Raw genomic sequence first — 144,179 nt, 5'->3', positions numbered from 1 at the left:
CACGGTGCTGTCCATCTGGGCACAAATAGCTTGTGAGTGGCAAGCGATAGGGAAGACAAACCCAGCTCATGTCAGTGGCAGCGACTGTGCAAAAGAAAATACACGGGCTGTGTGTCTGGACAGAATATGTCCTTACCCACCCCTCTGGGTGCTTTTGCTGAACAACAGCTGTCACTCTATTTTTTTTTTTTCTGTGACTTGCTGAGATTCTTTATGTCCTCACTTTTAACTAATGTTTGCATCTTGGAGATTGGTTCCACACAGAGCCTCTGAGACTGAAAACCTTTCCTGTCCATCCATGCATACACATTACTAGTGCAGGTTCTTTTCACATCTTTACTCCTGGAGTCTCCCCCTTTGATATCCGCCTTCTTGCCTTGCTCACATCCATTCACAATATTGCGGAAAAGATCATTTTTCTATTAATTTGAAATCAACTGTCTCTTTGGGTTCCTCAGCTGTCACCCTTTTTCTCTCAGTCAAACATGAGTCACTCCTCTTTGTTTTCAAGATCCTTTCTCATTTCTCTCTCTCTCTCTCAATTATTGTTCACTACCAAAATGTCAGCTTAAATCCTTGATTGGTTGTGATGCCCTGATGAACTGGAGGTGGCCACAGACATAATTTTGGTGTTTCAAAACATCCTTTGACTTTCAAATATGTATTGCAAAACGCTATTGCAAAATGAGTAAGCTTGCAGGTGCTTCTCTCTCTCTTTTTCTTTAATTAAGCGATTATCTCCATGTTTCTGATTCCCTTTCAAACAGAAAGTAGCAGACTTGCATGGAGAAAGTGTTGAAAACTGGAATCTTAACGACTCAAGCACTCTATTTTAAATACATTACATAAAAGAAAATGCATTTTGAGATTTTACTTGTTATGGCAGCAGAAAAATGTCCATTGTAAATAAATTCAATATTGTTTTCCTTATTTCGTTGAAAAGACCTCAAATTCAAAGACTGAACAAGCTGATGTAAGACAGAGGCTTGGATTCAGGGGGCTTAATGTCTGGCTGAGGTATGAAATGCTCTCAGGTCCTTCTCTTAACCCCAGCCCACTATTCCCAGGAGCAGGAGTATGTGTTCTTAGAGTTTCTGTGGGCACAGTGGACAACTGTGGTGGGTTATGAACAGTCGAAGCTTCCCCTCCCTTCTTTACCTCTAGGGAGAGGGAACAATCCAGCCCACGCATTCACCACTGCGCTAACCACTGCATTTACTTTCCAAACCAGCAGGAATGCACTTGCTAATTTGCTCTTTTAAAAATTATTTATTCTGCAGAGCCGTCTACTTTAATTACTATTTGAGCTTTCTAGAACCACAGGACTGGCTAATTGCCTGCCTCTGGTTGCCTCTGCTATATAGATGTGCTGTGTAATGAGTCACTCAGAGGCCAGAAGGCACACCGAATTCCTGAAGTATAGGGTGTCTAAACAAAAATGCATGAACAAATATTTCCACTGTAAGCAATGACAAAGTGTTTGTTTGTGATAAACTGGTTCTGAATCATTTATTTCTATGCTTGAGGTGAGGTATACAGTTTTTAGCACAGGGATGAGAAAGGGGGAAAAAAGAATGCAGTAATGGGGATGGTGATTTCAGCCATTCATTTAATTATAGTTATTTATAATGCCTAGGTTGAGAGTGGAGCCCCATTCTGTCAGGTACTGCAAGCATATAAGAGACAGTTCCTGCAGTTTGGCTTCTAAGCAGGTCAGAAATGGTAAAGTTAACATTTATTCTTTGGCAAAAATTGTACATGTATGTACTAACCTCACATAATTGTATTTGGCATAGGTTGTTTTGTGTTTTGTTTTATTTATTTATTTTTTTTTTTTTGGTGGCTACAGTTACTATTAAATGTTTACATTACAAGCTGTGGATTACTGCTTTTCATTATAAATTTAGTCAACACAATTATCCATACAAGATTTACTTGGATTGTGGATTAACTAGTATCACACATGGGGCAACATGCCAGGTAGCGGTGCATGGAGCCAGCTGTAGCCTGGGGATTTTTATTTTAAACTCAGGCATGATGCCATCCTAACGTGGCTGTGCTGTGTGCAGCCTGAGGACCAGAGCTGGCTGAGGAGCAGCAGAGTGAGAGTCACTGTGCTGGGACCACAGGTACGGAAGGCTGAGAGGCCCCTGATGTGACAGCAGGCCCTGGTGGCAGCCAAGCCAGTGACTGTGTCTGCCAAGCAAGCTTGCTCAGGATAGCACACAGGCTGCTGAATCATTCCCCTGCCTCACAACTCTGCAAACTCTTTATCTATATAAACTACAGAGACTTTCAGCATAAGAAGAAGAAATCAGCCAGAACAGGGTTGCTGCTAATAAATTCTGCTGGACATGAGAGACCCTGAGCTGTTGTTGCACTGTATTCTTCACAGCTTCCCTTGAACATACAATTTCTACCTTTTCCTCCATTTCCCAGAATATCCCAACCGTCTGTCCTCTCTGATAATGTAGGGTATGCTACAGGTCTAAATAGGAAACAGTTTTCTTATTCTGTGCAAAATTTCCCTACTGCTTCTGTCTCATGGATTGAATTTTTGAAAGATTGACTGAAAATTATTTCTCTGTTTCACAGAGTTAGGTTAGGGGAAAATGGCATCTTATATTGATATCGAGCACTTTCCTGATTGCATTTCTCTGAAAAAATTCCTTAGAAAGAGTCACTGCTGGCACTGATTGAAGAAGTTTGATGAAATGGTGATGACACGGTTGGAGATAAAATGATGGTGTGTTTCAAGGTTTTGGGTAGTAATAGAAGAGAGGAATTGAAATGTCAGGCCTGTGCATTGTATACAGGGCTGCATATGTTGTGTAAACACTGTTAAAAAAAAAGAGAAATATTTGTAGGTACTGAGTCCAATACTGAGTGAGCAATACATACTGAAAGAAAAAGAAATACATGAATAAGAAAAATAGTCTTATAGCCTCCCATCATCCATGGATGTTTTACCCCTCTCTGGTGTCAGGCCATGTTTTCTGAAGTGTATTTCTCCTCTGGTAGTTAAAACAATCTCTTTTATCATATGTCATGAAATGATAGCTCATTCTCTTGCCTCTAAGCTATCACATACACTTAGAAAGAAACTCATCAATATAAATGTTTGTGTCTATGTCTGATTGGTTTCTCATGTTTAAAAAGGAGGAAAAAGGAGATTGATTGCAGAGGCCGTAAAAGTAATGATGCATTTAATGAAAACATACATTTTATAGGCAAAACACACTTAAAAATTACTTGAAGCTGCTGCATATGAGTTAATGAAATTAAATGACCTTCAAAATTTTGCTAATTTGACCTTGGGTTATCCCTTTGAGCCTTTAGCCAGTTTTACTTTTATTTGCACATATGGCATTTGTTTTTGTGTATTTGGTCTTTCTCAGGAACTCCTTTCAGCTCTTTCCATCAAATACTGTAGCTGCAGAACTACACTGCAAAGGTTACGTAGCATGAAAACAGGACTGCTGGCTGTCTCCCTGAAGAGACAGCTAGCCTTCCTTCCCCTGATTCTTCCCTTTATGGCTTTGCCATAAATTTGTCTTCAGGACATAGCGCCCTCTAAACTTTCTGTTGCTAGCTACGTCTTTTCATTCCAAAACCAAACTATGACGGGGTCCAAACTGTAATGTGATTGCATGGCTGAATTTCCTATGGGAAGTGATGTCAGTAAGTCTATATGTAGGTAACTAATATGGCATTGTTCCACCTCCTGTTTAGCTGAACAACTTTTTGATTGAGATTACATACAGTGTCAGGTTAGTTCATCTCTCTGAGGTGGTGCTTATTCACAGAACGAATTAGAGGGACATAAAGTGCAGACTATGGTAATATCTACATTGAATTTGCAGTTGTGCTGATGGCTTCCTTCCTGATGACCAGTCTCAGGCCTAGTGGTATGGTGGGCTTCATGTCCACTTTGGTCAAAACCATTCTTCTCTGAAATGGATGTTGTCTAGCATTTGGACTCTGTAAATTGCAAATAATAATTAGTTACCTTATTATTACCATTATTATAGTTATTATTATTATTATTTGTTGTTGTTGTTGTTTCCAGTTGTAAGTAAGTAGTGAGAAGACCGTGTTGCAGCATGTCAGAGTGGTGTTTTTGTAGACACATGTTGTGCACCCTCAGCTGTGGCATAAAGAGAGTGGGGAAGTTTGTACCCACAGTCAGACAGAGTTGAGGTGCAGTTGCATGCATACTATATAGAAATTAGTCCCTAGAAAGAACCATCTCCTGAACCTCATCTAGATTTCTTCGCCAAGGGTACCAGAGACCAAGGGTGAGGTAGCACAGGCATAATGCGAATGAGCAGGACCTGATCTTCCTTTTCCCCTGCTAATACAAGTGGCTATGACTGCATGCATCAGCTCTCAGATGGGATGGATGTTGTGCAAGGTGTGGCAATAGGACAGATCACCTACCTGCCAGAACAAAGACTATAGAGTTGCTCTCTGTTTCATTGGCTTCAGACGCCCATATACCAAAATAGCTTCCTAATTAATTTTAACCTTAAACCATCCATATGCTTGTTTGAAAAACAAATCAAATTTGCAAGCAGCTGAAAGCTTTCCAGATCATGTTGTTTTCATGCTTTTCATATAGATTTCCTGCATCAGTGTGATGCAGCATATTCCTAAGATGACTCTGGTAACTCATAAGAGCTATCTCATTTCATGAAGAAAAGAATATTTCTAGGTAATCTTGTGTCAGCTACAGAACTGAACACTTAGTCTTTAGTATCTTGTCTGAGTAGCTAGAAGGACAGTGGAGACAAAATATCCCTACTGCTGTAAGAAGAGGGAAGTCTTAACCGAAGATTCTCTTAGATCATACCTCTCCCACCATCACTTTGAGAAGATGAATTTGGCTATTTACAGATGCATATGAGGAAAGGTTACAGTTATCCTGAAACCTCAGCACAGCTGCAAGTACCGGGAGCTGAGTTATCCTGCACTTTCCTCTGACCATGGCAACATCCCCAAATACCAGACAGATACCACAGTGTATTTGCTAGAACAGGTGCTCTAGCTGGGAACAGCAAAGAAGTAGCTCACTCCATTAACCCCTTCACATACAAAAGATCTGAGATGAAAGATTGCAGCTATATCATTCACTTCCATCTGCCCCTTATGGTCTGATTGTGGCAAAAAGTCTGTGCACAGCTCTGTGAGGCTCTGTACCTGTCTCTCTGGGAGGTAACACCTCACCTCCTAGCTTCCAAATGGGGAAGAAGTATGCCATAAAAATCGTGAGAATCTGAACCTGGTCTGTTGGTCACAGAAGCCACTAACAAGCAATGAAGAGGAATCATGAGGCTGAAGCATATGGCTGGGAATCCTTCCTTCTCGTATTCTCCTAGCTTCAGACGACCAGGTTGTCAGAAGACAAATTTAGCACTGGGCTACTTTTTTTTTTTTTTCCTGAGATGGAGAAAATGGAGTGGAAAACCTTGTCTCATTTCACCTGACTTGAGTAACTTTAGTATCTTTGAGTAAAATGGAAGACAACCAATTGGCAGTTTATTTCTCTATTTCTCTCTCTCTCTAATCTTTCTGCATGGGGGAAAATATTAGGCTATTTCTTTAAACTTGGAATAGTGACACTAACCTCCTTTTTAAGATGCACTGTGACCTACTGGAGGAATACTTCATAGCAGACCAATACTATTTTACATTGCTCTAAAATCATAGTAAGATTTTTTTTTATTATTATTACAAACTTTTGATTTTTAAGACAAACCTTTGCAAGGGTTTATGGGAGGAGCAATAACATTTAAAGTGTGGTTATAAACCACATGAAGGTCTTTAGATTTCTACACAATTCCAGCCCCCTCTACTGGTAAAGTAATTAAGACATAATGGTAGAGGTTGCCACTGTGGCTGCAGCATGTTCCCTCATTTGCAGTTTGACATCCATAGAGATGCCATCTGTCCTCTGGGACATTTAGGCTTTACCTTCAAGTCCAAGGTCTGACCCGTGTTGTGGGGAAAAGCCGGTGGAAGTGATGCCATTAAATTCAGTGAAGGATGAAGACCAACCCCTTGCCATTGTTGTCCCACAACTGCTCCCCACTGAATGGTTTTCTTTCATCTCACCAGCTCTCCTCTGTCTCCTCCTGATGCCTGTGCCCTCCCTGGCAATTTTGTGTGCTGCCTTTGTGGCACTTGGGTCCACTGAGTGCCTTAAGGTGAGCTAAGGGCTTCAGATATTCATGGTCAGTAAATTCCATTGTGCAACTGAAACCATAAATCTGCAGCACATGGGCAGGGTTGGCACATTTCAGAATGGAGCTGCTTTTGTTCCTGAGGTGCCTATTGAAAACACAGCATGGACTCTCCATTTCCTGGGCTCTTTCATCTTCTGAGGCTGAACTATGGACCCAGAGTATTTTATTTTGGCATTCAGAGAATTTACAATACCTGTTTTGAAGCAGTGTTCCTGATAAGATGTATTGAGAAACAAGGAAATAAAAGCAGACAAGATACTTAGTTTAGGCATTTTTCTTCACAGGCTATGAGACTGATACATTCTCCGTCTCTCAAAATAGCACTATTATCCTTTTAAGAAACTTTAGAACAGAAAGAAGCTGAGGTCCACCTAGGTCGATCTGCTCTAAATATTCAGACACTATGTGATTATTTTTAAAATATGCAAAATGTAACAAATAGTTTCAAAAGTATTAGAAATTTACCAGAAAGCATTAGAAAAGAGCTTTCAAGAAGCTTGTGCTTCAAATACACCTGTATCAGTCCTCGCTATTGGTTTCTTCTTTATGTTACTGGGTGCAGACAAACCACTATGTAAAATGCTGTATAATTATAGGCTGAAATTTGACCAAGACTTTATACAGTAAATTCCATGTTATTACAGAATAGCCACAAGACACTCATTTCTGTCTTCTACACTGCAATCTTCTTGTAATGCTGCAAATTATATAGTAATTACAGATGGAATAACACAGTATCTTCAACCATTAGTACTCTGCAATTTGCAGCAGTAAATGACTGGCCATGTTCTACCCTAATGTCAGTGGGATTTCTGTGTCTAGATCAAGTTGCACTCTGGCAGGAAAGATAAGTTGTAATCATGTGATAAAATGCAAGAACTAGGAAGGAGGTAAGGAAGCTTTATGTTGGTTTTGTCCATATTTCAGTGTTCTCCCAAATCTGTTTCCAGATGTGCAGACTGGGAGTGTAACAGAGCTATTGCCTTTATAGCAACGTCGCCAACAGGTCCCATGAAAACTGAATTTTTCTGATGAATGTCCACATGTCCCCTTGTCCACAGTGCACAGCCACATATTTTCTTTGGCTAACACATATATTTAGGAATTTTATATTTTATTTTTATTATTTTTTCCTTTTTGATTAGTTATCATTTTCTTTCACGTGTTTACATTTATGATTTAGAAATCAGGCCCATAATTTCTTCCAGATTTGTTCTATATCCTGCAAAATATCTAATGCTTCTTTCCAGAGACTGCCAAGCACGGGATGCCTGCAGAAGATATCCTCTCCTGCCCCATTTTCTCTTCGGTGTATTTTATGTGACTGTTAATTTCTGGGCAGGCTGGTTCCAGCTGTATCCTTCTGTCTTCAGTTTAAGGGAAGGTTCTAGACAGAGGATAGAGGCTGGCAAATCAAATGCAGGACAAAGCTCTATTAACTTTGTGTTGATGCTGCATAGGGAGTAGGGAAAGGTATAAAGATGTGCTCATGCAGAAAACAAAATTAACCTTCTGCTTCCTCTGAAGTGTTTCTTCCCTTTGTGCCACTGGCTTCTCTCTGTCCTTGGCTTCTCTGTGGTGTCCCCTGGGAACCTACGTGCACAGCCTCAAATGAGCCCTTGGAAGGGTGCAGGGCATTGTGTTTCTAGCAGGTGATGATGCCATTTGACACACAGAAGGCCAGCTATAGGCACCCAGGTGCACAGCCCTCGGTGGGGTGCAGGGTCTGCTGCAATTAGTGATGCTAGAGCCTATGCTGACGGGCAGAGCTGGAACGGTGCCTGTGGCACAGGTACAGATGTGATAACTATCTCAAGTCAGTCAGCCTTCCATGTCTTTAGCATCTTGATAAGTTGGAGGCCATTTGACATTTCTCCTTTTATTCTTTAAGGTATGACAATTAGACTGATTTTTACCATCATGTAGTACCTAAGTATAAGTCCCTTCCATCATGAATGTGTGGCATTTGGGCCTGAATATCTAAAAAGGAAGAAATCTGAGTCACTGCTCTCTATGATTACTTCACAGCTGCCGTCAGCCCTCTCTCTGAAGGCCTATAAACTGCTAAGTACTGCTCACAAAGAACAAGGCGTAGAGAAAACACTGATGAAAGCAGAGGTTATTAAGAAGCATTTAGATATATCTGATAAAATCAAACACAATTAAAAGGATTAAACTGGGCCGCACTGAGCTCTGGGCTGCCACACCAGGCTGCTTCTGATACCCAAGCTGCTTGTTTAAAGTCAGATCAGAAATCTCTACAGCTTGTTGTAGTTTTCAGTCTGCAGTGCATTCCCATAGATGATAGTATTGTCCCTGTGAACAAAACCACATGCAATTCCTACTCTTCACTACAGTAAGATTAGCAAGTGCTTAAACTGTACACAGAAGTACAGCATGCACGTGGTTAGCATCACCAGCTTGCCCAGTGAGGAGCTCTCCCTGCTTTCACAGCTTCCCGGTGCTAGCATGGGCATGGCTAAGAGGCAGTAAGCCTAAAGTGCTAGATGTTCCTATGCAAAGTGTTTCTGTGAAAATTAAATAATGCTCCAAAATTTAAATTTCTGCAAAACAGAGCTAAGCTGTAGTAACAGCAACCCCTCTGGCTAAGAGTGCTGGCTGTGTCAGGCAGCAGACTGATTCATCAGTCCAGTCCTGGGTGCCCAGCAACCCTCTGTTGCTAGCAGATGCAAAATGGACAAAGGCTGTTCCAGATGATTCAGTGATGCACCTTTTTAGAGTATGAAAATGTCAAAGGTCCCTTTCTGCTATGTGAGACCCAGCTGCTTTAATGTGCCTTCCAACACAGGTCCACACAAGCTCTTGATACCTTAGTTGCATCCAACTTCTTGTCTAATTTACAGTTTGAACCTTTGGAGACTATGACAGTTAAAGCAAATTGTCATATGCTTTTCAATGAACTGTCTGCATAAGACTTGCTCTCTGCTGCTGGTAAGTACAGAGCAAGGCAAAAGCTGCAAAAGGTATGATGCAAAATCCTCTCTTTCACTGATCTAGGATGATCTTGTCCGTTGTTAATGGACACCCAGTGACTCAGAGCTCTCAGGCCTCCTACTTTCCTCCTTCAGCCTTCCTGGAGTAAAAAAATGAAGAGATCTGATGTTTAAAGTTATGCACCAGAAATAGATCTATGGCTTTCTTCATTGAAAAGCATGTTTGCTCTCCGTTTCACTCTTGTCTCTCCCACCAGACCAAAGTGAAGCCTCTTGGTACACAGCCAGGACTAATTTAAATAGAGCAGAATCAAAGTTGTGTTTTCCACTCATAGTATCTCTACTGAAAACCTCCTTAACCAGAACCAATCAAAAAACAAAAGATGCAGTCAAAATGGCATCTAAAAATTAGCCTGCTGACTGATATGGATGTATACAATTAGTACATGTATATATACTCACTATTCTAGTCCCATACTGTTTTTTCCCCCTTTTTCTGGCTTCAGACAGAATAAAGAAATAAAGACACGTACAAATAGGAAAGAATAAGAGACTTGGAGAAAGAGGCAAAATCAGTATTTGCAAAACAAATTAATCTTTTTGGACACCTCAATGTTTGACTGCTTTCTTTGTCAATCTTTTTTAAAATCACCCAGTTTTCAGAAAGCACCTGCCCTCCCAGAGTGATGGCTACCTGATGTGTCAGTGCCAGCTGAGCATCTGCCATCACTTGTTATTTTGGGAAATGTAGGCCCCATGTGTTTACACTTCTTCACCTTGTCAATCTCTTTCAAGGAATAGGTGGAATGTTTGTGTTTGCACTGGTTTTGCTTGTCTGAATGGTTTTCCCATTCTTATTATCACCCTTTTTCTCAGTGAGTGGTTGAATTTCTGGTGTGGTAGTATCCCTCCACATAAAAATGAGAGCTTGATACATTTTATGAGGGGGCGACTTGTAGTCATTGATGAAGGTACAATTCTCTGAGTAGGAGTTAAAACCAGTCACATATGGATTTCTTCCCTCCCCTTGTTCCCCCCAGATTTTTTTTTCTTGGTTTTCTGATGGCTGTACAGCGGATTTTTGATACTACAACAGAGCCAAACTTTATGGATGGAAGGTACTGAAAAATAGCACCATTTACTCTTCGGGTGTTTCTAACCACATTTTTCCTGTGAAAATTTTGGGATACCCAGAATATGAGTTGGTGCTGGCTTGCATGACTTGGCAAATTTATGACACATAATTTGAATGACAAACAGGAGAAATTAAAAGTGCTTTTTTTTGTTTTGTTTTGGTGGTGGTGGCAGTGGTTTTTTGTTGTTGTTGTTTTTAAGATAGATACAGCAGTCAAAGCATTTGGAGAAATACCTCACAGTGAATGCTGAGCAATACCAGCTAGAAGCACAATCTCTGCTAGCATAAGGGTCATCTAGAAAGTCCTGTTACAGAAGATGCTGAACAGTTGGTCTGAATGAAATATATTCCTCCTGCTGATTTTAGTTTAGTTTAGAGAAATACAGACTTTGGATAAATTGCATTGTTCCCGTTCAGCCTCTAGCAGCATCCTCTGTGTATGTGTATAAATATTGGTATCTAGGATAGATGTTAAGTATTCATTAATATTTGTTAATTCATACAGCTTTGTAGTATTGTGTCTTGCAATTAGTTGAGACATGTTTCAACTCTAAATCAATTCCCAAACAAAAAATAATTGAGGGTACTTAAAAACTAGTTGGAAGTGGATGATCAGACTCTTCAATTAACTCAGAAAAAAATCAAAGAGATGATGTAGCATGTGTTGCAGAATCACAAGTGACTGCACCAAATAAGCTCAAATCAACAAAAAGCTAATAAGAAATCACAGGATTACCTATGATGCACTCTTGAAAGACAGGAGGAGCACGAAGCATCTACTACTTCCAAAACAGAGGGAACTGAAACAGTGGAAGATACTTGAATATTTCAGTGTGCTTCTCCACCAACATCTTCTACATGGGTGTGAGGACAAATTAGAAAATTTCATAAGAATAAATTCCATAAAAATATATTCCTTTTGATTCTTCTCTTGCACAAAAATCAAGCTGACGGAAATGTCATCTAAGTGGAGATGGTACTTAAATGCTTTTTGTATGCAGAAGTATATGAGGGGGATTGTAGTTCTGTCCTGACTTAGGGCAAAACACTAATTTTATTGAATGCCAGAACTCAGAGCAGTTTTGAAGAAAATGAAAGCTTTACCACTGGAGTTAAAGTCCAGGATCATCTGTCTGTAGAACAAAGGAAGGAGCTTAGTCTGAGAAAGAATGAGCTGGCAAAGCTTTTAGGGAATAAACAATGATCACCCGCATTTTAACAAACTGTCTGCTCATAAAAAATCTCATTTTTATTTGACTGGTTAACAACAATACATCAAGAGACAATGGCTCTAAGATCCAAATATAAAATGCAGATCTAGCTACCCTCTGAATGTCCTATCTAATACAACAGCAAGGAAATAGAATTCCAACTGAAGCATGGGGATAGAAAGGAGAAATGCACCTTCACTACATTAGCAAAGGTGCACCCCATTGCCTGTAAAGATTCCCACTGTGCTTAAGTATCTCTATTTCTGAAAACCCTAACAGAAACATTCCTTTGATATCTTAAAAACATGACAGAGAGTAAAATTAATTATATACACGTTATTTTTCCCCCTCACTTCTCTCTAATAGACAACATTTTTGGAGCAGAAGAAAAATGTTTTTGTTTCCATGGCAACAATATCCACTCTTCTCCTTTCTGTCACAAACCGGTTTCTGAGTATATTTAGGAAAATTGAAATGTGGGTAACTTGGAATGATAAAGCCAAGTGCAGTAAATTTTCATCTAAATAAATATTTGTATTCGGTCTTGTATCCATTGGCTTTGAAAATTTTCAAGGTCAGCATATTTGTTTGCCATGCTGATGGTGTTCTCATTAAATATTTAGTCCTGTTCACAATGAGGAAACTTATTTAAATGTGTCTTGAATGTTGCTGATGCTACCCTTAAATAATTGAGATAATTAAAGTGAGAAGCAGCGCTGCACAGAATCTTTAGAACAGTAAAGCATGCTGCTGTAGCACTTGAAGACTTTAGGCAACTGGTGTATATGGTATACAAGAATATACTCTGGAAAGGTCAAGTCTTTAATTTATAAGTGATCCTGAGTGTCTCTCTTCTCTGGGCAATGTCAACTGTGCTGTCAAAGTTCAGCAACAGTCTGCGTAGAAAACTGTTGAACTGATCTGCTGGGGCTCTGCTTTCTTCTTTTCAATTCCCTCTCAGCACAAACCTCTCGGCTACAGATTCAGTCTCTTTCTTGTCTGTTCGACTTGTTTCTCTCTGAATAATTTCTTTGCACTCATTGGGCCAGACTTGTAAGTCTTTGCTCCAGAAATATTTATTTGTAGAAAATGAAAAGGTTTTAAGAAAAGAAACTGAGACCCACAGCAGAATATACATTGTGGTAGAACTTAGCTGTATAAAGCTGTGTATAGATGTCATGCCTCAGCTTCAAAACAGAAATGAAATGTTATTATTGAAATTATTACAACCCAAAGCAAAATATGGCACTTTGACTTTTTGATGGAGAAAAAAAAAATAAGCCTGTGTGTTATCAAATTTAAAATATCACTCACAGGAAATATTCCCTGACCACACTTTCTCATTAAAAACACACAGACAGAAAATTTATTTAGCAGTTCTTTATTTAGCAGTTCTCTCTGTAACTTTGATAAAGTGGTCTGAATAGAAAAACCAGAAACTATTGAAAGGACTAGAACTTTCAGACACAGAAATGATGTCTCAGATTTTGTTGCCCTCCTGCCTGCTTAACCGTTTGAGTTTGTGGTGCATCGGGAGCACAGCACACACACCGAGCCCTCACATTGCTGCACAAGCAGCCTGTGCTAGGAGGACTGTCTTCAGGGGTACAGCAGCCTGGTTAGCTCAGCTATAGTTGCAAGGTGACAAAGGAAACCCTCGTGGCTTTTATAACCATATCTGGCCCTCTTAACTTTGTGCTGAAGTGCGGCAGTCCTGGAATCATCATGGGTGCTGCAGTTGAGCTGGTTAGACAGATAGGCAGTGGCCGGTAATTGGGTAGACAGATTTTTCTCTCTCTTCATCAGCCCTTTTCACCTAAGGTTTCTTTCAGTTTACTTGTTCTTACATAAATGGCATCTTAGTTACCAACTCCAGCATTGACTTCTAATTAACCACCATCTAAGAACATTACAACACCTGCTCAGATGAGATAAAGGATCATCTAAGTTGAAACAAGAAAACAAAGTTGTGCTGTTCCAGGCGATCCCTTGCACCAGCCAGCTTTTTACAGGCAGCTGCTCTGCATGCTAAGAAGCCTCAGCTGTCTCTAAAGTTGAGTATAAGGAAAAACACTACAGTACATCCATTCATCCTAACAAGGACTGTGATCGTTCTTGCAGACATAGCTCCTGATGTCGGGGTGTTAATGCCTCTTTGAGAATAAACCTATTTCGAACTGTTCACAGGATCAGGATCCTTGTTAGGGCTTGTCTTTACTACGACAAAAGCTGTATTTTACCTCAGGGTACTATGGATTTCAGGTAGCCTGAGGTAAAAAATACAAGTGAAGGCAATGCAGAAGGTATCTTTGCACAAGGGTGAAGATTTTGTCTCCACTGTTTTTAGCTTAGAATAGCTGATACATGGTAGATATCCTGAGGTAAAAAGGGAAGTTTTGCTGGCAGAGAGTTTGAGGCCTTTTCCTCCTTTCTTTTTCAGAAAGATGGCAGAAGCAGTACTCGTTCTGCTTACTGCAATTATTTACATGTGCCTATTTTGTAATATTTTGTGTTTAGTACTGAAAATGAATCTGTGAGAAAAAAAATACCAGGACTGCAACATGATGGATGCAAAAACCCCACTGCCGAGTCGAGGCACCGAATGAAGAATTACAATTGGATTTTATCTCAAGGCATAAAACCCCTTGAAAAATGGGCGTTTGTAATGGAAAGGCTATTGCTGACACAACCTTAACTTGAGCATTGCCAACGGTCTCACTATCACTTTATATAGCAATTTAATGGCCAGCTTTTCTCCTTGCCAGAGGGAACACAGCCAGTTGAGGTGATTGGGTTTGCATGCTATAAAGCAGCTTAACCTTGGAATGCACTGGTGTAAAAGTACTCCTTCTTCATTAGCCAAATTTGAAGTAATGGCCTGAAAACAGAAGCATGTGACTTACATGTTGTGTTTACACTGGTGCTGGGTACATATAACCGTCCAGTCACCTCTGGAGTTGAATGGACTTAATGAGCAGTTAAAGTGTTTTAGGCAGGCGGTGATGGGCAAATACAATGTTAGTCAACAGCTGCAATTGGCATTTCATACTGCTTAGCTGCCCATGTGCAGCTGAGCCTGGCCTGCAGGAGCTGCTGCCTTTTACAGATCAGGCAATGCTCCTCAGCTTGCTCTTTTTCACTGGGACAGAAGACCTAAACAACCTATTTCCATTTGACAGGTTGATATGACACCACACTATTAAATGATTAAAATGAAAAAGAATCCCATGATTTACATAAGTGTATTACCTACATAAAAAATAACAGAATATATATATAGTTGTTTATATATATATATTTTTAATATATACATGTCATACATCAAGTGTTATGTAATGAGTGAATCTAAATGCACCAGTTTATGTTTGTTTTAGCAAAGAATTTTTATATTGGAAATTTTTTGAGATGGTCTAGAAGTCCGAATTTATTGAAACAACAAAATATTTTAGCTTTAGCAACATGAGTTTTGTATGACTTCATTCTTCACTCTTGATGAAAATCTCAGAGAAATTGATATGTTTTCAAATTTCAGTTTAGCTGTGTATTTCTAGCTGAAAAAAAAAAAAATCAGCTTACTCCAATCCAATCGTACAAAAATCCAATTGTAATACTTCATTCAGTGCCTCAACTCAGCGGTGAGGTTTTTATATCTATCATGTTACACCCCTGGTATTTTTTTCTCACTGACTCATTTTCGATGCAATACACATAAAAACTACAAGAGGCTCATGTAAAGAATTGCATACTCTTGTCTTAAGCCTGTGCTGAGCAGATGCTCCTTGCTATGTCATATGTTAAAGTTTTTGTAAGGTATTCATTCAGGCTACTTGCCCCAGAGAGGATGTTGCTCCAGTTGGTGGGGACCAAGCCTGTCTATCAGCAATTTATTGCCCAACACTGTCACTTGCTAGGTTACCATGACCTAGCCAGGATCCTTGAAATAAAACCATCACAGAGGGTGGGGGCTAGCTGGGAGCTGTGATTTTTCTTTCTAGCATTAATTGCTTTTAAAGACTTTGGAAATATCTGGGATGACACCTGTGTGTATTCAGCATAGGCACAGAGGATAAGGTCTCTGTACATCCAAGAATGAAAAAGTTTGAGAATGCCTGAAAAGCAGGTGGGTAGAAACAGACTTTTAAACCTCCTATGTGTTCAGGTAAGGACTTAACTGAGGTTTTCATTTTTGGGAGGAAGTTGTTGTAGACATGCAATTTGCAGGTGTTCATGGGCAGAGTGATGCAAATGGACAGCAGAAGCTTAATCATATTGCATATTGTAGGCTCTACTGCATCCTTCAGGGACCCCCTGCTCCCATCCCTGCCAGCGTTGCAACCTGAGATGCAGTGCATCATTAAGTGCTGGCAAGGATGCACAGCCACCATGCCCATTCACTGAGATGCCAGCCCTGATTCATTTTTTCTTCCCTTTCATTCACTGAGAATCCCAATGTGGATTAAGTTTGAAGAATTGTATTTAAAAGTGAAAATAAGAACGAAAATACTCCAAAAACAAATCTATATTGATTTTTTTTTCTTCTGTCACGCATATGAAAGTGGAGATTTAACTATCTTTATGCAAATGCAGCTTTTAAAGAAGCTTTTATCTTCGTCTTAGATATGAAAATCCTCTTGAGTCTTTCAGTCCACAGTGAGCTATGTTGCTGTTTTTCATAACTGAGGCAATTTGAGTTATCTTGGAAATCTTGAGCTGCCTTTTGCTTGATGGCCAGAAGACTTTGCTGCAGCTCTGCTTAAACTTGTTCCTTACACTTCTTTTAGACTCTATTCATCATGACAAGCAAATCAGTCTTTTCAATTCAGGATCTGATGAAACTCAACATTTTATAAAGTGTTGCCATGGGAGTATGAACTGAGTAGATGTCTTTCAGGCCTATTCAATGTTGCTTTACAGTACTTTACTAGGATGTCTATAAATGCAGAATCCTAGTCTATCTGAGTCTGTTGAACACAAATAACCAGATGAAGCCAAATAGTAAGACATCCTTTTTATAATGGCTGTGTGACATACTTTTTCTGGCCTTCCTCTTTCTTACCTCTTTGTGCACACCTTTACAGGCAAACACACTTTGCATTTAAGAGCTATCAGGTGACTATACATGTATATACGCTGCCAGGCATAACCATGTATACCATATATAGTGAGCAGATTTAAATGAGATCACATGATCAACAGTTACTTACAATTAGATGACTAAAACTCACATTATTTTATTAGATTTTTTGAAATAATAACATCAGATAGTGACATAAATCTACAACATTGCCTTAGTGCATGGAAATTTCATCACCTGTCTGTCATTAATACTAAAGCCTCTGTGCTTAGTGAAGCAACTTATGATCATGCTTTGCAAAGAATATAACTGGGTTATTCTTTCAATACTGATCCCTGAGACTCTCTCTCTCCTGAGAAAGTGGTGAAGTGTAGTTTTGCTTGAAGAGGACTTCATACTTTGCAGTGAGTACTTGCTCAAGCTTCAAGATGTAGGATGTGATACAGTCTCCTGATAGCCTATCTGAGTGGGTTTGTGTGGAACAAGATATCAATATCACTGCATAATTTTAAGTGTGTAGTTGCGATGCATCCAACAAAGCAGAAAAATTAGATTTTCTGCGAATTAGACATTTTCAAGCCATCCCAAGTTGTGCACTGAAAGCACCCTGTACATCATTAGATACTTCTGAAAACCATAGTCCGAGGTTTTGCACAGTTCTCTGTCTGTATACAACTGTCCAAACTGTATACTGTGGACTGAGGATATTTTGAGTGTACAATGAGCAGCAGAGCTGAGACCCTCAGCTGTGGGAGTGTTTCCTTGAGAAGATCTGTGCATTTAGAAAAGCAGTCCTAAACCTTCCTAATTTTATTTGAAGTGATTCTGGATTCAAACAGGAGGTAGGGTTTGAGGTGATCAGGAAATAAATAATAATGGAAATCTGTGTTATTTTGGATTAGAGGGAATTAAAATTTCAGCACAAAATAGCTACACCTCCCTAGCAGTGATCCTTTTCTCTGTTCATCTGTTCCATTTATCCTGACCACTCACCTGAGATTTATTATTTGGTTTTGGTATTTTTGGATGACTTCTTGTTGCCACTTCTCTTTCTTTACTGGCTGGTGCCAGGTGTCCCCCTCCTGTCACTGTCCCTATTTCTGTCCTTCCAACTGGCACATGTGTTGATTTTGCATTTCTGAGAGTCATGGAAGAGAAATGGCATGCTGAATGACTATTCTGAAGTCTCAGATGCTTTTGAAAAGGACTGAGGGAGAAAAAACAGGAGACTTTTCCTTTGTATTACTGCAGAGCACAAATAAAGCAACAGTCCTTTTGGAGACAGTGATTGCTTTAGTTTTAGGAAAGCACATGAAAATTTACAGATTTTCATTTTTATAAAAAAGAATGCTTTCTTTCAAATTAGTGAATGTAGTGAATGGAAAATTCCATACGACTTTGAGGTCTGCTTAATTTCATTCTGCAAATAGCTCTACCATTAGGAAGTGTATCTCATGCACTATAAAGTGTTTTTTTTTTTTTTTTGACATTAGGCTTTCAGTCAATAAGAACTTTTGGTGTCTTGTTGTCCATGTATGATCGACATCTGAAATTCATATTAGCTGATCTCACAATGACTTGCAACCAAAGTCATGGGAGCTGTTTGGTCTTGTCATGGTTTAGTTCAGATTTTTTTTGTTGTCATTGTTTATGTTTAATTTACAATTTTATTGTATTTTTATGAAGAAAGATGAAATACTAACAACCAACAGACAGAATTATAGAGTTTTGCCACATTATGTAGAATTTACAAGACTATTAACAGGTGATTTTTTATAGTGCATAGGGAAGCTGGCACCCATCAGGAGTGATTTAATACCTACTAGCACCGGCTCTTAACCAACTCACTAAATCAGGGCTATTTTTGGTCTCCAAGAATGTTTTGCTAAATTATTATTGTCACTAAATACATAAAGCTATTCCTAGATTATTGCTAACGGCACAGTTCAGACTGCTGTTTCTTCTGGTTTTGATATAATATATTTATTCTGTGAACCATCAGAATCCTTCTTTGAAAATCAATAATATATTGTTTTACCATTTATTTATTAAATTGACTAAAACTCATTAACAAACCATGTCTATTGCTGATACTTCAAATGTGGAAAATAGTGTTGTCAGGACATCAAACTTTGTGACACAGGATAAGGTAGAGGAGAAGTCAATTCTTCCACAAGGTCTAGTGGACATCAGATTTTTTGATCTCTTTCTTATGGCACTGTGAGGAGGACAGAAAATAGCACAGACAAAACTAATATAGTGACAATGATCTTCAGAAGAATGGTGTAGTCCTGAATTTGTATTGTTAAGCTTGCAATTTAGCAAATTCTCTCAGATACTGAACACTGCATATGATTAAATAGTTTCCTCTTACAGTAAGTTATTGAAAAGGTGAAGGGATTGTAATACAATACTTGGCAGAAAGACTTCTGAATGCACTTAGCTGTAGTAGTTACATATTCTCAGGTTGTCTTTATCCATATGCTTATAATCTCCTACAAATTTGTCAGACCCAATAATTCAACTCCCAAAGATGCTTACACTCAGTACGTGTTTAAATAGAGGTATATCTGAAAAGAGCTTCGACCTAATGCTTTACAGAGAGGTCATCAGGAGGTTTCAGATCAGTTTCTGTTATAAAATTCTGGTTTTATGCTTTCATTAGTTCCTGTAGCATTCACCTTTACGACATAGCTTTTCTCGCTTGAAAGAGTATTTGGATTCAGCAGAATCCTTTCAGCTGCCTTTGGCTTATAAATGAATCCTATTTAAATATATGAAGTAAATCCTACTTTTTTTGTCCAGATAGGAGGAAATGGAAATGTTTCAAATCAAACCAAGTTTTAAACTTCAAATTGTTCAAGTACAATAGCTCATAATGAGCAGCTGAATCAATCTGAAAAGATGTAAGGAAGTGTTCACATCATCCAGTCTTAGGCAGTGGATACAATCAACCTGTTACCCAAGCTCTTCCTATTATAAGGCTCTCCAGAGAGCTCTGATTTACATGGTCCGAATCACCTCTGGGAAACACCTGTTTCTCTCTCCACTGGCTATTGGCAAGAACCTAGAGAGAACAGTGGTTTAAATTAGATGGCTACAGATCAGTGATATGAACACTTTTTCATCACAGTGCAGAGATATCATCAGTCTTTAAAAGTATGTCCTAATATGTGCATGAAGGGGAACTGGTCATCCATTCAGAGAGCTTAGCATTTAGACTGTAGTGGATTCAACAATTTAGTGCAATTTAAAAATGTTGTTCAGTTAGCTGTTCTGATACATTTACAAAGTAAATATGTCTTATTGCGGAGTGCTTATCAAAGCTGGGCTTGCCAGTGAAGCTAAGGAGCTCAGTTCTCCTTCCCTCATCATATCGCTTATGGTTGCATCGCTCACTTGACATCCTGTGGTGGAGGAGTACTTATACATCCTTCTCTTATTTTGAGGGTTTCTGTAGCTTTGGTACCTTTTTCATCCCTCCTCCCCCCACCCCCCTTTTTTTTTTCTTCCCAGTTGACATTGTTCAGTGTTTCTCAGTCATTGAGCTGTTGTGGTGTTTGTTACAGGTCATTTAGTTTGCAGCAAACATACAGAAATGCTGTTAACAATTTGTTGGGCTCAGTTTCAGCTGAAGAAACTTGAAAAGCAACAAAAATGCAATATCATTGCTTAAAAATTGGTCTACGTAGCATTTGTGGGACAGAATTAATACACCAAATGTTTTCAGTCATGATTTCTACCATAAGGCAAGAAATCTTGACTGAACTAATTACTGGTTTTAGACTTGCATCGTTGTTCTACTTTCAAATTATCTTCCTCAGAAATACTTGATTGTTATTTGTTGTTAATTATAGAGATATGTTGATTAGCAACTGAATGTAAACTATACATTAAACCTACACACTGCTACTCCTTAATTTAACATTTTATCATTAAAATTTCAAATGACATTTCCTGTTTATTTTCTGATTCTTTTAGTTATTCTTTGTGTCAAACTACTGTGGATGGAAATGGAAATGTTATTAAAATGGAGTTTTATTTAATTGCAGAAATTGCATCTTTTAAAGCCTTTTCTAAGTGAAATACAACCATTTTAGACTGGTGACATATTCTGAAACTAAAATATTTTGTAGTTTGGACTAACTGATTTATTAATGAGAAAGTATTCTTTGTGGACAGTGAATTAAACAAGGTGATTGTGGTTACAAATTTCCCCAAGACTTTAAAATAATTAGCTTTCAGACTTTCAAGGCTTTTGTTTGTAGATTGGATGGAGAAGACAAACTATTAGCTGTTAATCTCACTCAGTTTACATACTTTGAATTAACTACTGTACAAAACTGCTAAACCAGAATCAAAGGGGCAAAAATATTTCAGCACTTGAAAAAGTGCTGCTAAAATAGCTTAACAATTCAGTCAGAGTCTTATGCATGATCTCATCTGATGTTCCCCATCAGTTTGTTGGTTTTACCTATCATAAAAACTGAATTACGAAAATGTTTTACTCGCATGCTGTTTTTAACTACTAAATAAAATATTATTACAACATTGTAAGAGGACTAACCTCACTCATTATTGCAAATTTAACTTCTGAAATTATTTTTTGTTTACCCTTTTCAATACTTTTATTTAAATAACATTCTCCTAGATTTTAGTTCCTGAGTAGTAACTGGAAGTGTCTAAAATCATAGTAATTTTCTTTTTCTTTTTTTTTTTTTTTCTCCTTCAGAGAGTATAAACCCAACCTGAATAACTTACAGGGTACGTTTTGTGCTGAGGATGTTTGAAAAGCAGCTCAGAGACGAAAGCGATTTTGTCACAATAGTCTAAGGTACAAACCCAAGTCCTGAAGCATGTAATTGAAATTGATTTAATGTGAAATCAATTGAGTAGGATTGATTCCTATTGAAATCAAATAGACTACAGAAAAGAGTAAGAATTAACTGCTTGAGTCAGGGTGCGAAATGTCATGCAAATAGTTCCTAGCCATACAGATAGTGAAATTGGGTGCTGTCTTAGGAAAGAATGTTCATGTATATTTTTCCTTTTTGAATGCAGAAGATATACAGAAAATACACTTATTTTGGATGAACTAAGACAAAAAAGGTAGAGTTTTAAATATGAGTGCAGTTGCAAAAAAAAAAAAACAAGGTAAGGTACCCAACTGTTTTTCTTATGAATTTGAGTGTCTTAGTTCAGACTTCTTTATAATTACATTCTGAATATAATGCAAATGTTGTAAAGGTGTGTAAGTGGTTCCTCAGACTGGCTGGGGATAATGCTTCCTGCAGAGAGAGAGAGAGTGTAAAGCTGTCATAGTCAGTTATCATTGTAACTCTTCTGCATCAAAAGTGATTTTGAGGGAGGATGCGGAGCTAGCGTGCCACTAGATGTTGCTCTAAGACAGCGTCTAACAAAGGAAGAACTCTGAAAACATGCAGTATCTAATATTTGCATCAATCACCACAATCCTCTATAAAAATAATTCACAGATTCAATCTTAATCTTTTGAAACAGGTTTAAAAAAAAGAAAAAAAAAAGGGAAAAAAGCATAATATTAAAACTTACAGTATCAGAGCTACTACATTTCTGGGAACAGAGTATGAATAAGAATGCTATTTTATCAGAAACCTTTGGTTTTATAAGACTGTCTTATCTAATTCTTGAAGTGCTTTCAGTTAAGTAAATATAAGTCCTTTTAAAAAGCAGAGCATAAATTCCTTAAGTCTTTCTATTCCAAAACCTGAGGCTCGTGCCTGCTTGAGGTCCGTGGATAAATAAGTTTACTGGTCTTGGCTGAAATACCATGGGTGCTTCATGGTATTTAGCTAAATTCATCCTGGTTTATGGGCACACTAGATGTTAAATAAAAGAAATTCTAATTAGGTCAATATGGAAATAAATCTGCAGAACTGTAACAAGATGCTTTCACAGCGTCTACTGAAGCAGGTGTGGTTTTTAGTCTAGGCTTACACCATTTCACTTGCAGAAAAAAAATAGATTAATAAAAGAGAAGGAAAAACCTTTGAAAAGTAGAGAATTTGCTCTTATGGGAATCAGTGAAGGTTGGGACCAAGGTCCTTAGTAAGATAATTCAGAATGGGAGGAGTTATGTGTGTAGAGGATTTTTGCAGGATAACAGGGTAAAATGGCAGCAGAATGTATGACACAGCTACATCCTCCCTGGAGTGAGTATTGTTTTGTTTGGCCTCACTGAACAGTTCTGTGTATGCTTAGCTTTGAGAAGCCACATTGTTTAGATTTTCAAAATTTTCTCATTTATATTTGATTTACTCAATTGAACAACATACAGATATGATCAACATCAAAGACAGGTTATTTTTTTGAGAGAAATGCTAGTAGCTTGCTGATTAAATATGAAGTGGGCATTGAGAGACCATTAACACTGCAAAATGGATTTCTGACATTTTTAAAAAAGCAGCATGTACCTTTGTCTTTAGCTCTGTGGTGGCTCGTAAATGAATAAAGTCTTTGCTGATCATTTTGTTTTTGTGTTTGGAAGTGATGTATTGTACTAGTTATGCTCTACAGGAAATGGTTGAAATTAGTTTTCAGTAGTTCATTTATATTGTACTCCTCTGCATGATTGCAGCTTGACCTCATTATACCATCAGAATCTGTAAAAACTTTTTTAAGCCAAGCACTTTCAAATCTGTAATTTTTAAAAGAATTTCTGTAAAACGGTATTAAAATGTAATTATTTTTAAAGCCTTTTACACCCTGCTGTCCATGTATAGTAAAATATTTTAAAATTGTCCATATCTGTTTTACAACACTTTTTCAATCTATAGTATACAGAAATATTATATACCATATCAAGGTGTTGAAGGTACCTTCCACACGTTTGTTTTTTCTTTCTTTTCATTGTGCCACTCACACTTGCATGCACAGAGGACCATACACCAAGTTAGGAGCTAATAAAGATGTCAGCCACTGCGCTCTGTTATGAGCTGTGACACATAACACAAAGCACCCTGCCTACTCCCGATATTGTCATTTTCTGTAAGTGCTAGCTTTGCTTCTGATTTTATTAGCTGATGCCTCAACACCCTGCACCCAGGAAAAGATTCAATAAAGGCAATTAATTAGTCCAACCATTTAGGCAGTGAGGAAGCACAGGAACTGTCTAGGGCCACAGTCCTGACAGCTTGCATTATTCTGCTTCCCAAAGTCTAATTGGCATGCTTGTTTTTGAGGGGTTAACAGAGGCAAAGAGGTATATTGAGGTTCTTGGCTCCTTGCAGGGCTATTGTACCAGGATTTGTTTAGGTAACGCAGCGGAGCAGCAGGACATGTGCCTCCAGAGACTGCTGTCAGCCACTACAGTGTGCAAGAGGAGGGAGAGAAGGGAGACAAGCGCTGCCTGCGAGCGAACCTAGTCGAGGGAGAGTCGTGCCCCATTTTCCAGAGAAGCAGTAAAAACCACCAAGGACATTTCTCCATCTGCACAGCTATTACATGTCAAAGACAATGTCTGCATTTCCAGTAGATATATAAAGCTACTATGTTTGAGATTTATTTCTGTCTGGCAAAAATAGTTTTGTCTTCTTTTGGACTGAGTGTGTTAGACGGCTTTCTTGTTTCTGTGATTCAGTAACAGCGTACAGACATAATGTGCGTATTGCTGACATTGTTCCAAAAAAATAGATGGTTCAGGGCTACCTTTGGGGAATTCTCTAAACGGAAGAATCAGAAATGATCATCTCATGCTGGGTGTTTAAGCACGCTGTTTGCATGCTGAGAGTGCTGAAGGAGGACCTGTAACAGTCCCTGTGCATGTATTTACACAACAGACTCTCGCTGCTTTGAGTTGTCAGCCCAGTGGTTCAATAACATTCACTCTTAAAAGCCTTCAGTGTGTGTTTATGCACCAGAGCTTGCATTGCTCACCAGGAAGAGGTCAGCACCTTCTCAGGTTTACTGCAGGAGCAGGAACGCAGTTCTGCTCCTTTCAACAGTTTCCCCCTCACAGCAGAAGGAGCAAAACTGGGACCCTGTTTAGTGGAAATGCTTTGTGCCATGAAATCTTAATGCAGCAGAAAGAGTATGTGCTGCCACATGCTGTCTCTGCATCTCAGAAATATCAGAGAATTTTTTCCCCCTCCTCCTTCCAAAAGAGATGTGCTCCACATGGCGCAGAGGCATAGGGTGGATGGGGGTGCCATGGATTAATCACTTGGAAGGTACTGGGAAATGATTGCTGAAAAATACTTTCAGATTACTTCCCCTGCGTGCCCCCCCATTCCTCGTCCCCCATTCCTTCCCCTGTTGTGCAGAGAGGGAATGGGAAGCAGCACAGCTTGGACTGCACAATAAAGGCAGAGTGGTCTGTCTTCGAGGCTCTACCCCTTGTGGAGCAGCCAGCCTGAGGCCAGTGGTCAGGAGCCTCCTCTACCCACAAGCATCAGGAGAGCAGCGGCAGAGCTGGGCAGACCACGGGGGCTGCAAGAACCCTGAGACCCCCTCTGAAATGGGGCTGGTGTGGGTCGGTGTGTGCTCTGCTGAGTCTCTGCCTGGGCTGCATTTTGGGGTCCCTGCCTCTGCGGGGGTGCAAGGGGTCTCACTGGGTGTTTTTTCCTGTGTGAAATGAGCAGACAGGGTGGGATAAAGACACTTTAACTATGTAGCAAATCTGCATTTCTGTGTAAGATCCACAGCTTGGTTTTGTCCTAGAGGACAAATGATGAACTAAAGAGGGCGTAAGATATTTGACGGGCAGATAAATAAACCCCGTCAGCTCCCCTGACTCTTCTTCATGAGGTCTGGTTTGGATGTGCCCTTCTGAAACCTGCATTAGGAGACAGCTACCATACAGGGATGGAACACACGTAATACATTACTTAAAATGGGATACTCTCTTTAGCAACAGCTAATTCTGGAGGTGTTTTGTTGTTGTTGTTGTTGTTGTTTTTGTGGTTTTTTTTTTTTTCAATACTAGAAATTCAACTACATACTTTACAGTAAAAAATTACCTTTATTTTTGTGTTTGAAGAATGGCTTGGTAGCTTAAGCACAAAGCTGGATGGGAGATTAAGTAGTTTCTCTTCACTGCTCTGCCCTCCCCAGTTTGTGTGTGGCCTTGGTGGGACAGGCACAGTAATGCACCCATGGTATGTGCTGGTGAGACATAGCTAAGTTCTCTGAGGCTATGCATGAATAGAGCTAGAGGAGCACAATCCTTTCTTTTACAGTATTTTAAGATCTAAAATTCAGAACTTAGAAATTCACCCATCACTACTAGTTTGTATCATCCATGAGAATTTACTCTGTACTTCAGGCACTCATCAGTTATGAAGAAGGATAGGTCCACCACGTAAATAAAGTAAAACCATCTCATTTTACACGGATGGTCAAACAGCCATCTTATGATAACTCTCAATCACTGCCAAAGTGAATCAGCTTCAGGAGAAAAATAAAGTTTCTCTTCTGTTTCTTTGGATCTGCATTGCAGAAGTCTGAAATCAGCTTGCAAATACATTGCATTGTCATATGCTGTATTCCATGGCTCCATTTATACTGACGTGTGTCCTGTGTGCTGTGTGCTGCCGTAATTCTTAACTACAGTGGGAGCATCAAAGGTTGACTGCAGCCTTAGCCCTGACTTTACTGGCATTGTTGATTTTTATCATAGTTGCAATGCAGATTGAAAAACACAAACCCAACACAAACCAGCTATATGCTTTATACTTAATGCTTTCTTCAGTTTGTTCTTTATTGGTACTAGAAAACCCATCAGTTTAAGGTAAAATAAAACCAAAATAGCAAAATAAATAACTTAGGGGCATTTGGAAGGGAATGAAAGCTGTTTCTTGGTCTGAATACCTGCATTGTAATAGAGTTTAAAGTGTATAGCAGACAGAAAATATTATAACCAATCTGAACAGTACCTGTAGGGCAGGGAGAACCTGTGAAAAGCAAAACAGTGGATTAAAACAGAAGTGCAATAAATATGCATTTATTTATTTATTACAAAATAAATGATGTATTAACACAAGAAGTTACACTGTAATTTTCTATTTGAAATGTTATAGAAGCAAATCAGTTTATTTCTAAAGGGCAGCATGGAGCGCTGGTTTTGTGTTCCTGTCATGACATTTAACTCATTAGCATGCAGGTGCACTCCCTGGGTTTCATGCAATAACTGTCGCCTTTCACTATGTTTACAGATAATCCAGCAAGTTTGCAGGGCAAATGGCTCTCTGAACGTGAGCCCACAAAGCAGTGAAGAAGACAGCACACTGCTTGGGGAGATTCCAGCACAGCTAGCCAGAAGGTGAGTATCAACAGTGGCATTAAAACCAACAAATGGCTTGAAATTGTTTCTAACTGACCATCACAATAATTAATTATAGGTAAAGTTGCAGTCGCTCATTATTCTTCCCTTTCATTGCAATCAGCTCTCTTGATTTTTAGCAACTGATCCATGGTTAATAGTGGTTAACATTGTGCATCCGAGCTCCTGGTTTGCTAAACATAATGAATTATTCTGCTTCGTGGGGAACCAACCACACATTTGGTGTGTGAAATAGGAATTCCTTCATGGAGAACCACAGGAAGAGTGGGGACTCCTGTGGCTCTGCTTTGGGACTAAGCAGCAGATGAGATACCAGGACGAGAGAGGGCCCTGGCTCCTGCAGCTCTCTGGAGTTGCTTTTTCCAGCAAGGGCAAGCAGAAGGACCTGTATCACAGAATCACACAGAATCACAGAATGTTAGGCATTAGAAGGGACCTCAAAAGATCATCTAGTCCAATCCCCCTGCTGGAGCAGGAACACTTAGATGAGGCTACACAGGAATGTGTCCAGGCGGGTTTTGAATGTCTCCAGAGTAGGAGACTCCACAACCTCCCTGGGCAGCCTGTTCCAGTGCTCTGTCACCCTCACCGTAAAGAAGTTTCTACTTACCTTTAAGTGGAAATTCTTGTGTTCCAGTTCGAACCCATTAGCCCTTGTCCTACCATTGGTTGCCACCAAGAAGAGCCTGGCTTCATCCTCGTGACACTCACCCTTTACATATTTATAAACATTAACAAGGTCATCCCTCAATCTCCCCTTCTTCAAACTAAAGAGACCCAGCTCCCTCAGCCTTTGTAGCTTTGTTGCTGAAAGGATCTGGGCTCAGGTCTGGGACTAGCACATATCTCCTACGCTGATGGTGATATCTCTGTGCCCCAGCTTTCCATCAGCTGCATGGGTGTATTGTCCCCGTTTCATGCTTTTGGGAGAGGTGTTTTACCCAGCCCCGAGTCCCTCAAGGGCTGGGTGTCAAGCTAACAGTCTGGGCTCTTCCTATATTTACAGGGTTGGCGGTGAGAGGCATTCATCTCGAGTAAAACAAGTGTCTAAGATAGCTGGGGAAGAAGCCCCCTTTATCTATGTGGCTTTTTCTTTTTGAAGGGAGCCTAAGTAACGAGCTCAGGCCCCAAGCTGGTTTTTAAATGGTTTAAATTAGATGGGGCAATTACACCTGCCACATCTGCCTCTTTTCTTAAAATTGTCGTCCCTGAAGCTGGGGACTGTCTTCTGCCACCATGGGCATTTCTGTATGCCTAACATGACAAAGTAATCATTGCAGATGGAGCCCCTACATACAGTTGTAATATGAAGAACTGACAAAAAGACCCTTAGTGCTGCTGACTGATGTTTAGTACCTGACAATGACAACCTACACCCATATAGACAGACGGATAGTGGAAAACCTCTGGATATTAACCTAGCACAGGTTATGCAGCCAGGCTCAGACACAAAATCATGCTTTGGCAGCTTTACAAGCTGCTGCATGTCTACTGAGTAGTTCTTAATATTGCTGTGCTGATCTCATCCTTATCATCTTATATATGGTCATGTGAAAGGTGTGTACACAAATGAATGCGTCAGACTGATGCACTGTCACCAGTTAAGCCACTGCTATCATGTGCCTCAGCCCACAGATAACACCCACACTTGGTCTTTTTTCACTTGGATTTCATGCTGACAGTAGGGATTTATCAAAATCTGCTGTGCAGCTATGAAGATTTTTGCTAAATATGCAACAAACATCAATTTATAGGATATAGGAAGTGGAGCATGATGGCTATTAGGAAAAAGTTTAGCATCTGTTTGGTGAGTTTTCATGCATGATTGGTAGGGAAAGGTTATTTGGAAAGTCAATACAAGTGTGCTCTGAAAACACAGCATCAGTTAAACCTCTTGTCAAGTGTGTTACAGAGCAGCAGCAGATCATTTAAAGCTGACCAGCAAAATTCTTTTGCTCCTGAAGGTAGAAATGCCTTGTCATACACTTGGGCTGCCTTATGAATCTGCTGGCCTGCTAAGCTGAAAGCCATTGCTCTGCTCCCAGATGGCAGGAGTTGCATTTGGAAAGGCATGCAGTGTCTCTCATCTCTGCAATGTGCCAGTTTGGAACTCTTTGAAAGCAGCTGAATGAACGTTGTTTTAAAATAGGATTTTTATGCTTGTAAAAGATGCCAGCTTGAGACTAATGGAAACTTGAGTCCTTCACTTACCTGTGGAATTTGCACAGTATGGGCACTGGCAAATGTTCACAGCTCCCACATGGATATTTCTCAGCTCTTATTAGATGGAAGCCAGAATGACAGGTACCTCAGCATCCATTTCCATTCTCCTCATAATCAGCGTTGCAAAGGTCTTATTGTTGTCTCATGAAAAAATGCTAGGCATTGGGAAAAGAGGGCCAAGGGATTTGTGCCATGCAGCCCTAGCAGCCTGCTGGCTGCCTGCTGGCTGGGCACCCTCGAGTCCCTGTGCTTGGGTTCCAATGCAGCTGCTCCAGATGCTCCTCTCTGCATGAGGAGGCTGCAACACTCTCCTCTTCCCTTATGACATTTTTCACTATCCCACATGTCATCCTTGTCTCTAAATTGGAGAGGTCAGGATTCAACGGATGGAGTACTCAGTGTATAAGGAACTGGTTGGATGATCATATTAAAATAATTGTGGTCAATGAGTTATATCCATGTGGAGACCAGTGATGAGTGGTGTGTATTGCTACCAGTGCTGTTCAACGACTTTTTCGGCAACACGGACAGTAGGACTAAGTGCACCCTCGACAAGTTTGCTAGTGACACCAAGCTGTGTGGTGCAGTCGACACACTGGAGGGAAGGGATGCCATCCAGAGGGACCTGGACAGGCTTCAGTGGTGGGCCTGTGTGAACTTCATGTAGCTCAACAAGGCCAAGTGCAAGGTCCTGCACATGGGTCAGGGCAACCCCCAGTATCAATACAGACTGGGGGATGAAGGAACTGAGACCAGTCATGATGAGAAGGACTTGGGGGTACAAGTGGATGAAAAGTTCGACATGAACTGTCAATGTGCGCTTGCAGCCCAGAAAGCCAACCGGATTCTGGGCTGCAGATCACCTCTTGAAGCAAATGTGATAGTTAGGAACAGAAGAAACATGCAGGCTGCATTAGGTTGAGAGTTGTAAATATCCTGTGCCTTGTGCAAGAATAATGCACATCTATCTGAAACAATAGAACAGCCTACATGTATGTGCAGCACGGGATTCCTCCCATCTATTTCTGATCTTAACTTCCAACTGAGAAGTCTCCTCCCTCCATATAGTGCAGTATGTTTCTTGTTTCTGCTCCTGACCTTGTCTCTTCTCACTTTAATACAGCCATGGAGATACTACTATCTTATATGAGCATCACATCCCTTTGTAAAGTGAGTGTCTAATTAGATCTGCTGAACTGTTATAACAGCAGATTATTTGTTCCTCAATGTTTTGAACAGCAGAGCTGAAAAATTGGATTACTTAAGCTGTCCCCTTGCCCAGGTATGCTCCATTAAAAGAGGTTCTCTTCCTTCTGTTCCTGTTCCTTCTATGCCACCTGAAACCTTTTCTTCCCCCCCTTTTTACTGCTTTTATCTGAGTGTGAAACCAAAAGATCAGGATGAAGGCAATCATTCTCCGCATTAACACTGGGATTCATAAATGGCACTCAAACAGGTTCTCCCAAACACGCAGCTGTACTTCAGGCCATTAAGGTCTCAGCAAAAAGATTTATATTTCTCCCATTTCAATCCCTTGACAGGTGCAATTGCTAGATGTAAAAGTTTTTAATTACATATTTAGAAATCTTTATAAACTGGTGGGATTACTGAGCAGAAACCCAGCACAGCAAAGGCCATAAGGTCCGCTCAGGAAGGAAAATCTTTATAAATAAGCATACGCTGAAAGAAAGAGCAAAATAACTACCACCTCAAGCTATGAATCAATGTTTTCCTGAGAGGTTAAGGCCCTGAATCAGTAAAGTCTTTAAGAATATCCCCAACTTGAAGTGACCTCGTTGACTTCGGTTATATACATATCAGTAGCTTGCTCACTTGGGACACTATGAGCTGAAATAAATTATTTCTAAAATTCATTTTTAGACTCTGGAATTGTGACCTTTATGTAATTTGCAAACGTAGAGCCTAGAAAAGTTTGAAATGTAAGCAGAGAAACCAAGGATGGGATTAGGTTACTACTACCCTTATTTATCAGTATGCAAAGCTGAGGCTTAAGGACCCAATGGTTTATTTAGGGCCACACAAGCAGCATAGAGCATAGTGTTAAAAACAAGACCAGTTCTCTTTTAGCAATTTTTGCTTTCAGCTAAGTTCTTCTAAGTATCTTCTAAGTAACTGCTTGTTTTTCAGACACTGTGCTCCAAAACTGATAAGGGTGACCAATGGAATGCTGAAGAAGCTCATGTTTAGATTTATTGCTATAACAGCCAAAAATTCTGATAAAATTCCACATATTCTGTCAAAAGAGGGCTGTATTTGCAAGGAGGGGTGGACAGAACAGGTGACTAAAACTGACTGAGTATTCCATTCCATCCATGCCATACATCCTATGAAAGAAGGAGATCACGAGGGTCTCGCTCTCTTTGACCATGGCTGGTATCTGAAAAGGACCCTGCCTGTCGTGTCTGCCATCCGAGGCCTGGTTCCAGACCCTGCATCCCTCAATCCAGTTCCAGTTTGCTGTGAAGTCCTGCCCAGGACTTCTGGGTGCCTGCCCTGCAGCTGCTGGAGCCACGCCACCTCCGCTGATGGGGGGCTAAGCTATGCTACCTTGGGATATTCAAGATTGGTTTTGTATATTTTGTATCATTTTATCTATTTATTAGTAGCATTAGTAAAGACTCTAAAAACTGTTCAAACTTGAAATGTTTCTTCCTTATCCTTCTATCACTTTTTCCTATGTGGAGAGGGTGGAGGGCGGATTAACAGAGAGCATATGCCGTGGTTTTATGTCGCCTTGAAATAAACTTTGACACGTAGCCGGGAAACAGATCCCAGTCTTCCAGGTCCTGCTCTCTCTACTTTAGTCCTGTGGTGTATATCCTATAGAAATTCCAACCCTCCTATCTCCTCCTTTAGAACTTCTGCTAACACCTGAGTAAGTGGAAGGGACAGCAGGGTTAGAGTTAGGTAATACTTCACCTTCTGGGGATTAGGGAATGTGTCTTCTTCCTGCCCTAACATTTATTTAGAAACTTGAGTATTATATACTTTTGAAATTAATATTGTTGCATAATAATATTTGAATTTCAAAGAAAAAGTGAAGTACTATTTTTCTGGTCTACTCATTTGGATAATTGTACCTGATACAGTGTTTCTAACCAAGTGCATTTAGCCAGTCTATTGCAGCTCATTTCATAGCACAGTAGTGCAAACAAGAAGCACCGAACCTTGAGTAATTAAATATAAGTAGAGTAGTCATAAAAAAAAAAAAGAAAACACTGGGTAAGTTTTATGAAAAGGAAAAAGGCATAATTACTTCAGCTAAAGGGCAGCAGGAACACAGACATTGACAAAATATGAGGATTTTATGTGCTTATTGAGTCAATCATTTACAAAAAAGTCATTATCTTAGCAAATGCCACATTACAAGATAGTAATCAAGCTACTGTACTGTACCTCTGAGATACAAAGCACCTTTTACTCGAAATCAAAGGCACTTTTCTGAATAGTTAAGATAAGATTTTTATGGTTGTGTGATGATATTTTTCTTTTTGTGTTTCTAACATTTAGAACTCCTTTTTTTTTTTTTTTTTTTTTTTTTTTTTTTTACTGTTGCCATTAAACGTTCTGGGGTGTTTCTGCTGGCTTTTGACAAAGTAACTGCAGAGTTAGTATAGAAACTTTTAGCATGCCCAGCTGAGGCTCTTCTGACCACCTCAGCTCTGAATTATAAGCTTGCAATGTGAAATGACTGAAAAACATTGAAGCCTATCTGCAAACCGCAACGTTCCCATTTTCCATCCATCCTTACTGTTAGCAAGGTGTCTGTTGGAGTAATGATAGGGAACTTCCACTTTAAGACCAAAGGGATTACCAGGTTGTGGAAGAAAAAGCTGATGAATGCTCAGAGGATGTAAAAATTTGTACCACTTCTGCGTGATGACCACAACCTTGGCAAGAGAAACAGGGAGAAACAGGGTGCCTTTAGGATAAGCAACCCTATGACTGCCCTTGCAAGTCATAGGTAGCCGTTTCTTTCCAAAATATAAATGTCACAGTCATAGCAAGATAATCTTTGCTTGATATGGAGTTTATTAGCCTTATCAGCCCCTCCTGCGCTTCTGCCCCAGCTTTCGTTTTTTAATTTTTTTGGGACAGATGAATATTGGAATAGTTTAACTGAGGATGAGCCATTTTCAGTCTCTGCTTATAAGGGCTGTCTCAGGCTCCTTTCCATCCAGGTCATTGCTAGGCTGAGGAATCTGGAAATGCCAGCCGAATTTAGAACATTAACTTTACTTGAAAGAGGTATATTCCTTCGCTCTTATTGGTGTCTTTGTTCTAATGACTATCATAATCTCCATCTTAATTAGATTAGGAAAAACCCCTCTGGAAACTGAAGAAGAATCCCCTGCCTCCAAATGCAAAAGGCTGATGTATCAATCTACAATGGGAATGTAAATTGCAGGTACCTGCGACTGGCTGTTTCAGCACAAGTATGTCCATGATGGATTTTAAATCTATTGCTGTATTTAAAAAAAAAGCCTTATATACACCAGTTTACCAAAGACTGTGAGGCATAAGAAAATAATGTTATCTTGGCTCTGTAATTTCCATTACAAATCAGCTGCAAATATTTAAGGAGCTTTATTTGCTGATGTACATTTCTTTCCCACTTGATATGATATGACAGAAAGAAAACACAATCTCTAAGCTCTTTGGGGTGGCCTGTGTAATTAAACTTCCTGACTGTGGCTGTACTGTATGTTATGTGAATGTAATGTTTGTGGGTGTATTTCATTTTGGATGTGGTGGTACTAATGAGCCTCTAGTATAATATTTATCTTTCTCATAAAAAGTGTCACTCTGTTCAAAAGACTTTTTAAGGTGAAGAAGAGGCACAAAACAGGTTCTTTTTCCATATCAAATTTAACATCTGCTCTATCTATGGATAACGGATTCTGCGGTGAACTGCTGAGTGTGTAACAGTAAGCCTAGCAGAGTTAAATGTGGAAAGTCAGTCTGAGCACATGCTGTAATGGATTTGACCTCGAAGAGCACTACAAAGAGAAATTGCAGATAACCATCTGAACTGACTTCAGAAGCCTGTAGCCCTGACTCCCTGGATACCAAGAGAAAAGAAGAACTAAATAGATGGAGTGAACAATCAGAAATATAAGTTTGAATAAATGCTTAATATTTGAAGCACTGATAGTAGAAGAAAACACAGAAGAGCAGTACATTTCCCTACTTGATTCCAACCACATTAGAAGAGTAAAATTCCTTAGAAGACAGTTTTATAAAAGTAAGATATGTATTAAATAGAAGGGAAATGTGAAAGCAATGCTGGAATAATAAAGACAGAGCTGGGAAGATCTTAAGGAACTTTCCACGACAATTACTGATTAAGACTACTAAGGAGAAAGGAGAAACTACTCACATGGAGAATAAGAATTACATTCTCCCCAGCAGGGCTGAGTTTAAGGCTTCAATCTCAAGGGCAGCAATGGGGGATCTGGCAGGGCTCTGCCATATATACCTCCAAAAGTCATCAAATGATGACACTTATGGGCTATTAGAACAGTCATTTTCAGATCAAGTTTTTCTAGGGTTGAGTGGTGTACATTTTTGAGCATCTCAAATTCAGAGGCTGCAACTAAAATAACTGTTCTTATGTGGTAGTTCCTGTCAGGCAAAGAGTGAGAAGGGATGGTTTAAAGCACAAGAGGTGTAGGCATGCAGAAATGAAAGCCAAGGTTGAAAGCACAACTACCTGATTTATACAAAGGTGTAAAACAGCAAATATTTGGTATGTGTATGATTCCATCAATTTGAGTTTCCTAAAATCACCTTGATAGTGCAAAATCACTGTGCTGTAGAGCTTGTAGTCTAAAATGAGAAGACAGAAGACAGACAAGAAAGTGGAGGGTAACAGAATCAAAAGGACTTTTGTGCTTGTAGTCCCAGAAAACATTGGAGCAGAAGTATCCACTGCTTGTTTTAAAGGATGGGATTTCCATTTGGTTATTCTTCATATTAAAATGATTAGAAAAAGTAGAGATTAGAAGGAGTTTTGAGGATGTTTTGGGATTGGGGACTGCTGTGAGCAAGAGCTACTTGTTTTCTGTCTATCGGGTTTAAAAAGAGGCAGAGAAAGAAAAGAGAATGTGTGCACATGTTCACTGCCACATCTGCTCTACAAAACCCAGAGTCAGAGTCAAAATAAGCCTTTGTAGAGAATATAGGCAGCAGCGTATTTAGTTTTGATTTATTAAAATAGTTTTCAGACTGCAGTCTTATTTGTCCTGTGAGAACTGCACTCTCTGGTAATGGGAGCATTGAATTTTCATGTGAAACATTTTAGAGAGCATATTTTTCTCCACCTACAAGAGTGTGACAAGAATTTGTTCTTGTATGATGATGTGGAAGTTATTATAGCTGCTATGCTAAACATGTATTTATGATCACTGCTGGCACAGCTGCTGTGTATTTTGTTTATGTTGTTACAAACCTACTTGTGACACATTATAAAAAATACATTCTTTTGTGGTAGTCTCACACTGAGGCAGAATAAATCATGCCTCCTGCCTCTGCTCCAGGTTTTCTGATATTGCCATTTTGCTTTTCCTTACCCTGGAGAAGTGAGCGCTGGTGTGATTCACAGTCCCATACCAGATGATGTCGAAGGCCTCATGAAAGGGCAAAAATAGATCCCTTAACACAGCTGTCAGAGAGGCAAGCCCCAAATCGCAGTATGAAGCAGCTACTGTCCTTCAATCAGAATAACCTGCTTTCATTAAATGCCAGTTTGGGAACAGACTAGACAGGCTTTAGGCATGTGAGGAACAACGCAATAAATAATTTCAAAATGGGGAAAACAAAACAAAAATAGAAGCAAATCTTCCAAAATGAACAAGAGCTAGCCAGATCCAGCACTAGACAAATACTAGACAAGAAAGACTCAAGTCTTTAATTTTCCCTGCTCTTTCATATTAGAATGGACAAAAGACATGACTACTATCTTTATGTGCCTTTATCATAGGCACCTCTTTGTGCTACTTCTTTTTAAAAAATGAAAGCGCTGTCAAATAATTGCAATGCAATTTATAAGCTCAAGATTTGATATTTTTGAATTAATTTGTTTCTTTTCATTTCCAAACCAGCATTTTTAATTCTCATTTAATTAGCAGCATTCTAAGAGTGTTTTTGATAGAGTATCACCATTTGCATTGTATATGAGTGTTCTTCTCAGCCTTCCATATTCCCACTGAGATCAGTGGTGCAAGACCAAACCCTGTAGTTTGGTGTTTAAAGGATATAGGTTTATGCAATCCCTGTAGAGAGGAATGCAACATTTTACTTTTTTTTTGGTGACTGGGACTTATGCAGATGTGTGTTTGCATGTCTTAGTGTTTAATCTGCTTCTATATAATAAAAAAGTTACATGAAAGCAGTTCCAAACTTAATGTATTTTGGATATATAATTGACTTGCCCAATAGCTGATATTGCTAGGAATGAATCCATAACAACTATTACTGAACCCTGAGAAAGAAATGATGGGAACTTCTATGGATAATGAATGACAGTGGATATCATAGTAAAGCCAGTATTTACTACCTGTTATCACAGGCGTTTTTAAGCTTTTCTTTTAACCCAGAAAATAAATTGCATCCATATGTTATGTACCACTGGGCTGTAATTTTTGGTTGACGCTGAACTTTCAATGCCATGTATGTACTGACTCTTCAGAAAACAGCTGGTTATGAGGTGTTTTGTTTAATTATGCTTTCTTATTTTTACTTTCCTGTAGTATTTATCATTCCAAGGAACACAGCTGAAGATATAGGTCAATGACCCCTTTATACATTACAGTCTAACACATTGCTCCATGGGGCATTAGCCACCTAAATGGGAATTTTATTCATTACTTCTTTTGTGTTGCTATTCTGGATCACTTCATTATAAAGCAATGAGAGTAAAAGACTAAGGTCAGCAAAATTTTATTTGGTCAATTCCTTTGAGATAATTCCTCACAGTATAATAAAAGGGTACTTTTCATGCCATGCAGTATGTCAGAATTCAGTAAAGAGAAACAAGGGGGAAGAAAGAAGCATAAGAAAACCACAGGGCAGGAAAACTGTTGGACATTCTCAAATTTCTTTTGACACTTCATGGTGACAGAAACCCCTGTGCTAAATATGTCTATGCTGATCTGCTGTGAAAATTCACCGTTTGATAGCTTCCAGAGTTTCTCATCTCTTACCTATGGTGTGCGTACCTACACCTCTGACCACTGGGCTCCCTTGCAGAGTATGGACGGTTACTGAGTGGCTCAAAGACTTTTAAAGGATTTTGTAAACTCTGTTTCCAAGGTGCATCTCTACTCTTAGTCTGCTCATGACAGGAAATTGTCAGTTCATCATGCCATTTTTGAGAGGCAAAGTTACTAGATTCTGTGAATCAGCAAATGAGTGAAGAAATTCCTGAGACCAATAGCAATCATGGGGTCATAAAATAAATAACACTGCATAGTGTGCTTTATTTTGACAAATATAATTTAATTGTAATTTGAAGAAGCAACATTTGGCAATAGAGCGGTTTGTCTTTTTTCTTAGGTCATATGTTGGCTGGCTCACACCTGGGCCCGAGAACTCAAGGTCAAAGACACAGAGGTGGAAATGGAAAACAAGGTCATGTAATTTACTATCCTTGATTTTGCCCAGCTGCTTTTTTGACTAGTCTTTTTTTAACACTCTCAGTGATCTCCACTGATTATTTACTTTGGAAAGTACTCAGAGTTTAATGCTAATTCCAAGACAATGTGCATTTTAAAGAGAATAAAACAGGTTAAACTGAATTGCTACCACAGCATTCTGCTATTGGATCTTTGCTAACAGGAGCAGCTAGTGAAGATTACTGTAAATTAGTTGCTTGATTATGCAATCCTTGGTTCCTCTGTTTATAGTTAAGTAATGAAACAGTGTTTCTATATATTCATATTCTAATTACACTTAGAACATAATGATATAGTAGAGTGCAGTGATATAGGCACAACTGCTATATTTATCCTAGGGAGGTTTAGAAACCTCTGGATAGCTCAGAGCATTAGCTGAACCTGTCAATCTCCATATTGTTTTAGGTTAAAACTGAAATCCAGAAAAGTCCCTTTAAGGCATGGTTCACTCTGAATACTGGCAATACATGGTTTTGCTCATTCTTAGTTTAAAAGAAAAACAAAGTGAGTTTTATGTCCAATATAGGAATATAAATCTGTTAAGACATACCAATAAAGACTGTGTCATGGACAAAGCAGTCTGAGCAGACTCTGAAGCTGTCTGAAAGTGCTGGAGTAACTTCATACAGAGCTGCGATACCTCATCCTCCATCAAACTCCATTTGCCTGCTGATGCCCTATAGTGTCTCCTGGATGTGCATGGAATTGTGAAACTTCTTGTTCCAGCATGAGGGTGGTTAGATTTTACTTTGGGGTTTTACTGAGTGAATCAGTGGTTCATTTTGCTAAAGCACCCAAAAAAAGAAAGCCGCTTGCTGAAGCTGCGCTGAATTGTCATCTACCTCCCACTAAAGTAAAAATTCTTGGTTAGTTCTCCATGGTTCACTTAGCCATGCAAAAGCTGGATGGGAAGGCATTTTTCCTTTAGGAAATGGATTGTGGAAAAGAAACCAACTGGATTCCCAGATTGCTCTCATAGGGCCTAGGCAGCCTGGTACACAGAGTGGTTGGCAGCCCTACCTTTCTGCCAGCTTCCACAAGGTGAAGAAAACAGCAGTCCTGCCTCCATGTGTCTCTGCATTGTCTGTGTCTCCATCTCATTGCAAACAAATGAAAACCACACATGTTTTATTGCATATTTTTGGCATGCAGACAAAGTGCAGGGAGGGTGGTTTAGTTAAACTTCAGGGTGGTACCTCCCTCTAGCATCATAAATCAAAGTTATTTAACACTGAATACAATAGCATGTCAATAAAAATGTTTGGAAATAGAATTACAATAACCAAACTTGTTTTCATAAGTTATTTACCATAAGTGTAGAATGAAATTGGAAATGTGGTAACTGTGCACTGAATGCATTTGTACAGTTTTCCAATCTCTTTCAGAGTTACCCAGAAGAAGTCTTCTGCTGCATTTCCTCTTGACATGTCTGTGGATCCTCTTTCTGAAAGCTCATACTGTTTTTCTTGGATATTTTTCCTTCTCTCTCTTGGTTGAACCTTTCTGCTAGAGTATCAAAACTTGGCAGTATAAAAACTTCAGACAATGAAGCTGACTTTTCCTCCCCTAACCCTTTGCCAATTTAAAAATTTGAACCAGATTTTTCATTATTTACCATGTGTGTAATTCAAACTTGCTGGACTGCGACTAACCCCATTTGAACTGCGGCACGGTGGAGGGATTTTCCTGTCAATCAGCTTACAGGGGCTGGACTCGGTGCAACAAAGTCTCCCGAGGGTGGGTATCAGCATCTTTCCTAGCTCTAATCTCCACACAGCTCTTATAATGGCTGGTATACCTTTCTCATCCAAAATCATCTGAGAATGCTTTCAGGTATTTATGTACAAGTTAGCAGGGGCAGTCACATGTGAGTGGCTGCCACCATCCTTTACTCACATAATATTGCAGCAAAGCAATTCTTTGTGCCATATAATCATTATGACAGGAAGGCTCTAGTTCTGAGAAGCACCAGCTCATGGGATGGCTAACTGTTGGCTCCCAGAGAAAGGCTGAATTGCTGAAGACATTTTCTGCACCTTTCTAGGTTTTCCTCAAAGTTGCTTTTTTTGTTTGTTTGTTTGTTTCTAGATGATTTCAGTGATAGCATATTTAATTCTTCGCTGAGGAAATTTTTTTTCAGGTAGAACAGATCTTGACATCTGGCCTGGAAACTACAAAATTCTTTTAAGTATTGCAAATTTGTAAGTACATTTTTTTTTCACTTCCCTCTGGAGAACATTTAATATTGAAAATGAATAATCATAGCATGGTAACTTCACCCCCCACCCGCCCCGTGCCTGTTATATAAAACTGTTCAAAAGAGAAAAAATGCTTTCTTCTCAGCAATAAGGGCAGACTTTGCATTCTTATCCTAGACAAATTTCACTGAAGTCAGCAGAGTCCTAGTTGCATAAACAACATAGAGTATGAGTGTAAGAACTTTTCCCCTAGAGTATGTGACTCTTACATGTTCAGAGTCTCAGGCTCAAATACAGTGATTTAGAAACAAAATCTATTACATATGTATATTCTGGCATATCAGGATAAGAATTTTACCCTTTGTTACCTCTCATCCAGGGAAAAAGAAGGCTGGGAAACTGCTTGAAAAAGTATGACATAAGAAGCAGAGAAAATGGGCTTAGTGGAGATGATGGTGTAAAACCCGGGAGGCATATCATTGAGTCATGCTGTGCCAAAATTAGATTTTAAAATGGTTTCTGTCATCTTATGAAAGCTCACAACACTTTGTTCTGAATATCCTAAAGGTCTTATAACTTCTGTTCAGAAAAAGTTGGCTATCCTCATCCTTGTTCCTCCAGACATTCCTACATGCTAAGAAGCTGATATAGCTTTGACACATTTAATTTGAATAAATAAGTGTTCTTTTTCCTCATGTAACAGAAGAGATGCTTCTAAGTCTGGGAGCAGCTACCATGGCCAACTGAAAAGCGTTATAATACAAAAGGCTTTGGATCTAAATGAAAAAGTTGCTATCTCTTCAACTGGACTGATTTCTCCATTTGGGATGCCAATTAATTTGCTGAATTTAACCTTTTAAAATGTCATTCTTTGACCCCTCTTAAGGATAACTAACTAATCCATTTTTCCCTCTCCTGACTTCCTAAAAGCAACTGCCCTTTCCATGGCTGTAGGAGCTTCTCAGGATGATTATGAAAAGGAAAAAAAATATTGCTAAAGCAGCTTCCCTCCTGGGAAGTGAATAATAATTTTGCCCCTCTTAAAGTCATTGTAATGTAATTAATTTTGTGCTTTTAATGACCTCAAAATATGAAAATGCAAAGCACTGAAAATAGAATTATTCAAATGCCCATTTAAAACTGCTTAATGTCTGTCCATGCCATGGTAGCCCTGTTGGTATAATATCTTGTTTTAATGCATATTGTGAATTCCTTTGCAGTTTGGGAAAAAAAAAATCTATCATGCTGATTTATCTGTAGACCCCATATTTTTCACAGTTATGAACCTTTTATTATGTTAGCAGTGTATAGTTCTTTCTTCTTTCCAGAGACATTTCACTCTTAACTGTGATGACCATTAGTATTTCATTCAGAGAACTATGAAAAATGATGACACTAAATGCTTTACAAATAGGCTTTTATTCATCTTATTTGCCACAATACAGAATGATGTGATTAGTAATGATTTTAAACTGGCTTCTAAGAAGGTGTCATGTATCAGTTTTGTCATATGAATTAGTTGTTATGGTAATGATAGCATATCAATTATTCTTTGGAAGGTTGCGTTAGATCAATTATATAATTAATCTGTCTTGTTTCTTTACTTATTTGTTTCTTCAGTTACTGCAAAAATATTGGTGCTACCATATGCAGTTAGTATTTAATTTTCCCAATCTACTTGCACAGATTATTTTGCAAACAATATTCTCTGAAATATTTTTATATTTTTCTTATGAAAATTGGATGATTTTACTCAGTTCCTAAGTATATTTTTTTCCTATTTTTAAATAAATTGTTTACATCTTGTTTTCTCTAAAAGCACAAGTTTGTCAGTTACAGAGGTTTTCTCTGGCACAATAAATTGCATCTGAACTGGAGATATTTGCTGAGGGAAATTTGAGAACCATGGCAAAGTCCATGTGTCTCCAGTTTTAACTGCAGTCTCTAACCATCAGACGTCAGGTTGCTCTTGTGCCCCTACTGCCTACTCATTCCTGCCTGCACAGTGTCCTGACTTGAAGGAGGAATGGAGATAGGTTCAGTTTTTAAAATCTTTTTTTTGCTTCATACTTTGATACAAAGTTCACTTCATCCAACTCATCTATGCTCAGAGCATAGATCTATGCCCAGCTGAATTTGGGTCCACCCAGTCTTGGCTGTGTTGAAGAGTAAATGTTGTCTACCATTCCTCATACTTTGCCTACACCAATCTTAACCCAAGACAAACCTGAAACTTTCTTAAAGGGTGCATAACTGAGTTGTTTTTATGCACATAGGACAACTATATCTGTACAAAGTATTCTGAGACAAATCCTGTCCTGAATTTTCTCCCCATAGCATAACATAGCAGCTCAATTTTCTGAAAACTGCATAATTTAATTAAAAACACATTTATTTAGACTTCTGTAAAATACTGAAAATTCTTGTAGAAATTTTGGTGCAACCTCTATGGGAGTATTTGGGGGTTTTGTGTGGTTTTGTTTGTTAGTTTCCGGGTTTCTGTTTTTTTTTGTGTTTTTTTTTTGGTGTTTGTTTTTTGTTGTTGTTGTTGTTTTTGTGTTTTTGTTTTGTTTTGTTTTTGTTTGTTTGTTTGTTTTTTACAAACCTGCCAGCTAAGTGATAATTCTGTTAAGTTTGTATGTCACTTATTATCTATCAAGACAGATAATTGTAACTCATTCAGTGGGGTCATCACGAGGAAAAAGTTAATAGCTTCCAGCTAAGAAAATCTCAGCTCATCCTTGTAAGGCAGAAGGGAAAATAAATTTTAAGTGTCTTAGATCCATTCTCCAATATGGTGCAAGACTTGTTTTGCTACCTGAGTAACATATGACTTTGGACTCCAAAAAGTGATATTATCTTTTGAACCAGGGTTGTTGCCAACAAATACGAATACATTCTTGTATTTGTGGACAGCTGAATTCACTCTCAAATCCAAATGTGTCTGCCAGGCCCAGTAATCATGTGCAAACGAATACCCACAAGCAGACTAGAGCCAATTCCCCATCAAGCCACAGGGTAGCCAAGCGTGCTCAGCCCATCAGCGCAGCTCTCAGGTCTTGTTCAGTCTGGGCAAGGTAGATCTGGTAGAGGTGGCCATCCTGCATCTTGAGCTACCAGTAGGTGTTTAAAGCACCTAATGAATGCTTTCAACCATAGCTAGAACTGAGCCCAAGAGATGAATGAAAAGTGCGTGGGTCACAGAGTTTGTTGTACTTTAACTTGCTTTTAACCTTTATTAGCCAAAATACCAAGTGGTTTTTAAAGGATTCAGCTGTTTCTTGGGAGCAAAGGGGGAGATTATACTATCCAGTCATTCAGACACTGGGTCTAGAATAAACTTAAATACCCCAAATTACCAACTGGTAAATTGGCAGATACCAGTCTGGGCTAAAATTTAACAACTGTTTATTTCTGAAGTTCTTTAAAAATAACTATAATAGCAAGTTTAATGTAATAAGCAGTTGAGACTTTTTTTTTTCTTACATTAATCACTGGCTATGATTTTGCAAGAGAGGTAGCAGTGGGAACCTACCCTAAACCTGTGTGTGTAATTGTGGCTATTAGCCAGATGAATGTACCCTTGGGCTGACTTTTACCATGTGATAGTCTTACACAGGTGTAAGTGATAGTTGAAACACAAAGCTTTAGCAAAAAGATCAGAGATAAAGTTACCTTCTTCGCAGTGTTTATGAGGTTCTTCAAAATAATAAATGACAGAATGAAATTACAGACTTCATTAAGTGGTGTCCTCATCCAGTCCAAATTCAATAATTACTGGTGTCATGGTAGTCTCTCTGATGTCTGTTGTAAGAAGGTTTAAAGATTATCAGCTTTGATCTGACAATGGTTTGTGCCTATTCAATTTCCATTATCTCAGTGTCATTCCTAATATGACATCATTTAATAAATGTGAAGTTGTGAGAAATTTTCATGGATGTTGCTTTACATTAGTAGTTTCTTCAGCATTGGTGCCTCATGTTTAATAATAAATTTGGGCACCTCTACATGATTTCTCACCAGGGCACTACTAGGAAGTACTATTAGCTCCTTTTTGAAGATATGAAATTGAGGATCCAGAGGAATAATGCATCCTATGAGGATTCAGTAGTGGAGCCCAAAATAGGAGCTGGGGTTCTCAACTTCTAATTCAGTATCTGAACTGGGTTATGCTGCCATAATTTAATATTGCTTGATGCAGTACTGATGTAACAATTACATATATTTCTGAAGGAAGGCACAATGTATAGGCAATGTATTGTCAAAGCAGTACAAAAAGAAGTACTTTATGATTGTATCACAGTGTGGTGGGTTAACCCTGGCTACGCATTAGGTGACCCCCAAGCCACTTTATAACTCCCCTTACTCAGCAGGACAGGGGGAGAAAATACAACAAAAAACCCCATGGGCTGAGTTAAGGATAGAGAGATCACTCACTTATTACTGTTATGGGCAAAACAGATTCAGCTTGGGGAAATTAATTTAATTTATTACCAATTAATAATGGAATAAGACAATGAGAAATGAAAGCTAAACTAAAACCACCTTATCCCTACCTCTTCCCTTCTTCCTGGGCTCAACTTCACTCCCAACTCTTCTACCTTCTCACACTGACCAGTGCAGAGGGACGGGGAAGGGGGGTTGTGGTCAGTCCATAACACTTTGTCTCTGCTGCTCCTTCCTCCTCAAGCCCTGCCCCTGCTTCAGCATGAGATCCCTCACATGGGAGACAGTCCTTCCCATGAGCTGCAGGCCTTCAAGAACTTCTCCAGCATGGGCTGTTTCTCTCACAGTTTCTCACTCCTCTCTTAGAGCTGCTGCACAGTGTTTTTTACCCTTTCTTAAATGTTTTCACAGACGTGCGACCAAAGCCACTGATAGACTCAGCTGTGGCCAGTGGCATTTCCATCTTGGAACTGGCTAAAACTGGCTCTGCCCAACATGGGGGGAGCTCCTGGTGTCTTCCAACTGAACCCATTCCTACAATCTCTCCACTATCAAAACCTTGCCAGGTAAATGCAACACACATTGCAAAGAAACACACGACCTCCGATGGTTTGCTTTGCTTTTTTTTTAATTTTGTTTTTTGTAGAAAAATTATCACCACCTTCAAAAAGAATATGTGGTCAAAAGCATCTTCTTAACTTTAAAAATACTATTGAAACATAAATGAAACAAAAACTGAGTAAACTGAAGCTGCACCTGTGGTTCTTCACAGTCCTGTACAAAAACTGCTACAAAATTTTTCTTTGCAGGGTGGAAAAATTACTGTTTCCCCTCCCTCTTAACAATGGCTCAGGTATTAAACCTCAAAGTATGTTGGCCTACAGGCAGTAAACAAACCGAAAAGATCCACCCCAAAGCTGAGAAAATTCTTTAGAAATTCATGGGCATCAAGGGTGTGTGGAAATTTTTTTGTAGTCATAAGGACAGCACTTAGTTGCTCTAAGATAACACTGGATGCTTATTCCAATGTCTGACAGCTCACCACGGGTGAAAAATCAGGAATTAAAATTTCCTCATTACTACTTTTTTACCAATTAAAAACAACCACTGCAGCCCTCAGGAAACACCAGCCAGTAAGCATAGGGCTGGAACTCAGATCCTCTTTGCTGTTTCTTCAGTAAGCAGCAGAGTAACTCCATACAGACCTGGCGCTGAAACAATAAGGTATTTCACTTCTCTGCAAAGGTTACTAAGTACAGTCATCGAGAACTAACTGTGGAACAAGAGGAAAATACATTGTACCTTAATATTTGTCTTATCTGACTAAAATAATCATATGCAAAAATCTAGTCTTTTGCATAAAACATTTTACAGATTGCTGTGCTGACAACTCAGACCTATTGCTTGCTTTTATTTTTTTTTTTTTTGCAATATTTTTCTCTAATAAACAAAAAGAGATTCTTCCTTGGTTTTGCATTTGTTGACAATTTAATTTCCTCATATATTTGCTTGCTGTACAAGAGTTTACTAGGATCTGGAATAGTTTCTTTGTCAAAGATTACTCTAGTCAAGTGTTGATGTGTAGAAATAGCTTCTCAAATTAAAGAAAAAAGAAAAAAAAAGTTTGTACTCTCTTATAAAGCAACTTTCAATCTCAATTGTCTCAACTAAAGGAAGAGACAGGTCTCATCCAGATAACAAATGAGTCTGATGAGTCTCCTACTATCCACATGAAAAGGGATGCTAAGAAAAACTTGCAATTAAATCCATCAGCTGCACACAAATAGTTTCCACTTTAGACCTCAGAGATATTGGCTTAGGGGATTTTCAAGAGCATATGCAATCAGCTGTCCTCTTGATCCACCTTTGGCAGTAAACATAAACACCACAGTGTTGGCTCGGTTTCTTGAGCTACTAAGTTAACCTTTTGAAAGCCAAAAAAGCTGAGGATTCCCATCCCACAGGAATCTTAAATTCAATTTCAGAATATTACCATTTATTCTAGAATAATTATGACTGCCAAATGTAGCACACAGGATTTTTTAGATAGCCATAAACTATTGATAGATTATTGCTTGAAGGCAATGAAACACTGTGTTGATGGAATCTCAACCTGTTCTTCTGACCTTCCCACACCCATTTATCACTAGATGTTTAGAGCTGTGAAAAATTTATGATAATTTTTTTAATATAAATTTCCTCATTTTACTTCTCACCTCATCCCATCCTAACCTAGTGAGGTTTCTTCTATTATCCTCTGGAAAAACTTGTATTGACCACTGTTAGATGCATGCCTCTAGAGTAGGTTTGGTGAAATTTCTATGTTTTTGTCTTATGTCTTATAAAAGTTGGTCTTTTGTTGGATAAAAAAAAAGCAAAATCCTGCTACTTGAAAATAATATTGGTTAGATCTAACACCAGCCAGTTAGAAACAAACAAGTTTCCAGCAAACCAGCAAGGACAATCTAGCTCAAGGTTTCTCAGCAGTATAGACAAAACTATGTTTTCACAGAATCACAGGATGGTTGGTGTTGGAAGGGACCTCTGGACATCATGCAGTCCAACCCATCTGTGGGGTTCACCCGGCGCAGATCACACAGGAATATGTCCAGGTGGGTTTTGAATATCTCCAGAGAAGGAGATTCCACAACCTCTCCGGGCAGCCTGTTCAGTGCTCTGTCAGCCTCAAAGTAAAGAAGTTTGTGGGTTTTTTTCCTGTTTAGATGGAACCTCCTATGCTTCAGTCTGTGCCTGTTGCCCCTCATCCTGTCATTGGGCACCACTGAAGAGAATCTGGTCCCATCCTCTTGACATCCACCCTTGGGATATTTATAAACATTGATAAGATGCCCTCTCAGCCTTCTCTTCTTCAGGCTGAACAGACCCATCTGTCTCAGTCTTTCTACATAAGAAAGATACTCCAGACCCCTAATCATCTTTGTATCTCTCTACTGGACTCCCTTGTCCTTCTTAATCTGGGGAGCCCAGAACCGGATGCAGTACTCCAGATGCAGCCTCAGTAGGGCAGAATAGAGGGGGAAGACAACCTCCCTTGACCTGCTGGTCACACTTTTCCTAACGCACCCCAGGATATCACTGGCCTTTTGCAACGTAGCTGTTGAGCTACTGTAGGCCCAAGGTGCATGGTGATGGTGGCTTTCAATATGTGGATATGCTTTTGCTGGTCTTGATGGTGGTGTAGGTGGCGCTGGTGCTGGGAGCTGGCTGTGGAAGTTGTAGATCCTGAATTATGTTGTCTGGCTGGGAAGAGCACTGACACACTGTCTTCTGCAGCAGCCTGTCAAGACATTACCAGAAACTCCTGGCTGCAACCTCACAAGTTATGTCCTGCTTTAATGTTGGTTAGGAAGAGGGTTCATACTCTGCAGAGTGGGCAAAGATAGTCTGAAAATGCTTTAGGGACAAGAAATACAGATGCAGATGGAGCTCTCCACAGGATGGACCTTAGAGCAATTAAGTAGAGCTGGGTAAGAGGCCATTTACCTTACATTAGGGGAATATGGAAAGTTTCTGAACCACTCATGAAATGCTAAATCTGGAGAGTGCCTCAGGAAGAACGTAGAGAATGGAGAAAAGCATGACAAATCTGAAGTAAAAAATTTACAGCATTTTCTATCACTGCAAACAAGTTAATTTAGGCTGAAAGAAAATAGTATTTTCCCTGAGGAGCTAACTTAATTTCTTTCTCAAACAGTCATAATGAAGTCAGAGATAGGAAATTTATAGAGTCTCTGAAATCTCTGAAATCTCAGCTGGGAGAGCGAAGATGCAGGTTCAGATGTCCTACAGCAAATTCAGATTAAAGACCAGAACTCAAGCCTTCTATGAGGTAACTAAAGATTTTTTAATAGTATTTTCTTACCTTTTTGTCTGTTCCTCCAAATTATATTGTTCAGTTTTGTACAGAACAAAAACCTGGAGCCTATTCCCTCAAAACTCAATATTTTTAAATAAAAAACTTGAGTCATCTTTAAAGGCTTGTTACACATATTTTAACCTGAAATCTATGAATTGAGTACTATTCTCTTCTTTGAAATGCTGTCAATATTTTCTGTGCTTTTCTAGGTTCTAGGCATGTACCAGTAAGTGGATTGTAAACAGCTGTAACCATAAATCCATCATGACAAACTCATCAAGACAAAATGTCCTCAAGGAGCATCTGCTCACAGAACGTCACATCCATTGCTCCATACCAAGTGGCCTTGCCTACATTTCCCTTACAGATGAACTGATTTCTTTCTGTTAAAACCAATGCCAGATACTTCCACTTGCTCATGAAATGTAATGCTTGTTTTCCTCTGCCCTTGAAGTAAACAGAGTTTTCAGTATGAGCACTGTAACTTCCTTTTAAATAAAATTTCTGATGTTTTTGCCAGTGAACAATTTGGAAATCAGGAAGTATTCAAACGTTTCCTACGGTATGAAGTGGCTGTAAAGCTACTCTGTAGAGCACAGCTGAGGATTTCCGAGTTGTGGCAATAAAGCTGATTTACTTCCTCTCCACTACTCCACATAAGGTATAAGAAGTAGAAAAGATCACGGTCCATTGTACTAGATCCTGAACAGATTAGCTTAGTAGCTGTCACTTATATACCTGACACTTGGTAGCTGTCAGGCAATTTTAAGTTTTTTTTTTTTGCACTCCCTTTGGAACCATTTTGGCCATCTGCTAACTTAGTGGAGGCAAAGAGTAGTGAGATTTTTAAAACTAATGCCCAAAATATGAAGACCTACCCCTATTCTCTTGAAGCAGATAAATAATTTAAGGTTTTTAGTGCTCAGGACTTCAGAACAGAGCTGAAACTTCTAAGGCATCTTATTAGAAACTTTGTTGGCTTCCTGGTCCTGGGAGTATGGTGCTCATTTCTCAGTGATAGTTGCAGCTTTTCTGCTTCTAGACTGTTTTGGCACAAGGCTGTGTTAAAGGGTGGTAAAAAAGAGTGAAAGAAGTTATTAATCTGAAGGTGTTATTCATCACAACATTTGAACTGCTTCTGAGTATTTAAAATTTTCAGAGAAAGCTTGTGTTGGTTCTTATGCTAAATAGGTTGATTATCCTTAAAAGATTCCTAGTCTAGCTTTTGTCTTAGTATTATGTTTTAGTGAATTAATTCAAGTTTTTAGTAGTGCTCTGGGACAAAGCAGAACATTGCAGCAAATGTGGCAGAGATTTATATGTTCAGGTCTTTAATTTGCATTTTAGTATAATCAGAATGTTTTTCATTTGTGTTTTTAGTATTAATTTAGTTTTTCTGTGTACAGTTAATGCTTCAAATCTTTCCATTTATCTTTCCAGTTCCTCCACATGCCAAATGCACTGATTCTCAATGGTTCTTCCAGGACATGTTGGCTATTCCCTTGGTAACACATTGTTTAATCCTTGACTAGTCTTGCTGCACTAAATCTAAGAGACTTTAGAGCCATGAATCTGAATGCTGATGCAATCCCCAGACAGATCCATTTATATTAGGAGTGTGCACATTGCTAATGTTCGCTCTTTCTATCTAGGCTGGGGCCGTTTGCACGTGTTACTTATTTGGCTTCACAAATAAGCTTTAGCAGTCTGGAAAATAATAGGACACACTATTTGTGACTGTTGGGGATCTCACATTGCTGACACTGACTGTCTGTGGGAGGTATGGTTTAATAGTTGAAGCTGAAGATTGGAGGTGGAGAGATCTGCATTTTTTTTTGTAACACATTTATGGTACATCCTAAGTGAAAAGAGATTTTTGTGAAGTTCAATTTAAAATATTTCTATATTTCTCCTAAAAATGGTCTAGTAATAAAGTATTCAAAAGGGAAATATATTTAAGTATGACAATTTGCTGCATCCTTGCTGCAAGTGACTCTTCAGAAAAGAAAGATATCTAATCTGCAAATTGTAATCAATAATATGTATGTATTACAGTGCCTTGGTTGTCCTATCTGAAGTCCCAGTAGATTTTTTTCTTACTTTTTCTCTAATGAATTATTGACTTTTCAGTCCCAGTTGCATCTAGTAAATGTTTGATACTAAAGCAGCACAAATGATGTTTTTTTCAAAAAAAGCTTACATGTCTCTATTTTTTAAAAGCCTAAATATTCCTATAATTATTTTTTTTGTCTGCAATTTGTGGCAACAAGTTGTCATATCAAATATTACCAAAATCTATCCTGAGCTTTGCTGCCTTACTTTGTTAACCAGTCCTGCTCAATAGCTGTCATTGTTACATGAAGACTGACATCAGAATTAGATTGATTCCTGCACTTAAACAATTAACTAGCAGCTAGGTTCTTCCTTCTAAATGGAATATATCAGGCCACCAAGATAGTTCCAAGTGTTGTTCAAAAAGTTATCGATTTATTCACCAAAACAATAACTTCAAGCAAGAGTAATTTCTGCTAGCTCTCTTCTCTATAACAGCTTACTAGACAAAATGTGTTTGATTTAACAGCACTCTGAATGCCAGATGTATTCTCCTGTTCCTTTATGAAAAACAATGCAGTTACTCTTGAATAGGGAGTCTCCACTTGGGAGGGCATGCTCATAATGCCACCCTTCCTTTGAAATTTTTTTACTAGCTGGAAGTTTTGAAAGTGAATGTATCTGGCAAGACCCACCCTAAGACATTGTGCCCACAGACTTTTCTTTTCAGGACACCAAATGTTGTACCTCTGTTGTTGGAGCAATTCCACAACTCTGAGACAAGGAGTAACAGATAAGTCCTAATACAGTACAGGCCTACAGAAGCTCTACAAATTTAGATACATCTATTTCTAGTAGATCTAGTTGGACAGAAATCCCTCTGCATGGTCTTTATAGTTCCTTGAGGGGACCTACTTCTGCTATTGATGGAAAGAAGTAATCATTAGTGTTCTTTGTACAAAACATCTCTATGTAGTCTGTAAGCAGCTTATATAAATATTTAAGTTATGCTTGTCCTTAACAATCACTTATTTGAGAAGAACCTGTAATGTTCTCTTATCTGTTGAATTATAATTAAGACCTATTTTAAAATAAATGCATGTATCCTTACTTATCTGGGTGGTAAATCTTGCTGATATGAATTTTAGATGCTTCAGTATCATCATGTGAAAGACCCACAGTCATGTCTGTGGAAGTCAAAAATCTACACATATTTATCCGAGGTAAGAATTCTAATTTTATCTAAAAACCATAGAAAAATTGGGTTGAAAAGAACTTCTGGAGTTTACCTAATCTATCCCCAGTGTAAGGAATATCAGTGCAAACATACGGTATCCTCTGCACTGAGTAAGGAAAGTTGCTTTTTTCTCTAAAACTGTAGAACTAAGTTTTTCTATCCTTCAGCAGCTGGCCAGAAAGTTAAAAAGTTTTCATATGCATTTGAGCTTTTGAATAAATATATTTGTAACTCTTGCATGACTTCAGTTTCTATGAACACTCATGTAGCCAATTTGTGTGCAATGAACATTAATCAAAAACACATGTCAGCCTCTGATCTTAATTTTCTGCCATATGAATATTTGAACTAGGGACGAGATACAAAGCCCATTGTAATAACCCAGAAAGACACCCACTGACTTCAGTAGACTTTCTTTTATTGGTTTCTGGAAGTATTAACTTAATTCTCCAGTCAGAGAATTTTGTTTCTTTTTAAATCTGGCTAAACGTAACTGTTTCAGAAATGTATAACATTCTCTGAAAATAATTCGATATTTTATCGAACTCAGAGTCCAAATATGTATTCTCTTGCACAGAAGAAAACCAGTGAAGTAAGGATTTTCTTAATACCTCACTGGCAGACCAGACCTACATTTGTAGCTACAATTTAGTTTAGAATGATTTATGTATGCAGAGGCTCAAGACCTGTTTTCTACAGCCAGAATGGTCTTTTGTTCCTTATAAATGTTCTTAGACTTTTTCTTTTGCATTAATGTTTTTTAATTTAAGATCATTTCCAAGAGCAGATTTGCTTTAATTTCTTTGCCTTTTTCTGATTCTTGTTCAAATATGCTCAGACAATGTTATTGTACTAATTCTCACTGAAATTAAGAGTCTACACTGTGAGTGATACAGACCTCTTCAATTGAGAATAATAATCCACTTTCAATGGTTGGCGGCAATATAACTGGGAATCCACTGTTCTCCAAAATGGTGGCTCCAGTCAGTCATCTGGACTTATTATTACAGCTTTTCCTCCAGATCTGCTGCTCCCAGCTGTACTGAGTGACTTCTCTGCAGGACCCTCACATGTGGACCAGGTAACGGGGCAAAACTCTTTCAGTCAGTAGCTTTGTACACTTATCTATTTTCTTCAATAGTGAGAAATTAAATTAAATTCTTAAATTTTGATGTTGAGTTTATTTGAACTGTTTTTCAATACACATAAAATTAGCTGATGATCTACTTCTAGGCTAGTTTTTATGCTGGGGTAGAAACAGATCCGGAGTGTGTAAAACTTCAATACAAACTAATTAATTGTAAAATAAACAAGCTGTCACCAATGTTGACACTTTTCCCTACAATGTTTCAATTTTTTTTTAGTACAATATCTACTTCCCAGCTCTCTTGCCAGGTATAAAATTGCTATGCACATAATTTTCCATGTGGGATTAAATAATTTTCCTTCAAGAACTCATCATAATATATGTAGAAATTTGATGGCAGATATGAAATAAATGTCCTCAGAACTCACTGGATTTTTTTTTTTTCTTCCTCTCCTTTCACAACTGAGTAGAAAAAAGAATCCTGGAAAGTTAATAATGTTAGAAGCTTTCTGCAGAAGTCAGGAAATGGTTTGATTTTCCAGTTATTACTGAATATATTTTTGATTAAAAGACCATGTTTTTGTCATGACAAGTAATTACAGAAAATATTTTACTCTCAGCATTGCCAGCTGCCATGCACAGATTTTCACTCAGTTGCACTCATGTTAAAAGGCTTTCTGGAGCAATTCCACCCAAGGATGGAAAACTAGCAAACACTAATCCCCAGAGGGATAAAAGTTCGTAACTGGGAGCAGCTAAGGCAGGATGGAGCCTTCAATGAGCTTGTTATATCAACATTTGTGGGCATCTTACATCATACTAGTTAATTTGAAAAGTAGACAAATGCTTGATATTTCAAGTGGAAAGGTGTGCTTTTCACACCAAACAACCTTCATATTCCTTCCTAAACAAATAAGGATAAACAAACAAACACAAAAACCTATAACAACAAAAACAACAACAAAACAAAACAAAAAAACCCACCACCACCACCAAAAAACTTCTCTCTTCCTAATGTGCACATTTATAAAGAAAAATACTTTTCGTGGAACTGTATATAGAGGAGAAATTAGTTTAAAAGCTTCCTAGACTTGTTTGAACTGAAAAGCAAAACTCTTCATTTATTACTTATTGTTTCAATCAATTAATATGGTTTTTAATGCATTCATCTAATAGTTTACATTGAAGAACTGAATCCTGAAAACATACTTCATCTTGGTAAATTCCTGAGAACAGGATTTTTAGAATAGTTTTTGTCCATTAGCTTTTATTTGAGTCCACCATACAAAAAGCTTAGCCTCGTGAAAAGGAGGCTTTTCACTCACCTACTCTATGTATTTGTTTATTTAAATATTTTAAAAAATAGAACTCAAGCTTCAAAATTAGAAAGGAAAGGTTTTCAGAAGTTCTGCCTGATCTTTATTAAACCACATAAATCAACAGGACCGGGACTTTGGCAGAAGGACACTGGCTTCACAAGCTGAAGCTCTTTACTCTTTCATCTGCCAAAAGTTGGAAGTCATCATGCAGTTAATACTTAAGCAAACATATAGCACACAAATGTATAAAATGAAATAACTATCTGAAGTGGGTGTTGTTGACCAGTCTTCTCCATGCATAATTTATGTTTGAGTCAGCTTGATGGGTGTTTCCACAGATTCTGAGAGGAGATGGGGGACAGAATTATAGTTTCTATATCCTACGTTTGTTTACAGTGATGCTAACCAGTTATCTCAAGCTCATGTTAGAAAAACACAGTATGTGGAAGTTCCGTGAATGTTCTCATTACAAAATATGTGTACACAAAGAACAGTCAAAACACATGAATTTACTGTTTTGAAGAGCATAGCTCTCTAAGTGTAATCCAACAGAGATGTAGACTGTGGTTCTATGAAATATTTTTATAAGCATTCAGTGGTACTGCAGAAAGACAGAATTACAGGAAAGAGGTCCTTTTTAGCCAGGCTTGAAAGCTGGGTGAAGCTTTACAGTTTCTGATCAAATCACTTGGATTTTTTGGGGGTCCTTTCTAGTTTGTATATCAAACCTGATTCCTCTGAAGCCCAACCAGCTTTCACTCTTTCTAGTTATTTGACAACAACCCTTAAGAAGTGTGGCATATCTGTAGCATCACAGGATGAGCCAGGCACTGAATTGTAACTGCAGATATGAACACTTGTCACGGATGGAGTGATGCACTTCACTTGTAAAAGAGAAGTAGCAACATGTTTCTTGATAACAAAGCTTGATAGTAAATGCAACAGTGATTTAACAAGATTTGATGGCAAGGTACACTGTATTATTTACTTTATAAGGGACAGGGTCAGACAAGGCTGACAGGGAGACCCTCCTGCTGAGTCAGAAAGGTTCAGAAAGAACCTGCTTGATTTCTAAACTCCTTCTCAGGGAAATGTCTAGGTGCGGCTGGATCCAGACTTGGCCTCAGACATAGTCAATAGTTAATGTCTACAGGATTATATATGTGTAATCAATTCTTTACACCACTTAGCTAAGATTATAAAGTTTCAGTGCACTTTCTCCCAATTCACTTACTGAGTATCTCATGCAATAAGGAGTCTCTCAGCCTTGGGAAATAACCTTGCAAGGCATCCCTGCTCAAGGAGAGATCCCAGCACAAATGCCACTGCCATGCAGGAGAGATCAATGGCCCCTCCAGACTGTCCACTATTTATGGAATAAGATCATTGGCTCATAGTCATATTTTCATTCCAACCGCAGATGCCAGCTTCTTCCAAATTTGGCTTGAGTCAGGCATGGACCAGCACTGTGGCCAGGTGGGCACATTGCCATAAATTAGCCCTCAACTACTGTGTTGTTTTCTATCTCCCCTGAATCCATGTTGAGCTTTGAGCTGGTTGCAGTCCTCAAGACCAGATGTACCCATCACGGGCACCACTGGTGGTTATTACTTGATCAATTATGGGAAAAGGTCAGGTCGAAGGGCAAGAGGAGTATAGTCACATGCACTTTCTAATTTTTTTCATTATTTTTTGTTTCTGCCCTCCTGGCACCGGTGATATCGGCTTACACCGGGCAGGGGCAAAGCCAAGATTTCAACCATTGTCTGGCAAAGCCAGCTTCCCTGTCCCATACCTGGTACAAGAACTTGCATGAAGCATGTTCCATGTTGAGTGAAGAAGTAATTTTCTTCCACATCATGCTACTCTTCTCTTTTAGTGTCACAATGGCATTGTTATTGTCATATGACACTCAATATGATTTTCTTATTGCATTAGAAAATATAGATTTGTTTCCAGTCATAATGAGTGGCTAGGAAAACAGAAACAACCAAATTCAGTTTTCACCATGATATTTTTTGGAAGGTAGATTCCCTGCTGTTCTAGGAATAATATTTCAGACAGGGTCACTCTGAAACTTTCCTATAAAGTGCAACAAGCTAATCTCATCAGTCTGAAAATGCATAAGAGAAAGAGACCCTAGAGGACAGAACACATGAGAAAAATCTCTGTGGGACCTCTCTTTTGCTGAACTCCAAGCGAGGAAAAGTTACTATTATTTATTTGCATTAAGGGGACTTATCTGAGGACTGGGCAGCTGTAATTACGGGAACAAAGGAGTTCATGCAGCCAGCTGGACATTCAAGAGCCTGGAGGTGCAGTTAGGCCCTGCTCCTTTTGTCAAACCAGGGCAACATGATGTCCTTGCCTGCTGCCCAAGCCATTCCTACATGCTGGGGATTCTCACTCTCCTGCTTAGTTGGACAATGGCATGGCAAGTCACTGTAGCAGGGTCAAGGAGCTGCCTCTTTGTGTGTAGACAATGTCCTTTTCTATGCCAATAGTTCATCAGTTCTTAGCAAGCAAAGTAGAGTTTTAGTAAAGATTATGAAAAACAGGTGTGTGGGAGGCTAACGCTAGGCATAGTCAATGGGAGATCAGAACAATGACTTATTCATCTGCTTCCATTATTTTTGTCAAACACAAACTCGTTTTTTCATAAACAGATATTGATACACCTTTTTTAACAAATGAGCTAGTCAGTAGCTGCATCGTGGTTGATAACAAACAGTTGTTCTTCCATCAGAGGTACTATGCCATTCAGCGGCCCAGAAGTCAGTCACATTGCAAAAGTAATGGCAACTGGGCAGCTCCCTATCTCTAAACCTTAACCAGACATGGATGCTTGCTGCCCCACGGACTGGTTTTCAGGTATTATTTTATTTAGCTGTATTCTGTGTTCAGGCTGTGATACTGATAAAGCAGAAGCTGTTCAGATAGCAAGGCAGAATGGCATACAATTCTCATAATGACCAAAATCACTACAGCTTTCTACAAAATCACAGAAATGTAACCCTCTTCGACAGGGCCTGAAGATTAAGCTCATCACTGGACTAGACTTTTACAATAATATAAAACTCTGCTTCATGATATTGGTCAGACATGGGACATTGATTACTAGGTGACCCAGCATATAATAATTTGCTACTACTAATACCCAAGTATGATTTTTCTCTTCTTCCCCTTCTCTCATGCTGTTTTGGAGACTATTTCAACTGTTTTCATCTGCAATTCATAACTTGTGCACATAGAACACTATGTTTAATTTCAAGCAATCAGTTTTCCTTTGCCTTTAGTGTGTTTGGATTAAATCTGAATTTAAGATTCAACTTCAAATCCAACCTTTTTATCCTTCCGTGATTAGTTTAGTTTATATTCTTGTTTAGCAGCAGGAGATTAATTTGGGTGTCTGCTCCTACTCAAGGTTCAGTTCAGCCCTGTTTTTGCTCTTCTTTCTTTGCTCCCTTGAGTCTACATTTGTATTCCAAAGCTGTTTTAGGTAGAGAATACTGCGAAGCTTTTCTATCAGTCCAAGAGTAAATGAGCCTGAAAATAAATCTTTCAGCAGATATAGGAAGCTCTGTTATTGGGTTTGACTTCATACAAATAACAGTGCTGTTTTGCTAAGCATGCATTTAATAATGCTTTTGCAATGATAATTTTTACTATTAAAACACAAAGCTTTATGAAGTTTGAAGAGACTAGTTTTACTGATTCTTATAAAATGCTGTTCTGAGTAAAAGGAAGTGAACAGTTTTGTTTTTGCAACACAAAATATGAAGACTCTCAGAAAATCCTGATTGTTGTTATTTGGGGAAAGAAGTCATACATTCACCTTGCTTCCTGTATGTGTCACTGCACACTCATTTTGATGTATAGTTCACACACAATTCCTGTTTAGGTTCAGCAGCACTTATAGAGAATAAGGTACTCAGGAGGGGGAGGAGGCTTTAGTACAAGTTTTTTACAATATGAAATCTCCTGTTTTCTAAGGAGAGGCTGAGACAGCTGGATTTGTTTAACATGGAGAAGGCTAAGGGAAGATCTGGTTGTTACCTTCAGCCACCTAAAGTGGAGCAGAGCACAGAGCCAGAATTCTTTCCTTCAGCAAAAGGGTGAGAAGCAAGAGTCACAAGCTGCAGCAGGGGAAATTCCAAGTACATATATGGAAGAATATAGGCATGCTCAAGCACCGGAGCCGGTTACCCAGAGGGATTTTGAGATCTGCATCCTTGGAGGTGTTCAGAGCTTGACTGGATATTGTCCTGAGGAACCTGTTGTAATGGGGGGTCTTGGTCTTGGAACTAGGTGGTGTTGGGACTGCTGTTGTGACTAGTGGTCCTTTCCAACATGAATTATTTTACAAATTTGAAAGTACAAAGAGCAAGCAGGACAGAAACCTTACCCACCTTATGGGAGCACAGTCTTCCACCACACAGTAATATTAAGAAAGGACCAGCTCTGCTGTGACCTTTGGTCTTTTAAGGAACTGGCACATTTTCCAGCACCTGCCATCTACTCCCTGCTGCTGGAGGGAAGCTTCTCTTTGAAAAAACGCTATGTAGACATGAGGGTCAGTCCCAGATAAAGAGTAAGACACCTAAACCTAAGTGATTAGAATGAGGGTTTACTCATTTGAGTTAGGTGTCTCACCACCTGTCACAGCCAGTTGACTCAGTTATCTAAATTTAGGTGTCCATCCCCACATGAGAACCATTGCTGGTGTCTAGGTTCTGCTCCAGAAGTATACAGATTACCTGTGGAACATAATGAACAGTTACTGTGACTATATTTGCTGTGTGTTTGCTACACATTTGTCATGGAAACGGTTTCTTTGGTCTGTAGATGTTAAGTCTCTATTCTGGAATTTCGATGTATTCCCAAGAAGATCGCTGAAGAGCACTCTGACTTCCACATTCTCTGGATTTAGCCCTTAGACTGCATTAGTTCCACATGCTGTAGGGGTTTACAACATGAGGAGAGAATTACTGCATTCTCACCTCCCCAGATGCCTTTCAGATTGTTCCTGTTTAGATGACTTTGCAGCTTTGCTTCAGCTACAACAGACACATGGGACAAAATCTAGACTTACTGATGGTTTTCTTTTTCATTTTGGTCAATTCAAAGCAAAAGTTTTCTTCCTTGAATCACCAGGTAAATTGCTTGGTATTCTACACATGCAGCCTGTGCTGTGCCATGCTACCATTGAATTGTGTTTTTTGGAAAGTAACTGTATCTGAAAATATAAGAACATTTATCCAAAACCCCTGAAGTTTTTTTCTACATGTCTTAAAGTTCAGCTAAGAAAACAGAGTGATGTGTACTGGGAGATGTTAGTGTTATGACTCCAGGATCTTTGACTCCAGAGGAGCAGAGTGGTCTTATTTCAAGCTGTCTAAAGAGCAGCATTAGCATTGATTACAGAACTAGCCTGGAGCCTTTTGCCCTTCCTTCCAGCTAAAAGAACATAGAAATACTACTAAGTGGCAGTATCTACCTAAGCAAGACAAAGAGAACAATGGGTAAAATATTGCAAAATATATAATAAAATGGTTTTTGTTCACAATGTATACAGGGCTTGTTATGAAAATACATTCTACATGTTAGTTCAAAGCAGATATATGAGTTCCATCTATGCATTTTCATCCATTTGGTACCTTAGAAGAAGTACACAGCATTCAGTCCGCTATGTGGTAGGGTGAATTTGCTTGTCGTAATCTGAGTTCAGGGAAACAACCCACACAAAAGGTTCAGAAATGCCTTTGAATCACCCTTAATTGTACAGAAATGGTCTGATCTCCTGTGAATAACCTTTCCTGTGTGTTTTCAGGTACTTCATGCTTAGGGCAATGACACTGCAAGAAAGGTATTTTGTTTTACACATCACTTCTGCTCGTTGGGCCAGTTCGAGTATCAAGTGTGACCAGAGGAGCAGTATGTGAAACTTTTACGAAGTTCATAAGGGATTCTGTTTTCATGAGTGTGTAAAGATTCAAGCAATTCTGTCTAACTGAGCTACACAAACCCCTAATGTTGCTGAGGTATTTTATAAAAGACTGATATTTCTGAGACTGAAAGAACATCAGTATTTTCAGATAACACTGTATCAGTAGCATCACCCAGTACCTCCATGGTCTGCAGTACTAGTCACAAGACGCTCCTTAACCAGTCACAAGGTTTTTTGAAGAATTTATATAGCAAAATATTAGTGAAAGGCCGGACAGTGTAAGTCAGTTAAGTCAGAGGAGACATTCATTTTGCCTTCAAAATACTATGGAGCAGAGACATGAAGAAAAAAAGCAGCAATAAGATACATAAGCTCAGATGTGTGACAATCCAGGATCTAATGGCATTATTGCCACATATTGTTATAGTTCACACCATGTATGGTCCTGTAGATGGAAAGCAAGAAGTAGTTGTTTGGCTCCTGTTGTAGTGTGTCACATGCAATGAAGCTGAATATGGGGAGAAAGCACTGAAATAAATTCAGGCAGAAAGTTTACTAGGTTCTACTAAGATCCACTGTCTTGTCTCAAAATGACAAATTCTGAATATTTTCAGAAATTTTTTTATGGGAAATTCTTCTGCCCAGATATTTGTATCACACTTGTCACAGTTGAAATTGAAGTGATTATGGTCTTTCCCTTGGAGAAACACTGGAGATTCAAACAGTGGGGCTCTTTCCAATGTTCCCTGCCTCTTAAATGCAGGCTTTTTCTTGCCTTTCATCTCAGCTTCATACATTTCCAGACCTTCCTACACAGTGGTCCACTTCCAATAGGAGAAATGGTCATTGCTTTAGTCAAGTGTGTAGATTGGTGGTAAAGGCATCCTTCAAGGCACCAATATGAAGGTTTGAGCCACCTTCTCCTTTGGCTGAGGTATCACAGAAAGAGGGAGAACTTACTGGTGCAGAAATTTATATAGATGAGAAATTATGTCATTTTATGTATGGGATACTGTTACATCTTTAAAAAATTCTTAAAAAAATGACATAATGCACTGTGCTTTACTGTAGTACTTGAATGGACATGTAACCTCCAAAAGGCAAGCAGAAAACATCAGATTTCAGACATTTTTAGCATAGAAATATTGCACATTACTAAAATCTGTATATCTCTCTTTGCTAAGCAGAGGCGTACACTGTTTACTTCAAATATGAATAATAAGAGTACAAGGGCAAGTGTAGAGTCTTGCACCTGGGAAGGAACAAGCCCAGGTTCCAGTTTAAGTTGGGGAACGCCCTGTTAGAGAGCAGTGTAGGGGAAAGGGACCTGGGGGTCCTGGTTGACAGCAGGATGACCATGAGCCAGCACTGTGCCCTTGGGCCCAAGAAGGCCAATGACATCCTGGGGTGTATTAGAAGGGTTGAGGTTAGTAGGTCAAGAGAGGTTCTCCTTCCCCTCTACTCTGCCCTGGTGAGACCACACCTGGAATATTGTGTCCAGTTCTGGGCCCCTCAGCTCAAGAAGGACAGGGAACTGCTGGAGAGAGTCCAGCGCAGGGCAACGAAGATGATTAAGGGAGTGGAGCATCTCCCTTATGAGGAAAGGCTGAGGTAGCTGGGTCGCTTTAGTTTGGAGAAGAGGAGACTGAGGGGTGACCTCATTAATGTTTATAAATATGTAAAGGGTGAGTGTCACGAGGATGGAGCCAGGCTCTTCTCAGTGACAGCCAACGGTAGGACAAGGGGCAATGGGTACAAACTGGAACACAGGAGGTTCCACTTAAATGTGAGAAGAAACTTCTTCACAGTGAGGGTAATAGAGCACTGGAACAGGCTGCCCAGGGGAGTTGTTGAGTCTCCTTCTCTGGAGACATTAAAAACCTGCCTGGATGCCCCCCTGTGTAACTTCATCTAGGTGTTCCTGCTCCAGTGGGGAGACTGGACTAGATAATCCTTCGAGGTCCCCTCCAATCCCTAACATTCTGTGATTCTGTGATTCTGTGATTCTGTGAAGATAAGGCTCTGCAGTGTGATAGCAGAAAAGATTCCAGTTGTATCTGAAACTGATGTTTTCTAAACTATTTCAGAATAACTTATAGAAAAGGCAGATTTTATCATCATTAATTACCTTCAGGCTCACTCACTCACTCTTGAAAGACAAGAAATTATATGTATGTGGGCTTTTTAGACCACGGAGAAGTTTGGATCAACTCAGGTTCTTCAGTAGTCAAGGAGCACTTCTGAACTACTTTCAACATATTGTTCTTTCCAAGAAACTTAAGGTAACTGTACATATTCTAAAGATGCTCAGTAGCTCCATTTCAAGTTACCTGCCAAAACTCTGAAAAGACAAATGTGATAATTTGGGAAGGATCCTACCTTCCAGACATCCTACAGACATTATAACATTGATTGGATAGTTAGACATATAGCTACTTCTTGAACTGCCAAATTCTGCTAATTATAGGTAGCTTTTTGTGGAAATAGACAGTTAGGAAGATATGGATTCTCTTTGTAGAGGAAAAGCACAAATCCCACCAAATTCATTCTGATAACTATCCAAATTTCTGCATTTTGTACTTCTGCAGTGTAAAAATTAGCTGGAAGTTGGTAATGGCAAATTGTTTCTTGAGAGAAAAGTTTTCAAATGTTTAATATCAATATCTATGTGAGAATTTTGGTATATGGCTTACACAATTAGGTGTTTCATAACTACATGGAGACATTTTAGCAACCCATTCACTGATATTATTTGGTCTGCTGCACTGAACTGAGCCCAGGTATCTATGATGTGAAAGTGTTTGGAATATATTTTGTTTCTTATTTAACATTACTAGTTAATAACTTATCATAATATATATTTACACACATTCACACACATGGAAATTTTCTCCTTCCTTTCAAGAGACCACATGAAAGGGTATCAGGCAAAATCTTACTAATTCCTCCGAGGATGCTTCAGGGGCAGTTTGTGTTGCAACTTGTGCAGTATTCTGTCAAGGTGATTTCTATGGTAACCTCTATTTGCATTCTTTCAAATGATGGTAAAATCTGACACATTCCATTAAATATTGATAGCAGTGTTTCATCTGCTTGAAACCCACATGGGAATATTTAATTTTATCTACTGTCTGAGACTATTCTCTTGTGGTATCAAAGCAGCAAGCTTTTCACAGTTAAAATGTTAATTAGATTTTTATAACCATTTTTATCATTCTGCTCTTCATCTAGATTGCTCCAAACATGTTTATTTACAATTCCAAAATGCTGCCATTAATATTCCACATCTCCTTACTCAGAAAGTAAGCTTAATAGCTTAATAGCAAACCTAAAAATTGTACTTAAAGGCTTGTGAAACACCTACAGAATCATAATGCTGGAATATTTTCTGGGTAATGGCCAAGTGACTTGTAAGATCAGTTTTTAAGGAAAAAAGACAAACCTGAAAGAGCAACTGTCATAATTAATTTTGAAATTCCATTGGTTTCTGAAACATAAAACAGTACTGAAAACATTTATGTAAAGGATTTTTTTATTGGTGAGGCAGGGTGGGCTAAAGAAAATGAAGAAAATTGGGGTATAGGTAGAGTGGTACACGAAATACCTCCAAAGAATAATAAAAAATCCTCTGGAGAAATAACCTTCTATGACACTAAGGGTCATGTGTTCATTTTATATAAAACACTGGTTGGGGATCTGGCTGGTGACTGTTTTCTTGTGAAGAAATTAGTGAACATGAATTTGTGGCAGAGGCTAGGGCTCTGCACTGCTACTGTTTTATGTTTTGCATTGCTGATTACACATTTGAATAGTAAATACACACTGCATTTAAAGCACCACTAAGTAACGAGGACACCACTGATGCTCACTAGCTTGTAGCTGAACAAAGAGCCAGCATCTGAACAGGTGTTAAAACCGCAAGTTTGAATTGCAATGACCTTTCCTTATTTGATCTGCCAGCCCACAGGTGGAAAATGCTGCACATTAATGCGGAACTTCTGACCTATTTTGCACTTCTGTAAGGTTGTTTGTAGTGATGTAATGATGAGAGATACTTTCAGAAAATTGGTGTTCATATCAAGGTTTTCTGGGTTCCATTAAGGCCTGCAAGTTGGAAATTCCTATGTTGAGACAGAAAACTGAAAATGTTTGATACTAAGATCAGCTCTGTGAAGACAACCAACACTGTATATGATTCTATGCTGTGAAACTGCAATTCTTTTAAACTGTTTATTTCTTGCATGCCTGTCCCCCAGACCATCTCAATTACAGATGCACAGAGGACATGCAGTCTGTAGATCACATGCAACAAAATGCAATGCAGAGATCACATAATGTCATCTTTAAGATCTACTTCATTATTGTAAAGAATTCTCAAGCTCAAATTAACTAGTTTAAGCCATGTTACATCCTCTTTTTTTTTTTTTTTCTTAAGAGCACCTCCCTGGAGAGATCAATTGGGAATCTCTTGAGATATCAATGATCTGATATTACAACCTTACACATTGCATTTAGAAAAATTCTTGAAAGTTGCAAAATGCTTTAACCTCTTCTCTCTGGAGTCTTGAGGCTACTGTCAGCGCTCTTTTAATTAAAATAATCCAGCTGCCGTTGTTGTTGATTTATGCCGTTGTTGTTGATTTATGATAGTGCATAACTACTGAGAGCAAGGATAGAATTGGGCTTGCTGAATTACAGGGCTCTGCAAATTGATAACCACCTGAAGTATTAGGAGCAATATGAGCATGTTAGAAAGGGCAGAAGATATGCCTGGCAAGAAGAGGGTCAACCAGTCAGTTGCTCTGTAACAGACCTGTCACTTGCACCATCCTAAATGCCATCCTATTTATTCTTACAGGGCTATGGTTTTCATCAGTCACTTGTTTAGAGGCCAGATCAGTATCATGGGGTGGCTACATAGTCTGCTTTCTTTCAGGATTAAAGGTAAAATGAGGAAAGAGAAGGAGAGGGGAGCACTGCAAATAAAGCAAACGGCCCTCTCACCTCTCTGTTTCCTGGAAAGCACAGGGCAAAATGCCTGACCTGATGGCTTATTTTCTCTGGCATAGTGACAGCTACTCAGGTGTCTACAACACAGAAAGAGCAAGAGTGCCTGGCTGTGCCTACTTCCAAGGCAGATTAGGGATAACATAAAGGAAAAGTGGGGAGGTAAAGGGGGTGGCATAGGTGTGGGGGAAATGGGGACAAGAAAGGAAAGGTGCGAAACCTAGATGTGGGGAGACACGGCAGGAAAAGAAAGATGAGACAAAAGGTTGATACAGGTCTTGGCTGGCAAAGTTGATTAATGCAAATGAAGTGGCTTGTTTCCAGAGTGAATTCAGGTTAAGTGCTGGTAGGCGCTACAACAAGGCACAGAATCAGATCTCATAAGCCCTGTGGACTGCAGCCAGTCACATGCTATGGTCACACGTTCCTGCAATGGTGGGGAAGGTAATGTAGAACATTCTTTTGATTTATGCTACATGTTCTGTGAGGGCTATTGCTTTAAGAGCAACACCAAACTCAAGATAATTTCACTCTATACAGAGTTCAAGCAAATAACCTGTGCGCTGTAGGGCATAACAGAGAGTGTCTGAGCAGGAGCCAATGTGGTCCAGCAGAACCAGGGCTCTGCTGAATGGTGTAGGCTGGAAAACAAAGGAGCACATGGGCGTTCTACTTGAGTCCACCTGACTCTGATGTGCTACACTGACTCAGAGCAATATTCAGTAGTCATGAGTTTGCACTTTGTCACAAAGTTGACTCAGGGCTTGTGACCTTAGGCCCAACGCTAAAGATTATAAATATGACTCTGAACACAAATAATAGCAAATCGTATTTGGAGAATGTTGCATTTGCATTGATAAAATCTGGTAGATCTGAGCTGGATCTGTATCTCTTACTTCTACGATTTTATTTTTCTCTTACAGCTCACTAAATGCACCAATGCTCTGAGAGGTGGTCACCCAGCCAGACAACATGCACTATTTGGCCAACCAGCCAAAATTATAAAGGTGTCTTGCATATTACAGCCAGTCTTCAGGTATTTAGTAAGAATTCCTCATGTAACTTGAAAACTAAGATATACTGAACAACCACAGTGAAAGATGTCCCTGTTCATGGCAGAGGAGTTGGACTAGATGATCTTTAAAGGTCCCTTCACACCCAAACCATTCTATGATTCTATGAACTAGTCCTAACCTTTTGAAAGTATTAACAAAAATACAAAAATAGCTTCAACAGAGACAGGATTTATATATTGTCCTTTCACAACAAGAGGAAACTTGTTTAAATGCTACACTGCCGAAAGTCCAAAGGGCTTTGGCACATTATGGTTCAGAACTACAATGAATGTAAATAAATTGTTATTTTATACATATTTGTTTCATAATTGATACACTGAATGCAGTGGCTCTATACAATCATGCCCTGTTGTTGGCCATAAACAACACTAGTGTTCTGGGATTTTGAAAGAAATTGCAATGAAATCAGAGTAAAAAGCTACCACATATTTAATCTAAAAAGTTTAGAAGTTGTATTTTTCTAGCATATAATTCTACAGTTACTTAAAATCTCAGTAGTTCACTTCCATCACGAGTGTTCTTTTAATTTAAAGAGTGTGAATTTATAGGACTATTTATTTTTACAATCAACTGAGGAAAATGACTATGACAATGTTCTAGGCAGCTATATAAGAGTGAAACATTTTTGGGGCTGGATCCTTGTGAAAGTGGTGGAGCTCTTACCCTCATGATAAGTTTTCTGGTCTGGTAACTTGATGAACATAAGCTGTGCTGGTTGTACCAAATACAGAATTGGAGTACGGACCAGACTGCAAGCTGGTGTGACAATTTCATCTGCTCTGGATTTACCTCCCAAACCCATATAAGCACAAGATATGTAACAGATATTAAGTCTTTTTCACAGAAGGAAAACCTGAATATGTGAGCCAGAGGAAAGAGAAAATTCAGCCACAGTTTTACAAGAGAACCAGGACTTCAGACATAGCCTAAGATGACTCAAGATACAACACTGAAATCAAGCGTATTTATTCACATGTGCACCTGCATGCATGTAATGAGTAGGTTCCTCCAAAATACACATACTAATATACAAATTACTGTGTCCTTGCCAGTCTGATCATGACACCTATCCCTTTGCACACATATGCTGTTTGATTCTCTTCTTTCAAAACAGTGCAGTGATTCCATGGCCTGACCTAATACCATCAGTCTCTCAGTCTCCTATTCTTGTCACTTTTGAGGAACTTCCTTTCCTGGTTAATCTGCTGAATTCATTTTCTAGCTCTGGTTTCATTTATACTCATATCACAGCAAAAGCCTCACTTAATTCTATAGAGGTAAGAGCTGAGTGAACTTCAGACACTGCAGGTTCTCTGAAACATCCCCATGAGACTGCTATCTACAGCATACAATTAAGGAAGACCCGGGTTACCCTGGCTAGAGGCTAGGCAGGATCCTCTATAAGGCCTAAAATAATTCTTGGCAGCTATGTTTGTGCAACTGAAACCTGCCCAAGACATCTATCTTGGAAAAGTCACTTCTGCAGTGTTTTCTAATACCAGCCAAAAGGCACGCTTTTCCTCGAGCAAAACAGTTTAAAAAAATGTGAACGGTGCACTTTTTTACCCTCTTTTGGAGGATTTGCCAGGGTAATAAGATCTTAAGGAGAGGTAGACACCACTTTGTTCACCTGAAAAAAATCACTGTGAGGGGAGTAAGGGGAATTTACCAAACAATAGGAAAAAGGAGATCGAGGACTGGTATCTGTGCTGAACACTGGTGTGTGTTCCTGACGGGACTTGTAAAAGTTGACCAGATTCCCTATCACTTTCATGAGTGATAATTGATTCATTTCTTTAGCATTAACAGAGAGCAGCCAGATGAAGAATTGATGCAGTCTTCCAAATGCTTTGAAGGGTAGTACCCTCTGTTGGGATGAAGAAGAGGGAAAGAAAGTGAAGAAATGGAGAGAAAGAGCAGCAGGAGGTGGGGAAGAATCTTTCTAAAGCAGAACTGCCACCAAAATCATAGACATTTTCGCCTTTAGCAGGAGATCTGCACTGGAGGCAGTCATTCATTCATGCCCCTCTGTTGTCCCCAAAGTGAAATCAAATGTTTGTACAGCTCTGCTCCAGCTGAGGGTCTGAAAGCCTCATGTAGGGAAGATAATGAATTTCTTTGCTTCACTTTCTCTCTCCCTCAACCCCAATTGATTATAGCTTGTACTTAGAAGGCAAAATTAACAGCTCTGCTCCCCAGCAGCAGCTCCTCTAAGTAATGAGGAGGGGCAAGAGCTGTGTAATACCAATTTACTGATTCTCTGTACAGATCTCACTGATGAGGGTGATGTTAGCTCCTGTGAGGATGGACACCCTGAGCTACAAAGAGAAATTTCATACATGACTCTGAAAAGTTGTCAGACTAAATTACAGTCAGTAACTGCTCCAATTTCACTGAGTGTCCAGATAAACCCTGTGGTACTTTATTGGCCCTTTAAGCCACCCATTGCCTCTAAGTAATTTTCCTTACCATCGAAATATGGTAATGTTTCCAAATTGCCTTTCTACTGTCTTCCAGAAACTGCAGCATCTTCTTTTCCTTCCTTCCTTCCTTCCTTCCTTCCTTCCTTCCTTCCTTCCTTCCTTCCTTCCTTCCTTCCTTCCTTCCTTCTCTCTTACTCTCTTTCTTTCTCCCTTTTCTCTTTCTTTCTTTCTCTCTTTCTTTCTTTCTTTCTTTCTTTCTCTCTCTCTCTTTCTCTCTTTCTCTCTTTCTTTCTCTCTTTCTTCTCCTCTTCTTCTCCCTTTCTTCCTCCATCTCCCCTTTTCTTCTACTTTGTTTCTCTCTTTCTCTTTAGACAAAGATTTGTAGATGCTTCACATGCAGTGCCATAGCATTACTGACAGTAGATTGTGGTCTATCATATAACTTTCATGCTATTACCATTAGAAACACATTATGCATGTGACTATACTTGCCTCCTAAAATGCTTCATTTCCTAAGATCTGACCCCCCAAGTGGACTGTGTGCCCTGGGATGAACCTATCAAGGAGATAAATGGCAATCAAAAATTAAAAGCTAAGAAGATTTTAAAGCAGATCAGGTTCTGCTGTTTATAAGTTTAATTTGTCAAATGTCAGATTCACATTTTTTCCATATGTGTGAACCAAAATGCCACTGAAATATAGTTATAAAATCCTACAAATTATTTCAGCATTTTGGCAGTACAAACAGCGTTGACTTTTAGGCTAGATGAAAGGAAAGGGTGTTTATTGACATGGGAAGACAGCAGAACATCTTGTTCAAATCTCTAATCTTTAATCACTTTAAAATCAGGCTAATGAGCTATAGTAAAACAAAGAGGATTGACTACAAAAAAAAAATAATATCTTAAGCAGAAATGGAGAGGGGTTTGAGAATATCATTAAATGAATTTTTAAGCAAGTTTTGAGCAACTTCAGGCTGAGATCCTTATCAGTAAAAAAAATTAGATTAATTTCAAGTGCCCTTTTTTGTGTAATTACTAGAAAGATGAAGCTTCAATGAACACCTAAGTTTGGTTAAAACTTCTAAAAGTCTTGGATAAAAATTTGACATTTTCAATGTAAAGATATACAGCAATACAGTGAATTGGAGCCCTCAAAATAAGAGGTTGTCTAACTTGTGAATAATCTGTTCAATTCTTCCTCTCTCTCTTTACAGGATGGATTAGGCGTAAATGCAAAACCCCTCAATTTTCTCAGTGAACATTAGGTGTGCTGTTCACTGCTCTTAGTGTTGTATATATGTACCTCTTGGCTAAATAAATGAGAGTGTACTTAAAAATCATTGCAGAAAGTAGAAAAGCTCCCACTTATTTAAACATTCTATAAATGTGCTTTTCTATGGAGGAGATGAGGCTGTGATGATTGCAGGGACATTTGTGCAGAAAGGAGGATGCTAAGATAGATCTTTGAGATCTCCTGCATGTAGGGACTCTTATTTTGCTATCTTTTGATTTGGAAAGATTTAAAAAAAAAGGAAGAGAAGCTTTTGTCTCTGCCACATGCTCCCTAACCCACACTAGGTAGTCTGCAGAGCACTCAAGGGTATACTTATTTCTGTTACAGATTGAGGAACCCTATACAGCGAATGTGGTCTGCTTGGGAGACACAATGCTACCTGTCACTTGAGCATGCAACAAAAATGCTCACCATAAGCAAAACCAGAAAATGGACAATGTTTAGAAATCCTTCCTCCCACACATGCAAATATCTTTGTTCCAATTTTAGGGACTGAACACCTGAGATCTCAGGAGATGATAAATTCTAGTGGGGAGCAAAAAGGTCTAACAGGCCACCAGAGCTCACTCTGCACTAGGAAATTAGTTGGTTCTAAGACATGGGGACAGGCACAAGAATTCAGCCTTTTTTTCTCAATTAAATCTTTTGTACAATTTAGTTGTCCTAGGCCATCTGGCAGTGTTTCTGGGGCATGGTTTTGAAAATAAGCCTTACAAATCAGAAATTGCAATCCTGTTTTGAAGGTGGAGAGAGTCTTTTCTCTGTATGGCAGTGACTGTGCTAACTTGGCTCAGGTTCTGGGAAAATGCCACAACACTAGCTGACCTAACCTGAGATTTCAGTAATCCTGACAATGGCTTGCCTCTTGGTTTTGGTCATGTTCAATTATCCCACTTGCCTGAGAAACCAGACAAACCCCTGGTTTTCTTATGCAACTTCATGTCCACAGATGTTCAAAGTCAGTGTGTTTCTCATTCACCGGGAGTATGTAGTTATGTATTTTAACTAACTTTTTGAAAATAGCATTTCTGTTCTTTAAAAACACCATTGTTTTATCAGGAGCAGGTTTTCCAGGTGAGGTTGTATCCAGTTCCCATGTGCTTCTGAACTGCCTAGCCTCGCTGTCAACAGCCCAAATGAGTATATCCCCTCCGTTCCTCCTCTCTGTAATGAATTCTTCATCCTCCACTGCACATTTGTAATATCCTTTTATGAACATGACAGCATCTTTGTTCATTGGCAACCAGTAAATCAGTTCCTACATGAATGCCACATGTTTCTGTTTTCTGGATATATATTCTAGTCCCTACTATTCAAAAGCACAACTATACAAACAAAAGACAGAACATGCACAGCTATATGTAGAAAGTGGAGACTTATGAAGAGAGGATATTCCTTTCTGACAGGTATCCCAAGGTACAAATCAGGCCAGAAAGAGATTCTGCTATATATTTTGAAACTGGCTTCATTTAAATGCTTTTGCAACACAACATTATGCACTTGGCTGTAACTGTGAGTGATTTCTGCAATGCACCAGGGCTGTGTGTTAATTCTGTACAGTTAGTTAAATTCTGGGAAGGAAATCAAATTCTGCAAATGTTATGGGGGATTTTCTTACATGAGCACCAAGAACCAGTGCTCCATCCGCAATACATACGTAGTGTCATTTAGGGACAATATCATGTTTCTATCAAGTCTTGCCTAGACTGTGTTTTCTTTTTGCTAACCTCAAAGAGGACCCATTATCTGTTGCCTACTTTATAGAACCTGAGTAGAAAATCAAAATCAAGAAAGGTGTTATCATCAAGGCACTGCTGTTTTTCAACTTTTCTCCTTTTTTTTCTTCTATAAATGAGATGCCAAAAAGCATAATTTGCTAGACACTAAAACACGAAGAGCAGACATCTCATCTACATTTTTACAAAGAGAAAACAAGTGAAACATTGATGTAAAATGAATATTAAACTTTGCACTGCTTTCCCTCCCTCCGCAAGCATTCTTTACTATTGTAGTTTTGTAAGAGAGGAATTTTTTATTATTTGTTCCCCTGCATGCCTGACATTTGTTTTATAAATAGTTAACTCTTTGGAAGCCAAAGTTTCTGTAATTTCCTTCTACTTTGGTGAAAAACCTTCTGAGCTATCTTTCTTGAGAAAGTATATTGAAGGTGAGAATGAAAAAGAGATGTGGCAGCTCATGTCTTAGTGCTGGTTGGAAGGTCCCTTTGGCTGAAGGCTTGAGCAAGCCACAACTGCAAATTCTGTAGGCTGTTTTACAGTGGCCTTACCTGGTGCCACTTGCTTTGCACTACAAGCATGAGTGCCTCAAGCCATCATTCACCCTTCTGCTCTTTAGCTTTGTACTTGGAGTTTTAATTTACACAGAGTATCCACTAGTGTTGAATCCTTGTTAGTGGCTATTATCTAGCCCACTTCTGTATGAAGTGTTTCCCTTTTCCTAGCAATATATTTGTGGATATCCAAAGGAGAGGGCAGAGATAAAAATCAGTCTTGCAGTGCACAAAAAACTCACAAAAAAATTCTTCTGCAGAATATTTGTGTGTGTATATATATATATATATATATATATATATATTTTTTTTTTTTTTTTTTCCCAACAATTCTATTTGGTGCATGGTTGAGAGGGTCTGAACCAGGAAATGGAATAAGCCACTGCAGCCATAGCAGGTATATTTGGTGGAATATAGGTAGCATGACAGGGCTTTATTACAGTAAGTAATACAATTCCAGAAATAACCTATGCGGAACATATTGCTTTTGCTGCACATGTCAGGAAATGGACTTTGATCGATGTTGTTGCAACACAAAACCACATACTAAAACTTTTTAATTATGATGACAGTGTAAAAGTGTAAATGGTGCTCACTGGCAGTGTTCATTGCCTTCATAATTAACAAATGGACAGTGCAGATTAATTCTGCATGCTCTTCATGTTTAGCAGTTCCTTCCAGTTGCTGCCATCAGCATATACATAAGCAATAAGGCAGGAGAGGGGGCCTGGTTATCATCACCTCTGGGGTGTTAAGAGGCATCCTCCAAGGGAGTGATTATCTCACGATAGCCATACCACCTGGAGTTACCATATTGCTGCTATAAAAATTAATTAATCATCTAAGAGAAAAACAGGTACGTTTGTGTTAGAGGATGAAGTTAGGAGTACAGAATGTTAAAGACCAGTATCAGGAGCTCTAGTTTGCATCTGTTCAATTCCATATGAGAATATTCACTAGGCCATTGTAATGCTTTCTCAGTTTGGTAAATTATAACACCATTTTAGCAATATTTTTGCAGCACCCTAGTCAAAAATTAAGACGAGATGACACAGCTATCAGAGGACAGAAAGTGAGTCAGTCACATACCTCTGATTGCCTCCTCAAACAGAGCATCTCAGTTGGCAAAAGACATTCCAACACACAGTTTTTCAGAGCAAAAAGCACAAGGAAATCACAAATCAAATTAGATAGGAGTGTCTATAATTTTAAATTTTAAATAGACTAATTTCTGCTCAGCAATGCATTTAGAGTATATTTAATTTGGATTTATCAGAAGTACATGGAATGATGTACGTGGGAATACAATAACTCATTGTCTGCTGTTCTCTATGATAATATAACAAACTGTTATCTCATACGCTAATGACTTTGATGTTAATAGAGTCGTATGCTCTTTCTGACCTCTTCAGCACTGCATGGATGTGTATGTTCTTTCACTGTCCTTCAGGTTTTCTGCTTCACTCTCAACTTTACTACTAATCTTTTGTCTTTGCTTCTGCTTCATTTCCTCTTTAGTAGGAGGGCATATTTTATTTAAATTAAGACTTTTTATTTAAATTCAGAATTTTAGTTCTACATTTGTAAGGATTATTTCTTGGGTTTTTTAGATCAGTAAATTTTGAAGAAACTGCTCAGTTATTGATGTTGTGACTATCTACTCCCAGGAGTATTTCTTGCTCTTTCATAGGGGTTTATCCATGGACTCCACATTTGGAGTCCAGCTTTAGTGCATAAAGAATAGAAGGTAATTTAGGTTTGTTTTTCACGAGTCTACAAGGCACAGTGAAATGCTAACATCACTGTTTAGATCCAAAGTATCTGAGCTCTGTGTGTGCAAAAGACGAATGTGTTTAGGAGATGGCAAGTGGTTTTGCTAGAGATCAACTTATGGCAGAACTGAAAGGGTGGCTGTTATCTGTGTTATATCATAGTTATGTGGTAGCAGAACAATATATTTTTGCTGACATACTAGCAGTGGTTCTTAAGTGATTATAACTGTTATACATAAAAAATACTTGTCAAACATGTAAATTACACCATTAAAATGATTAACAGCTACTTTTGATGTGGGAAAAAAGATACATTTATTTCTACAAATGCATACAAAATTTGCATTTTTTGACTTTAAGGCTCTTCTTCGTACTGAGAAACTGCACTATTGGGACTGTACATTCTGCTGATTCTGTGGATTTTCCTTTGAACTTGCTCATCCAGTAGACCAAATTATTGGTTTGGCTGTGGTGGCCCATTTGGTTTCTGTGGTGCAAGGAATGGCTGAAACATAAAGCTCTTCTGTTAAGGCCACTGAGACTGTGGCTTTATCAATTATGATGAATTACAGGGTACGAAGCACTTCATCAGTCTGTGAGTGCAGGAGAATACAGGACAGAAGGGAGTCAAAAAGGCAAACACATCTTGTGCGACATGTTACTTGGTTCCCCGGGTGGTTGTAGGAAAAAACTTGTGAAGATGCATCTTTGCAGATTTCAGGTACTATGAGAATTTGTTGGGATGTTCTCTGTGGCTGTTAACAGCTAATGCAAAAGAGAATGACTGTATAAGTATTTTAGCTTGAACTTGTGAGCACAGCTATTTATACAATTTGGCATATGCAAGTCAAAACTCTTATTTTTGTGGCTTGATCTGGTTCACCATTCTGTCTTAGAGTGTAAAAAGTAGCTATATAAAACACACCACCAGAGTAATTCCTCTTGGAATTTGCATTACTGTAGATGATAGAATTTAGGAGCATCAGCAACTCCTTGTCTCTTGCTGACCCCACCAACTTCCCAATTGGAAATCTAATTGAATGTAAATGTTGTTCAAGATCTTCATGTTATTTTGCCATTGTGGTCAGAACTGGAAAAAGGACTGAACTAAACACTGAGAGCTTCTCTAAGATTGGTACTACAGGGGTTAAATGAGCTTGCAGTACCCTATAGGGGGACAGGCATACACAGGGACGTGTCCATCTGTTTGGTTTCTTAAGATTGTTGTAGAGCATCTGTGCCTTATCATTGATGTCCAAAGGAATAATTTCTTATAAATTCTGGAAGTTAATAGTCAGGAGACTTGGATTTTCTGCTGTCTTCCCAGATACTTCAACACAAGCTCTTTTAAACTGCCATGAAGTCATTCAGTGTTGGTCATTTTTCTCTATGATTTCCAGATTCTGAATGCACAAGGAACTCTGCAGCTTAGAAATATGACATTAACTGATGCATAGTGCGAAGGTAATATCCAGTAATCAAATGTGATAGATTACTAATGCCAGCCAGTCATCACAGGTTTGTTTTTCACTGTCCTACTGTTTCACTGTTGTTTTTTTTTTTTGTGTCTGAGATGGTCTAGATCTTCAGAATGTGTTGCCTTGAAATGCCACTGCATAGAAAAAAGAAGTCAGATAATTAACTGCATGGCATGTTTGCCTTTCCCAGATTTTTAGCCTGACTGATGCTATTAGTTTCTGTGACTTTATTTTATATTTTTTTTCCTTTTTAAGGACTGTTCAAACTCAGACTTGCCCTGTGCAATGCCATTTTGTTCAAAATCTGGCACTTGTAGCTTTCACATGCTAGATTACATGGTTCATGAGTTCTGCTGGGTGAGTTTTTCTTCATTGTGTACAGCAGCTCACGGTAAGCTTCACAGATCTTGAACAGCTTTGCCTTTGATGGATGTTAGCACATTTTCTCAGTGGCTGACTTTTATTAGTTTCCAAAGATAACAGTCTATGTAGCCACATACTCAGGTGTTTATGTGTGTGAAGGGCATCATGAGGAAAAATTGGAAATCCCCTGCTCTTTGTCAGATTATGTTCTTCAGCATATTTACATCTGCTTGGTATGATATTTAACACAATAGTGAAACTGTAGGAAGCCAGAAGTGCCCCCCTGACATAGAGACAGGAACTGCCGATCTTGGGTTCATTCAAACTCTGTGAACCTCAGTGTCCTTCTCAGCAGAAAGAGGATAATATTCAACCCCAAAAGGTTTTCAGATGAATAATTTTTTAGAAAATTACCAATAATGTTACTCCAATGGAAAGGCTGAATTATTTTGTCATGGCTGATCACAGGCTATTTGGAGACTGCAGGAGCCCTTTCAGACAGCATATGCTGCATATGTGTGTTTCTGGATCAGCCCAAAGTCAAAATAGGAAGAGGATATGGTTCTTGAGACTGAAGGCTGTGCATAAAACTGGAAGATAGAAGCCATTTAATGTATACAAGAACACTGCTGCATACTCTTGAGCACCATCTGCTGTCATTTTCTCATTTAAGCAGTATTTACATAATTGGAGGCATCTCTTTTTATATTATAGAATTTTCCTGAAAGAAACAGGAGCTGAAGTCCTCAAGAAAATAAAGTCTGTGCATGTTTCTCAGGCATACTTGGAAAGTGGCCATATCAAAAAGGTCTGAAAATGGCCTTGGAAAAGCCTACCAAGTTGGTGCATGAAAAAGCAGACATAATTAAAGCTCTAAAGACAGCACAGAGATTTGTACTGAGATGAGCAATGCCTGGAGTAAAGCTTTTGGCATTGCCAAGGGACAGAGGCCTTTTTGTTCTGCAGTATTGAGATACCAGCCGGCATCTCCAGCCAAAATGGCCGTAGGCCAAGGAAAAGGATGGTAAGGAGTTTTGCTATGAGTAACTCAGCAGTAAAGGTGACAGATTTGTTTGAGACCCTCCTGAGAAAACTTTCAGAAAAACCTGATAGGAGGAAGGCAGGAGAGATTAAAGAAGGAATAAGATTTTAATATTGATCTGTCATGGCTCTTTAATGCATGGATATTCAATATTAGAGAGCGGTGTAGAGGAAAGGGACCTGGGGGTCCTGGTGGACAACAGGATGACCATGAGCCAGCACTGTGCCCGTGTGGTCAGGAAGGCCAATGGCATCCTGGGGTGTATTAGAATTGGGGTGGCTAGTAGATCGAGAGAGGTCCTCCTTCCCCTCTACTCCGCCCTGGTGAGACCACATCTGGAATATTGTGTCCAGTTCTGGGCCCCTCAGTTCAAGAAGGACAGGGAACTGCTTGAGAGGGTCCAGTGTAGGGCAACGAAGATGATTAAGGGAGTGGAGCACCTCCCTTATGAAGAAAGGCTGAGGGAGCTGGGTCTTTTTAGTTTGGAGAAGAGGAGACTAAGGGGGGACCTCATTGATGTTTATAAATATATAAAGGGTGAGTGCCATGAGGATGGAGCCAGGCTCTTCTCGGTGGCAAACAATGATAGGACAAGGGGTAATGGGATCAAGCTGGAACACAAGAGGTTCTGCTTAAATTTGAGAAAAAACTTCTTCTCAGTAAGGGTGACAGAGCACTGGAACAGGCTGCCCAGGGGGGTTGTGGAGTCTCCTTCTCTGGAGACATTCAAAATCCGCCTGAACATGTTCCTGTGCGACCTCACCTAGGCGTTCCTGCTCCAGCAGGGGGATTGGACTAGATGATCTTTTGAGGTCCCTTCCAATCCCAAACATAGTGCGATACTGTGATACTGTAATATCCATGTATGTTCTCTTTGAAGGCCTAAAAGTTCCATATGGTCTCCAAAACACATCTGAAAATATTATCTGTACTATAGCCAGTAATAAATCAGGTAAACCCACCCAAAGTAGCTTTAAAATAGTTTGTCCAGGTGCAGATACTTGTGTAGACCTGTGAAGGCTTCAAAACCATTCGAATAATTTGGCTGTTTGGCCTTACCATTTGTCAGTGCTAACTAATTTCTACATGGTCCGGCAATGACTGTGATGTAATCTTATTTCATATATGTGGTAGTCCTACATCCAGCACCATCCTACACAACAGCATATCTTTACCCTATTCTGGGAAGCCTCCACTACCTGCTTCCCATGCTTTGTCTAGGCAGTTGTGAGAGAGCTTAAGGGAATCATAGAATCATGGAATGTCCTGACTTGGAAGGGACCCACAAGGGTCACTTAGTTCAACTCCTGCCCCTGCATATGACAACCCCACAGTTCACACCATGTGTCTGAGGGTGTTGTCCAGTCTCTTCTTGAACACTGTCAGGCTTGGGGCCGTGACACCTCCCTGGGGAGCCTGTTCCAGTGCTTCACCACCCTGTGGGTGAAGAACCTTTTCCTAATGTCCAAACTAAACTTCCCCTGGAACATCTGCCTGCCATTTCCTTGGTTTCTGTCTTCGGTCACTAGAGAGAAGAGTTGGCTGCCTGCCCTTCTCCTCCCCTTGTGAGGAAGCTGTAGCCGCAAGAAGGTCTCCCCTCAGCCTCCTCTTCTCCAGGCTGAACAAACCCAGTGACTTTAGCCGCTCCTCAAACGGCTTTCCCTCCAAACCCTTCAACAACTTTGTGGGTGGGAAGGATTTTATTCTTCCTGTGGTGTACATTCATACGTACTCTGATCTTTCATGTGATGAGTTTCCAAAAATTGATTTGGGATTATCTGTTTGCTTGTCTGAAAAAAGCTGTAAATAGATAGGCAGGGAAGTCCAGACCAGAATTACTTCCACATTTCAGAATATTAAGCTGCTGATATATATTTGTGTGTGTTTTTATTATTTTAGCACCTTCAATATTTCCAAATGTTATGAATGTTATTCTGAGTCCTTGGTGGTATAAGAACTCCTGAGTGGCACTTGTTGTATTTCGTACTTAGGATTTAGAGAAATGAGAGGAAAACAAAGTAGCAAACACAACACAGTAAATGCTTGTCCCACAGATGCCATTATTTTTACAGAGGTTCTCAAGAAATCAGTGAAGTGGCAGACATTGCTTTTCCTTGCTCTATCCCTTGGTAGTTTTTTACACAGATACATAATGAAAATGTTGGAATTTTCAAAGGTACCAAAGACTACAACATATGTAGCAATCACAGCTCAAAAATATTTTTTTCAGATGTCTCTGGAGAAGTTAATTTCTGGTGGAATACATGTACATGAGTAAAAATACTAGAAAGTCACAATGCAAAATACCAATCCACTAACAATGATTTTAGGCCCATGATTATTTTTTATGCAGCTCCTTATTTCAACTTCAGGGCATGTCTACCACTTCTCAGGAGTTCAGTGCTTTTTGTGAAAGCAGTATGAGTACTGGCATTCAATAGCATTGAATATTCAAATGATAGAGTAACTCTATTCAACTTCATTTTAAAAGAATATTTATTGAACTAAAAGAATAGCAAAGACTATGTACCACATGCTTATTTATCCAGCTATGGCATATGCAATTTTAGATGCGTCTAAGAAGATGTGTGCTTGTGCTTTTTCATCAACTTGATGCAGTGAGACCTAGCAATACATTTTCCATTATCAGGGAGAACAGAGTAACACCTTAAATCTAAGCTTTTAAACTTCCTTTAACTTAGGCATAAAATGCTTTTTAAAACATTCAGAATAGTGCATTGTCTATCAGAAGCGAAAATATAACTGGAATTTAGCCTGATTTCCACCCTCAAATTCTCTGTATTTTTTGCATCAGTCAGTCATTTTACATGTCACTGTGAAGAACTGTGGCAGTCCAAGTGGTGATTAGGTTTAAGCTATAATAAATCACTAATTTGAATCTTTCACACAGCTCTTGTTTTTTGTACCTTTTTTAGTGAGCAATCTTTTCCTCAGTTCTGATAGGAAAAGAAAGTACTTATACATTACTATTTCTGTGTATATGAAGAAGTGCGGAAGGGTACAGGCAGCATCAGTATTGTTTATAATCCTTATCACCGGTAAGTAAGGTATATTAAGCTCTGATGCCTTTTAGCCTTGTGATAAAACTGCCTTCAAAAAAAAAATTGTAATATCTTGTCCTAGGAGATTTATGTAGAGATGTTAATGTAATAAAATAAAAAAGGAAAGTAGATTAATGGTCCTGTTACTCCTGAACTTCATAGTTGTACTATTTGCTTACTGTTGTCTTTACTTATCTTTGCGTAACTAATGTAGAACTGCAGAAAGTACTATGCATTTGTACCAATTTTCTTGTTGCTGAAGGAGTACCACAGATTGTTACAAATGCGGGTTTTCTGTGAGGAAAAGGAAGACTTTGCTAAATGGTATTTATAGATGAAAACTGCTTAAGTGGGTATCATTAACCACTTGGTGTGCAATATAAAGTTTGCATTCAAGACTTAAGAAATTGCAGTAAATTAATGAGCTTGAAACCAAACCAAGTAAACAAAAACCAGAGGTAAGAGAGCAATCAGATTTCCATTAAAAGTTTCAAATTAGGGAGGTTGTGAGACAGAACTAATATAAGCCAGTTGAGAAATGTGGTTTCCTCCAAGTGCCAAAATGACTGTGTGCCATGTCATTTCCTCTGAAGCAGGTAAAACAGAGGTTAAGCTGGACTTAAGTGGACCAGGCCCTGTGCTGACCCAAGGCCAGTGGCACACAGGTGCCCCATAAGACTGCTCAGACTGACACTTTTTCACAGGTGAACCAATGGGTCCAGAATCTACTTTTTCTTCTTATCTGAAGAGTATGGCTTAAAATATTATGTCAACTTCAAAGACATATTGCTAGAAAAGAACAGCTTCTCTGCTGCTATTTAAGGTAAGATAGTAAAAGCTTTTCCTGACTCGACAGTCCTCGGGCTTACCAAACCTTCAGTTTCCACTTATTTGAGATAAGTTCTAGAAAAGTCAAACATTTCCTCACCACTTTAAAAGCTCTCTCCCTTTATTGCAAACAATAGACAGTTAAAGAAAACTAAACAACCTAATCCTAGACCAAAAAAAAAAATAACAAAACCAAAAAGAAGAACAAGACATTAAAATCTAGCAAATCATGGCAACTATGCTGCTGAGTATTGCCAGCCCTATAAAACAAGGCTTAAAGTAGTTAAAAGTTACATTATGTAACTCAAGACTGCTGTGGCCTGATGGAAGATGATTGGAATCAATGAGAAGCCTCATGGTGTGCGCCTGCATTACAGGAGGCAAAGACCAGACTGAAGTTCAGACTTACATCATTTAAACTTGTTGCACTTAATAGCTGACTATTCCCCTTGGCTCAGTGCCCAAAACCACATCCACACTGGCAAACAGAACTTAGTCTTTAAGCCAGATGCCATAGACGTGTTGTGTCCACCTTCCCAGCAGTCAGTCCTAGGTCTCCCCTGGTTGCAGGTGGTGACCCACATAGTCCCAAAGCATGATTTTTAATTGTGTATGCACTTGTGAGGGTTTCTAATTATTTTTCTGATCAAAGTGTGCCAAATACACAATGGCAGCTGTGTCTTCACCCCACGGAAGTGAGTGTGCAAGCTGCATTCACCAAGTAGTGGCAAAGCCACAGCAGGTGACCTCTTAGTGCACTTATGAAAAATTGCCAGTCTTAGTGCTGTGGGAGATGTATATGCCAGCAGAGTGGGTCAGCACAAGGCCTGTTTCACCTAACTCCTTCATAAACTCTATACTAAATGCTGAGGAGGAAGTTACATGGCATGCAGACCTCATTTTGTCACTTGCAGAATATCACGTTTCTAGATTGTATTATTTTCTTAAGAGAAGGTGTTGTGGGAGGTTGCCTGGGAAGTGGGGACACTGTGCGGAACCAAAGGAGGGTGTCTGCTGTGTGGTGCAAGGTGAACACTGGTTCCTAGAGAAGGTAGTGGAGATCCCAGACCCTAGGCTGATGGAACACCCAAGAGAATTGTAAGCTGGGAAAGAGGGTCCCAGAGCCTGAAGTAAGCCTGGCTAGTGAGATACAAGGACAGCAATGGGGAAGAGAAAGATGTTTGCCCATGTTCACGGTACCCAAAACCTGTCACCTCTTAGAGTCCTTCTTGGTCCTTCCTGGTCTCCATCCCCTAGTCCTAAGGATGTTGCTCATTCATCTCTCCGCCTGACTTGTCCCCCACAGTGCTACCTCCATCTCCATTGCAAAATAAAATTTTGCTGCCCTGCTCCTTCCACACACTGTGAAATGAACAAAAGTACTTCCTCTGTCTGTAGTCTTAGAATAAAATTCAGCTATGCTTATTTAGTTGAAGAGCGTTGAGTTGGTTCTGGAAAAAAAATTCCTGGCAACCTTATAGCTAAACATAAATGCAGTTGTAAGCATGGTATATGCATAGTACAGCTTGGGCAGAGGGAGATTTGGGATGGCAATGAGCTTTACTGCTTTTTAAAATAAGAAGATTCTTGTGGCAACAGCCTGTCTCTGTGTCCTGACCTGTCAGACAAGGGTCTTGCCACTGAACTTCAGCTTGAACTTGAATGGCAAATTCTCATCCCAGACACATGGCTGAGAACAGAACGGTGCTTATGATCTCTGTCCCTTTCCTCAGTTAATGTATTCTGAATTCCAGTTAAAGCAAGTTGCAAGTGTCTGTGATCTGCTCCAGGAAATCAAAAGTTTGCTGGGGAGAAAAACTAACTTTTCTAGCTCGTCTGCCCTGGTCTGGCATGCATGACCACACTCCTCTGCTCTCCCACAGCACTGCTGGGTATGGAGTACCAGCATACTTTGTGGGGTTTCTTTCATTTTTTGGGGGAGACAGTGAGGAAGCATAGCTCCCCCTCGGGTGCAGGGAGGAAATTTTCCATTCCTACCGTCTTGGTTCAATATTTTATTTTAAAATTAATTGAGAATTGATCAGGGAACACATTTTTCATAACAATTGGTGGCATTATTTTCCTCTGAATTTAACATGCCTTGGAAGCCACCAGTGCTCTTTAGGCTACAAATTGGATGTTACTGGTACATTTGTTTGCTTGGATTCCTTCTGCAGAAATCTCTCCTCCACCCCCAGGACTAACTTATGAAGTGAGAGGGAAGGGAACTAGTTTTATGCTGTTGCTGGCTTAATGTTAGTACAAAGCCTTCCTAGCAGAGATGCATTACTGTGAAAATCTAGGATTTAGTGGGTCATTGGAAGGCAAGGTAGCCATCAGAAAATGCTACAGTTTGGCATCACAAAAGTAGCCTCAGTCTCTGAGGCTTAATCTTGCGTGCAGTGATTCATGGGTAGTCCATAAAAGAAAAGCGGCTCTGCCACGGTAAAGTAGGTTCAAGGCTGCTGTGAAGAGAGAAAGAACAATCTTGGTGGATGAAAGAAGAGCAATAAGCTCATATCAAGGAAAACTCAGGCTGGATTTTAGAAAGACCTTTCTAATGGCAGAAAGGGTGAAGTACTGCAATAGATTTTCTGTGGACAATATGGATCTGCAGAGCTGGAAATCTTTCAGAACCAATGAAACAAAAATCTGTGAGATAGGACATAACTGAAGCCAATCCCACCATGGCATAGGATAAATTAGATGACTACCCAAACTTCCTTTAGATTATTTTTATCTAAAACTGTAGATTTTATTGCATGGCTTTTGATATTTTATACTTTGCTTGGAGTATCACACTCCAAGAAACAAGAACTGTAGCTGACACTGAGGTTTCTAACTACTGTGATTGTGAAGATGAATTCCAAATTGTGGCCAATTGAAAACAAATAAAGTAAGTCCAAACTGAGAGAGAGAGATATTTTAAGCCAGGGCTGTGGTTTGTGTATACTTTGTATTGACAAAACTAAAGAAGTCCAAAATACAGGGTAGAGGAACTCCTTACTAGTGTGTGTTACATACTGCCATGAAACTGCCATTCCAGTAAGAACTAAATTTTGCTAGAGGCTGAGATTTTTAAGACTTCTCACTGCCTGAAATACATGGATTTTTTTTTTTTCTATGCATGTTTATTTATCCCTTTTCACCATGAAAATACTTTTACAGCCATTACAGCAGTGCTTTAGAGAGTTTAATATAATTGAAATGCTGTAGGCTGGGGGAAAATAATCATGTTTTGGAGGTGGAGTTCCCAAAGGAAATGGAGTTCTGACTCCAGCTGCATTTCCTTGCTAGAACCCTGCTTTTTAGATAAATGTCAGACAGGAGTTTTGAAGCTGAAAATAGAAGCAGATGATGAAAATAATTCTAATCGCTAAAGCAAGATACAGAAACAGCAGAATAGGAAAGTGGTCCTAGGTGATGCTAATAAATCCATGTCTGACAGCTAGATACATTGGAGTGTACAAATTATATGCTTTTATCCAGGGAGAATTTTTGAGCAAGATTAAGGTTTTAATGTGATTGCCTTCTTGTGACAATTGGAAGGAACTGCGTTATTCGTTGCAGTGGGAGGGCACTGAGCTAAGGTCACTGAGTGTTCTGTCTTCCACACTGCACTTGAATCACCTTAGGTAGCAAATTGCATGCTCTACTTTAAACAAGAAAATAGAGGCAAATCACAATAGCCCAGGAAGAATGGAGGCGTGCACAGGCTCTTCTGACTTTAGATGAACATTGAATGTCATGCTAAGAGAAAGAATGGCTGAAAGACAGAAAGAAATAAAAATGACATATCTTATTTACATTTGTTTGTGTATTTTAAAATACAGTTGTTTTATTCTTGTGCTATTGTACACGGATCTTTAAGTTGCAAAAATATAACAACACAGGAAATGCAGCCCCTCCCTCCTTCCCCTGTAGCCTCCATTTCAGCGATTAAAGTACTTGAGATACTTTGATGTTTTAAACTCTAATTCCTTTGTTGTGATTTTTATGGTGGCTTTGAAGGTTACTTTGCAGCTTTTTTGTATTTTTTTTCCTAATAGTTTTATCAGGACATGCTTCTAGTACAGCTAAGGCACTTATAGGAAATACATTATTTAAATGTGAAATGGAAAGAGAAAAAATGTAAGACTACAGTGCATTTTTCTTTGCCATCCAGAGACATAATAGAACAACTCAGAACACATAAAAATAAAATTAATATGGGAAACCATGTACTCTCCTGGCTTGTCTGCTAGCCACATCCAGATGTGGTCCTTCTACCTTTAACTAGCAGCAGCTTCGTTTTCAGAACACAAACAAGTAAGTAGCTTATATCTATATATTCTAAAGGGGAAAAAAGCAAGGTTCCGATTCAAAAAAATGGCTGAAAAATCCTTCTGCTTCTGACAGTGTTGAAGGGTCTTTCTTTCTAACTGCCTCCATTTTATGTATTTATACTATGCGAACCATTCTCAACCCAATTCATTTTATTATAATAATAATTGTTCTTTATTGCAGTAACATCTAAGGATCCCAAATAGGGTTCAAGACCCTATTATTCTAGGCACCATCCATGTGCATAATAAAACCATCTCTGCTGTAAAGAGCTTTACAATCTTGACATATGACGAGGCACAACAGTAAAAGAGAACAAACAATTGCAGGGGAGGGATGGAGGAGAAGCTATCAAGAAAGCCACTACACTGAGTATGCTAAGCAACAGTGTCTGAACACTAACTGATTAGCTATTGTCAAGGACTTTGTATAATCAGTAGAAGTAGTTTTTCACTGTGCTTTCATATATCACTTAGTTTTCCGTTTTTAAAATGCAATGGTGCTTGTTACACCTCTTGAATAATCTCCTGGTGGGGGGGGATGGTGGTCAGGGGAAGGAAAATTGAAAGATGGAAATGATATAGAATCTTTAAAGATAAGACATAAGGATAGGCAAGTTTTGCTCCAACTATACCCAATACCTGTACCCAAATATATTAAGGGAAATTCCACTACTTTAGTCTTGAAAAGGCATAAAGGAAAATAGAATCCTTTTGCCATTCATACCTTAACCATACATCTATTGCAGACCTGAGAAAACAATCCAAGCATCATTCACAGTCTGAGAGGGAATTATCTTTTTTTAAATTTCCTTGTGTTTTTTAAAATAATGAACATGGTAATTTGGATGCATAGTAAAAGGGGATTGTATTAGTTTCTTTGACTGAAATGCAAAGGTGTCAGTTTTGTCTTTCTGTTATTGAATTACATGATCATAACATCCCTTCTCAATATGGATTTTCTATAATACACATGGATGCTAGCTTCCTGTAAATTTCTTGCTAGGCAATTATTATGTGAGCATATAAATGAAAATGGATGACCACACAAGATGTGAAAGTAAAAGTAACCGCATTTTTTGCCTCAGCAGAGCCTTAAAAGAAACTGTGTAGGTGTTGGCAGTTCCTCAGTTTCAGCTACTAAATGTAATGTTTTAGAAGTATTTGCTTCTTTTTTTGCTTCTTTGAAGGGAAAAGAAGTTGTGGAAAAAATGTGTGGTAAACCAAGTTTGTTAATATGCCAAAAATAGGTGTCATTTAACAATATTTCTCCAGAATATATATACAGAATCAGGAGAAACTGTGCTCACTGGAGCAGTTTTTTGATGTCTTGCCAGTTGCTTATGTTCACAATGGTTCAGAAAGGTCCCTCCTTAAACTTTGCTGTAGTTTTCTTTTTGCCCAGACAGCACTGCCTTTTCCTCACCAGCACATGTGCATTTTGTCATCAGCTCCCCAGCGAGTGGCACTGCCAAGAGTTTTTATGTAACATGTAGCTGTACGGGGATGGTAGAGGCTCTGGGGGTGCCTGACTTGTACTGTCAGAGTCATCTCAGGTGCCTAATGTTGAACTGTGCTAAGTATCTGTTGGCTATAAGATGGCAACACAAGGCCAGGGGCTGTGACTGTAGTTGCCTGTTGGGGAGCATGATGGTCCCAAGAGTTGGCTTGAATGTGAGAAGAGAGAAGATGCTAAAGTGCCTGTGGAGCTGAGGAGATGGTGTGGTCCCCAAGGGGATGTGGCTGTGGTGGCAGCAGTGAGCCAGTCTCATGGGTCCAATTTTTAATGGCCAGACCTGGGCTTGACCACTTTTGGGAGAGCACTGGGTGAAGTTAGCTTCCTAACTAGCCTGGAGGTGGGCTTCTCCAGGGGTTCATTCAGTGCAGACTTGTATGATTTCTCTCAGTCTAAAGGGACTGTGTAGGCAGTATAAAGTTAGAAAACCCTACCTTTGGGAAATGCTCTCACTGAAAGTGAGCACCACTACTTTGTCATCTGGCTTTGCATGTTAGTAGAAAAGTAATGATAAATCAATGTTTGTAGGTATGTTTTGCCTTTGCATAATGAACAGGGATAAGGTTGTGTAATTAAAGAGTGCTGTGCATCCATTCTCCATTGGAGGAAACATGGCAGAGAGCGGCCTTCTCAACTCCAGTAGCTATTGTTACCGAAAAGTTTTGCCTCCAGTCTGAGATAGCCGTCACCTCCAGTAAGCAGTGGTCCATGTGAAGTGTTTGTCACTATTTCTCTACCCTATCCTCTTCTTCCCAAGATGTAATCTTACTTCAGTGCCAAATGAACCAATTAGCAAGGGCTTGTGCATGTGTGGGTCAAAGCACCAGGATACTGTGCAAGTTTTTTGAGAACTGGCTGAAGGAATCCCAGTGAGGGGTAGGTATGTGCCTTCTGCATTTTGAAATATCACGCCATTAGAAGAACACTTCTGAGAAAGGTTTAGATGGAAAACTGAAAACTCTGGTGTCTCTATCTCTCTGTCTTAAAGCACTTAAAAGTATTAAATATATGAAGCTTAACTTTTGTCCATTTCATATAATTTCCTCCTGACTAGCTCAGGTAGTGCTTTCTTTGACTTGATGGCTTCAATGAATTGTTAGAGTTTTTATTTACCGATGACATCGGGAGCCTGGGGAACTAAACCCAGCTGAGCACTACACTAGACAATGGCTTGTCTGAGCGATAGACACTGCAGTATTAAGTCTAGCCATCACTTTTTCAGATTTAACCCTTCATACACAACTCTTTTGCTTATGAATTTAAAATTGTTTTTTCCCCTCTCTGTATAAAACACGAACACACACACACACACACACACACACACACACACACACACACACACACACATGCATACAGACAGACAAATCCATGTATATGGACATGTACATGTGCACATGCACACATGCTTTTGACATGGGTCTCCCTGAACCCTGGCAAAAATGCAAATATCTTTTTCCTGCTCAGCTGAATTGTGTTCCGCAGTCTGCCAGTGTTTTACAAGGTGGATTTTAAGAATTAAAAAGAAAAAAATAAAACCTCTAGGAAAAAAAAAGCAAGTCCTTGATTTAGTCAGTGTCAATTAAAAGGGAGCCTCTGATGCAAATGCCACATCAGCACCAATTTTGTCAGTTAAGAACTTTAAGATCAGAAGCAATTACCTTCAATAGCACCTTGTTTTTATGCGTCTACCCTTCATAGCCTTGGCTAGTAACTCGGCCTACACCATAATTTACACTGACATCTAATTTCAGTGGATCTGCAAGCAATCTAACTGAAGATGGAGATACTGAAGAGTGAGGAGTCCTGCTTTATCACTGCAGACATAAAGATTCATTATTTTTTGCCAATTCAGAAAGCGAGACTTATGGGAATGAAGTTTTGGGTTTGTTTTCTTTTTTTTTTTTTTGTGTGCGTATGTGTCTGTTTTGCATATCTCATTACTTGAATTATTTCCTGGTTTAGGCAAATGATTGCTGCCTTTAACTAGATGATTAAACACTCTAACAGCTCACAAAGAAAAAAAAACCAGCCAAGTACTACTAGTATTGAGTAGATTTACCATTTTCAAGTGTCTCTGCAAAATGAGAGCAAAAGAAAAAGAGTGCATTCATTGCTAATCATATTCTTTGAAGTGTGATAGAAACCTGGCAATTTTTTATTTTGCATGAAAGTCACAGTATTAGACTAAGATTATTTTAAGAAATACTTTTATCATTTTCTAACTGACAGAAAGGGTAAGTCTGCCAGCCATACAGCTTGATCTTTCCTTGTGAAACAATGAAAGAACCCTACAATGATGTGATTAATGACTTGCATCCGTTTTCTCTGATCCTCAAACCTGAATATAGAGAACAGAGCTGATCTTTGCGTTATTATCCAGCCTTCTATTCAGACCAGGCTAATACCAGCGCAATTTCTTTCGCGATGCTTGTTCCCCAAGCCAAGGAATTTGCATATCATAAAGAATAAGGTTATGTAACCCAGTTGTTGATTTCGATGGCGCAGAGAGCTGTCAGGGTTGTTTTTGTCACAAATAGTGTGATTTTAAAGTAGCTGTTATAAAAACATGTATTTTGCTTGTTATTTTATAGTATGCAAAACTGCTTAAAGTTGTAAATACATATTAGTAGGAGAAAAGTTTGCAGTTCTATGTCAGTATGTACCTTTTCAATTAATATTGTGCCGATGGTGAAACAAAGACAATCATCACAAAAAAACTTCTCACTTCTGCATTTGAAAATGCAATTGCCATTACAGCTCTCTTTCCCACACTGTTTTGAGACTGTTGTAAGTCACTTTCATACAAACTCTTGCAGAACACATGCAAATGCCATAAATCAAAAGTTTAGGTGACTTTTGCTTTTAGTTCATTTTCTTAAGGTCCACCACAGAAAGCGACCCATTTCTTATTGGACCAAAAGAAAGAGGGCCTGAACAGTGAAGGACACTCATGTCTGAGAAGCGTTGCATGAGGACTGTGATGGTCAGGGCATTTTACTTGTTTAGCACCTGACTTACCACTTTTGTCCACTCACACATAAAATGAATTACCAAAGGCAAGAAAGAAAAAAACCCCAATGTGCCACAGAGATGTAGAAGGAACATGGAAGGGAGAAGTTCCTACTGATGCTCATTGCAAAAATATTGGCTACAGGTTCTTAAAATATAAACCAAATTGATGAAGGGATAAAAAAGAACAGTTTTACCGTTTCCCATGATGGGAATGAAGGTTTTCTGAGCATAACCTGACATACTGAAGTTATAGCAAGCAAACAAATAAATAGTAACACAGATTAATATACAAAATTGATGCAGTCAGATTCCTGAGCTCCTAGTAGTTAATCTTCTATTGTAACACAGCTGAATTGGCAGAAGTAGAAATGTATTTGGAAAGTTTACACATTTTTAATCCTCCTGCATATATTGAGCTTCTAATTCTAAATTATAGGGGAAAAGCACTGATTTGATGACAAGCAACATTAGCACTTCCCCTACAGAAAATATTCTATCTAGTGTCATTTAAGAAGCCTTAGTCTATTTAGTCAAAAGAATAATAAAATTAACTTCAACACCAACAGTTAGATGCCCAAACCAAGGACATTTGGGACCAAAATATCTTCAATTTTTCAGGATGTCTTTTGATACTTCAGGCAATATCCTGTCCGCAGGGCAAACACCATAAACACCTAAATGTCATCACTCCTAATTGTACTTTTCTTATATACAGAACAAAGACTTCCTTTTGCCACCTCAGAGAGCTGGGAAGTCAGTCACAACCATGTGATGTACTCACAGGGGCAGATTGCACCTGGGTAATAGGTAAAATATATCCCTCCTCTTGCCCTGCACCTCCACAGTCCCCACCTGGGGAAGTGTTCCAAATGGTCTCACTTGTTTCATCAGACTTCGCTAACCAGGATCAAATGCCCTCATTTTTCTTCAGTGGAAACTTCTTCTAGATACAAGGCAGCCTTCTCAGGACTGAGGATATCAAGGAAGAACTGAGAGCAACAACCATTTCACCTTCTTTAATTGATTTTTTCACTCAGTTACAGAAATGAAGGTCCTGAGAGAACTGAAGGGTGATAAGGTCTTTACATCATTCTGCAGTGAACCACCAGTCTTTGCCTTTGCTTGGTAGCTCTCCATTGACTTCTAATAACCTTTTTGAGATACCGATTTATTCCATTTAAACAGAAACTTTTGACACAAAATTTTCACACTGCTTGAGGTACAAGTTAAAGATTTTAGTTTTATAACTACTGGTTTCAGAGGATATGAACACAGAGGAAACTTCCTTGAGCCTTCCAGATAACCAGACTTAATCTACCAGCTCCTAAAAGTTCTTCTTATTCAAACTTTTGAAATCGGAAACTTGAGTTACAAATATATGTTTTGTGTTTATTTTTAATGTCATTTAAGACAGCTGTGATAACTTCTTTCAATAATATTTTATATTATTAGCTCTTCACTGCCAACCCAAAGATGACCTAATAGTTTTTACTCCAAAGTTTGCTGCTGAAGAAACTTGCTAAGAACAATATGCAGAAATATCTGTGTCTTTTTGTTTCTTGACATAAATACAGGTATCTTTTGTTCTCTACAGTAATAAAATCATGTCTCCCTCTGAATGCAAATCTGATTTGGAGGTTTTAAAAAAATATGCCCTCATACTGGTCTTTCTTTAAAAGAGTTTTTGATATAAATCAGTTCCACTTTATCTGTGCTATTACTTTCTTTTTTTTTTTTTTTTTCCTTTTCTTTACTCTCTGTCACACTGTTAATGTACAGTGCAACTACAATGCCTTTATTTTTATTTATGGTTTTCTGAAGAAAGCCACTGCCTACTTTCCATCAGGATTGCTATTCCTCCATTTTTCTTTTATGGCTCTTACAGCAGTTTAATGTGCTCTACTAGTGTCTCCATTTTCTCCGCTTGGTTGTCCCGGCTTTTTGCATTAGTCTAGGAATATTTAAATGGTTTCCCTCAGAACTCATCCAATTTCTTATGTGAATTAAGGACAGTAACTTTCATTTGCAGTGTTGACTTCTATTCTTGTTCATTTTCATATCATAGTTATTTTTTGTTGTTGTTTTTTTTCATTTTGTGGGGGGATTTTTTGTTTTATTATTAACTTTCTTGCCTTCTGTGCCTTGTCCATTATTACAGTCTTGTTACCTGGCTTTTCTTTTCTCTGTGTACTTAAAATAGACATGAAATCTCTCCCAACCATATTGTTAATTTCCATGTTGTCTCATAAGACTGTCTACACTGACTGTAGAATCTCAGCACTTCCAAAATTTAGCAGAAATCAGTCTGAGCAGGTGCAGAGACACCTTTTCTGTTGCAAAGTCCATGATAGACCTTTAGGGCTCACGCCCTTCAGGGACTCACACATATGTTGCATGCCCCAAAACCTCTGGCAAGGTTGCTCAGTGCTTTGACATTTCCTAAGCTGGTCTGTGAGTGTTCCTGATAGATCTTCCCTATCTCCAAAGTATCTTTAGCCTTACCTTGGTGGAATAAGCAGTAATCTGGTCTTAATAATCATTGGATGTGTAAAATATCTTGCTTGCCAGTTTCTCGCAGTTACCCCTGTAGCCAAGAAATGTTAAGATAGAATAAAGAAAGTATTTATCAAATCTAAGTATTAACGGCTCGGTTACTGTGTTTAGAGAAAGGAGCACATACATAAAAGAAAATCTGTATGTTAGATCATCTCCAAAAGATTTCTTTCCTTCTTTGATCAAACAAACTGTCAAGATGGTTAGATGGACTTGCATACACAAGGATTTATTACACAAAATCTTTCTCCAACTTTATTACATTTGCTGAAGAGAGTCCTTATTTTGGGGACTCATATTAACTTATGGACCATCAATTCTCTTCAACTTTCTCTTCAGAATCAGACTTTCAGAATGCAGATTCAGATCTGAAGAATTCCTGTGGATTCTAACTTGCCTTAGATCTTTATCTCAATAAACTGTTGAAAATTATTATCGGGGGTAATTATTTTTCAGAAAGACTGATGCTCTTTGGGTAGAATTTTTAAAGCCTCTGATTATCTAGATGTTAGCCTGACTATTCCAGTTCATGACTAATCACAAATAAACAAATCACTAGGTAAATGCTCCTTTCTCCCAAGTGTGAAAATCTCCAAGGATGGAGACCCCAAAACTTCTCTGTGAACCTGCTCCAGTGCTTAATCACTCTCACCATGGACATAGTTTTCTCTTGGTCCAGGCAAATTTCCTTTCCTTGTGAAAATTCTCTCTCATGCTTTTGATTGTTAGCTCTTATAAAAGTCTGGCTCTGCCTTCTCTATAGCTCACTTTTAGATAGTTGATGGCAGCAATTTGATCCTCCCTCAGCCTTCTTTTCTCCAGGCTGAACAAATGTCTTTTGGTCTCTGTATGTCACAGGCTGCAGTCTCCCAAGCATCCCAGTCATCAGTTGCTACTGGGAGAATCCAAGGCTAGATGCTACTTTAGAAGAAGCTTCACAAGGGAAAAAAATAAAAGGAAGAAACAATCTTTCATACTTCCTGGGTACACTTTTGCTGTCCAGTATGCTGTTATCCTTCACTGCCATAAGGGTGCACCGCTGCTTCATATTCATCTTGCTGTCCACCATGCCCTTATCTGCAGAGATGATTTCTAATGAGTCAACTCCAGCCTCGTTGTTACCTTGGGTTAATGTAAGCCCAGGCACAGGACTTTGTCTCTTTTTTCCTCCACCTTCATGGGTCAGCTGTTTTCTGATCTACCAAAGTCCTCTGCTCCCCTCCCAGCAAATCAGCTTCTCCCCTCTGCTTGGTGCTGTTCATGAACTAGATGAACCTATCCCAAACATGTTTAGTAGTATCAGTCCTTGTACTGAGCTCTAAGGGGAGCCACTTGTAACTGGATTCCTGTTAGACTCTGAACTGTTGACCACAATCCCTTGAGTGCAATGACCCAACCAATTTTTCCTTCTCCTTGAAGTTTACCCATCCTGTCTGTATCCGTTCAGAATGCCTCCAAGAATGCTATGGGACACTCTGTCCAAAGCCTTGCAAAAGGTAAGGTAAATGATGCATACTGCTTTCCCTTTGTCTGCAGAGCCAGTAATTTCATCATGAAAGGCAATCAAGATTAATTAGGATAATTAAGGATAATTATAGATAAAGGATAATTATAGAATTTTCCCTGCTTTCCATCAACTTCAGAACCACATTTTACATCCTTACTCTGGTGGTTAGTTTTCTATTCCAGTTTCTTGATCTGCACTGGTGACAGACTTATTAATCCTCCTTTATAATTAGTCCCTAGTTGCATAGATTTGACTCTTCTCATGAATCTCAGGTACTCTCTTCTCTGTTTTATCGCCTCTTTTCCCTTGCAAACTGTGTATATCATGCACATTTCTCTTTGGGCTTTGAGCTCTAACTGTATCTGTCTCCTGTTCTTCTCTTGAGAGTCCAGTAGCTTATTTCATTATACTTCAGAGCTTCAAAGCTCTTTATGTAGACATACATTCATAACTTGGCTGTATTTACCTTTGAGCAGATTACTGGCACAAATATTACTAGATGTGATTTTGACACAAATCTATGCACTAGCTCAATCATAGCTATTACACATTTCAGAAATATGCTTTGATTTACACAGACTAGAAACATGCTTTGTATAGCTTACTGATGGATAGAATAACGCACTTAAAACTGCTGCACAAATTTCTTATTCAAAAGATAGAACTGCACACTTAACCTGAAATGTTCTATAGTTTTGTAGTAGGGGAAAAATGCACATCTGCAGTTCCAATTTTTTAGCTGGTGGATGCCCAATGTATGTGGATATGCTGCAAATGTGGGTTTTGAAAGAAAATAGTAACCTGCTGTATATCTTGGAGTTTTGGAAGGCTTTGATTTGCGCCTAGGTAATTGTCTTATACTGCAAACCTGAAGGATCATTTATAAAGTTTTTAGATGGTGACCGCAGCAGTATTTAGGTGTAAAAGAGATTACTGTAGTAAATGAATCTTGTCTAAAAACTAGCAGAAGAAAATTTGTTTGGCTTTCAGTTAAAAGCACAATGACTTTATCATTTATACTGACTCAGAATTTCGGCTGTAACTCTTCTGGCTCACACAGTTACAAAAGGAAAAAGGATACATGCTCCCCCTCCTCTCTATTTCTTATTGAGAACCAAGCAATTATGTTTTAGAAGAAACCATTTAAAGGACAACCAATTTCACTGCAAGCATCTTGGCCTCCAGCAGTTTAGCATGACTCTTGCTGCAATGACATCTGTAAATGTGTGTAGTTGCTGCAGTGTGCCTCCTAGTGTTTTCTATAATTCTGTGCCAGAAACCATATTACTTACTGCCTGCTGCGTTCAATACTGTATCTCTGTACTTACTGCCATAATGGACATATTATGCTCACCAAAACAGTATGCCTGGGAATCTAGGTAGTCACTTCTCTGTGTGTGTGTATGTGTGTGTGTGTAAATGCAAACTGCTCAGAGTTATATGTTTTTATGTGTACAAGAATACAAAACTGAGAGAAATTGAAAGATTTTGACAGATATGTATATAAATATATTTCTCGAGAGATAAATACCTCACAGCATGTACAACATTCTGATTGTCCAGTATATTACTTTTGAAATAGATACCTTCTTTTCTCCTGACTGAAGAGTCCCTTCCAGTCCAAACCATTCCATGATTCTATGCTGATTTCACTAAAATGGACTTTTCTTCCACAAAAGTGAATTATGATAGATGGATAGAAAGTGTTACACTTACCTCACAGGTTACCTTTCAAGTAGCTTCATACTCCAATCGACCATTCCTGTCTTTAAAGCTGATAGCATTTAAAAAGTGGATGGCAAACATCCTGTGGTGGGTACTTAACATCCTATTCCATCTACTTAAGATAGTATATATGGATCCAAACTATTTGTGTCTGCACTGGGAGGAAAGCATTCTGGCCCATACTGTCTATGTGTATCCGGCAGAGCTGCTGCATTACAGCTCACTGATATCACTGAATGCCAACAAGGGCATGCAATAAATGAAAATAGATAATAGCTGAAAACAGCTAAAAGGCAGAAAGGTTCTTATGGAAGTGATGTCAAAGTGAATCTACAAAAGGTAGAATGGAATGCAAATAGTTTTCTGTATTTTAAAACACACGTTAATCATAGGATGGAAAGGTATAATAAAGAATTCTAGCAGTCGAGTTGGATATTCAGCTTTAATTTAGCTGCTTTGTCCATACACTTAATCATACTTTTTTAATCACCAGATCAAATATAAATTTTTCCCCAGAGAGACCACTCTTTTGTCTTAATCTTGAACTCTTACACCCCTAACTAATATAATTCCATTCTCTCACCTCATTTTCCACTCTTTTTTTTTTTTTTTTTTTTTTCCTTAAGAGAAAAATTCATCCTGGAAGCAGCTCAGTCAGACCTAACCTGAACAAGAATGTCAGTCAGAACACAATGGTTTGACCAAAATTCTGAGCATCTCAAAACAGAGTTGTATACTGGGGAAAGGGACCTGGGAGTCCTGGTGGACAGCAGGATGACCATGAGCCAGCACTGTGCCCTTGTGGCCAGGAAGGCCAATGGCATCCTGGGGTGTATCAGAAGGGGGTGGTTAGTAGGTCCAGAGAGGTTCTCCTTCCCTTCTACTCTGCCCTGCTGAGACCACATCTGGAATATTGTCTCCAGTTCTGGGCCCCTCAGTTCAAGAAGGACAGGGAACTGCTGGAGAGAGTCCAGTGCAGGGCAACCAAGATGATTAAGGGAGTGGAGCATCTCCCTTATGAAGAAAGGCTGAGGGAGCTGGGTCTCTTTAGCTTGAAGAAGAGGAGACTGAGGGGTGACCTTATTAATGTTTACAAATATATAAAGGGTGAGTGTCATGAGGATGGAGCCAGGCTCTTCTCGGTAACAACCAGTGATAGGACAAGGGGTAATGGGTTCAAACTGGAACACAAGAGGTTCCACTTAAATTTGAGAAGAAACTTCTTCACAGTGAGGGTGACAGAGCACTGGAACAGGCTGCCTAGGGGGGTTGTGGAGTCTCCTGCTCTGGAGACATTCAAAACCCGCACGGACACTTTCCTGTGTAACCTCATCTAGGTGTTCCTGCTCCGGCAGGGGGATTGGACTAGATGATGTTTTGAGGTCACTTCCAATCCCTAACATTCTGTGATTCTGTGTGATTCTGTGATTCTGTGAAATACTGAGCAGCTTTAACAATAGGTTATGCTTCCAGCATTGCTTATAGTGTATCTAGTCAAAATGAGGAAAGAAATAGTTCAAAAAGCAAGCAAAGTGAACTTAAATAGTGTCAGTCTTGAGAAACACATAACATTAAATACACCGTTACCATTTATCATGGTGCTATTGTCAACACTTTTTTTCTGCCAATTCTAGTATATCACTTAATATTTATTAGAGAAAAACGAAGTAGTTGTCCACCAAAGAGAAGAAATAATTGGTGATTTATAATACAAGAGGTGAGCAGGCCAACCTGAAGGAAGTTCAAGTGTCCCCTGAAATCTCAGCCAGTGCTGTAACCAACCTGAGTTAGAAGTCTTTTCAGGACAGGGACAAGGAAAAGAAAGCATGACCTCAGCAGAAAGAGGTAAAGCAGATACTGATACAGACTTTTTTTTTTTTTTTTTTAAATCTGTTGCAGACTATGAGCTTAATGACAGTGGAAAGATGGTTTGTGGGTCATCAGGCTGAAGCTGAAATCTATGAGTGCCCAAGAGGAACAGTGAGTATTCCTTCTATGTTGGACAAGTAGGCCAAGGTAAATGCCTTCTGACTACTATTTGAAAGACAGAGAAGTAAGGACAAAAATGTTTGTGTGTATGGCTATTCTCAAATTAAACCAATCTGTATTTTTACATGTTGGAATAAACTGTGGATCTAATCAAAAGTGGAAAAAAAAAACATGCAAGAAGGAAACAGTTGATTAAATTGTGGAAATGTAGTTGAAATGGATAGAAAATGTGTTGTTGATGGAATCAGATACAAAGAAAATAATTTTCTTTTAGAGCAGGATACTGGATAGGACCTCCCAGGCCTTGTTTCTTTGATGGAGATGACAGAAGTCGGGAGTAATTTAGAGATGTCTCAAATTTAAAACACAAGTCAGGTAACAGAAGGCAATATGAATTTTCCTTTTGGATTGTTGCTTTTGTGAATAACTTGGCCAAAAAAGCCTTAATTATACAGAAACCTCAGCTGAAATGAACTTTACAAATTAGTTGGCAGTAACACTTCTGAAACCTTGCCAAATAAAGAGCCACTTGTAAGCAACTGGGAGGACTTATTTTTTCCAAATGCAAATTCAGATTTGTCCAGTAAGGGTAGGCCTCATGCTGAGAACTTTGATCTTGCATTCTGATTTAAGCTCATTTCTGCATCAAGGATACTGCAGTGCTGCAGTCTGCTTGATTGGACCATTGGACTACTGCTTGATTGCCCAGTATGGAAGAGCTAAACATAAAATGTACTGTCATTGTCGCTGGAAGTGCTTCTGTTGACACTGGGAAATTTTTCTTTATGCTAGTTATGCTATAGTTGAAATATGACAGCAGGGGTTTTGTTTTATTCACCTTTAGAATTGCAGGATACTGAAAGCCTGGAGGAGCGACACAGGAGCCTTTACATGAGCTTACTACTTTCAGACAGTCTTCTTAAAGCGATCTTCAGAGAGTTCATAGACTGATCTTCACAGCGGCAGCTGCTCTGGCTTTTGGACCTCTACAGAGTGAAGAGGGCAAAAACACTGGTTCTATTAAGTTGTGAGCAAATAAGTATTAACCTGGATACTTTGCAATCTTTTAGGCTTTTTTAGTTAATAGGATTTATGCTTCCTTCTTTGCAAGATTTATGCTTCTCTTATGCTAAAACATACCATATTTCAGTACTGTGATGTCTTACTGCAGCAATGAATCTATACTGATGACTGTGAGAGGAGAAACATAGAGGCAGCTAATTCATTTTGAAAGCTTTATATAATTTTACATATCAGCCTGAGTCTGTACCTATTTAGCAGTAACATTTGCTTTTACACTTCATGTACATGCTTCATTCCATTGGCATTTAGAGTGATTTAAATGACTACAAGCCACAGGAGCAGATTTTTGAATCTCAGGCTCCCTGTGGCTTTTTCAATGCCTGTTTGCTTTTTATAGCTTTGATTCTTTTTCTTACAATGATTAAGAGTTGAGACTAACACAAAACAAAACAAAGTCCTGTCTGAATGTATTTAGGACCTGGCATGAAATATAGCCAAGAAGAGACAAATTATAAATGACAGTACTCCAGCAGACAGAATGGATGTAAAATTAATAAAAGTGGGACTGCTGATTAACTTGATCACTCCATGAATGATGATATAGGAAGTCTGAGCAAATGCCAGAGATTTATTTATTAAAAATGCTTAGGAGCACCATGCTGGTGTTTGACCTTCTCCATTGAGTGAACTTTAAGGATTCACATTCTGCAGCAGTACACTTTACTAGCAAGTCTAAAATAGCACTATAGTTTTAAAATGTACTTCTTCATAGCATTGCTCTTGAGAATTAGGCTTAGTTTTCCAAGATAGAAGAGCCATAAATGTTGATCCATCATTATTTGAACTGTACTGCACACTTAGTTTTTATGTGGAAGAATAGTGTTAAAGAGCCAATTTGAGGACTTTCATGAAAGCATACCAGTACTAAATATGGATTGTTTGCAGTTGGAATTGTTTTTAAACTAGGTCCTTCAGTTTGTTTTTTTTTTAATATGAAAAGTTGTCTACTTTAAGGAACAAGTGCTCTGTAGTATTGCTAAAGAAAATATAGAAAAGAAAAATATAATTTAAAATTTCTCTTTTGGGTTACCCCCTTGATATTACGCGTCTATTACATGCCTATTTTTCTTTTTCTATAATTTATATATTAATTTATTTCAAAACACAAATTTCATTACATTTGACCAGGGAAGTAGTAGAGTCACCATCCCTGAATGTGTTTAAAAGATGTATAGATAAAGCTCTTAGGGACGCAGTTTAGTGCCTTTGATAGGTTAACAGTTGGACTTGATGATCATGAAGGTCTCTTCCAACCAAAATGATTCTATGATTCTATAAGTTACTAAAATCTTCGAATCTATCTAATCTGATATTTCAATGCCACTAATTCACCTTGAAAGGATAATCTTCTCAAGAGCCTGAAGTTAAGGAATTAGTATTCTTTTTACCTTGGAAACTGCAAAATATTAGAAACCCCAAAACCAGACAAATGGCCTGGATTTAATAATTTTATAATATTCAGAAAGAAGGTTAGGCAAGTTTTAATCCATATTTTCTGTGCTCAAAAGTGCATTTGACCCTGTCCTAAATCTAACAAGGGTTCAAAAATTCACAATCCCATACAAATTATATAGACATTAGTACTTAACAGAATCCTCTGGATTCTTGCAAGATGAAAAACTGTGACCCTAAACTTTGGTCCTGGTATGTGCAGTCCTAATCTTAAATACAATGGGCAGCCTGAAACATAAAACTAAGCCAGACACCATTTGCACCAGGAAAGTATAAGCCACTTTTACTGTTGTCACCTGCTGTCATCCTAAACAGGCCTTCTCACTTGTAACTTTAGTTTTATGCCCATGCTCAGTGGAGTCTTCTGTTGAGAGAACATCGCTTTCGCCTTAAAACCAGTTCTCATTGCAGAACAGGGAACTCTGAATCCTCAAGCATTAAACAGATTTTTTGTGAGTTTCCTGATTCTATACCTACCCTAATCCAATCCTAACTGTAGTCAGAAACCTCTGCAAATAACAGAAAAATATGCAAATTATTATTTCCTTCTGGAACAAATCCTTATTGTGAACTAACGGCCCTCCCAAGATCTATCTGTATTAGAACAGAATGAAACTCTCCCCTCATTTTACATTGTAATCCAGTATTAATTTAATCTTCAGCTGCTGCCTTTCCAAACCATACTTATGATACCAAATCTAGCCAAGACAAAACTGGTACACAGAACCCAAACACTTGCTTTTCTCCTCTTCAGCACGATTTCTCAACTTAAACTGACAGGGCTTTTGTCACCCAGTTGATTATGTAGTTATGCAGTTGATTATGTAGTTTCTGCTTTCTTTGACTAAACTCTTACTCAAGACTTAACTGCCCAGAGAACCAGTTCCCTGGACAACAGAAAATAAAGGTATTTGTCTCTTTGAACCAGCCTTCCTCCTCCTAACAGTGGGCCTGGTGGGAGGAGGTCTCAGTAACAGAGTTGTTAAGTTCTTGTACTCCAAAATCCTTATTATAATTTTAACTAGAAGCTCCTCTATGGACTAGATTAAAATATGAATTGTTTCCTTTAAAAAAGAAAAAAGTTTTATTCCTCCCTCAGAGCCCTTCGGAATGCATAAACCTGAAGTTCTTATTTTTGCTTATCGCAGCCCAAGGTCTAAGCCCTAATCAGCATCCAGAACAAGTAAATTTAAAAAAATTTTAAAAGGACCCTTTTTCCCTTTTTTTTTTCCTTTTTTTTTTAATCCCTGAAACCATCATTCTACACCAAATACTGCAGGACCAAATACTGAAACTGGCTCCTCAAGATCTGCTGTTTGTATTAAGAATTCCCAAATCACTAAGGAGTAAACCTCTATCCATAGGATCTGTCATGATCTTTACAGGATCTCAAATAAATCTAACTCCTTGGCTTGTCTAGTCCACGACCTTAATCATAATTATGACCCCATTCCTAGGTTATAACAAATGGAATAGAGAGAGGGGAAGGGAAAAAACCAAAAACTAAAACAAACAAAATAACCACCCACATAAACCAAAAAATGATTAAGTTATTTCTTGTTGCCACAGTGGAACAAAATGTCTCAGTGAGTCTTGAAGGATAAAGAAACACAAATTTAAGTTCATGGCTTCAGGCCTTGCTCCCAAGAAAGTTAACATGAACCACAGCTCTACTCATATGCTAATAGCTTTGACATGTTTACAAGAACAGAACAAAACACCACCAAAAATACCTTCCAACATGAAAAGAAGTTTTTCTGGGTAGGCTCCCTGAGACCTACTGCTGTGCAGTGTTCTGTAAACCTCAGTGGAGCCAGCATCCTAAGTTTGTGCTTCACTGTGCCAGACCCATATGTGAAGAAAAGCAAAACATGAGCTATAGATTTACTATTCAGGTATGAGAGGATCCCTTAGTAAAACTCTTTCTCCATGCTTTGCTCTCAGAAACAAACATAACTCAAAAAACAGAGCACAGCAGGGTTTGTCTCTACCTACTCCATCAAAACAAAATAGAAATAATTTCTCAAAATAGAAGGCTGAACCTTTCAGGATCAACCAAAAAGACTGGGTCTTCATCTTAAGAGGAAATAATTGTAAGGATAGTGAGGGACTATATATATTTATAGCACTAGAGGGCAATTTTCTGGCACAGATTTTTATCATAGGTCAGTGAAGACCCATTCACTCTCTTTTCTACCCTACCAGTGCTGGATTTTTAAAATATTCCCGAGACTTGAGCTCAAAAAAATTGAGCAATTCTTTATATCTGTCATGATGTCTTATCCTACGTCGCAGAAGCCTTGTAAACTGTGCACTTACAGTAATAGTCTGCATCTGAGAATAACAGGACATTATGAAAACTGATGTCCTTTTTTACCTTGTCTGTCATCCTAACCAGAACCATTACCCTATGACTGACAACACATAAGAAGTTTCTTGTTGGACTAGAAGAAAATGTCTGCCACTTTTTGGAACAGCTGCCAGGAATTCTGCCAGGAACCTGCAGTTCATCTCTTACCCCATTATCTTGAGCTTAAAAACATACTGCATAGCCTCCAAGACAGCTTAAGGCAAAATATTAATTACACTCTGTTGGGTTTTAGTCCGGCAGCCAGGCAGGAACCAAGATAAAGTAAATTTCTCAGATACTGTTGTAAGGTGATGCTATTATAATTCATGATACAGCCACTGCTAAGCTTAGCCTTATTCCACAGGCTTCTTTTGTTGGTGTTTGTTTGTTTGGTGGTTTTGTTTGGTTGGTTTTTGTCTGTTTGGTTTTTCTTCTCTTTTAGAGCAAGCCACAATTACAGGTGGAAGAACAGGGAAATAAAACATTGTCATACAAGCTTTGGTAAGCATAAGTCTAACTTCAGACCCAAACCTAAACTAAGCAAAAAACTAGAGACTTCAAACCAGACTTCAGTAAAAATATGATGTATTCTGTCCCCCTGACTTGAGGATGCAGGATTTCAGGATGCTGTGGGGAAGCAGTGCTTCTCTGTAATCCTAATATTCACCATTCACCAACAGCCATATTCCTCTTACCAATATTCTATCTGCAATAGTAAACTTAAACGTTATGCTATGCTTAAGAGTGAAGATACTCCACTCTTGGGTGATGAATTAAATACGAATCACTTTTTGTAGCACTATATCATATTTTATGTTCCCAAGCCTTGAAAGGTCTGGTAGTAAAGTAGGCATCTCATTCCTTCTCCTTTCTAATCCTAACTCCAGCTATAAATTTAGTAAAAGATGCCATCTTCAGAACATCACTCACCATGACTCACCCTTTACCATAGGTTTACTAGTTATACAGAGACCCTATACAATGAAGAAAATTAAATAGGAGCTACTTCCTTGCTCTGACACCTATTATTATTTTACATCACTGCCAAGATTAGGAGAAAAAAAATCCTGGAAGTCACTGTCTTCTTCCTGAATCATTCTTTATCACCTCTGAGGAAGTTCTTTAGAATTAGCAGATTCCTGCTGTCCATGAACCCCAGACTACCTAAGACTTATACCAGGGCTTAACAGTAAACCAGAGACCTCAAAGTAAATTGCCATGCTTTGCCTTGATTGAGAGCCTTTAGTCAGCAGTAATTGTAGCTCCTAACACATTGTTCTTCTTAACCAAAATGCTCCAAAACTTGCTCTACAATTGTAATTTCTGGAATTCTTTGTTCTAATATCTGATGTTAGAGAGTTTTGAAGGATTCAGTAATAAATCAAGGTATTGACCTTATTCTGATACAGTCTTCACCCTGTTTTTAACACTGATGTTTAGTCACTGTTGTTATTAAATTAGGGAAAAACAAAACAAAACAAAACAGAAGCCATCCTCCCTTCCAGAATCAATGACTGATTAACCTTGTGGGATTCAGAACTTCTTAAGACTTCCTCTGTAATCTTAATTTAGGCTTAATAAAAGATTCAGGTGTCACAACATACAAATTATTCTTCATTTACAAAATCAGTGTTGTATAACCGTTTTTGCAGGATACAGCAGGGAAAATAAACTCTTACGTTTCCATCATCTACTAGCCACAGCTCTGGATTCTAGTTCTGGGACAGTAATATAAGAACTGCCATTAGTGAGAGGACTGAGAAAAACTCTTCTACTACCAGGATTCATTTCACTCCAGAACAAGCACCCAGGAGGCTTTGGCAGAGGACAGCCTTTTGGCTACTGTTCTCCACAACTTCCACAGTCTTAAGAAAAACCCAAAGAATCATGTCTGAGCAGGAACAAAACACGAACCATATCCTTGTTTCATACTCAACTTTCTACAAAGCAAAAGCCATGCAAGAGAGGAATATCTTATTTTTCTGAAGTTTACAACATCACTCTGGCTCAAGTGTGGGCTTAGCAACAGCAGATATTTTAGTCTAGTGTTCAAATTACAGTGGAAAAGTCATTCAGATTATAGCCAGAAAAGTCATTATCCTGGCACTAAGCCATTTTCTACCATAGCAAAATCTTTGGTGTGCAACAGTATACAACTACACAGTCCCACTGTCATAGCCTTGAGCGCACCACATGCCCTGACCACCTCAACTGGGATCCTCACCCTCCACCCATGGGCCAGAAGCCCCATTGCAGCTGAGGTCCTGGGCTGCACTCCTGGACTGAACCAAGCTGTAGGTAGAACCAGCCCTGTTTCTGACTTCTGCTATCCCTGACTTGCTGACTCCACTCATGAATGGACCAGACTTTGCCTGGTCTGATGATTGCTGGGCTGTCAACAGAGCCTGTTGCTGGCATCACCCCTCCCCTGCTTGGGTATCATGGGACTGTGCCCTGTTTGGGCACTCACTACCCCAGGTTCACTCCCGGCTCCACATCCCTTGGGGAGCAGCCCTGTTCTTGCTGTCCCCTGATGCTCTGTGCTCAGTATCCATAACCATAATTCCAATCCTTTCTCAGCTCATCATTGCTAGAAGTCAGTGAAGTGTCTGAGTACACCAAAAAGCCAAGTTTTCATGCCTGCTATGAGGCTTTTTCTGTACACTGAATTCTTCAATCCCTGTAACCTAAACCATGGGCTGTTCTTTTAATTTTGAACCAGCCTTAGCTGAAGTTCATCAGCTCTTGAAAACAGAGGTCCTTGGGATTTTAATCTATGCTCCTCACTGTAAGTACAAATATAGTTTTATCCTTAGTGGTAACTCAATAAATGCATGTTGAGTGGAGGAAATGGTAATTTTCTCCTTCTGAAGCTGGTCCTTATACTGGCTCAGGGATCCTGATGGAGATCTGCAAGAAGCTCTCTTGTCTCTGCTGCTCCTCTTCCTGATCCCCTCTGGACTCAACTTTTGGTTTGCAGCAACCTAGTCTGAAAAGAAAAACAGAAAATTTACTACATTTCAACATTTGTCTAGTTCAAGTCTGGACATTATGTGATGTAGTACTGAGACTAACTGTGCAGAATCTACTTTCCATAACCCTGTGTTTAACCACAGCACAAATTTCAAGCTCATAATATCTCCAAATAATCATAGTTATGAATAATATTAGCTAATAATGTGTGACCCAGGTCCCAGTTTTGAGAAATGCAGCTGTGTGACCTTGCCTCAATTTTATTGAAAAATTTGACTTTGAGAAACTGTGTCAGTTCTGCAAGGAAAGAAAATCAAAAACCAAGTCAGAAGTAAAATCACTTGTATCAATAATAGCAGTAGCTCAGGAGGAAAATACCGGCTTGAAGAAAAGATACAAAATTCTGAGAGAAAATATAGAGAGTAGGAAAATGGCAATTTAGCAAGATCAAGGATCATCCTGCTCCAGGAAGTAACTAAACCTGATACTTTCCCAGCTGGCTGATGACCACTGGCCAGCAGAGAGACACTGGGTGCCTGCAGCAGGACAATGAGCATTACCGTTAGTTTCAGTATTTTCCACGTGTAGAAGCTAACTGTTTTGTACTCATTAGTTTTGTATAATCCTGTTTGCAAAGCCCACTTCTTCTACACAGTTAAAGGTGCCCAAATAGAAGTGGTATCCTAAAGAAAGAGTTACAAGTCTTGTAAGTAGTAAGCAGAACCCTAACTATAAAAAAATTCATACCAGAATATATTGTAAGCTATTTTTCTTTAAAGTACCAGGACAAGTTTTCTATTAAAAGGGCTTGCAAGAACCCAAATTATAGCCTTTCAGTCTATAAATCTTTTGCTTATGACAGCTTGCAGTTTAACTGAGAGACCTAGTGATCCTGCCAGGTATTAGAAAAAAAAAATAATAACCATTCTCCCTTTTTGTCATTTAACACTTATTTGTCTGAGGAATGTTGCATGGGCAAGTAACCAACAATGTTCTTTAGCCCCTGATTTCCTAATCCTAATCGTAGGAGCAGCTCTTTGTTGATCTTTAAGACATTGCATGGTCCAGCATCAAGTATTTCAATTCTAAAACTACTGATGCAGAGTGATTCACTCTCATTGGGCTCATAGATATGCCACAGAATTGTGGGTCTCTGGTATGGCAGTCAGAAGATGATACCACAGGGCTTCTGAAACAGCAGTAGGTGCCTGGGTTTATTCACCTGACTTCCAACCCCATGGCCTTCAGTCCTTATTCAGACTGCAACCTAACCTACGTTTAACTTCAGCTTGGGCACTCATCTGAGAATCAAAGCCATACCCCTCTTCCCCCACCCTCCAGTATGACAAAAAGCAATTTTCCTGGATCTCTGAAAAGCTCTTCAAATACATGAAAATAGCCAGTGCTATGCAAAGAGGTTGCTGCCTCTGGCAGAGCAGACATATTGACATTTACTGACAAAAGCTGGGAAGTTTAAAGTTAGGCTGTAAATTCAAGCCTGACTATTGGCCTCCTACTGGTGACAGTAAAAAGGAAGAATACCTGAATAGTTTTGAATTTTCTGCCTTCAGAAATTATTTTTACATTTCTTTTGTAGATCTTTTGGGTTTACCAGATCAAACAGTGGCATCAAAGACTTGCTGCATCAGTCAAACTTACAAAAAGTCTCACTCCTCTCCTTATATCACATCTACACTTGCATGAGGCTCTTCATAAGATAGTTGCACATGTTTGTCTAATATGGAATTATCCTGAGATTTTATTGTTATTTCAACAAATCACTTTTTTTTTTTTTTTTTAAATCTATTTTTTACCGAGAGTTTACATGAGTCTGACATTTTTAAAGGAGTTCTTGACACTAACGAAAGTAATTTCCCAGTTATAAGTTGTACAAGCTGAGCTCAGAACAACCAGTCTAAAGAAGAAAATGCAATGACATTTTGTGCAGAGTACCAACAGAGTGGCATTACAATTCCAATGCTTTCCCTGGGCTATGGATATTATTACATTGCTAAAGGTATTCTATTTGAAAGAGAGTTTGGAATAAGAAAAGTCTGGGATGGAAAAAGTGGATATTCTGACCATTAGGCTCTCAGAGGTGGACAAGAGTACAGCCTCCCAACATCTTGTGGTTGTTATGCTTTTTCATGTGTTCACTTTGATATACCTATTTATTTCCATTTCAGAAATATTAGAACAAATGTATTTTTCTTTGTACAACTGTTAGGAGCATAACAGTTTTTTAGCATATCAATAACTATTCCAATCTAAATAAATGCAGCCCTGTGTAAATAAGCTTATTTCCTATTTTTTCTGTTTCTTCAAAGAGAAATTTAAATCCTCACAACTATGGAGTACTTGTGACCCTAATGACTTGTTATCCATCATAAAGAGTAAATAGTTGAAGTGAGCATTTAATGAACACCTTGAATTCTTTAGTGGTTAGAGACTGTATTGAGAAGTATGTGGCAATAATTCAAAACGACTGACACAAGATTTAATCTTATTGTTCCTCAAAAATAGAATGAAAGTCTTTTTAGGGCAAGAACCATCCTTTTGTTTGCAGCTAGTGAGGCATCTATTGCAATGATATGTACATGCTGAGGGGTCTCAGGTGCTTTTACATTATAAATGATTATCATAAAAATCTTCCAATAGCTGTAGTAGATTTAATAAACCATTCTCAATTCAAACTCTAATTTAGAGGTGTCATTATTGCATACACTGTGAAAAGTCTATTGAGGGAATGTGGAGTGACTAAGTCTAGGAAAAACTCTAAACGTTTAATTAAATTCTATGGGTTTCTCATTCCTGACAGTGATTTCTAAGGCAACACAATAACTAAGAAGAGGTCAGCATATCCCCCAAAAGAGACACCCCAATGAATTCTGTGTATCAGGAAATGGTCCTTTGAAAGCGTTAATAGAAACAGCTGTGAGGAATGGAGAGTTCCTTTTTGTTGAAATAGGGTAGACTTCAGGAGTGTGGTTGAGCCAATCAGTTCTGTAGTAAGAACACTAATTCTCTAATGATGTTTCTACACCATGGAGGTTAGATATTCCAATATTAATGAATTTTGATGAATGATGGGAAGATCAGTAATGAAAAATTAAAAACCTAGCCCTCTGCTAGGAAAATCTCTTACTTGAGAAACCAACAGGAATAGATGCACACTATTGTACATATAATGAGTGCATGCTTATATATATGTATAAAATTAATACATTCATACATGAAACACATATTCTGTCATTCATTCTACCTCAATATCTCGTTATAAATTACCCAGAACAGAAGTAATTAACTGAAACTGATTTGCAATTAAAATTATATATATATATATATTTTTTTTTAATTATACAGAACTGGTTTAGAACACAAGATGTCATAAAATCACAGAATAGTTTGGATTGGAAGGAGGATCTGCTCTATGATCTTACTGGGCATGGAGGTGAGGTGACTGGCTGGTAGTTCCCAGGGTCTTTCTTTTACCTTTTTATAAAATGGCCATGATGTTTCTCTTTTTTTCTAGTCACTGGGTCCTTCTCCTGACTACCATAGCTTTTCAGATATGATGGAGAGTGGCTTGGCACTATCCTCTTGAATCAGTTTAATAGACAGTAGTCTCTGACAGTGGCAGCAAGGAGATGATGTTTAGAGTGCAGATGAGCCTGCCCATGCTCCAGATGTTCCCATTTTACTGTCCCTCCATCCACTAATGTTGGATGAGGGGTATTAGGGGGTGTATCGCTAACTATTCTTTTTAGTTTGTCTTTATGGACTTCTTCACAGAGTGGGTGAGATTGGAAAGGACATCTGGAAGTCATCTGGTCCAAAGTCACTGCTGAAGCAGGGCCACCTAGAACCAGTTTCCTAGGACAACTTTTTAATATCTCGAAGGATGGAGACCCCACACCTTGCCTGGGCAACCTGTGCCAGAGCTTGGTGACTCTCACAATAAGAAAGCATTTCCTTATGTACAGATGGAGCCTCCTGTGTTTCAGTCTATGCCCATTGCCTCTTGTCACTGGGCACCACTGAAATGAGCCTGGCTCTGTCTTCTTTTAATTGTCTCTTCAGGTATTTATCTACATTAAGATGATTCCCTCTGAGCCTTCTCCAAGCCGAGCAGCATCAGATCTCTCAATCTTTTCTCATAGGAGAGATGCTCCAGTCCCTGAATTATCTTTACAGATAGTCCCTTCATCACTTTTGTCCACCAGGACCCCCAGGTCCTTCTCTGCCAAGATGCCTTTCAGACAACTGAGCAAACTCTTTAGGAACACAGGGTCAGAATCTAAGCAGTACAAGATACAGCTTAGAGGCATAAGACCTGTAGTATTGCTAGGAGCTCACTGGGGCTGCTGCCAAAAACCAAGTGTGTAAAAAGATATATCTTTGTACATTTTGAAGATTATTCCATCTCATAAAAAGTATAATACCATTGAAATGGTAATAATACTACCTGTAGCCCAGAAATTAAGTTAAACTGTGTCTACCCACATATCCACAGCTGGCAAAATGAAAATGTCAATGTAGAAATGCTGGTATTTAATTACAGACTTGGCTTATAAACATGATGCTCTATGTCAGTTCTAATTCCTCACAACCCCTAGTTAACAGAAAGTGTAGTCAGAAATGACTCTTGTTGTGGCCAGCCAGGTGGCCACAGCTTTTTCCTGGATGTGATCTGCTTGTAGAAACTGGGTATTTTAGCCCCCAAAGGTAAATTAGTTTCTGTGTGTAGTGAATATCCACTTGGTAGGAATCTGGAGACCCTTATTTAGTGTGTCAGCACTTACCTGCCTTGGTAAACTCATTGGGGACATGACTTTGTTCTTTCCTTCAACATGGATAGAAATTCAAGAACCTTGCTTTACTTACCCAGTGGAGAAAATTGACACAGGAAAAGAAAGGAAAAAAATCTATGAACAAATATTAGAGCATACTTAACAACCTAAGAGATAGTTAGTTAAATAACAATTGCTAAGCAAGGAAAAGACAATGCTTCACTGCAGGGAAGGACTTACTGATCCAGAAAACCACTTCAATAACTTTTTTTCTCACATGAAAGGAACAACAAATAATTAAGTTTCCCATTTTAACTCAGTTGGTTGCCTTCCTGAAGTTTAACATTTTGCAAAAGTAGAAGAAAATAAATGAAACCAGGATAAGACAGAGAAAAGCAGAAACGGCTTAAGAGATCTGACACCTTTCGAAACATTGCTTGTAAATAGGACACAGCACACAGTGCAAATTGAAGTAGTACAGGCAATCCCATCTTTTCTTATTATATGACCTTTCCTATTAAACTGGTGGTAAACATTGTTAAAAGTAAAGCTCACAAATTCCCTAAGAGTCACCTCTGAGTCATTTTCCAGCACTATTATGCAAATAATACTTTCTGCTCATTGCGGTTTGTATTTGCGATATAGGCAGGCTGAAGAACACCAGGGCTGAGTCATCTGCTTAAGAGGATCACACTATAAATGTGATGGATTGTAACATTTTGCAGAGCACAAAAGGTAATTGAGTGAAGTCAATTAGGAAAGTAGGAGGGCTTAGTGGAGAAGAAAGGAGCAATATGTAAACTACTGTGACATCTTTTTTGGCTAGGCTTTCCAAAACAGCTTAGTAGGCCATCTAGTCTTCAAATTTAAGGGATAATGGGAAGCAGTTTCTTTGAAAATTTTGGCCTTTGTACCTAGCAAAAAATTGAAGGCCTGTTATTGTAGAGGGAGGAAGGCAATTTTCAGAACAATGTAGGTTGTAAACAAATTCATTCCTTAGAAATGTGAGATGTTTAAAATGCTATTAAACCCACAAGTCTATTGAATGTAGAGTAATTTATTACAATAGTTGCTGTACTTGCAAATTAAAAACACTACTCTTGTCTTGTTAAAATTTATTTAGAGAGCAGCTGCTTATAATAAGTTACTGCGCTTTGGTTAGGTCAGACAGTCACTATGCTGTTGCTGGTTTCTTTACCTTTCTGTCCAAACCAGTATGCTAATTGCTTAAGCAGTCCTAGTTTTCCTCAGCATGTTTATAATTAATTGAGGAGATATGGCTGGGATCACCAAAAGAAAATCATTGCTTGAGCTCCCTAGAACTTTCCTTAAGGATATTCTTAGAATGTTTCTAATTAGAGAAAAAAGATAACACGTGACATACTGCTACTTTTATCTTACATTTTAGAGATATTGCTTTACACTGGCTGGTTCTCTGAGTTTTAATTTTGAAAAGCACTGTCTTAGCACTGTCTTTTTCATAATCTATAAATCAAACACTTCAAATAAAGGCTTAAGTAGTTGCAGAAAACCATAGGACATCTAGTTGATAAGGTAGCAACACAACAACAAAAAAGCCATAGTGGATAGTTGCTACTGATTATTAAGGATGAACCTGTATTTTTAGAACTTTTAAGAAGACACAGAATGGCATGAGACTTGGATGCCCAAATAAAGAGTGATCTGGCACAGAGCCATATGACAGCTGAACATATATCTTTAAGCTTAAATCAAGAAGTATTTTTATTCTAAGTATTAAATGCATCTTTTTATTATTATTTTTTCTTTTTTTTTCTTTTTTTTTTTTTTCAGCATGACTGTGTGACCAACCAAAAGGAGGTACCTTATCTTACTGTTTGTGTATGGAAAGGTTACTTGGCTCTTTGCTGCAAGATAAATGAAATCATGTGAAAAAACGGCCTCTTAATTCTTCACTGCAGAAGATTGCTGAAGTTATGGATAACTTGAAGCACAGGAATAGTCTGCACTAATATTACATACGCGGTAATGGTTATTTGCAAACCGAAAATCACAGTGCCTGTATGAGGAAAAAGGAACTCTGAACAAAAAGCATAGCTGTACATATTTATCAATAACAATATCATTACTGAAAAATTTCTATGCCAATTCTGCTTATGTCTATAAGATTAGATATATATAGTTAGGTAAAATTAAATCTGAGAATAACTATCAGCAAATGCATAAGAATTTTTAGGATTGGAAATTTTACATTTGTGAATAAAATTTCACATTCTCTGCTGCTCTAGGTACAGTTCTATTTAATAAATATATATCACAAGAAAATCAGGCTCCAGTTTTTTCCATTATATATTTTCGCATTTAGCCCTTGGCGATTCTAATGCTTGAATGGGAAAGCATTCATCTGCATAATTATGATAATTGTTTCCACTGCTACTACAACTGTTACTATTATTATTATTGTTTCTTATTGAGACTTTATTCTTTTTGTTACTGTGTATACATATATACAACTTGTAACCTATAACTTGTAACCCATTCCAGTGAACTAGTTAGATATATAATTCTTTCATGTAGTTAAAAATGACAGAGTGTGAAAGCCAAATATTTAAAGGTAGCTACTTAGTAAGATTTTCCAAATTTCAGCACAAAACCCTCAGAATCCATTGGAGGTTTTTGTGTGGCTTTATTTTGCTTTGTAGGGTTTTTTTGTTTGGTTGTGTGTTTTGTTTTGTTTTTCCAATTTTGTTCAACCTGAAAACAAAGTAAATGTAAATGATTTGCTGTCAAATCTATATCATTATGTACTTAACTATCTTTACAATCTGTGCTAAAGTACAGCAGGACACTATTCTATGATTTTTCTGGCTAAAGTTTGTGCATTTGAAATCTAAAGCAGTTCCTATGGGCAAAAATAGTCAGTCTTTGTATAGGGTGAACCTTCACTGTTATTACTTGAAGCTTGTTCTATACATAGCAGGAATTAATCTTTGTGCTAAATATTCATTAATAGAAGCTTACATTTTTTTCCTTAACATTACCCATCAATATGAGAGAAGGAGTGAAGAGATAATATATATTCTCTGCAATGGTGCTTGACTTGCTGGAAAACAGCACTGCATAGAAGCACCTGGGAGTCCTGGTGGACAACAGTTTGACCATGAGCCAGCAATGTGCCATTGTGGACAAGAAGGCCAGTGATATCCTGGGGTGCATTAGGAAGAGAGTGACCAGCAGGTCACACCCTGCTGAGGCTGCATCTGGAGTACTGCATCCAGTTCTGGGCCCCCCAGTTTAAGAATGACAAGAAACTACTGCAGAAAGTTCAGCAGAGGGCTACAAATATTATTAGGGATCTGGAGCATCTTTCTTATGAAGAAAGACTGAGACAGCTGGGTCTGTTCAGCCTGGAGAGGGGAGAGGGGATCTTATAAATGTTTATAAATATCTCAAGGGTGGATGTCAAGAGAATGAGACCAGACTCATTTCAGTGGTGCTCAATGACAGGACAACAGGCACAGACTGAAGCATAGGAGGTTCCATCTAAAGAGAAAAAACAAAACAAAACAAAACAAACTTCTTTACTTTGAGGGTGCCAGAGCACTGGAACAGTCTGCCCAGAGACGTTGTGGAATCTCCTTCTCTGGAGACATTCAAAACCCAGCTGGACACATTCCTGTGTGATCTGCTCTAGGTCAACTTGCAGGTGGGTTGGACTAGGTGATCTCCAGAGGTCCCTTCCAACCCCAACCATTCTGTAATTCTGTGAAAATACCATCTTCTCATTGAAGTTAAATTTGCAGCTAAGAAGGTGGACTCTGGATTTCTGTATGTCAGCATTCAAACAAAATCAATAGAAAATTATGTCTCAGACAAGGTCTTGAATAGAAAATAGCTAGTGCATTTTTATATTAGTTGTGTGATGACATACAATGGTACATATGTACAAGACCACACAGTTATTCAAAAATGTCTCAGAACACTAGAAAACACAATCCTCTACTGTCTTCTTGTCTCATATTTTTCTTACTGTAACAGTATGACCTGCTGTAATCTTGTTTTAAATTAAATCAAATCACATTTGTGCAACAGTTTCTGTAGTTCTTTGGCTTTGTGAGACACATCACTATTGTCTTGTCAAACAACCCATTTGCATGACTTCCTCCAGCCTCCACTCTCCCAAGCCCAGAGGAGATGCAGCTGAGGAGAAATTGTTATCAGGTGAGTGCACAGCTGGTTTTGTCCCTGGCAATTCTGTTCTCCTTTTTTTACTAATGACTTAGTGGAAAAGATGGTACATTATGTGTTTTGTCTGACATCAAACTGGGAGGATTACCACCTAATTCAAGGGCTGGTTCAGGTTTCAATTATTCCCTGGCAAAAGATGAGTAGAAAGGGTTACACTTCATCAAGGATAAATCAAATGCACAAGTAAGGAATGACTGGCTAAGGCAATATATAGGAGCAAAGGGTCTCTCACAAACTATGTACAAGTCAGTGTCACGGACTCAGAGTGATACCTTTGTCTCACACATTCTTCCTTACTTATTGAATAAACGTCATCTCTCTCAAGCTGTGATCATCTAGCTGAAAGAAATATTGAGATAATCCCAAAGTTAAGGCAATGTATCAGAGGGGTAATAAGGTGACCTGTCACACTCATCAATTTGTTTCTGCCATCACATCCTAACTGTGCTCTTCACTTGAATGCACTTGTTTGTATTTTGCCTGCAAATCTTTTCTTGGCACTTAAAATGACTTCAGGATAAATACTGGTGAGTATTGGCTGTGTCTACCACAATGCACCTAATGTACCATTAGTGGACCATTTCTGGACATGGAGGTCTGCACTTGTGCGTCCAAACTTCCTTATGCCAGAGCAGTGTAGCTCCAACTAAAGTAAGAATGGGTGTCTGGCCTGTCTCCAACCATGGTCTGGAACTGCATGAGAGAATGGCAGGCAGTATGGGACCAAATTCTCCCTGGGACTGTGCCAGAGAGTTGGCATGGTAGTGTAAAGGTACTAGCAACTGCGTCCAAGCATCCAACAATATTTCTGGGTGTTGTTTCAGGTACAGGTGTACACTATTCCTAGTCAGTTCAGGTTCTCATACCACAGGGAGAAAACATAGGATTTACTAAGTACTCTCAGAAGATCACCAGCCCTTTGTGGTTTCAGGAGTCCTTATGAATATGCGAAGCATTTCCCTTCTAAGCTGAGAGGCTGGTAATCCAAGTTGACAAGTGAATGAGTAAAAGTGTCCTTTCCAAGATGTTTGTCTGATCCAATTGAAAAACATCCTAAAAATTGAATGAGGATCTGAGAATGGGCATCACCTCGGACTTGTTATAGTAAACTTTAAGATGTTATTGAAAAATATGTAAACCCTAGTAATTTTGGTATGGATTACTAGGAATATTGTATGAGAGACCATAAGTAACTTGGTGAGGGTTGGTAAGGCCTCAGAAAGAATACTTTTTCCACTGTTTGGTTAATGGTCTTAAAATAAGATGTGAGCAAAATCCATCAGAGTCCAGGAGAGAGCCCAAAGACAGTACAGGGATTTAAAAGATATGATCTATGAGGAAAGCTTGAAATAAGAGTATTTGTTCAGCCTCGGGAAGAGGAGGATGAGTCATGAAATTATCTTCTTGTGTTTAAAGGCTGTTATAAGAAGATAGTGAGCAATTGTTCTCTCTGACTGCTGAGCAAGAACAAGATGGAATTAACTCAATTTGGATCAAGGAGTATTTAAACTGAATACTAGGAAGCTGTTGCTATTAGGATGGTAAATGATTAAACAGTCTAGATAGAGAACATCTTCTTGCTGGCTGGCTTTAAGAATTGTAAGTAAACAGCTGTCTCAGTCTTTCCTTGATTCAGCCTCACTTGATGTAGCTGCTTCATGTCTTGGGCTCCCTTCCAGTGACTTGTATGTCTACGAGTTGATGGTAAAAATACCACATTCATTCCTATACAGAAGTGTGGGAGAAGGAACAGGGTGATTTCAGTCTCTATCTCTGACCCTTATAACACTGAATGAGAAATCCTTGTAGAATCAGTGGCTTGCATGTCATAAAATGACATTTATTCTCTGCAAATTGCAACTGGCTCAGAAGAACCCTAGTGCAATCATGGGATAGTTTGTAGTAGCAAGAGCAGTACTTGTATCCCCAGATAAATTCAGCTGAATTGCATTTTAAATATTGAAGGTACTATTGGCAGTTTGTTGCTGTTAATTTAGAAAATGTAAAACTTTTTGCAGTTTGACATTGCCCAAAGTAAATTTCAGTCTAAACTGCTTTCTAGAATGGATCCGTTGCTTGAGGTTTAATTGGATCCTGTGGTCTGTAAATATAGTGGATGTGTGTTTGCTCTTTTGATTCAGCTGAAGAGATTTAGGCTAACAATTGTCTCACTGTGACCAATAGGACCTGCTATTTATTTTCAATTATGTCACGCTGCTCAGTTCTTTGCCTTCAGCTTGCCAATATTAACAGCCAAATATTATTTTATTTGATAGGAACTGTTGCTCAATTTTTGCTTTTGTGGGTGTACAGGAAGGGGAAGATATGCAATACTAGGTTTTCGGACATGACAGGGCTTTCTTCGTTGAGACACTATATTAATATGAAGAATTATTCTACCAAACTTTTGCAAAGGTTGTTGGTATTTCTAGGACTGTAACAAAATAGCAAACCAGGATTTAAAAAAGCTCCTGGCCAAAGATGCTACAGCTTTCATAATTAGACTGTGTCACTCTGGCTAAGATTTTCTCTTAACAGACCTTTATATTTTGAAATAAATGAAAATGGCTTTACTCTGACCTTATCAAACCACCAAGCGAGCTCTGCAACAGGTAGCTGTACTGATCATCTTCACTTGCTTGTGCTTGGAAAGGCTGCAGCAAAAGAAAGCCTCTGGAGTAACAGCTTCACTCTTTTTTTCTTTTTTTTTTTTTCCCTTTTTTCTTTTTTCCTTTTTTTGTTCAGACAGACTTTCACTCTGATATCAGGTTAATTGGGCAAGGCACTGCCCATTCTGAGATAACTTACTGCCTCAGCTGCATTATCAAGCCACTGTTTTGACTGATAGATTTCTGCTGTTCAAAGTGCCCTCTAACAAGCTCTACCCTTTGATACTGATCCTTAGTTTAAAGGGTTTGAGGAAACTCAAAAGGCTGACATTCTTTTTAAAGCTCAACAAATCTTTACTATCCATAGGAAAGTACTGCATATCAATAATGGAAAATGTTAAAAGACAAAAACTGAAACTGCAGATCTTTCTGTAAATACTTAGAGAAGATCACTGATCTCATTTACTGTTACTATGCTTTCATGAGTCAGTACATAATGTAGGTGGAAATGTTTAACATTGTCTCATCAGGTTGTGGCAAGGCATCCAGATGACACCATTAAAACACAGAGGTCCTTATCTGGTCTGAAGTTAAATTCCTCAATCACCTGAAATAATTTTATGCTTTCTAAAAGCCCTTGGAGATGTTGTGAACAACGGCCAGATGTTGTGAACCTGCTAGTCCTAATGCTCCCCTCCGTTATGAGTGAAGTTCAACCATCTCTCACCTAACTCCCCTTTAAACATCTGCCAAACCCAGATGTCCCGCTTGGCACTATCTGTAACTTTAGTCAGCTTCTTACACTGGTCTCTGACATGTCCAGCAATTTATCTCACGTCCAATAGATTTCCACATTCTGTTGAACTAGGTTCACCTCAGGGCAGGACCCTGCCAACTGCACAGTTTTTGCCTGCCAGCCTAACATGGACATACTGGATATGTTACATCTCCTGTACAGCCAGTATACCTTTTTTCTTTCTATGGAAAACAAGAAGAAAATAGATGGGATTAGAAGGAAAAAGGGCATATATATACATATATATACATATATATACATATATATACATATATACATATATACACATATACACATATACACATACACATATACATATATATATATATATATATATATATATAAAAGCCAGAAAATGGAGTAAGGAAATTGTGTTTTCTACTATAACCTCAGACTTCCTGGCATCAAAATTCACTGAGTCACAGGAAAGACTCTTAGTAGAGTCTAACAGGATGTTTGTACACTACAGTATCTTTAATTTAATTCTCTCATTTCAAATACACAGATCATATCTACTACTCATCTAAAAATGGCTGCCCTTCAGTAGTATGCCCAAAGTTCAAGGGGAAGGTGTTGGTAAACCTTACCACATTTTGCAGAGATAAGCATAAAAAGAAAAAAAGAAAGACAAATTAAAAAAAGAGGTCTTTCTATCTAACAGAACAGAATTAAGGTCTAATAATGTTCTCAATAGTAAAATTTTGTTATAATCTTCTATATATATTAGAGTATTTTAAATTCTTCCTTTTTTTTTGTATGCCAAGCTTAATATTGGAATACTGAGTTACCTGAATTTTTAAGTAAGAAAAACAGATTTTTAGGGAACTTGTTCTGTGTTAAGTCTTTATGAAATATATGTTAAGAACACCCTGATCTTACACCTTTAACTTGTCCCTCCACAGAATCCCTTATCCAACACAAGGGAGAACACTGACACAGTACATGTGGGTTGACCTGTGCAGAAATACACTGTATAGGAGCCAATATACATCTGAGCCTTCATATGGGTTTATATAACCCTGCTTTCCAAATCAGTACTCTTTCAAGCTATAAGTGATACCAACACAGGTAAGCTTAAACACACATTCTTCAGGGAGGGTACCCTAGTATGGGGTTCACTGTTGGTCAAAGCATGGGAGATGACCACCACTTAGAACAGGTAAAAAGGTAATCAAATATGCCACCTTTCACAACTAAGCTGTATTTATTTCTCTAATAGCTTTCCTAATTATTTTTCTTTGCATATAGGCCACCTGCAATGAAGGCAAGGCTCAGAATATACAATATTTTCTATTAGCACAAAGCATTATATGCTCAAAGACTGTATGTTTTTGTCAGTAATGGGCTGAAGTATCTAAAGAGATCTGAAGATGCTCCTTTGCTATGAAATCTGTCTCTCTTGTTCTTTAGACCATTTAGACCACCATGTCCGGTGATAGAAAAGGATCTGTAAAATCTCTGCATGCACCACCTTTAAATTCCCTTCCAAGGCTGATACCTTTATTGGTATTTAATTTTAGTAATACTGTGGTAGATTAATACAGGATTTCATAGTAATTAGCAAAAACTGAGATGCACTGTAATTTGGTGTAATCAAAATACAGCTGATTAACAAAGGATTGATTCAATTTTAAATTCTGTAGTCTCAGAATTTTTTCCTATTTGCCTTTTCACTGCTTAAAACAGAAGCTTTTCAGGTTGCACACGTTTTCATATTTGTATAGCCAATCACACAGCGAGTACTAGGAGAAATAAACAATAATAAAATATGGCCTTGCCTAGAAAAACATGTGCAATAATTCATCAAAGGCAGCAGAGCTATGTTACCCACAAACTAAAGCCTCTTTATCTGCAGAGAACTTTGAAGAACTGGACAGATATCTTTTGAAGGTTATAAAGTTTATACCATGGCAAACAGCTAAACAGCTCTGCTGTATGGCCAGTCTGAGGACCAATTAAAACATACTTCATAAATTTTAAGCTCACAGTAATAAAAAAGAGACTAAAAACCAATATAAGTGGATGTTTTGGTTGCATTCTTGGAAGGATTTCCTAGTTTGTCTCTTCCTGAGACTTGCTGTCTAACTCTTATTAGTACACTGAGATTATGAGTTTTGATAGCATAATCATGGATCCTACACTGAGAGACATGCCTGCATCCTGGCTTTCTGTTTCCTTGAATAAGACATACAGAAATTGGTTTATGAAGTTTGGTTTATGAAGTACTGTAGCATAATAATGCAGTAAAAAGCATAATGTGGATGTACATTGCCTTAATTACTTTAGAATAACACAGGGGTTTTGGATGGGGTGTGGGGGAGCAATACCTGCTTGCTGTGTCAAGGCTGAGTGATTTAGGCCATACAATCCCATTCCTACAGTCCACACAACGGAACAAGCAGGCATAGGTGGAGTGGAGAAACTCATGTGTCCACTGTTCATGCAGTGTTTCTATTTTCTCTCAATTTCACTGTATTCTTCAAATTAAAGTACTTCAATTGCACCTAGCTGAAAGGCTGAATAAAAACCTACACATAAGTATGAAGGAACTCAAAGAAACAGCAATTAAGAGAATGTCTTCTCATTGAGAATGTACATCCCAAGAACATTCAAATCTTTGAAATCTTCACTATATATCCACATTTATTTCCAATATAGAGTAACACAGGCAACTGTTTTCTTTCAGCTTATTCTTTCAAACTTGCCCATTTCATATTTATTAATATATATTTATTTGAAAAAATAGTTTAAGTTACTTATTGATCTATTTGTATACTTGTACATTTATTAAGCACAACAGAACTGGAAAAATGCCTCTTTTGAATAAGCATATTAATATCTGACTTAAAACATGATCCTAAAAGTCAATGAAAAAAAATATTTACTCTTTATTTTTGTATATGAAGAAATGCAAAGTATAATGTGTATTATAATTTTTTCTTACTTAAAATTTCTAACATGGAGAAAAAAAAATCACCTTTTTCCTCAGAGTGTTTCAGAAACTACCTTGCACTCTCCTGCATGGTCAGTAACTACGGGATGCCAAGAGAGCATGGGCAGTAGGAGCATGTTGTGGCAACAGTGTTCACAATATCAGGATATCGTTGTTAGATAGCTTTCTGGTGGGCTGCTTGTCTTGGGAGAAGGGACTGGACGGGGAAGCCTTACCTGGGTGGCAGGTTCTGATGGGGCCTGAAGCACATGATGGACAAAGGTTAAAAGAGTGGGGTTTGCTCAGCCTGGAGAAGGTTCAGGTAGAACCTTGTTGCTGTCTGCAACCATCTAACCAGAGGATACGGAAGACAGAGCCAGACTCTCCTTGGAAACACCCAAGAACAGGCCAAAGAGCAATGGACACAAATTGGAACATGGGAAATTCTCATTAGAGATTAAGGAATTTATTTATTTTTTTAAGCAGGAAGTTGGTCAAGTAGTGGACCAGAGAGAGATTGCTTCACTCTGTGATTTTGTGACTGCCAGGAACTTCAAGTATATTATTTCTCAGAATTCTATTCCCACAACTCTTGAACATGTCAGTGAATGTATCTACTTTATGGAGTTACTTTATTGACCTGTGTTCATTTAATGTTTCTGAAAATCAATCTTTAATACATATATATGTAAAGATGACATAATACATTTTTTAATGAAAATCCCACCAGCCTGGGTAAACATCTTCTGGGGCTTACAGGGGAATAAAGAAAATATTTGTAAGGTGAAACATCACTATTACACAAATGCACAGTTTCAAATAGAATCTCTTTTTGAGAAGGTCATGGGTTTTATTGCAAGTGGACAGACACTTGGATGACAAGGTTTTCAGACAGTATTTCTAGAACTTAATGAGATACATCAAGGCACAACGGAGAGTTGTGATATGACTTCTCTGAGTAGAATCTCATTAAGCACTTAAATATCTTTTGTATCATAATGTGTTTCCGAACAGAAGGAGAACATTTTATCAGGAGTGTGAAGAGCCTACTTCCCATGTCAAGAATTTTCAAGATGAAGTCTGCATGGATCTGCCATCCAGAAAGTCGCTGAGAGGTTGTGATCTGTCCAGCTTCTGTCATGTAAATCTAAACCAGTAGCACGCACTGTGAAATTGAGCCTGGCATGGAACCACACTGTTTAGCCCTTGTTCTTTAGAGAAAGTAAGTGGAGATCAGATAGTGCTATTTTGCTCTCTCCTTCCTACCCATTTGTGTAGGCTGAGGTGCTGAGGTTGAAGACACTCTGAGTGCCTGCATGGGGCAGGGAGGCCAGGTTACCAGAACAACCTTTCCTCCCAGACACAGATGGCTTTGGAGAGCTATGTAGGGTGTCGGATTGGTCCTTAGAGTTCCATAAGGAAGGTTCATGGTTCAGTCTTTTGTGACATGATTTTAAACCTGTGAGTGTCATAGGCATTTTTACATTTACCTTTTTAGTTTTGTGTACTTTAAGTGATTCCACCTCGACTTCATTTCTGCTTTTCATCTATTAGAAATTATTTCAGATGAAGTTATTCTTCAAGGAGCTTCAGTAGTAAGCATAAGTTGCAGTCCATGTTTGGTACGAATCATCTGGGACTAAAAAAAATGGTTTTGCATATGAAAATAGTGTCTAAGAAGATTAGAAGTCTTCTGACTCTCGGAAGAATTCTCTATCAAAGTTATCAAGTGCTTATATCTGATTTATTTCTCAAATGCTATCTTTCTGTAAATTGACTGAATTGGTTCTCTGTTCAAATTTAAATTTTTAAGTGTCTAAACTGAAATTGAAATTTAGGTTTAGTGAAGCACGTTAATAAATTAATTGTTTGTGACTGTGTTCTAAATGAATGTAAGTCATAGGTGTTTCAGAGTGGACCCACTTCTCATCTTATTCATCCATGTATATTTGCTCTTCTTCAACGTTTAGACTCTTCTGAGTCCACAGGCCCAAAATGCTTCATTTAGGTTTTGGAGGAGTCTATTCTCAGAAACTTTTGGGGTAACTGGGATAAGAAAAACATAGTAATCAAAATGAATTCTTACAGTTACAGACATATCTTTAAACTGCAGCTTATATTATCCAACTATAATTATGTTTTTACACATTTACTACAGGACTATTGACTTTCCTCTTGCTGTCTAGCTCTGACAGTGTCCTGAGGGCACCAATAGTCTTTAAAGCCCTGTCCAGCCTCGAGTGGGACCCCTACTCCCGCCCACAGCCCCTATTCTTGAGGGAATTTCTAGTTTATGAAGGGCTCTTGATGCATTTAGGTTTAAAAGACACCCAGAGAAATGCACTTTCATTTATCCAGAAACCCTCACTGCTTTTGAAGATGGGGCTCCTCCACTATGGAGATGCAGGAAATTGAAGGACTTCTTTCAGGAGCATAAATATGCAGGTACTGTTTTACTCACTGCTTTGTTTCCTACATTCTCATGCACATGCAGACAGGCCTATCAGCTATTAAAAAATATTTTATATTTTGCCATCTATCACCTCTTTCATCTTTGTGTTCAGACTACATTAAATAACAAAGTGAATAATGTTAAACTTTTTTCTAGGGATTTTTTCCTTGTTAGAAATAGAACCAAATTATTTGCTTCCTGGTACTTGGGTTTGTTTGCCACTTGCAGTACCACTGCACCTATGAGCCACATGAAAGAAAAATACATGTTTTTGCCAAGAATAGAGAAAGAAATCCCTAACCTATGCTTATTTTTATCAATACAAGTATTAACAATGTTTTAGTGGAGACATTGATTTTTTAATCAATTTCATTATAAATTGCTGCTTCCTGATTAATTGCTGACCAGGAAATCTTCCACCTAGAAAAGCAATGTATCTCAGGTTGCTCTGTGATAGAAAGTTCCCAGCTATCTCAAGACTGAAGCAAAACAGAAATCAGACAACCAAACAGCACTGTGACGAGCGAAACCTGTTCCATGATGAAGCCTCGTAAACTTCAGGAAAGGTTTAGGTGGCAGATGCTACTTCTCCACCTGAAAGCACCAGAAGCTTCTAGCCAAATGGACTGCTATGGTCATGCACATGCCCATTTGTTGACAGACAGGGACTTTGACCAATGAGACACCATAGTTAAGAGAAGTTTCTGGACCACTACCATAAATGACCACAGCTCAGATCTAAGTAGGGTGAAGCCTGCTGGAGACTTACCTTGAGTTGGCTTGGAGCAGTGGGTCTATGGTGGAAGACTCATCCTCTTAGACTGGGATGCCATCTATGGAAAGTTCCTCAGGGACTGAGACACCTTGCTGTATTGGTAGGTCATTATGTCTGTTTGGTACCCTTGAAAGTCCTCACTTTCTATGAGTGAGAAGACAAGCATTTTGAATCATCACTCTAGTGTTTTGGGACACCTTGAGTCTGAATTGGCTGCGTAGTAACTGAACTCCTAACCAGAATCTGAATCTGTGTTTTACAGTGTTGTCAGAACGAGGAATAATTTTGGATAAATCCCATTTCTAGTTGGTTCTCTGCTAAATAGTTCTGGTTAGAATAAAGTCTTTTTGGAGCTTATCACCTGCCTAATTTAATTTTTGTGGTGCTTCTGTTATAGTTTATATGACAAATTGCAGCATTCCACCACACAAAATTAAGCTTGTACAGTATCCTTGGGTTCGCATTGCAGTGCTTTCTCCAGAGGTGTTGAAGGGAGATTGAAGAGCTGTTGGGATGTAACTTGTTTGTATTGCATTAACCCCATGCTTCAGGACATCAGCAGGGACAGTGATATTCTTTCCTTGTTTGACGCTTAAACAGCTTTGCTTTTCCTTTGTCCTCCTCTTCTTCCTCTGATGCACCAGAGGTTGCATCTGTAGACTGTGCACTGGCTGGGATGCAGGGGTGTGACTAACAACAGCAACAACATTTGAAGTGCTTTGCTGGTAAATACTGTTCAGATTATAAGAATTAAGACTATTACAGCTTTAAATTCATAAAGATCTTGACTTTACATGAGATGGGTACTTTGGGGAGAGGAAATGAAATCTTTTAAGAAGTCTCTTGCCGCATTATTTAGTAAATTGCCTGCTATTGTAGTAATTTATGAAGTTTGTGATGCCCATTGTGCTCTTTCTGTAGAACTTGTTACTTATGACTTTTGGGATTTTCATTCTAGTATATTTGTTTTGAGAATTTTGTGGCATGAGTAGGGATTTTGGGAATAATTCTGAACTTATTACTGATTGTGTGATATGAAGACTTGATTAAGTGATGTAAGTGATCCTTCTCCAGGTCTCTGTCTTAATTGGGGGATTTTGTTGCAAAAAAATCCAGTAAAGAAATGTAGATTTTTTTTTTTTTTTAATAAAGAGTACTCGCTTTAATAAGTTTACTTGTGTTCTGACAACGAGTAAATACAATATGTGATAATTAAATCCATATCATCATACAAGAGAACACATGTATGGACTTAGACTTCAGAAGATTACAGATTATCTGTTTATGCATATAATGTTTGTATACCTTCTGGTCTAAAATGTGAATGGTGTGGCTTCTACTTCTTGTTCATTGGTGCCTTCTTAATGTAAGGATTTATCTGTTTTGAGGAGCAGGAGAAGTACTTGAAAATATTTTATTTTATGATTATAATTCTTTAATATAAATTAGATTTACACCTTAAAGAATAAGTCCATCTGTTTATAAAAGTAGACACTGGCTCAGATAAAGGGATTCCTACAATTTTAAGAGAGTGAAAATAGCCAATGTTGTTAGAAATATTTTGTTAAATGCCATTATAAACTGAATTATGAACTTCACAGTGAAAAATAACCTTAGAAATAATATTGTTTCCCATTTCGGCATATCATTGTAATAGTTTTTTTCTAATAGAATCTTTTAACCATTAATAAGCACATGAGTTAAAACTCCTATTTGCAAAAACTCATATTAGGAATTTAAAACAAAATGGAAATTTCTCCATTAGGCTTTTTCTTTTCTCTTTTTAACAACAATTCTATCTAATTTATTGGGCAGAGATAGAATATAACCTTACTTGCCTGGTCATGCATGCACACGCATAAACATCTATCTAAAGTCAATGAAAATCATCTAAAAGCTTCAGCAGCATTTCTCTTGAAACAGCAGGTGCTTTGCTCTGCTTCTTTCTCATCAAACTGATGAAGCAAAGAATTGCTTTTTGCTAATTGGCTGTACAGAAATTCAGTGTCAGTATACTTTTGTATCTTTTTTTTTTTTTTAACATATGATTTGAAAAATGTGGTATTAATTGACAGATTCCCCTGAGCACAGTAAGTAAGCTTCAATGTTATGAATCACATAGGAATATCTGAAGGCATATAAACATATAATTTCCCTCTCCCTTCATCGTCCTGTGAATGCAGAAAGTCATCTTGTAGTAAGAAGGAATCTCTGTCCTGTAGATTGGGCTGGGGAGTTGGGAGGAGGATACCTGCTCATATTCCAGTAATTAAGCTGCTCTGGCAGCTGAGCGTAGTTCCCTTGTTCATGTTTCCCACTTAACACTGACAGGTATTGTAAGTAGTTTTATATTTTAAAGCTGAAAAAAAAATAGGAGAGGAAAAAGCAGAATGTTGCATGGTGCCTGCCTCTTATTCCTTACTCAAAGAATCTCTGTTTCAGATCAGTGTTTGGTTATACTCATTTGCTCATGGAGTAGAGGAAAGCTTATGCTGTGTGTCCGTTAATTGATATATTTGGACCAAAAGCTTTTGCCCATTAACCACATTCCTGCCCTTCCAGTTCACCATCCCTTGTGACATCTAGGTACCCTTCATGCCCATGAGAATTTCAGTGTCAAAAAGCTAGTGAAAAAGGAGAGATGTACTTCCATAGAGAAGGCAGCTTTACGTCTGTTTGTAACCTAGGAATGACTGAAATTGTGCAACTGAGAAATTTTGCAAGATGATGTTTAGTCATATAACTCTACAGGACCTTCAGACTGTCTATGAAATAAAGAGTGTTAGAGAAAGCTTGTGGGGAAAAGAGCTTTTCCCAAGCTATGACAGCTCACCTCAAAGTGCTCTTCTTTACCGTATATGAGGAAGACATTACTGTGTGAATGGCTGTGTATTGTGCTCTAAGGTAACACAGATCAAGCAGAGAACTGGAGAAGTCTACAAAGTACCCTGACAGTATGGATAACATTCCCCTTGCTAGAGGGCTCTCAAAGAGAATTTTTAAAAATTTTCTTATATGTTGGATAGGAGTCTGTGTTTGTCTCAAGAGGAAATTATTGATTATATTCTTGATCATGACCCTTTTGGCTGATGTCAGAAAAGTTGGGCTAGAATGTAACAGTAATTTTTTCAATTACTCAAGCAATTTAATGGTTGGGGTAAACATCAGTATGAATTCTAACTAAGTCATTGCTGTGCCTCACTGTGTGGCAGACATAACTTTCCTACATTTAATTTGTAACATTTTATGCTCTGCTTCTTCCAATTTCTTCCCTGCTTTTCCCACAATTAGTAAAGATAACTTTTTTTTTTTTTTTTTTTTAAGGAATATGTGATTTTCTTATGCATTAAAAATAGTCACTGTCCTTTCTGGGTGAGCTGATGTGCTGTGGCATTTTGGAGAAGTCTGGAAAACATAAGGGATAAATAAGACAATCAGAAAACAGACACGTAAGGGGTCATGCAAAATTAATCATGATTGTGTTAGTCTCCTTATCTATCTGTTACGTCAAACCTTGTATGACCCAATGAAGCCATGAAAATCTCAGTATTTTAGAAATTTTGTAAAAAGAAATTGCATATGCTGTTTCATCCTTTTTCCATATTTTGATGATAATACATATAAAATAGCTACAGAACAATCAATTGGAAACTGATCATTATATCCATGGATCCGTTACCAGGGGTTTCTGTTTCTAGAGCCAGTTTCTTTGTGGCGACTAAGGAAAATCAGTAGAATGAACATCTGTACTGTTTTCATCGGAAAATACAGGTGCTTCTTAACCACCTAATGGCACTTATACTGTTTGGCTGTGCTTAAATATTTCCAAGAAATACAGTTATTCCAGGAACAGATGCCCTGGCCATGTCTGTGTACTGTTAATACAAATGATTTCTTTGTGGCCTCAGTGACCTAGAGGAGAAGCTGAGGAACTGGAGGCACTCAAGAGGCATGGGACTGACTGTCCCAAGAACTTATGCTGCCTTTGCCACTGGGAACCTCTGCCACGCACTTGCCTCAAGGCTGCAAGTTTCCAGAGCAGCAAGAAGAAAGATGATGTATTACCTGGGATGAATGCAGTAGAAGGGGGCTCAGGATGCTTAAGGTGCTGGTAAATGGGGCAAGTGAGGACTAACACATGATCGAAAGAAGTGGTGACGGTGAAGTACACAAACTTGAATAAATAAAGACAGAATAGACAGAATTAGGTGAAGCTGGAGGCCAAAACGTAGCTAACACTGTGACTGCTGCAGGCAGGCAGTTTTTGCGAAGGGCTGCTTTTGTGACTGCAGGCTGCTTAGCTGAAACACTGCTAACTTTTCTGAGGCCTTGAAAAAATAGTTACTTGTATTAAAGTCGTATAAAGTTCCTCAGAACCGTCCTCTTCCCCTGGGCATCGTGAAGTCTCTAGATGACTTCTCAGCTGTGCCAGGAAATAGTTTTGAATACTGGGTACAGGTATTATATATAAATATATAAACCAAGTATTTCTTAAAACCTTTTCTGCTTATTTAACTCTTGGTTCACTCACCTTAGCTACAGAGTAAAGGTTGCAATTTTCAAGTTTTCTTCTGACACATGCAGAAAAGATGATTTATTAATATTAACATGCTCTTTTCTTAACTGCTAGTTTTTATTAAGCTACAAAGCTCTATAATCATCCTCCCTAAATTATCAGCTACTACATGCTAAGAGAAATAGTATTTATGCAAACTCTTTTCTCAGGAAAGAAAAAAGCAAGTCAAACTACAATAAGCAACAAACTTGTTCAAGGTCACAGATTCATTTTTTGTCTCATAATTCCCCATGTTCTGGATATTGTACTTGTGTTTTTCTGGATGCAATGTCTTGCTATTATATGTGTCCCAAAATGTCAAAGTAAGTGTGGAAAGTACAGGATTGTTGTGCGAAGCAGAAGCTTGCTAATCATTGATTAGCACTGCTAAAGTTAGAAAGTGGTAGAGCCTCTGTCAGAATCAGAATTGTTGCCAGCTCTTGTGGTTTTAATGCAGTGTCTTTTCCTGAAGGAAAGTTCAGTGATTAAAATTGAAAAAGTTAATTAAATATAACCTGGTATGAAATTAAAGTACCTTGTAATATTTAATACATTGTGTTTATTTTTGAATATTATCACCAATAATACAGAGCCAAGCATTCTTAGCTGGGGAAGGAAAGCTTCTCTTTGGGATGGCAGGACTTCAGAGTGTTCTTTTTGTGTCAAATTTGATTTCTTGTTGATGGTTCTTTTTGCTCTTATATTCATTGTAATCTCTTACTCTTAGCTCACTGTTAACTGCAATTAAGTCAGTCTGTATTTCTCAGGTACACAACTCATTTTCCCTGTGAAATGGTCAGACAGTATATCAGACTAATACTTTTGTTGACTAGCAAGCATAGTTCATAATGTGAACACAGGGGATGTACGTGTCTTGCTTTTCTTTTTTTCCACTTCAATGCAGTAATAACCTCCTTTTAAACAGTGGACAAATTAACTCTGTTTCATCACATGATTTCTTCTATTTAATAAATCTGTGCAAAAAAATGGAATTAGAAGTGAGAATTTGAGACAACTTGGGTACACTGGTAGGGAAATGGTATCTTTTTTCCCTCTGTAGCTGTCTCTATTGCTTCAGAGGTGTGAAACTGGAGTCCCCCAGTGCATTCTGCTTAGCAATTTTGTGAAGCTGATTCCTTGACATTTTTCAGTGAATTTAATCAATATTCTCAGACCAAACAAAAGCAAACTCTCATGCTTATTTATACTAATGAAAATAGGGGTCAGCTTTGGCTGACTTCATTTGCCTTGTGTAGTGCTTTACAAATGAGATGCTCCACAGTCCTGTAGTCTTTGTAGAGCAGGGCTCTGCTCAGACTAAGCCTATCTTAACACTCCTCTACGTTCAAGACTATACTGTGGAAAACACAATGTACTCTGTCTTAGAGAGGTGCTGTCCGTCTATCCACGCCCTGAATCAGTAGCCCAGTTAATCTGGGTGTGAGTGGCACAATACAACATTTGGGGAAGTCAAAGGTCTTCCTCTGTTTCTGGTCAGCTACATCAAATTTGGACTCCCAGATGAGACCCATTACTGTCCCTCAGGAGCTTGTTGTATGTCTCATGTTTTCATGGTTAGCAGGAACCATCTATATTCTGTATACTTGCAGGAACCATCATATGCTACGTGTTGTGTGAGTTTCAGATTTGCAGGGGCTGAAATACTGAGACATTATTTCACTCAAAATCATTTATTTTTGGAAAGAATAAAGGAATTGTTTTTCATGGAAATCAATTTAGTGCTGAAAAGCCCAAGAGAGATTTCCCAAGACCCTTAAGTAGAATGAGTATGCCATAATAAGCATGATTTAAATATGTATGGCTGTAAATATTGTAGTACAGTACAACAATATATCAATACAATAGCAAAAAAGTAAAAATCCTGAGCAGATTTCTGGTTTCCTATTTTAGTGCAGTGCTATTGTTTTGCTAGTGATTATTTTTATTATCAATATGTCTATGCACTCTACTTGTGGACAGGAAAATTAGTTTGCAGGCATAAACAGAAAGACACTTGTTCTCCACAGACTTTACAGTGTAAGTCAGCTCTGTGTGCTCAGCATCCTCAGCTGGGGAATCTGAGACCTCTGAGACACTTCAACCATACTGCTGCAGTGGGAGAGTGACCTACCCTCCAAAGAGTGGTAGAAAACACCTGTTTTGATAAATTATGTGCTATTATATATGATGTTGGTCAAAAGATAGCTCGGTCTCATTTCTGCTTGCCTCTGAAGACTGCTGGGATATGCGGGCATCTGCTTGGGTGGGCTGCTCACAGGGAGTTCTGGGCACCATCTGCTCCCACGTTGACGTGGTTGTGGTTTGGGAAGTGGGAAGCAGGAATGCCTCTGTGGGGGCTGACCAACAATAATGCAGTCCCTCTTTAATGATGGTGGTCTTATCATTAGTGGAAACTGCAGTGACTTTGAAGAGTCTTGGTTGAATTGTGATCTTATTGCAAGAGGGAAATTTTATGCAGTCCAAACGCTAGTTATTTAGGTGTCTCGGTGGAGATTTACATATATATTTACGGTAGGTAGCTTGAATACCTTGCCTTTAAATTTTCTGGAATTGGAAAGAACCAGAACTACTCATAGATTGCTCAAGTGTGAGCTACTGACATTTGTGCCTGACCAACAGAGAATGTGGGAAGATAGTCTTCATTTTTATTTGTTTTTATTAGTTTTATCCTTAAAAAATAATGATTGGCATCCATACTAGATAAGAGGTTTTTAGGTTATTTTATGTAGCATTGGAAAGTAAAGGGTTTTTTTTTCAGACTTTGCGATCTTAATTCTTAATGGCTTTTTTTTTCCTTTTTTTTTTTTTTTTGTGCCTTGATTAGCCCATCTTCTTAAGTTGATGCAATGCAGAGAGCAAAACATGTACAATGACACAATAGATAGGAACTAGGAACCTTCTCAGCATTTATCAGAGACTCAGTACCTGTATCTGGTCTCCAAAACATATGTATTTGTTCCACTTGGCTTGATCAAGGTATAAATCAGAATTCTGCCCACTGAATGTTTTAAAAAGGCAGAGATGCAGATTGGTTCAGTAAAACAGGAAAGTGTGAATCTAAACGTGAAATGAAATATAGATGAAAATATCTTGCCTCAGACAGTTTTAATATTAATATTCACATCTCTTGGATGAAAGAGACCTCTTTTTTTGTCGTTGTGACATTTTTCACAGTTACAAAACAAGCAGATTTCTTAGGGATGTTTTTGAACTTTATGGAAAAACAGTATTTTGTAAATGCTGGTGTGATTTTAGACTCAGTTCAGCCTCATACATTAGGTTCCACTGCCTGCCTACATTTTAGTGTTTAAAAGTTAAGAAGGAACAACTTTTAATGGGTTGAAAAGTAGGTATCTGTTACACAGTACTCAGATTTTGCACTAACTGTCAAGTAGACTTACCTGTTTTCATTGCTTATGTAAAACTTCAGAATCAAGTATTCTATACAGATGGAGATTATGAATTATCGCTTTGTCCTAGATAGCAAACTCACTATTTCTAATGGAATTGGATAGCATTAATAATATACAACTTCTCCACCATCTGCTGAAGAATTCTTGTGGGAAACTTTTTAAGAGAAAACAAGGTCTGATTTGTAAAAACTGACTGAAGCTCAGATGTTCTGGTTTCTGGGTACTTGATCTTAAAATAAACAGTAGATGGCTTCAGAGAATGTTCCCACCAGTGATTTCTGGTTGCACATAAAGACTGAAGACACAGCCACAGACCATACAGAACAGCCCCAAAGAGCTGATGTAGGAAAGTAAAATTTTCTTGTTTTCATACACTGCTATAAAAAAAAAAAGTTAAAAAATAGGACTGTTTCACTGAAATACACTGCCAAAATTCCACATTTAATAGATTTTAAAGCTGCAGCTGTACTGGATGACACTAAAATTCTGCTGAGCTGAGGGTCTCCTGTGTGAGAAAAATCTGATACCACAAGTACAGGGAAGGGGTTTCTGAAGGAAGCGAGTATTGAAGCTTCCCTTCCCAAGCCTTTCCATCTCCCATCAATCTGTTGTAACTGTGGTGTTGTGGTTAATAATAACTGGTAGATCTTTCTTCTGCCAGTCTACAAATCTGAACATGTAAATGATGGTTTCCACCACATCAAACCAATGAACTTACAGTTTAGGTATGGACTTTACACTGAAGTCATTTTTGCCTGTAGCTTAATGAGAATGGAATGATCATTCAGTTTCATGACAATCATTATGTCATAGGCCTCTCTCCTATCCCATGTCTCCCTGCAAGTGTTTCTGACCCAGCTGAAGCTCTGAACAGTTTTCTCAGTCCTTGTCAGAAGTTCAGTAATTTTGTTCATTCTTGTCACTTTGTCTGCACTTTTCCAGTTCTGCTGCCTCTTTTTTTTTTAAGATAGTGAGGTGGTTGAGTTTCTACAATGCCACGGTATCACTTTCTGGTTTCTTCTTTTGTTCCTGTCTAAGGTAGAAAATCACAAGTATTGCATTGTCTTCTTCGTTACTGCAGTTAAAGCAGTTAAAACCACAATGAACAGCCCATGTAAATTAAATTAAGTTAGAGAAGATTGGACCCCAATTGTTTTGGAATATTTTTAGATACGAAGACATGCCTTGTCCCAAATCTACTTGGCAAACTCCAGTTCAGTATTTGGATAGGCTGACATGGATAACTTTTGAGTTTGCATCAAAAGAAAATGTTTGACTCACACCTTTGTAATGATTCCAGGGTTTGGCCACAGTATCTTATCTTGTGAAGAATCAAGAAAAGTTGCCCTTTTTTTTTTTCCTACGGATATATATGTGTATGGATACATAATTGTAGGAGAAAGTCTTTGTCTTCATCAAAATTAAAAAAATAAGTGTAAATGCTACTTCAGAAAAAATTAGTGCCCCAAATAACTGTATTGTAATACATTAATATATTTAACACATTTTCTTCTTAAAATTCTAGACTTACATAGTCTTCTACCCTGTCCTTACAAATGTCATATCTCTCAAACCTTGAGACAAAATGAGAACATACTCAAGCATTTCAAGTAAGTAACTTCCTTGGTAATATTACATTTATCAAATGCTTCAGTAATCATTCTTGCTCTTGGATTTTATAGACTGAAAATGATGAAGTTATCTGTAGATGTGGAGACCAGCTTTTCTCATGGTCGATTATGTTATAGAATAAAATAAATACTTGTTTACCAACTGGCTGAAACCTTGCTGTTCCATGTATGTTTTTCTCTTTTTGTACTTCTCTATTTTTCATCAGTTAGCTAGATCTCTAATAAGGGATTATTTTCATTCTCTCTGATTTCCTAGATAGAATAACATAATTTACTGCTATCTAAATATGTAAAAATTATACAAATAATTTAAAATTATATGGTTTTAAGGAAGAATTAAAAAAGAATATTAGATCTGTTGTCCTTTTTCCTTATGCTGTCTCTTTCTTCTCCTCACATACATTTACATGGATACACTCACATCAGTTTCTTTATCTAGCTTCAGAGACCAATAAATTTAATCACCTGGAAATTTAGGTAATAAAATCCTGGGGAATTAGTTACAACAGATAGATAGAATGAGCCCATTTATAAATGCTCCAAGTCTCCTTTCCGCAAAAGGGAAAAAATCCCTGTGCAGCACATTAACTCGGTGCACAGGAGCAGGCTTCTCAGAGTCCACTTGCATGTTTGAGGAGAAGCATCGTACCTACACATGCACAAACGAGTGCTGTCAGGGATTTGCAGGTGTGCTGAATCAGAGCGGCAATACTGCCTGCCTAATGCCTCCCTAGCCCCTGCGATGATGGATATTGACAGCAAGGAAGCTGCCTGTTTTTGTTGCTAATTTGTTATCTGATTTATAGGTCTTTTGTGTGCGTGTCACTTTTATGTATGATGTATTTCCACTGTTGATGCTGCCTCCCTTCCGCTCACAACAGTGTTCCTGTGTCCCAGCAGATTCATGCGTTTGTGGCAATGAAAAAGACAGAAGTGACAGCTCTGCTCCTAGGATACACCTCATAAATTATCCCTTACAGCCAGAGCACAAGACAAAACAGTTGCTTCAAGTGGTCACAGATGAGCAATGTCCAAAGGAATTTTCCTTTTCAGATGTTCATTAATGCATCTGTTTACTGATCCAGGGTGCGCAAACTGCAAAAAGGTCACAATTCACAGGTGCAAGTGCATTTGCAAAGCCCTCTGGAGACCAGCTTCATTCTGATGTCAGTGGATACTAGGTAGATCGAAGGTCTTAACCATATGGTTTCAACGGTTCCTTCTTGTTGAATAGTTACATTGCGTGCAAAATTTCTCCAGCCAGGAGAAAGCGCAAAATGAAGAAAGAGAAGTGGAGGCAGAAATTAGAGCAATTAATATTACCAGCTGTGACTAAAGTTTCTATGAATGTGGTGAGCTTAAAACATTCAACATATTTATACCAAAAGATGTGTTAAATATCTGTAATTATATAATGAAATGACTCCTGTATAAAATTGCATCACATAGAATTAAAAATAATTTCATTTCATGCAGCAAAATAAAAGTAATACAAGATAGGAACACGATTTGGGATATTCTTCCTACAAAAATTCTTGAGAGTGGAAAGCTAAACCTAAAAATCTCTTTCCTGGAGCCTCCATGTTGTTTTGGTTTTGTGTTTGTGTGTGTATGTGTGTGTGTGTTTGGGTTTTGGTTGTTTCTTTTTTGTTGTTTGGGTTTTTTGTTTTTATTTTTTTGGGAAGGGTGTGGGGGCGTTGGGGTTTTTTGTGTGTTGTTTTTTTTTGGTGTGTGTTATTGTTGTTGTCTTTGGTTTTGTTTGGTTTTGGGTTTTTTTTAAAAGAAAAAAGCAGGACTGTCTTGTTAAGAGGTTCAAAGACTATATTCTGAAGAAATTAACTTTGAGGTAGATACATACCCCTTTTGTATATTTAGGGAGGAAAAGTCGAACCCCAGCTGAAAGGACTGGAGCTTGGAGATGGGATGAGTTCTTGCGCCAGCAACTTCCAAGATACTAGATTTCTAGGGATCTGAAAACATAGAGAAGTCACCATAGTAAGTAAGTAGCAGGAGATCAGAGCGTCCCACGTGACACTGGTTGGACTCTGACAGATACCCATTGCAGTAGACAGTTCTTATGAAAATGTTTGCTTTTAAGGAGAAAAGTTGTGAGGGTTTTTTTTTTTTTGATTCTTACAAAACCTAATGATATTATACTGGCTTAAAGTCTTCTTTCTGTGGATGTCACCAAGCATATTTCACTAGCTAGGCTTTCCTTTTTTGTAGCTTTCTCCATTCTTTTGCTCTCACCTTTGTCTTAAGCACTGAAATAACCCTTCAGTTGACAAATGTCCTGCTAAAGAATAAGATCTGTCAGTCTGTGAACAAATACATTACTTACTTTTCATCAGATCATCCTAATTTTGTAACTAGTGCATATAACTCCTAACACTGCTTGTTCTCATTGGATTTCTCAGAGTAAAAGCTGTGGGTATGTGTGCACTGCTCGATGCACAAAAAAATCACCAGTGAATAAATCTAGCACTCTATTTTTTGCACCATGCCAAGTTCCTGGGCAACCTTGCCAGCCTTCCTGGCACTGATGCTCCTGCTGCCTCTTTGGGCTGAGCTGAGGAAGGAGCTAATCTGTCTGTGTGCTGGTTTTACCACCCCTTTAAAAGACATTTTATCTTTCTTGAGATACTGTTATTCAGAATCCCATATAACATTAGAAGATTAGGTTTTTGTTTTGCAACCGGACATTACGTGTAAAACTTTAGCTTATTTTGAAAGCTTTTTCTTGAAATCCAGTGGGATGGCCCTACATTGCATGAAAGTATACACCATAAAACCAAGTGAATAATATTTTGTATAGTTCATAAGATTAAAGAAATTTTTAAAAGCTATATTTCTTTTCAAATAATTTCCCCTTACTTAAAAATAAATTTCAATACTTCTTAGATTGCTGAAGTGGCTGAATTGAGTTTAATCTATACCATGGACATTGTTAGGAGGAAGGAAAATAAGACTCCCCTATATCCATTTATGAGGAATTAATTGCAGAAAGAGAGCAAGAGTGCCTGCAAACTCTTGCAGACCCCTTATCCAGACTCTTGATGCCTGCCTCAGAATGCAGGTTTTGCCTCTGAGGATTGTAGAAGTAAAATGCTGTGAAAGAAATTGATGGAAGCAAAGAGAAGCATTCAGACTTTGAGACACTGAATTGGGAAGATCTTTCTGCTGTTTTTTCATGTCACACAACACCAATTTTAAATCAGGACCTTTTTTCAACAAAGGCAAGAAGGGAGGCTTATTTTCCCTCTGTTACATGCAGATTAGCTCTCTGCTGCTTGTCAATATACACACCAGCTAGACAAAGCTGGGGCAGTGCTCTTTTACAGGTCTGCGTAGGTTTACAGCTTGTCCTTTTTCTTGTCATTTTTTCAGTGGCTTTTGGTACCTTTCTTATTGCTTTATTTAACCTTTATTCACAGGGTTTTATTTGTCCTGATCAATGATAAGTGCACACCTTTCTGTTCTGTATTCTTTGTGGACTATAGCATGGTTATGTTCTCTTGATTGAGTTGTTCTATTATTGCTATTTTTGTTTGCTCTTAAAGCTTGTCTTTAATTACCTTTAAACAAACATCTGAGTAGCAGTAAAGTGTGGATGATACCAATACCATCAAGATGCAATTGATCTTCCATCTGAAGCTGCTGGAAGACAAGCTGGCTGGTTTCTTGCAGCATTTTGGTTTCTGATTTTCTGATTATTTTGATAGCTTAGAAGTTTTTGTAGCAATGAAGGTGAAATCATCCTTGCCTTTTCATGTACACCTCCCTTTTTCTGTTAGTCCCAGCCAATATGGTACTGTCAGAAAGTGTTAGATACAGCTTTTTATGTTGTCTGAAACAGTTTCTCAACTGCAAGCTGGAAATAGCAGTTTGAAAGCCTGTGTCCTGGACTGAGTTTAGCATTCATAGCTAGCATTTAGCACTCAAGTGTTAACTTATTTTCATTATAGTTATTTCTGCCAAATGTTTTCCACTTTTCAGACAGTTCCAGTTTTCCTGAAGGGAAAGATCTGTTGGGCATGAGCTGTGGAGGTAAATAACTGGCCGTGAAGAATGTGAGAGGACAGAACTAGTTTGTAATAGATTATATTTATGTATACAGAAATTCTGATATATTCAGTTAGGTACAGATAGCTGTGTTCTGTGTATTATATTTTATACTCTATATTTTGGTATCTCTTTCAGATTGTAAACTTTAAAAAATGACAGCCTTTCCTCAGATGAAAAACGATGATGATCTGAGGGTGAGTCTGCAACCTGGAGAGGAGATGCTGCAGAGGTCCCTGAGCAGTTGAAGCTGCTCGCCAATAAGTCTTCACAGCTCAGCAGTGGCTTGGAAGTTGGATATGTGTTTTGCTCACCAAAGACTCTGCCTCAGGTGTCAGCACAAACAGGGCTGTTTCAAATGTCTGTGTTCCTGATGCGTGAGGCATAGCCCTAGCATTCATGGAGGTGTTTACTTACTTGTCGGGTTCTTCCAACTGGGCCGAAAAGCAAAAACTTCATACATTCGTTCATTACAATAACATGCTGATCTTATTAAGATGGTCTGTTGGCTTCCTTACAAAAACCAAAGTAAGTCTTAGTTTCTTTGTCTGAAGCCGGATATGAGAGTAATGAAATGGCTCTATTGGGCTTGGCAGCTTTGGAGTCCAGAAGGAATTTTCCTCTGTGAAATTAGTAGGGATGTTTTCGATCATTGCCTTGTAGTGTGGTGAGCTCTGTATTACAGAATCATCTGGCAATTTATCTAACCATGCACAGGGGAAGCAGCAGTTTAAAGGACTGAGTCCAGGTTGTGCTTTATCTTATGCCTTGCTATGTGATGACTCTCTTGGTTTCTTCTACTCCTTTCTTTTGGCTCTTTGAGAATTTGAAAAGTATGAATGGATCAAATCTGAGTTCAAATTAAAATCTCTGCGACCATTATACTGGGACCAGTATATAATAGAGCAGAAAAGTCTTCAAATTATGGTTTAGACTCACGTCTCTCTGCATGTTATCCTAGTTCATCTGATATGGTTGTCCTATTTTGGAATAAAGCCAACCCAGTGAATGTAAGGAAGCTCTTAGGCCTAACAAATATTACAGAAATGTAACATTATTTTCTCTCCCTTCAACTTACAATTAACAAAAACCCTCAAAGCCAAACAAGAAGAAAAAATTGCTAAAGCACTCTGGGACCTTGATAGTGCTGGCTTATTTCAGTATTTTTCTAATAATAAGATTCTGTTTATTTTCTACAGTATATTGCAAACTGAAGGAACAAGAAAGCTCTCCTTGCCACTGACATCTTCATAATAATTCACCTTTGAAGGAGTTAAACTATCAAAAGCACTACTATTAGCTGTAGAAATGCATAGGCCTGCCTAAATGAGAGCTGCTGATTGCAGATCCAGAACTTCTAGTAGCTATAAACATAATAAAATTTTAATATATATATTTTTTGTGTAGAAAGCACAATTAGATTGACGTGTGCAGGCACTTGTATAGTGCAGGTGGCATGATAAAATTTGAGATGTAGGAAAAAAGGAAGAATTTTTAATTTAAACTTATCAAACCACTAAAATTTAAATGAAGTAAAGCTGTAAATATGAATGAATATTATAATATGTTAATCTTTGAGTGTTTATATATGTATATATGCATACATGTATATGTTTTTTCTTTCTCTTTATCTCACTGATTTGTCTGTCTATGTAACAGCTGTATCTCTTAATGTTCTAATAGTAACGTAAGCACAGATGCCCATGTCATGTCCAGAGTTTCAGTCTGTAAAGGGCAAGTGTGATTAGTTACCTTCACTACCTCCAAATGAGGGTAATACTGCCCTTATAGATGCCATAGCATTAATGTTCTGACGTAAGACGTACTTTACTAAACAAAGTATTTTTGTACTTGAAAGCAGAATGGGGTACTGCATCTTGGAAAGCAGTGCTGGAAGACAATTTGGGATTACAGTGGAAAAGCAACTAAACTTGTGCTTGTGTTATGCAGCAAGGAACTGGCAGATTCTTTGGTATATAGGCAGGAGAGAAACAAATGGGAGAAGGAAAGTGATTTTAATCTTTACTCATGGTAGTGGTGAGCCTGGTACAGGAGTATCTTGAACTGCTCTGGTATCAACATTTTTTATAAGGATGTTGGAATGGTGGTACAGAAAAGAACTGTAAAATGCCCTTCAGAGACTGCACAATCTCGGAGAGATAATTTGATTATAGCGTATAAGTATCTTCAGGGGAAAAATACAGAACACTGAACCAATGGCTGGGAGCTGCAGACAGACAAGTTAAAATTAAAATGAGGCACAATATTCTTAAAAGTGAGATTGATTAACCATTGGAACAAAGGAAGTGCTTGAATTGTCATTGTATTGCAGTCTTCAAATCACGGCTGGATGTCCTTTCTGAAAGTCAAACGCAACTTATGGGACTCAGAGAGAAGTAACCAGCAGAATCTGAATGACCTGTTAAACAGAGTCTGCCAGAACAACCGCAGAATTTGCTTCCTTCTATTCTTCAGGTCTGTAATGTGAAGCCACATATTTCACTGAGAACTTCCCTCAAATCAGTTGATTTCTGGGCCACATCTTTCAAAATCACCATCACATCAGACAGGGAATTCAGAAGCATTCTGCTTATATTCTCATCTGGAAATGACATCACATTTCTCTTTAATTAATCTTGTTGATATCAGAATACCCTTTGTACTGTGGAATGGTTCTTACATTCACTCAAGGATGGGTATTAATGATACTTAATATATATAATAAGATATAAAGGCTTTCTGTCATAATTATGGCACTCAGACTGAGATTTAAGAGTCTCGATGTGAAATGTGGTTGTTTAAAGTCAGTGTACGTCCAATGTAGGCTAACTCTAAAGCAAACCTGTTGGACTGTGGTGGAATCAGGAGAGCCATGAGTGATATATTGTAATTTTATGCTTAAAGTTGCTTCTGGTATTTGTAATTTGTGTTGCACCTTACGGCATCTAGTTTGGGAGCCCCATCATAGACTAGGCAGCACTGAGCTACTTACTACACAAACACAGAGAAAAGTATATATATTAAAGTCATGCTCTATATAAAGTTTTCGTGCACTGTTACATACAGGCTTGAACCAGGCAAGCAATTTAACAGTAAAGGACAAGTTACCACCCATTAACTGATCTTTGCACACACTGTCCTACTGAAGGCTAGGTTAATCTCAATTATCTGGCCCTTGCTGTGAGCTAAAAGCATGTATATGGACAATTGCCATGGACCAGTTAATGCATGGTGACCTGCTTTCCTGTAAGTGATGTGTCTGAGTCTATTTTAAATCTGTATCTCTCCTGCTAGCTCAACACACCTAGGTGAGTTACTCAACTCAGGGAATATACATTTCTATGTATACTCAATAGAAACAGTAAAATGAAACAGTTGATAACAGTGAAAAATGCTATGCCCTTCCTTCTCATCTATCATGAAGAAAAACAGTTGCACTTAAAAAGAAAACCTCTTTGTTACTAGCTAATCATAGACGCTGATCAGAGACCACAGTTTATGGTAATTCTTCTTTCTGTGGAGCCAACTTTTCTGGTTTTATTAGTGAAGGGAGATACTAAATACTTGGGTTTGGACTGTTCTTTAAAAATATGAAAAATATTTAGCAACTTTGCGGAAATGTTGTTATAGCATGACTTGTGGGAAAAAGGGGTTGGCTGTCAGTGATTGACTAAACTGGGATATTTGAAAAATAATGATAGAGAGCATATACTGTTATGACTGAAAGTGCACATCACCTGGGAGTTGTCAGCAATGGTAAACAAAATAATGTTACTATAACAAAATAATGTTACCTATAGCTTGTGTAAGAGAAAATGGACAAGTTTGTTTTCTTTTTTTTTTCCTAGCCAAATCTTTAACAGGACCTTTCTAAGTATATGAAGAACTTCCAGTATTTTTATGATTTAGTTTTCTGTTAGACTGTAAAAAGTGAGTCAAATGCTGTTAATGCATCCAGAGGTTAATAGTCAATGGCTCAACATCTGGATGGAGTTCAGTGATAAGTGGTGTCTCTCAGGGGCCTGTATTGAGACCAGTAGAGTATAATGTCTTCATCAGTGACATAGACAGTGGGATCAAGTGCGCCCTCAGCAAGTTTGCAGATGACACAAAGCTGAATGGATGGTATGGTTGACATGCCCAAGGGCTGGGATGTCATTTAGAGGGACCTGGACAAGCTTGAGAAGTGGGCCCATGTGAATCTCATGAGGTTCAACAAAGCCAAGTGCAAGGTCCTGGACATGGGCCAGGGCAAACCCTGATATCAGTACAAACTGCAGGATAAAGGAAAAGACCAGCCATGATGAGAAGGACTTGGAGGTACACGTGGATGAAAAGTTGGACGTGAGCTGGCAACATGCGCTTGCACCCCAGAAAGCCAACTGCATCCTGGGCTGCATTAAAAGAAGTGTGGCCAGCAAGCTGAGGGAGGTGATTCTACCCCTTTATTCCACTCTGGTGAGACCCCACCTGGAGTACTGCATTCAGCTCTGGAGCCCTCAGTACAGGAAGGACATGGACCAGTTGGAGAGGGGCCAGAGCTGTGGCCCCAGAAATGATCACAGAAATGATCAGAGGGATGGAACACCTCTTCTATAAGGAAAAGCTGAGAGAGTTGGGGTTGTTCAGCTTGGAGAAGAGAAGGCTCTGGGGAGACCTTATTGCAGTCTTTCAGTACTTAAAAGGAGCCTGTAAGAAAGATGGGGACAGACTTTTTAGTAAGGCTTGTTGCAATAAGACCAGGGGTAATGATTTTAATTCATAGATGCCCCATCCCTGGAGACATTCAAGGCCAGGCTGGAAAGGACTCTGAGCAACTTGATCTAGTTGAAAATGTTCCTGCTCATTGGCAGGTGGTTGGGACTAGATGACTTTAAAGGTCCCTTCCAACTGAAACAATTTTGTGATTCTATGATCATCTTTCTGCTCCAAGTCTCCTGTAAAGTTAAAGGAAAGAAATAAAAAAGGAAAAAATTAAAACTTCGAGATATTGATTGTATTTTTTTAAACTGATAATATTCCAGCTTCATATTCTTATATGTAATGTCTAAAATACTATTTTGTTGATTATTTCAGATTCCTGATTCTCTTCTTTGTATTCTGACAGGCTTACTTTTAAATTCAGGCCTATTGTTACGGTCTTATTTAAGCTATTGTGCTAAATCATTTGGCATACACTTCATAAAAAATCATTGCAAATAACATTGGACTATGTTATATCAAGTGAGTTTGCACCTGTATTTTCAAAGTACCAAGATTTGGATTTTAACTTGAAAGCCACACTTGACATGGATAGAAGATATACATAATTGGTTCCCCAGTTTGCTGGTTGAAAATGAATGGATACCTTGCTAAACCCTTTTAAGACCCAGTAGATGGTACTGTAGTACTGGATCATACACTATAGTATGTGAATAAAAGACAGGAGGAATATAAATTATGGTAATGGAGAAATACAGCTTGGGTTATTTATGGAGTTAGAAACCTTTTCCTTTCCCAAGCCCACATTTTTTTACCCATTGTCACACAAGTGAAATGATTCAGCGAGTTCAATCCACTCTGGCCCAAAAGGTAGAAGTGATGTACTGGACTAAATGAGGCTGGGTCTTTTGGGTTCCATTCCACTTCTTGAAGAGGCTAAAAATATTATGATTTGAAATATGAAGGTGAGACATCTGTAGATATACTTGTCAGTATTTCCAGTATCCAGAAAATTGGGTAGTGAGGTTAGAAAGAAGTGGTGAGAATGGCTTCTGTGCTTTCCTTATTGTAGTGTCCATCTTCTTGATTCCCAAAGGAAGCCCACACTGAAGAAAATGTTATTAATTACATTTAAATGGACTTAGCTGCATAACATGGAGTCAACCTACTCTCCTCAGTAAATTCACAAATAACAAAAGTCGGTCCTTTTAATTTGTGCAGTTCCACAAGGTTTAAAGACATTTTCCAAATTAAGAGCAACTGGAATTTTTGTTCCTTAAAAATGCTAAACTGAAATTTATGTTGAAGAACATGTGTGTTCAGTTCTTAAATATTCTTGAGCAGCTGTTGTTGTTTCATGGTCAATGCCAGGTCCGTTCTGCTAGTAATTTTTTAGCCAGTTATCATCCTGAGACTAACCTGGTCTATTACTCGCTAAAATGAAGATGAGTTGCACTGGCTTGTGTCAGGTATGGTCCCAAGGAAGGAAATGGCTGAAGGCAATATATTCCAGAACTTCCTCCATCTGCTTTGAACACTCAGACACTTTCAGTTTCATGTTTCCCTTGACCAGGGACTGTTAACCCCATTGAGGTACTCTGATTTCCACAAATGGATGCCAAAACGACAAGATCAAACTAATTTTCTTCTATGATCCAAGCCTGGATTTGTGTTTAAATCTCGATGACGACATAAAACTAATATTCTCTTTCATTCTATTGTTCAATTACTTTTTTGTTTTAGCTTAGCTATCCTGTGTCTTACTCATAGATTTATGCTGTAGATTTAGGTCACTTCCAGAGTTTTACATCTGGAAATAAAATTTTGCTATAAAACAGCAGCGGTCACAGGAAAGCCTGTGTTGTCACAACGTAAAAGCTGCATATATTATTTTAGGTTCAGAGATAAAATGAAGGCTGGTGCTGTGAATCTCTGCTACAATAAAAGAGCAAATCAAGAAGTTACAGCTTGTTCTGGTATCATATGAAATAACAAAGCAGATAACTGAGCAGAGGATTTTCATTTCAGTTTCTGGGAAGCTTTTCCATTTCAATATATGTGGAGTATTCAGGACATT

At 38.5% G+C, this 144,179-nt stretch overlaps 2 long non-coding RNA genes across 2 annotated transcripts; both read left to right on the top strand.

The window, feature by feature from the left end:
* The first annotated feature begins 41,768 nt into the window (after positions 1-41,768).
* On the top strand, positions 41,769-51,963 carry LOC135579025 (uncharacterized). Its single transcript, XR_010471272.1, has 4 exons — positions 41,769-45,066; positions 47,013-47,112; positions 48,216-48,350; positions 48,587-51,963. It is a non-coding gene; the product is annotated as an uncharacterized LOC135579025 (long non-coding RNA).
* Positions 51,964-52,567: 604 nt separating this feature from the next.
* LOC135579024 (uncharacterized) lies at positions 52,568-104,738 on the top strand. The gene is made up of 3 exons (XR_010471271.1): positions 52,568-52,747; positions 97,191-97,271; positions 98,125-104,738. It is a non-coding gene; the product is annotated as an uncharacterized LOC135579024 (long non-coding RNA).
* Positions 104,739-144,179: the final 39,441 nt, after the last annotated feature.

This window comes from Columba livia, chromosome 3 (assembly GCF_036013475.1).
Source record: "Columba livia isolate bColLiv1 breed racing homer chromosome 3, bColLiv1.pat.W.v2, whole genome shotgun sequence".
NCBI lineage: Eukaryota > Metazoa > Chordata > Aves > Columbiformes > Columbidae > Columba > Columba livia.
The sequence above is the reverse complement of the archived record's forward strand: the minus strand, read 5'-3'. Positions and strand labels throughout refer to the sequence as shown.